Here is a 144,179-nt window from a genome sequence, read left to right on the forward strand (position 1 = left end):
TATAGTTCAATATCACAACCAGGATGTTGATATTGATACAGTTAAAATACAGAATATTTCCATTACTACAAGAACCCCTCATGTTGTCCTGTTATATTATAGCCACACTCGCCACTCTCCTACTTCCACTCCATTCTTAATCTCTTGTAGCCTCTTATCTGTTTTCCATATATATAATTTTGTCATTTCAGGAATGTTAAGTGAATATAATTTTACAGTTGTAGCTTTGGAGATTGACTTTTTTCACTCAGCATAATTCTTCTGTTGTTGAGGTTCATACTTTGTTGTTGTGTGTCTTAATAGTCCATTCCCTTTTTATTGCTGAGTTGTATTTCATGTTATTGATGCACCATAGTTTGCTCAACCATTCACCCACTGAAAGACATTTGGTTGTTTTCCAATTTGGGACTACTATGAACAAAGCCATTATGAACTTTCATGCACAGGTTTTTGTGTGAACAGAAATTTTCAATTATCTGAGATAAATGCCCAAGTATAATTGCTGGTCACATGGTAGTTGCCTTTATAATTGTATAAGAAACTGCCAAACTGTCTTTCAGAGTTATGCCATTTTGAATTCATACCAGCAATGTATTAGTGATTCAGTTTCTTCATCATTATCAGCATTTGGTGCTGTCACTTTTTTATTTTAGACATTTTAGTGGGTTTATAGTGACATCTCATTATGTAACCTGAGGTTTTTCATAGTGTCCACTTCAATGGAGTTCATGTGAGAGTTCATGTGTGTAAAGTGTATAACGTAGCTAGGTAATGCCACCTATAATTACCACAAAAATGTCAATGATATTGTCCCCATCCTCAGAATAGTCATTCTCTTATGGGAGAAAAAGACATGGGAACACATAATGTCAAACAAACAGTATCAATCCAGATGACATTAAATGGAGGTGACATTGATCAGAAATTATGAGATTCCAGACTGGGGATAAAAGATGGGTAAGGAAGATTTCCTAGGAAAGGTGATTTTTAGCTAAATTCTGAAGAACAAGTTAGTTTATCTAAGCAAAAGGAGGGATGGCATGGATGCATTTCCGATAGATAGTCCATATGGAGTATGGTGGTCAGAAGTTTAATACGGCTATGATATATGAGATTGCAGTGAAGAAGAGTCAGAGATGAGGCTGGGGGAAAGCAGTGAGGGATCCAGCAGGGACTTACTACAAAATGGAGTTTAGAATTAATCTCATAGGTACTGGGGAGCCACGAAATCCCCAGGAGTGATATTTGGCCAGATTGGAGACTTTTATGGTGCCCTTCATCTCCTAAGGCTTCTTGCTCAGATTCTTGCTGTCAAGGAGCTGGCTAATTTCTGGGTCTCTGATGGTCTGGCCATGCCCCCTTTTCAATGGTTTCTTACAAAAGCTTCCTACATATTAGACATATTTATAACTATTCCCCAACCCATCACCAAACAAAGCCCAAACATGGCCATAAACACGTCATTAATCACATCTCAGTTCTTATTAAGACAATAAATGTAAGTTTCCATTTTTAACCCCCTACTCCAGTTTCCCATTTTCCCCCAGGCTTCTTTCAGGATTTCTTGCTTTCTCCTCCTGTTTCTGCCCTAGCAAAATTCAGAAAATCTATGTTGCCTCATTTGTACCAGGAAGTGTGTTTGCTTTAATGATCTGGCATACCCCAAAGCTATTTGTAATAATTGGAACTCTTATCACATTTGTAGATTCTTTATTTTCTTTTAACTTAATTTTTTAATTTATTGACTGTTCTGGGTCTTTGTTGCTGAGCACAGGCTTTTTCTAGTTGCGGTGAGCAGGGGCTGCTCTCAAGGCTTCTCCTTATGGTGGCTTCACTTGTTGTAGAGTATGGGCTCTAGGGTACGCAGGCTTCAGTAATTGTGGTAGATGGGCTTAGCTGCCTCACAGCAGGTGGAATCTTCTAAGACCAGGGATCAAATCCAGGCTTTGGCAGGCAGATTCTTAACCACTGTTGCTGAAGCTGAAGCTCCAATACTTCGGCCACCAGATGTGAAGAGCCGACTCAATGAAAAAGACTGTGATGATGGGAAAGATTGAAGGCAAAAGGAGAAGGTGGGTGACAGAAGATGAGATAAGTTTAGATAGCATTGCTAACTCAATGGACATGAATTTGAACAAACTCTAGGAGACAGTGGAGGACAGAGCAGCCTGGTGTACTGAAGTCTATGGAGTCACAAAGAGTCAGACACAACTTGGTGACTGAGCAGCAACAACAGTCTTGACCACTGAACCACCCAGGTATTAGAAACACTTGTAGTTTCTAATACTTTATTCTCTTGTCAACATCATGAGTACTCTGGCAGGATGGATATTACCTCTATTTTATTAAAAAGGACCCTGAATTTCAGAAGGATAAAGTCGCATACTGAAGCTCACACTGTTTTTAGGGCAAAGTTGGGCCTTAAGCCTATGTGGTCCAATGCCTGACTAGTAAATTAGACACCCCTTCTTCACCTTGGCCAAATCTCTTTGTTCTCTCCCTACTGGTCCTTGCAACCCCCAAAGGACAGGCTTTGGCTTGAAAGTTTCTACTTCTTGTCCAAGGACTCTGACAAAATGATTGAAAATGGGCAGTCAGAGAGGCATCCAAACAGGTCCAGAAGGAAAGCATGTCATTTCATCACTGTACACTAGCCCCTAGATCCATGGTGGCACATCAGGGGGAAACCTTTAAAGGCCTCAAATGTTGAACAGATTCTGGTCCCCTTGCCAATATGTAATTCAAAATAAAAACAATAAGGTGTTGAAATCACTGTACAGAAGTTCATTAATACCTGGAGTGTTTTTAAATATCAAATAGGAAAGTGTTCTCATTTTAGATGTCACTTTTTGTGCACTGGCTTTGAGGGTGACTTTTAATTGGCCCATCTGCACTACATGGTAGGTATGAGTTCCTGATGACAGTAGTGTGCAAATATGAGGCGTGTTTGGGCTGACTGCCAAACTTGCCTTGGTCCTTCTGTCTGTCATGGCCTCTGGGAGGCCCTGTCAGTTCCCACCCTGAAGAACTGGATTTTGTAGGGACTGCCTCCTGGACTCAGTTCAGGCTTCTAGCCACAAACGGTTGGCTTGATGCAGGAGTTTAGGACAGGTCAAGGGACTGAAGTTCACTCTTTTCCCTAGCTCCCACTCTTTTTCTCTCTGCTTGTTTCTGACTATAAATATATATCCTTTTCCCTCTTTCTCTTTGTTTTTTTCTTGTCCTCCCTATTTATTCATATCTCTGAGTCTTTCTCCTTCTTTGCCCTAGTCTCTCAGACTCTTTATCCTTTTCTTTTATCCTTTCTGTCTCCTTCCTTGTCATTCTGCCTTTCTCGATTTTCCTCATATCCCAATCTTTCTTCCTTTGCTTTATGATCTCTGTGTATGTGTGGCTTGGTCTCATCATCTCCGTCTTTCTCTTATTTTCTTTCCCATCCCAGAGTGCACAGGGACTTTTATTTATTTATTTATTTTTATTTTATTGGAGGCAAATTACCTTACATTAATATATTGGTTGGTTTTGCCATACATTGACACGAATCCGCCCTGGGTGTACATGTGTTCCCTTCCTTGAACCCCCCTCCCACCTCCCTCTTCCCCATATCCTCCCTCCAGGTCATCCCCGTGCACCAGCCTCAAGCAAAAAAGCTGCTATATCCTGGGCTTTCTTTCTAGAGGAGTTAGGGATGGAGACTTAGGGCTAAATTTGAACTTTTCAGGCATGGGTTGGGCCCTCCAAGGAGACAACTAAAGCAGGAGGGAAAACTGGCTTATTCAGTAATAGAGTGGAGGCTGGGGTGGGAACTTGGCAAAGACTGTGAGTTCCAATGTTCAGTCAGTGTCCTGGCCCTGTGCTCTCTGACTGAGGGCTTAAGGCTATTTTTGGAAGCTTTCAAAATCTCCCAGAAGACTCCTACCCTTTCCAATCAGCCTGGGCAGTCAGAGGATTCGTTGATGATAAAGAACAGAGGCCTGCCTTCTGTCTTTTCTGAGCTCTGACTAGCCCTGAGAAAACAATAATATCACTGCCCCAGAGCGGGGTGTCATGGAGAGAGAAGGGAGTAGTGGCAACTCATGACATAGCCAGGGAGCACAATGGAGGTGATACAGCACCTCAAACCCCAAGATATCAAAGTATCCCATCTAGAAGGTATCCTAGAGATCAGCTGGTCTTGTTCCCTCAATATGTATACATGGGGAAGATTGAAAGGGGCACTATTAATATTTCTCTTAAAAGAAGGGAGAAAAAAAATCTCTTAAATCCATTTAGGCCACCTCTGCCTTAGCTTATTATCTTTGCCATAGATTGTTGCAATAGCCTAGTTTTTCTGCTTCTAGACTCTCTCTGGGCAATCTAGCCTCCTTATTTGCCAGAAAAGCTTATCATAATTTGGGGTTGAGGTGGGATTGCAAGAGTGTGTCACACCCGCTTCAAGCCTTCTACCAGCTCCCCAGTACCTATTGGATAAAATCCAAAATTCCTTAGCTAGACATATAAGCCTAACCTTATTTGTTAGCCCCCACTTACCTTTCTAAATTATTCTCTTACTTGTCATGCTTCCTGTTGGAATGTCCAAACTGCCACTTTCCATATTCTCCTAACCTGACATTTTCTCTTTCCCCTCTCCCAACAACCACCTCTACCCCCCCCCCAAAATAAAGTTAACACATTTCTACAGGTAGAAATTAAAATAGCTTATTGAATACTTACTTTCTGTCAGGCACTGTACTGGGTGCTGGGAGTGTACAGTGAATGAGACCACAGGGGAAGGACACAGGTGGCAAATAGGTAATGAACATAAAGAACACATGGTAGTCCTCTCATTTTATGGATGAGGAAACTGGGTCTCAGAGAGAGAATATGATTTGGCCACAATACACAGCTAGTGCTGAGATCCCAAATGCAAATTTGATCCTAAATGCTAACTTTAACTTTGGTACTATTTCCACTATTTCTATTACCTACCTACCTGATTCTGCTGCCTCCAAATCATTTTCTTCACCTACTTATCTTAGCTCTCTCAAAATTATTACCCCATTAGAAAAGTACTCTTGTGCAGTAGCATTTGCTTCCAAGAATCCCCAATTAATGTGTCAAGACAGCATAGCTAGAAGCCTGAGAACACATAGCACTTCTCAATTTATGAACTTCAATGTAGCAGTCACATAGCAGGAAACAGAGCAAAGTGGGTGCCAGATGTTGAGTTCTGATGGAAGGCAGAAGAAAGGTACAGTAATCAGAATGAGGGCTTAAATATATTAGAAGCAAATATAGATTAAAATTTTTATAACCTTGACAGGATAAAACATAAATAATAAAACAAATATTGATAAGGATGACAATAGAAAAAATTTGCATTGTGAAACATTAAAGTCAAAAGACAAAGGAAAAACTGATGACATATTTGTAAGATATTTGACATATAAGGGGGTGATACCCTTAAACTATAAAGGAATTTTCTAAATCAATAATAAAAAGAAAACACCTCAGGGAAAATTGAGCAAAGGAAATGAATCAATTTATAAAAGAAGAAACATAAATGACTAACTTAACATTAAAAGATGCTCAACCTCGCTAGTAATTATATAAATGGAAATAAAGATGAAGGGAATGTTTTTGTCTAGCATATTGGCAAAGATTAAATTGACTGCTACCCAGTCTTGGTAAGCATGTGAGGATAAAAGTACTCACATGCACTGCTCATGAAATGAAAGCTAAAACAATCTTTGAAGATTATTTGGTGACATATATCAAAATTTTAAATTTGCTTACCTTTTGACTCACTGAGGAATAAATGTGGACTAGACTGTAGAGGTATGGAGGAGCCTGGTAGGCTGCAGTCCATGGGGTCGCTATGAGTCGGACACGACTGAGCGACTTCACTTTCACTTTTCACTTTCATGCATTGGAGAAGGAAATGGCAACCCACTCCAGTGTTCTTGCCTGGAGAATCCCAGGGACGGGGGAGCCTGGTGGGCTGCCGTCTATGGGGTCGCACAGAGTCGGACACGACTGAAGTGACTTAGCAGCAACTTAGCAGCAGCAGACTGTAGAGGTATATGCATAAGGTTATTCATTACAATGTTGTTTGATAATACAAAATGAAAAACAACCCAAGTGCCTTTTGATAGCAGAATGTGCAAATAAATTATGGTACATCATGCAATGAAACACTATACAACCACTTAAAAATGGTGAGATAGATTTATACTCGTTGACATAAAAAGATGCCCATGAAATACTTTGAGTGAAAAAAAAAGCAAATTATAAATTAGCATGTAGAGAGTGTACATTATGGTTGGTGTGTGTACACACCTCTCTCTCTTTCTAGCATTGTGGTTGTTATTGTTCAGTCATGTCCGACTCTTTGCGACCCCATGGTCTGCAGCATGCCAGGCTTCTGCCCTGAACCATTTCCCAGAGTTTGCTCAAACTCATGTCCATTGAGTTAGTGATGCCATCCGGCCATCTTGTCCTCTGTTGTTACCTTCTCCTCCTGCCTTCAATCTTTCCCAGCATCAGGGCCTTTTCTAATGAGTCAGCTCTTCCCATCAGGTGGCCAAAGTATTGGAGTTTCAGCTTCAGCATCAGTCCTTCCAGTGCATATTCAGTGTTGATTTCCTTTAAGATTGAGTGATTTGATCTCCTTGCAGTCCAAGGGACTCTCAAGAGTCTTCTCTAACACCACAGTTCAAAAGCATCAGTTCTTTGGCACTCAGCCTTCTTTATGGTCCAACTCTCACATCCATACATGACTACTGGAAAAACCATAGCTTTGACTAAATGAACTTTTGTCTATTGCCTTCGTCACAGACACATGAGCCTCTGACCATTGTACAAGGCACTACAAATTTATATACATATAAAATTTATATATATATATATATATATATATATATATACTGGACTATATTAAGAGAAATATGAGTTTTAGAAGAATTCATCTGTACAGTGGGCAGAGTCCTCTAGGGTCTAGCTTCGGGCATGGTATGTTGACAGGCACACAGACAAATGATAAATTAGAGTCTATCCAGAGGGACATAAGTAGGTTAGAAGGTACACAACTCAGGGAAATTAGGTTAAGGTGCTGGAAACAGAGAGGATAAACATTCCAGGGAAACTGATTCTGATTTAAATAAAAGAAACTCTTCAAATGCCCTAGTTCTCTTGTGATTGAGCAGGATGTCTAGCTAGGGATGGGAAGGGAGCTTCTCACCACTGGAGGTATGTAAGAAGAGGGTTAGGGAGTCAGATGGCTTCCAAATCAGTTCTTTTCTAGTTTTTGAGAATCTCAGACCTGACAAATATTGTTGACCTACATTACCTGCCTGAGACTGATGGGAAAAGCAAGGGCAGGAGTCCCTGAGAATTAAGCCTAATGGGATTTGCAGTGAGTTAGAACAAAGACCTTGATCAGCCTGGCTTCCCTCCCCCTGACCCTTGGAGAGATCTCCCCTTTCCTCTCCAGGCCTCTCCTCCCCACCAGCCCCTCTTTTTTTCTACAGCATCTGACCAGTGGGAATTGCAGGGCTTCCCACAAGGAGACTGGAACTCCTACAGCTCTTCCCTCCTTGGGTCAGTTCAGTTCAGTTCAGTCACTCAGTCATGTCGGACACTTTGAGACCCCATGGACTGCAGTACACCAGGCTTCCCTATCACCAACTCCTGGAACTTACTCACACTCATGTCCATCGAGACCTTGGGGTCAGAGAGTTTAATTGGCTCCATTTTTAGGCTGAATAGGTAGGCTGTTACCTAGGTAGTGTGATCCCAAGGGCACTAGGCAGATCCTCTTGTTTTAAGGGACCTCCCCTCAATGTCTGAGTTTTCACCACTAGTGCTTCGTCCTTTGAATCTTGAATGCTTTCCAAAGTTCCTTTGCAAAAATACCAGTAATTCCGGGAAGGGGATCACCTTAAGCTGCCAGGAAAAGGGGAGGAGGGGGAAGGGCTTCTGCATTCTGCAGAGAGCCTCTTCTGAGTGTCTAGAGAAGTTTTGTACACTGAGAAGCTAAGCAAAGCAGAAGGAGGGAAGAGGACTTTGAAGAGAAATTTTTCTATCCACGGGCCCAATCTACTATGTGGTTAAAGTTTAGAAGAGCTAGACTTAGTAGCTCCTAGGCCTGGCTGCACATTAGAATCACCCAGAGAACTTTTAAAAATACTGATGCCCAGATTTCACTCAAGCACAGAAGATTCTGACTTAATTGGTCTAGGGTGGGGTGCAAGCATATTTATTTTTGCAAATCTTCCCAAGTGATTCTAATAAGCAGCCAGAACTGTGAACTAAGTTAAGAAGAGCCCTGTCAGATATAATCTAGTGTGGGAGAGAACAGAGTTAGATCTGCCTCCTGGTTCTCAGTAGTACAAAACCATGGGGAAGGGAAAGTACTAGCTCTCTGCTCCCCAGCTATGCTCCTTGCCTCAAGGGTGATTAGAGGCAGGCGGGCTAGTTGCTTGTGTAGGTGACCAAACTTTCTGGTTTTCCTGGGACTTTTTGGTTTTAAAACTGAAAGTCCCACATCCCCAGCAAATTGGAAATGTTGGTCACCCTACACAGGCTGAATGAAAGTATTTAAAACTTAAGTCACTTATTTGAGCACAGACTGGAACAACCATTACTTTCTGTCCCTCAGTTTTCTTTTCTATGAAACAGGGCTAGCCTTTGAATGCTTATACTGACTCTCTCACTGGCTGTTGTAAAATGAAATAACGTTAGTGAAAGGGCCCAGTGATCTGTAAAGCACTCCACACACTACTGGTTGGAATGTTATAAATAATAAGCACTATCTGCCAGGTTGTAAAGGTCATAAGATTCTTGCCAATTAAATCTGGTGATGTGCTGGTTCTCATTTATCCTTTTCTTCTCTCCCATGGGTTTCTTTACCTCTTCCTTCAAGATTTAAAAAAGTCCAGGATATCAGAGGTGGAAAGTATTCAGATACCTTTCAGTCCTATCCCACCATTAAACAGCTGGAGAGACAGAGACCTAAGAGGTAAAATGACTGATCCAAGATCATCATCCAATGCCAGAGCTGGGATTCAAACTCAGAACACCATGATGACCAGCCCCTTTATTCCAGAGTTACATGACATTTCCCAACAACTTCCCAGACCTCCCTAAGTCCATATGTCTTTTTTGAGGGCATGGTGTTTAATTTTTCCCACAAACACTGAGTACAAAGAGAAAAGGAAACTCAAAGGACTATGGGAGTTCAAGACAGGGGAACCCTCTCATAAAGATGAACTGAGACTAGAAGAAAAGTAATAGCTCTTCAGGTAAACAGGGTTGTAGCTGGTGAGGGAAGCCAGCAGGGAAAGGACATTTTAGGCAGTGGGAAAAGCAGACCCATGGCCCAGAGGAATCAAAATTGTCCAGTGGTTGGTATGACTAGAAAGCATGGTAATCAGTAGCTAGACAGATGAGACTGGTCATATATACCCTGCTAAGGGGTTTTAACTTTAACTGTAAATGTCAGAACACCACTTTTCAGTTTTAAACTTGGGTCAGGTATTTAACTCTCTTTAACCAATTGTAACTCCAGGATGAATAGAGAGGGATTAATAAAAACAGTGTGAGAGTTAGCATTATCCTCAATCTCAGAAGAAAACACTCACTTCCCTGGCCCAAGTTGCTGAGTAATGTAATGACACCTAACCCCTACTCACACCTGGAATACCGGGCTGGGAGGAGGCCCAGCTCCTGTGTGGAGGTTCAGCCCCTCAGCCCCACCCTCCCCTGTTTGGGCTGAGTTTAGGCTGAGCCAGGTAGACTCTGGGCCCAGGCTGGCTGGTCTTTAGGCTGTCCCTCAAAGAGTATGCTTTTCAGGTTGCTCTGGGACAAGGGGACTAGGGGCCTTGGGCCCCTTTACCCCTAGCAGTTCTGCCCCCTGGAAATAAATACATCACCCAAGATCTCTGCTCTGTTTTTTTCAGTCTGCATTGGTGGAGTGTTCCTTATCTGTATTCTGGGATTCATGTAATGACCTCTTCAATTCAGTTCCCTATAGCACAAGGTTCTTTCTTTCTCACCCATGGAGTTTCCCTGAAGCATGTTCATTCACTGACAGCCTAATGAGGAAGGCAGACAAAAATAATTATAGAACAGTGGAAGAGATGGGTGTTCAAAGCATAGTTGTAACACAGGGAAGGAAGGGAATTTCTGTGGTGGGGGAGGCAGCTTTCCAGGGAAAAATGACATTTGGCTTGAGATGTAAAGGTTGATAGGGGTTGGTTAGGGAGAAAAGGATTATAGAAATGAGGGAGCAATAGGCTTAAAGGAATAGAGTTTTGAACTTACCTGGGGATGATTAGGTGTGGTTCCAGCATAGAGGAAATGCATGATGGTGCTGGAGAGAGCAGAGAATGCAGGAGGAAATGTTGAGATAAGATTGTTCAGCTGCCTCCTAGGCCTTTCCACCTGATGGTTCATGGGTACCTCAAACTCACTGTGTCCAAAATCTTCATCTTTTGCCCCATAAACTGGTCCTCGTCTAAAGTTCCTAATCAATGAGTCCTAGTAGTTCTACCTCTTCAGTCTCTCTGTAAATTATCCTCTTCTCTATGTTTCTAATACCACTACAAATGCTGAGTACAAAGAGAAAAGGAAGTTCAAGGGACTACAGGAGTTCAAGACACAGGAACCCTCTCAGGTAAGATGAGCTGAGGCTAGAAGGAAAGTAGCAGCTCTTCAGGTAAACAGGGGTGTAGGGGGTGAGGGAAATCAGCAAGGAAAGGGCATTTTAGGCAGTGGGAAAAGCATACCAAAAGCAAACCTACTTCAGTACTGAAGAATTAATATAACTTTTCCCTTTCTACAAAGAAAATTATGTGACTGATCATGTCTTTCTTTTAATATGGACCACAACATTCTTGTAGTTGTTGCTAAATTGCTAATTCTTTGCGACTCCATGGACTGTAGCCCACCAGGCTCCCATGCCCATGAGAAATTTTCCAGGCAAGAATACTTGAGCAGGTTGTCATTTCCTTCTCCAAGGGATCTTCCCGGACTATAGGATGCTCAGCGCCAAATTCTCAGCTCAACTGTGTCAGCCCTAGTGGCTTCCATACCTGTCCTCTCTTCTTACTAATTTATCCTTCTCTCACCATCAACAATTAGTTAATTCCTTAATTTTGTCTTTCTGATTCCAATGTCTATCATCATGATTTTAAAATTGCATTTATTTATTTATTTATAATTTTTCTGTGGTAAATTTCTTCAGATCATTTATGGGATATTGAGAGCTGGACGAATTGACAGATGACTGGCCCACAGGAGATAAAATATGCCAGATCCTCATTATTTTCACCTGTACTATTACAATGGCTTCCAAACTGAGTTCTATACCTTACACCTCTATCTCATCCCCTCTAATTTGTCTTCTTCTGGCCTGCAACATTATTCTTTCTAGAAACAAATCCTGATCAAGACATCCACTTGCTTTAAAATCAACAGCAGTTTCTCATTGACCTGAGGATAACATTAAAAACCCTTAATGTGAATTGCAAACCACTTTGCAAACTTACCACCTCTCATTTATTGTACTTATTGAATACTAGTTATACTATGTGCTAAATACTGTGTTGGGCACTGGCATTCAATAGTGATCAAAAATAATGTACTGTTCCATATGGTACTGGCACAAAACCAGAAATACAGACCAATGGAACAAGTAGAAAGTCCAGAGATAAACCCATGTACCTATGGGCACTTTATCTTTGACAAAGGAGGCAAGAATATATAATGGAGAAAAGACAATCTCTCACATAAGTGGTGCTGGGAAACCTGGACAGCTACGTGTAAAATAATGAAATTAGAACACTTCCTAATGTTATATATAAACTCAAAATGGATTAAAGACCTAAATGTAAGACCAAAAACTACAAGACTCAGTGGAAAAGATAGGCAGAACACTCTGTGATATAAATTGCAGTGATTCTCTATGACCCACCTCCTAGAGTAATGGAAATAAAAATAAACAAATGGGACCTAATTAAACTTAAAAGCTTTTCACAGCAAATAAAACCACAGAGGATCAATCTCCAAAATATACAAGTAGCTCATGGAGCTCAATACCAGAAAAACAAACAACCCAATCAAAAAATGGGCAGAAGACCTAACAAGACATTTCTCCAAAGAAGATATCCAATAAACACATGAAAAAAATGCTCAATATTGCTCATTATTAGAGAAATACAAATCGAAACTACAGTGAGGTATTACCTCACACCAGTCAGAATGGCCATCTTCAAAAAATCTACAAACAATAAATGCTGGAAAGGATGTGAGAAGAGAACTGTCTTGCACAGCTGGTAAGAATGTAAATTGATACAGCCACTATCAAGAACAGTATGGAGATTTCTTCTAAAAAAACTAGGAATAAAACTACCATATGTGTGTGTGTGTGTTAGTCACTCAGTCATATCCAATTCTTTGCAACCCCCTGGACTGTAGCCCACCAGACTCCTCTGTCCATGGAATTCTCCAAGCGAGAATACTGGAGTGGGTCAGTCAGTTCAGTTCAGTTCAGTCACTCAGTTGTGTCCGACTCTTTGTGATACCATGAATCACAGCATGCCAGGCCTCCTTGTCCATCACCAACTCCTGGAGTTCACTCAAACCCATGTCCATTGAGTTGGTGATGCCATCGAGCCATCTCATTCTCTGTCGTCCCCTTCTCCTCCCCCCGCCAATCCCTCCCAGCATCAGAGTCTTTTCCAGTGAGTCAACTCTTCACATGAGGTGGGCAAAGTATTGGAGTTTCAGCTTTAGCATCAGTCCTTCCAATGAACACCCAGGACTGTTCTCCTTTAGAATGGACTGGTTGGATCTCCTTGCAGTCCAAGGGACTCTCAAGAGTCTTCTCCAACACCACAGTTCAAAAGCATCAATTCTTTGGCAATCAGCTTTATTTACAGTCCAACTCTCACATCCATGCATGACCACTGGAAAAACCATAGCCTTGACTAGAAGGGCCTTGGTTGGCAAAGTAATGTCTCTGCTTTTTAATATGCTGTCTAGGTTGGTCATAACTTTCCTTCCAAGGAGTGAGAGTCTTTTAATTTCATGGCTACAATCAGCATCTGCAGTGATTTTGGAGCCCAAATAAATAAAGTCTGATACTGGAGTGGGTAGCCATTCCTTTATCCAGGGGATCTTCCCAACTAAGGGATCAAATCCCATTCTTCCACATTGCAGGCAGATTCTTTACTGTCTGAGCCACCAGGCAACCCAAAACTACCATATGACCAAGCAATTCCACTACTGGGCATATACCTTGAGAAAACCACAATTCTATAGTCAATAAAGCAGAAATAGATGTTTTTCTGGAAAAAAAAAATAAAAGACACATGTATCCCAATGTTCATTGCAGTACTATATATAATAACCAAGACATGGAAGCAGCCTAGATGTACATCAACAGATGAATGGATAAAGAAGTTGTGGTACATATATACAATGGAATATTACTCAGCCATAAAATGGAAAAAATTTGAGTCAGCTCTAGTGAGGTGGATGAACCTAGAGCTTATTATACAGAGCAAAGTAAGTCAGAAAAAAAATTGTATATTAACGCATATATATGGAATCTAAAAAGATGGTACTGATCAACCTATTTTCAGAGTAGGAATAGAGACACAGACATAAAGAATAGACTTGTGGACACAGTGGGGGAAGGAGAGGGTGGGACAAATTGAGACAGTAGCATTGAAACATATACATCACCATATGTAAAACAGATTCCTAGTGGGAAGTTCCTGAAAAACACAGCTGAACTCCAATCTCTGTGATAACCTAGAGGAGTGGGATAGGGTTGGAGGTGGGAGGGAGTTTCAAGAGGAAGGGAGCATATGTATACTTCTGGCTGATTCATGTTGTTGTATGGCAGAAACCACCACAACATTGTAAAGCTATTATCCTCCAATTAAAAATAATAAAAAATATGTACTCTTCCTGCCCTCATAGAACTTACAATCTATTTGGAGAGACAGACATAAACCAGCTCAAGATTCAAATGAATGTATACTTACAAACTGCAGTTAATTCTCTGGAAGAAGGTGGCTAGTTCTCTGAGGATATATGGCAGGGGTCCTGGTCCTAAATTTTAGAAACTTTCACAAGAAGTAGTATTTGATCTAAAAGAAGAAATATGTTGGCGTTAACTAAGTGAATTGTATGTGTGTGTTTGGAGGGGAGTATGTAGCCCCTGCAGAATAAATAGTATGCAAAGATCTTTATAGGGGATGGATTGGAAGAAGTGTGATACATTTTAGAAACAGAAAGAAGGCTAATGTAACTGGAGCGTAAATAGCAACAGAAAAAGTTGTTTGAGAGGTTATAGTGGTAGACATGAGCCAGACCAAAAGGGCTTTTAAAAGCCATGACAAAGATTCTGTTCTTCATCATAAGAACTAAGGTAAGAAGCCACTGAAGGTTTTTAAACTACAGAGGATAGGATCAGATTTGCATACTGAAAAGATTCCCCTGACTGCTTTGTGGAGGATAGATTGGAGGAGAGCCAGAAAGGATGTTGGGCGATCAGTCAGGAACCTGCTGCAGTTGTCCATTTGACTCAAGTGGGACCAGGGTAGTAACAGTGGAGACGGGGGGGAGAAATGAGCAGATTTGAAATCTATTTATGAGGCCCATTGATAGAAGTTGGTAATGGGCTGAAATGGTAGAGGTAAAGAAGAAAGAGATGTTAAAAATGACTCAGGTTTCTGGAGGAGGACAGATTTGAGAGGGAAGATCAGAAGGGATCCACCTTTTAGAAATGTTGCATTAGAAGAATCTGTGAGCTGGAGTCTCTGCCACATGACCTAGTGCTCCAGCCTTATCAGTCTGCTTGCAGATCTCTAAATTTTTGTGATCTCTCTTGCTTTCTTGACTTTATAGATCCTGTTCCTTCTGTCTGATGCACCACTTTAATTACTTCCTCATCCTCATCCCCACTTTCCAGGAGGGAGGATTGGCTAGAAGAATGTCTCTAAGGTGTGAATGTGCAGGATGTGTGTGCGTGTGTGTGTGAATATAGAATAACCAAGTGAGTACAGTAGTTAAAAGTGTGTGTCCTATGTCAGAGCATCTGGGTTTGCATCTTGTCATCTTCAGGTGTCAATGACATTGGGCAAGTTACTTAAATCTCTTCAGCTTTCATGTCTATAACTCAAAGATAATAAAACATGATTTGTAGTTGTTGTGATGATTAAATGAGATATTAATGCATATCTAGCACTTAGCAAGGCATCTGATAAATAATAAGCAATTAAGATTGATCATATTTATTGTTGGTGGGTGTCTGTGTGTGTGTGGTAGGGGGTTGGGGTGGGCATGGGCAAAGAAAGTACCAGCCTGATATAGAAATACAGCTGCATTTAAAGGAAGAGATGAGCTTGGAAATGAAAGGTACAGGGCCTCGCTATGGACAGGGAGAAGGTGCCAATAACCACATTCTTCATAAGTCGCCAAATGAGTACTCACACCTAGGCCAGGACCCCAAATGCTATGACCTTTCTACTCAATCTAATGCTTTCTTTCACTAGAAGGAAAATGGAAAAAAAAAGTGGTTGCTAAAAGTTGGGGTAGTATGGCAAAACCAACCAATATAATATTGTAAAATTAAAAAAAAAATAAAAAAAAAATAAAATAAAAGTTGGGGTATACATTTCAGCAGGGAGATGGTGGAATGTTCAGGATGTGGTCTAAGGGAAGAAATAAGAGAGATGCAGCATATAGGTTATATGTGGAGAATATTGCATTTAGGTGCAGCATATAAAGGAATGGTGGAGGTAAGCTGTAGTTAAAAAATTTAAAGTTATTACTGTGTATAGTGACTGTTGAGCTGGATTCTAGTTTCAGCTCATACTGACTGGTTGTGTGGTTTTGTGCAGGGCTTATATCTTCTGAGCCTTTTCACAGTAGGGCTGAGAATCTCTTGTCAAAACAAGGAGTAAATGAAATAATAAGATTGGCATGTGGGAAAACAGACCATTACCACTACCATCCACAAATAGCAATGAGCAACATTGCTAACACTGAACATGGCACAGAACAGGTGCTCCAGAAGAGGTTCTTGAAAGAAAATCAATATCTGTATATATGAAACTATGAAAAAGAACATCTGTATATTCATGTGTGGATAAACAGGTGGCTGATAAACAGGACTCCTTTTCTGAGAACTAAAAGATATAAGTGTTCCCAGGCTTCTAGCTTCTTTCTCCTACCAAACACTGGCTGGGAAGTTATTGGTTTCTTTTCAGTTCAGCCCCTTGGATGAAATGCCAGCCCACACTGAGGGCCATTAGAGAGGGAGAATGTGTAGAGCATAAGGCATGCTCAGGCTCCATTCATTTATCAAACCAACCAATATTAATTGAGATCCTACTCTGTGCCAGGCACTATACTGCATGCTGGGGCTATGATGGTAAACAGAACCTAGTTTCTGTCCTCATCAAAATTATGGTCTAATGGGGAGTGTAAGAGTTTTCTATGGCTACTATAACAAATTAGTACAAAATTAATTACTTAAAACAACACTAGTTTATTCTCTTCCAGTTCTGGAGGTCAGAAATCTAAAATGGGTCAGCAAGACTACATTCCTCTTGAGACTCTGGAGGAGAATCCATTTCCTTGTCTTCTCCAGTTTCTTGAGATTGTCTGCATTCCTTGAGTTGTGATCCCTTCCTCTGTCTCCAAAGCCAGTAATGGCAGGTTGAATCCTTATCAAATCATTCATGGCATCCTCTCATGCCTTCCTCTTCCACTCTTCCATTTACAAGGACCCTTGTGATGACATTGGGCTCACTTTAATAATCCAGGGTAATCTCCTCATCTCAGTGTCAGCTGATTAGCAACTTTAATTCTATCTGCAACCTTAATTCCTCTTTTGCATAAAATATAGCATATTCACAGGTTTCCCACGTGGTGCTAGTGATAAAGAACCCACCTACCAAGGCAGGAGATGTAAGAGACACAGGTTTAATCCCTGGGTTGGGAAGATCTCCTTGAGGCGAGCACAGCAAACCACTCCAGTATTCTTGCCTGGAGAATCCCATGAACAGAGGAGCCTGGCAGGCTGCATTCAATGGGGTTGTGTAGAGTCGGACAAGACTGAGCAACTAATACACACACACAACCTTTATATCTGTTATCCTTTTAATCTTTACCATCAGTCGGGCTTGTCATAAACTTTTTGCATCCTGACTATCCAACCTATCCACATTTTCTCCCAGATTTTTCTGTTCCTTTTCTTCTTCCTCCTCCTACTCATCTTTCTTTCTTTTCTGCCATTTAATTCAGGCTCATTGAGAAAATTGAATAATATAGAAAAAGTGAAAGTCACTTAGTCATGTTGAACTCTTTACGACCCCGTGGACTGTAGCCTGTCAGGCTCTTCAGGTCTCCCGCATTGCAGGCGGATTCTTTACCATCTGAGCCACCAGGACAGGAAAGCCCAAGAATACTGTAGTGGGTAGCCTATCCCTTCTCCAGGGGATCTTCCTGCCACAGGAATTGAAGTGGGGTTTCCTGCATTGCAGGCAGATTCTTTACCAGCTGAGCTACAAGGGAATTCCTAATATAGAAATATATACATTAAGAAGTACAAATTCTCCCTTTATTCTCCACTCTAATCCCAGTCCCTGTTCCAGAGGTAGCAACCAGTATAAATTTGCTATACATCTTTCCCCTTTTCTGGGAACTTACAAATATAAACATATTTGTTGTTATTGTTCAGTTGCTCAGGTATGTCAGACTGTTTGTGACCCCATGGACTGTAGCATGCCAGGCTTCCCTGTCCTTCACCATCTCCCGGAGCTTGATCAAACTTCTGTCCATTGAGTTGGTGATGCCATCCAACCACATCATTCTGTCATCCCCTTCTCCTCCTGCCTTCAGTCTTTCCCAGCATCAGGGTCTTTTTCAATGGGTCTGCTCTTTGTATCAGGTAGACAAAGTATTGGAGCTTGAGCATCAGTCCTTCCAATGAATATCAGGACTGATTTCCTTTAGGATGGACTGGTTGGATCTCCTTGCTGTCCAAGGGACTCTCAAGAGTCTTCTCCAACACCACAGTTCAAAAGCATCAATTTTTTGGCGCTCAGCCTTCCTTATGAACCAGCTCTCACATCCATATATGACTATTGGAAAAATCATAACTTTGACTAGATGGACCTTTGTCGGTAAAGTAATGTCTCTGCTTTTTAATATGCTATCTAGGTTTGTCATAGCTTTTCTTCCAAGGAGCAGGTGTCTTTAATTTCATGACTCTAGCCCCCATCTGCAGTGATTTTGGATCCCAAGAAAATAAAGTCTGTCACTGTTTCCATTGTTCCCCCATTTATTTGAAATGAAGTGATAGGACCAGGTGCCATGATCTTAGTGTTTTTGAATGTTGAGTTTTAAGTCAGATTTTTCAGTCTCCTCTTCACTTTCATCAAGAGGCTCTTTAGTTCCTCTTTGCTTTCTGCCATAAGTGTGGCATCATCTGCCTATCTGAGGTTATTGATATTTCTCCCGGCAATCTTGATTCCAACTTGTGCTTCATCCAGCCTGGCATTTTGCATGATGTACTCTGCATATAAGTTAAATAAGCAGGGTGACATATCTAGAAGCATACAGATACTTTAATTCATAAATGGTATCATACTATTCATATCTTTCTGTGATTTCAGAGTAAATAATAATGATAATGAAACCTATTTTCAGAGTAGTTCCTGCTTTTAAATGCTGAATAACATCTTGTACAGATGTACCATGTATGTAATCAGTCCCATAGTGATGGATTATTATAGTATTACAATAAATGTCCTTATAGATGCCTCTTTGTGAACAATAGTGTTTCCCTAAGATAGAGTGGTAGAAAAGCATGCACACCTCCTCCACACACACACAGAGCTGTGAATGAGTGGAGAAGGAGTAACAAGATAGGAATAGGAGGCTCTGTTTATTGGTCTTGTCTCCTAACAGGAGAACTTGAGGCAATGTAAGGGGAAACTTGGGCCTTTAGAGAATCTGAGCATAATAGCAGTTGATAGGCCTGTAGGGCTGGAAATAGAATAGCAGATCTCTCTCTTTAGCTGAGAAATCTATCCTGAGCTTCAAAGATATCCTGGAAGTATGTTGTGCTCCTTCCTCATGGAACACAAAGTGTGATCCCTTTCTGGGGACAACTACAGCCAAGCCTGGAATGGAGGAAAAAAAGAGAAAAAGCAGAAGCTGACAAGACAAAGCAGGGTGTGGGATGGAGGCCAGATAAGCACTGCAGACTCAGGCACTACAAGAGCTAGAGGGAGGCAGAGAGCACAAGGTGGGCAGGAAAGATCAAGGGAGGGCTTTGTGCAGAGACAAGAGCAAGCACGCAGGGCTGTGTGTATGCAGTGAGACTAGCCTGGCTCGAGGAGTAGAGCTTTGCTGAGGAGCTGTGGGAGCAAGAGAAGCCTGCAAAGGTTAGGGTGTATGTATGTTGGGTGGAGGGGGCCGTCGGATGTTTCTGAGCACAGGTGAAGGCTGCCTTTCTGAAGATCGCCAGGGTGACCATGTGGAGGATGGCCTGGGTGGGGCAGCCTGAAGTCAGGGAGACCAGGGAGTCAGTGAGGACTGACACAGGGCACTGGCAGTGGAGATGGGGAGAGAGAAGCTGTGAAGAACGGACAGAAAGACAGCAGGGCTTGCTGACCAGATGGTAGGGGACAGGCAGAGGAAAGTTAAAGATGATGACATCGTACACACAAAGGACAGTGCGAACAGCAAAACCATCAACAGATACAAAGCCACTGGGAAGGAGAGCTCCTGGGGAGGAAGAGAGTGAGTATCCCTTGCAGAGTTTCACAGAGAACCAGGCACCTAGTAGACACCTGATCACTGCTGGAGGCATGGGAAGGATGCACAGATGGATAGTTTCCTTCTAAGTGTATCAAGTTTGAATTGTAGGTTGTTCATGGAAGGAAGGGCCATGTGCTCAGTGGACTGTTTTCTCTCTGGGGCGCATAGGCAGACCAGCCACATAGGTGTGGTTGCTGGTCACTGGCTGCTGAGGACAGGGCTGAGAGCTAGTGACTCCACTGGGAGACTGGGAGACCCTCTCTGCAGGGCTAATTTCATATTCTAAGATAGTGAAGTGAAAGTGAAAGTCACTCAGTCGTGTCCGACTCTTTGTGACCCCAGGGACTATACAGTCCGTGGAATTCTCCAGGCTAGGATACTGGAGTGGGTAGCCTTTCCCTTCTCCAGGGGATCTTCCCAACCCAGGAATCAAACCCAGGTCTCCTGCATTGTGGGCAGCTTTTTTTTACCAGCTGAGCCACAAGGGAAGCCTGGCTCAAATTGGATTGATATTGGCTGGATGGGGAGGTGGGGGGAGTTCTCAAAAAGTTTCCAGCCTTACTACTAAGAAGCAGAGCCAGAGAGAAACTTTTTTCCCTTTCACTGTGTTCCATTAGTATGATTAATAATAAATATTCAACCCAAACTCTAGTTTTTCTTTCTAAGAAGTAGGTAGAAGATGGTTAAAAGCAAGATTTCTCTACTACTCAGTTTTTACTCTGTCATATTATACCAAGAGGACTTCTTCCCTTTGGGGAGACAAGAGTTTATTTTTCTGTTATTTTCTTGTTTGTGTAAAGGGCACAGCTAGCCTAATGCTTGGGCTGCTGATCGAAGGGAATTAAGAGAGAGAGAAGGACTTGGAGTGTGTGGCCTCAAGCTTATGTTTGTCCTCATCGTTCTGATACATATCTCTTCTATGAATGAAGGAGAAGAGCAACTCAGAGGCTCCGTTAATTCCTTACCCAAGCATTAGCCAAGAGCAATTGTGCAGTTAAGCTGAAGAAATCAAATGTAGATGTAAAGAAGGACTTTCTAACAGTGATGAAAATGAAAAGCAGCCCTCTGAGTGATGGGAAACTTTCAACTGTTTACCATCCAATGGACTGGGTGGAGGAGGGAGGGCGGTTTCTTTATTCAAAGTACTCCTGGCATTCAGGACTGCTCCCTACCTAGTTACTCTCTGATATTGCCTCTCCTGAACTATTGTGTCCTCTAAAAGAGGAATGCAATTTAGAATGCAGAAGCTTGTTTACTGCAGTGAGCTTATATCTTGAGTGGGAGGTGATTACAAGTTCAATCTCACTTCTCTCTTGAGCTTGACATAGGCTTTCACATAAATCAGCCTTATGCAGTTCTTGCTTGCTGTTTCTTAACTCTCACATCCAGACTTGCTGCGGCTCTGGAACAGTCCCAGCCCCCTAGGAATCTTGAGCCTTTCCACTAGACTCCACGTATGGACCTAGAGCTCAGGTCAAATTTCTCCCTTTGTATCTCCTACTACTGATTCAGACACCTCCACCCTAGCTTCATTGGATTCCACTTTCAGAATGTCCCTGTACTGTCTCTCATCTAGTTTTACTGCTTGAAAACAATTGCCTGTTCCTCCTTGAACTTTGAATTTAGCTCTTCTAAAAACTCAGGTATCTTCATACCTCTTACTTCCCTTACCCAGCCAACATATGAGGGGATATTTAGCCCTTACTTTCACGTCTTCTTTCTATAAACACTGGCATAAACCTCATCATATCTGAACCTGATGGTTGCGATTACTTTGGCCCCAAGAAGATTGAGCTAACTCAATTCACATGGGATCATAGTAGGGTGCAGGGTGGGTGGGAAGGTTCAGAAGTTCTGGCCATACAGACATGACATAGTTTACAAAGAGGTAAAAACAAAGGTGTGTGTCGATGGCCATCCTGAAGAACAAGAGAGGACCTCAGCTTCCTTTGCTCTACTTTGGAGACATGGAGCTATCAAATATAGGTCCCTCCTAGCCAGGAGGTTTCAAGTCTAACCTTCAAACAATGTTCAGTTGCTTGACTGTAATCACTATACCAAGCTTCTGTCTGATAAAGTAGGGGCAGCACCACTCTTCTGATTCTAGTCTTCAAAAATTCTTGCTTGTATTATGGAAACAGCTTAACTGAGTTCTTTGTCTTCTCTATTACTTCTGAATCCTTTCGCCACACTGATTGCCGGATCTTGAGTAAGTTCTTTCCTCTTTTGGATCCTCAGTTCCCTTGACCTGAATGAGGGCTAGACTAAACACTCACTGATAGCCTATGTTTTCCTCCCATTCCCCACCCTTCTCCTCCCCAGGGGGCCAACCACCTCCTCCTCTCTCAGCCTCTCTTTCCATCAACCTCCTTAACGTCCGAACCCGTTGACTTCCTTCCCCTCATTTGAACTCCTGAGTCTCTTTTCCCTTTTAATACTGTGTTCAGATGCTTGACATTCCCTAACCAGGTCTCTCTCTCTCTCTCTTGTGTGTGTGTGTGTGTGTGTGTGTGTGTGTGTGTGTTTGGGTCATGGCAAGTGGGGAATGACACACAGGGACTTTCCAATTTCCAGGATGGATAATGAAAGTTGGAGTTTCCAATCAACTTCCCCTCCCCTTTTAAGCACTTAGCCTAGTTCTAGGCCCCTGTAGGCTCTAGAATATGTATGAAGGAATCAGTGAGTTCCTTGAACTCCTGGAGGAAAAGCACCACTGCAATCTCAAGGAATGTGATTGACGTCGTTGCTACCCATGCTGCTGAGGCTTTCTGGAGTGTTCTGCTTTTCCTTGCGTCAACTGCTCAGCTCCAGAAAATGGTTTGGGCAGGGAACTTTACTTACCCTAATACTTATTAATGAATCTTGACAGCAGTGGGAGAAGCTGAGGCACATTGAAACATGGACCCCGTTGAGCTGGGAAAGCAGAGGAGTAGAGAATAGGACTGCTGACTCCTGAGAGCAAATGCAAAGCCAGTCCTTATGCAACACTGCTAGACTCATCTATTGTCCTAGGAAGTTTACTTCCTTTCTTATCCTTTTATAACATCAGACTGGAAAAGGACCTTGGAAGCCCAAGAGTTCAGCCCTTTTTTGTTACAGAAGGGGAACCTCAAGCCCAGAGAGGGGAGGGGGCTCACCCAAAGCTACATAGTGGTCAGAGAGGGAGTTAATGGCAAAGCTATGACTAAAATCCAGGTGTCGTGACCATCCCTCCCAAATATCTTTTTCACTGCCCCAAGCTGGCTCATCATCCCTGAGTTATACATTGCCTTACCTCACAAAAAATACTCAGACCATGCCTCCACACAGTTACCAGTGGATATGAGAAAGGATAACTATGGCCCGTCACTTTCAAACTAAAGCTCAGACTTAACTAGATGACTGTTACAGTCTAGAACACCTCTATGCTGGGATTCTGTGAACTTGACAAGAAGCAGGAAGGGTTCTGGCAGACATATCTAAGAGGAATGTACTGGGGTGCATCTAACCTGATGGAATTATCAGAAAGTGAATCAGATATCAGTAAATGTGTTGCAGTGGAGCTACAGGATCAGGATTTCAAAAAGTTGGAGACTGGGATTTGAAGGAAGGAAAATGAATAGAGGACAGATATAGGAAAAAGGAGCCCATTTTTGATAAAAATGAGGATTGAGCAAGGATGGGGACAAACTATGATGGGAAAAGTGATACAGAATTCTACAGAAGAGAACTGATGATGAAGTGTTGGAGAAGTTGAGGCAGGTTAGCCAAGAGAAGAGAAGTTTCAGGGGGACATGGGATCTTCAGATCTCTGAGGAGTTGTTTGGGAGAGTAGTAGATTTGTGTGGCCTCAGTTGAGATCCATAGGCGGAACCACAGAAGAGTTCAGATACACGCAGGAAGAACTTTCGGAGAGTCAGAGCCGTTTTGACAGGTAGTGAACTCCCATTAGCGTAAAGTTGCAGTCAGGGCTGTAAGCCTCTTTCCAGGGTGCGGCCTAGGGCCCAGCCCTACTTGGGAGGTGGGACCGGATGGCCCGGATGCGAAGGGCCAAGGTCTGTGAAGGGAGAGGGGGCAAGCAGGCCCGGGTGAGGGCTGGGATCCCCGACTGAGGCGCCCAGGCCCAGCCAGGCCCCCAAGTAGCTGGTGTGGCCGGGCACGGCTGGTCTGGGCGGGGCGAGACTGGCGGCCGGCTAGAAGGCGGGCGCGAGGGCGGGGAGCGGCGCGGAAGCCCGGCCACATAAAGGAGCAGGCGGTGCGACGGGGGCGGCTCTTTCCTGGGTGGGGTTTGTGAAGTCGTGGCCCGTTAGCAGGAAGCCGAGCAGTCGTCCCGACGATAGAGAGACCCAATCGGAGCCCCCAGTCCCCGGAGTCAGCCGTGTGTACTGCGTGCTCAGCGCCGTCCGACAGCTCCCAGCCAAACTTCGCCAACTCTGCTGCCTTTGTCGCCACCATGCCCAAGACGGTGAGTGTCTGGGGTCGGCGCTGCCGGCCCTGGGGGCTCTTGCTGACCCTCGTAGCGCTTCGCCGATGGCCTGGGGCTTGGCCAGCCACGCGTCGGGTCGCGCAGCCGCGCCCTTGGCCGAGGCCTGGAGCAGGGAGGGCTAGGGGCGGAGTCCGGCTCTGGCGCGTCCTGGAGTGTAGAGGGGTCCCGGAGTAGAAGTGTGGGCCGGGCGGGGCCGGCCTCTTTCTCAGATTCTAGTTCCTTGTGTCTGGAATGCCACTGTAGGGAAGGTTTCTTTAAGGGCCCAAGGTCTTTTTACCCGCGATGGGCCCTGCGCAGGAGAGAGAATTCTGATCCGGAGGAAAACAGTTATCTCAGTCCAGGAATTGGCGCTTTTATGGGGCCAGGCTGCCTCAGACCAGGATGGGCCATGGGAACTGAGAAGCAAGTAGGAGGGTGGGAGCTGCTCAGGGCGGATCCCGCACCCCCACTCACCTTTCCCACAGCCTCCCCAGGCAGCTTCAGACGTTTCCCACTAGAAGAGGAGAGTTGTGGACGGACTCATCGAGGCTGCTTACTCTTGCCCAGGAGCGCTAACACTTAACTAGACACCAGTCTGAAGGGAGGGAAGAAGACTTTGAGAAGACTGTTTTTTTCCTTCTCTTCACTCGCCAAATCCCTGCCTTTCCCATTACTCACTGGCTATTTCCTCCTGTCTACTCCAGACGGTTCTGTGAGGTGTGGACTCTTCTGTGAGGCCACACCTTTCTAGAGTGGTGGTAACTTCTAGGATCTGGCCTCCACCCCACTGTTTTGAGAAGCGAAGAAGCCTCCTGGGAGTGGGGCCTAGGGGGGCCGGATGCCCAGGAGGGAGGGGGGAGGGATGTGCCTGAATAATGAGCCCTGCTTGCTTTTGTGCAAGTCATGCCAAATGGCTGCTGAGGCCCTACCCTTGCTCTGGAAGGCTGGGTGACCACCCTGCCTTGAGTCTCTTAGGCCAAGCAGCTTTTTGCACTGGCTTAGGCTGTGCAGTTCTGCCGGACCCTTCTTCTGAGGACAGCCTGAGCCTTGTAAAACTGAGATAGTGACTAGCAGTGGTGGGAAGGACTGAGGGTCCCTGAAAGAAAGGGGTGGGGGACAGTACTTTGGGTGTGTGCTGGGTTTTGGTTGCCACGTTGCTGTGTTCCAGCCTTACTGCCAAGTGATTCTTTCCTTTCCAGAACCCTGTCCTTCAGAAACAGCAAGTTTTCAACAAGTGTATACTCCCACCATCTTCATCTTTTCATTGCTCATGGTTTTATGACATGGGGCTTTTCCACACACTCCCCACCCCCATCCCACATACACACAAAGTGAGAGAGAATGGTTTTGAAAAAGAGGGAGTGGGGGAACAGTCTCTGCCTCACAGAGGATTATAAAAATCCTTCCAGGACCCTCTCTTTGGTTTTATCTCTGTGGTTGACTCCTTGACTCTTCTTCAGGTGTGTCTTTGCCTAAAGAGGTGTGTGGATCTCTGGGAATTGACTGTGCCCTGCAACGCATGTGGCATCTCTCATCCTCAGTTCTGAAATATCTCTTATTTAAATGCAACTTTAATGGGCCTGGAAATGATTTCAAAGTTATCTAAACCACCATATATCAGTGAAACGTGGCAAAGAAGACAGCATGGTGATCTTTTTCCTGTTGTGGAGAGAAATTGGAGTATGAGCTGTTGGAGGTCAGGCCTAGGGTAGTGAAAGTATTTTTATGCAGACTGACTGAAACTTGAATCATGCTGGAAGGAGAGGGCTAAATTTTGATAGACTGGAAGCTTTGGAGAATTTTCCATGTTTTCGCTTCAAAGAAAGGTTAACTTAGGAGAAACAAGTATATTATGCCTGTTAAGACCATGGAGTCTTAACCTGAAAGGGATCTCACACACCATCTAGTAGATCTCTCTCTCTCTCAACTAATGAGGATATTTAGGCTTAACAGGAAAGGACCTACCACCTAAGGGCACATGATGACAGAACCAAGATTGGGGTCCATGCTTCTTGATGGTCATCCCTTTGGCCCTCTATTCTCACTCACTGAAGTATTCTTGAAGTTTAGCGCCTTCTCTTGCTCAAAGCAAATTGACCTTTATTTTCAGGACTTTCTGGTCCTTAGATAAAAGGAAGTGGATGATTTGGGCAGAGTAACTAATGTTGGCATTTGTGTGGTCTCCTGGTGAGAGTTCCAAGTGTCACAAGGTGCCTCCTGTTACTTTGCTCATTCCTTATCCCAGTGTTGAGGTATCCAGGGGCACACTTCTGGTTCACTGCATACCAGCAAGTAACTTTCATGAAGGGAGAAAATTCCTTATTTTCCATTCCTTCTTCACTAGTGTGTGTGTGTGCATACTCGGTCACTAAGTCATGTCCGACTCTGCAACCCCATGGACTGTAGCCTGCCAGACTCCTCTGTCCATGGAATTTTTCAGGCAAGAATACTGGAATAGGTTGCCATTTCCTCCTCTAGGGGATCTTCCCAACCCAGAGATCAAACCCACATCTCCTCCATCTCCCTCATTGGCAGGAAGATTCTTCTACCACTGAGCCATCTGGGAAGCCTACTTCACTAGTGTGCTTTAGGCTACTTCTGGAGAATGACAGATAAGGGAGATGTGGAAAATCCATTCATTCATTCATATGAACCATGTCTACAGTCTGTCCGGGCTTGGTTTCACTTTTACAGCCCATTTTCTCCCTTCATCACCTAGCTCCCTTTAAATCTGTTAAAACATGCCTTTCTGCATCCCTGCCCCCAACCAACTCTTGTTTTCTGTGCCTCTACTTGCCAGTTTCCTGAGTCTACTTTAAGTAGCCAGAATACAGAAGCTTATTAACTGCCATCTATACTTTGATGATGATAAGACAGTTGTAAAAAAAAAAAAGTTTTCTCCCCTCTCTATCCTCTTTAACTTTTTCATAGATCACAAAGTCTTTGGGATTCTGTATTCCCTAAAAAGTGATTGTTTTGAATTTTCAAGGTGTTCCTGAGTTTTTGGTTTATTGTTCTCATGGCAAAAGTGAGACCCACAAATAGGACGGACTGACCTAGAATGATGCAGTAAGTCAGTAGAGACGTTAAGATTTAAATCTGTGACTTAGTTACAGGATCATTCTTGGTAAGACCTGTTCAGTTTGTTGAGTTAAAAACTAAAAGCTAAAAGCTCTAGCTCAACAGGTCAAGGAAAAGGTGATTGATCAAATGGTCATTGATGGGATCATCCAGGTGAGCAGATGTAAAGAGCCCAGCTCCTTAAAGTATTTGAGGGCTTCAGGGTCTGCATTTAGCTAAACTTTAACAGGGGCATGTGGACTGTTTATTCTCCTGCCATTCCTGGCATTGCTTGAGCCACTCGAGTGGCACTAAAGTGGTACTTGGTGAATAGAAGGCAGAATATCAGTCTTTTAACCCTTGAATCAGCCTTGCCTGTAGACTTCAGGGGTGGACAAGGGATCAGGAATGGAGGTTGTGTGAGAGACTGACTCTTTGGATCCTGCATCTATCTGTCCACTTCTTTGGTTCTCCAGTTCACTTAGCCCTCTGTGAAAGTTTAGATGGTAGAGCAGAAACCATCTTGGAGATTTCCTTTAGGCTTTTTTCTTGAATAGCTCTCTGGGCAAAGATGGGCTAGTGGGGCAGGAGAGCCTTTGTGGGACCCTCAAAGGTACCAACTAATCCATATTCTATCATCTTAGGCTTGGGGAAGGGAAGGCTGCTCTGTGAGTAGGTGACAGAGTATGGATCACAGGTCTACTAACTCTTCGTTATTATCTAGCTGCCTGTAACAGTAGCTTGTTTTAAGGGTGTTCTCACTTTTCTCTTTCTTTCTCCTCTCAGGAGATTGCTGTACTGAATGATAGAGCTGGAAGGGACATTTAGAGGTCATTTGTTCTATTTCTCTGACTCCAATTCCAATTCTCTCTGGATAGGATCAGTTGACAGTTAGATTTACTCTGAAATTATTCTAACAGTGTTACCTGGCAACAGTATATCTAGGCCCCTTTGTGTCTTCTGGGAGTCCCCCTCACTGGAATTCCAAGACTTAAGGTCCTTAGAAGGGAGAATATCTGGCTACCCACACTACTCAGACTGGGTCTTTCCTGTTTAAGCTGGTGACAATTGGCATCATTACAGATTGGGAGCAGTCTGTTTATGATATTTCAAAGATAGAACTGAGTTTATCATGTGTATCTTTCCTAACTCAGGACATTGCTCCCTGATACCCCACTCTAGTCTTCTGCCCCCAAAGGAAAAATGGTATAAAGGTAGTTTCTTTTGGTGCAGTCTGTTGGTCAAGTGAAAGAGATAGTCTTATTATGATTGACTGGTTTTGCTGTTCATTCTTCCTCCTATTTCATACTTGATAGAGCTGAAAAAGTTTTCAGTTCCAGGTTCTGATTTGTGTTATAGGAGCAGTCACTTGGAGGGTTAGCTAAGGACTGCATTAATTTGGAAGGTGAGTGTTGGGAAATGGCAGGTGACACTGACTTGATAGTTTTCCTTCTTTTTCCATGTAAGAAGGATGTCTTCCCTGACCTTAGTTAAGTGATCCAAATGAAGTGGGCCTTTATGCAAGTTCTTTCTTCAGGCCCTCAGTCTCTCCAACTTACGAGAGAACTGTACTAGTAATAGATACACTCTAGAGACCCTTCTAGTACTGATGTTCTTTTATAAGTTGAGACATTTCTTTGGATATTGTCATTTATTATAGAGAAATATTTATCATAAATTAAGTAACTCCCTCAGCTTGATCTTATTTTCTTTTTGTAAGTACATCTGTCCATGGAATTCTCCAGGCAAGAACACTGGAGTGTGTAGCCATTCCCTTCTCCAGGGCATCTTTCTGATCCAGGGATTGAACCCAGGTCTCCTACATTGCAGACAGATTCTTTACTACCTGAACCACCAGGGAAGCCCCTACTGATGTTCTTGAAAGCCTTGATGGTACAACCCTCAGGCCTCCCATTTTTGTGTCTTCTTCCTTCAGGCATTCTTTCCTTAAAATTTGAGTGCCTTCTTTGTACCAGGAAGTGTGCTAGGCTATGCTGAGAATACAGTTGAAGAGCAGTTGCTAAAAGGTATCTTCTTGTCCCCCTACACCTCTGGAGTGTTGTTTCTTCCTGGGTACTGGTTTCAGAATAGAGAGCTTCTAGCATTGGAGTTGGTTTGTCTCATTAGTATTTCTGACTTGAACACTGGCATGAGTGTTCTGGGCCATTTCTTCTTGATTCTATGGAGGGAAAGGGCTATATCTATGTAGGGAACAAGAAAGAAACCAACTGAGAGTATATTGTAAAGATTGGGGATGACCGAGGAGCCTCAAACACTGAAAACTTGATGGATTTCCCCTCTTTTCTTCTCACTGCCTGTCCGAAGCATAGCTCCTCCCTGCCTCTCTCCCGCCCTGCCCCACACCCCCAGTTCTGCTGAGAGGCTAGGAAGCTACTGAGTTATGTTTCAGGTTTACTTTAACCTCAAGTGTGGTGTTAGATATTCTGGTAGACAGTGAGGAGGTGGTGGGCATAAACCAACCTCTTAAAATGTCTACCACCAGTGCACTGAGGGCTGGCTATTGTGGGGTGCAGCATTTCAAATGTATCTGTACTTAGGATGACCCAGAGCTTCCTTAGCCTTAAGTTGTTTCACTTTTAGCTGATTGTTCTGAGTGGTCTGGGTTTCTCACAGAAGTGTTTTGAATCACAGAGTAAATGAGCTGGCCTTGAAACTTTTTATTTTAAATTTAGTTTATATTTTAGATGGGGATACCAAAGCCCAGGAAAGAGAAGTGATTTGAATGAATTGGTAATAGGGCTGTGGACTAAAATTCAACTTGTCTGACCCCAGATAGGGGGAAAATATTGAATGTCTGACTTTTAAATGGCACTCAATGCAAGATACTCAGCATTTTCTTTTGTGCTACAGGTGATGAGTGACTTGACTAGTGTTAAAATGGTCCTGAGAGCAAATCTTTCTGTGTATGTAGTGCTTATCTCAAAGGTTACTTTGTATGGAGATAATCCAGATGGTTCAGGCTCTGACCTTCCTTTTGGGATTCTTTGTAACACTTCTCGGGAAGGTAAGTATTTTGCTTTGACTGTGAAGCATGGTAGAAAGTAGATATGTGCACAGAAGGGAGGTAAGGAGAGGATACTAGCTATGTTTTCCTGCTTGCGACTAGGCTTCACTGTCCTAAGAGTCTTTATTGAGTAGAGTTATTTCTTTTCCATATTCATAGCTGAAAAGGTTAGCCAGCTTGTTCAGGGTCACATGAAGTTTGTAACAGTATTGAAAGGAGAACTTGACTTTCCTGATTCCCAAGTTAGTGGTCTCTCACAGGACTTGCCTGACTTGAAAGGATGATGACTGTTTTTACTCATGGGACACCGACATCCAGAGAATTGGCTCTGTGGGATTACATTAACAGTATGGCCACAGTGCCACAATGGAGTTCCCCTAAATAGCTTCTGCTATAGCAGGTTTCAGTCAGTGGGTGACTCAGTTCTTCTGGGGCCTCAAAATGACTTTTTCCTCTTCCTGCCTGCCCCTCACCCAAATTCCCCGCTTTCTCTTCGCCATTTAAAATTTTGATCTCTGACCTCTTTTTATTCTGACTCAGTGGTCCAGCTTGACATGTTCCTTGAGTTGTAGATATTATGGTACTTTCTTCCACTTTGGTGACAATATTTGAATACAAACTGGAGTCTCCTGACCTCAACTCTCACTACTTATCTGTAGGCTTTGTAGGCCAGACCCAATGAAGGTGCGTGTGTGCTCAGTCACGTCCAGCTCTTTGTGACCCTGTGGACTGTAGCCTGCCAGGCTCCTCTGTCCATGGAATTTTCCATGCAAGAATACTAGAGTGGGTTTCCATTTCCTACTCCAGGAGATCTTACTGACCCAGGGATCAAACCCCTATCTCTTGCATCTCCTATATTGGCAGGCAAATTCTTTACTGCTGCACCACCTAGGAAACCCCCATGAAGGTAGCTAGCCAAAAAAAGGCCTTTTCAGGCCTTTATAGAAAGGGGGATATAGAGTACTGGTGAAAAACACAAACTCTGGAACCAGATTGCTTGGATTCAGATCCCACCTCTGTGACCAACTGTTAATAGTTTTGTAGCCTTTGGCAAGTTGCTTAATTTCTGTGCTTCATTTTCCTCAACTGTAAAGTTGAAGATACCTATCTGGTAGGGTTGTTTAAGGATTAAGTGGGGTAAGTTTCTATAAAGGGCTTAGAACTGTGGCTACTTTCTAATCAGTACTATGCAAATGTTATTATTATTTATGGAACTAACCCTCTGCTAGGTAAGATGGGTAAGAATGAAGGCAAGCAACTTCAGTTCTCACCATTTATTGAGTGGTTACTAGGTACTATTTACTATAAGGGATACAAGTAAATGAATGGAGGATACAGTTGCTGCCTTCATAGATCTATTTAACTGGAGATTTAGGGCGAACTCACTAAAACACAATTTGAAAAAAATGTATACATGGCATTTTCTATAGATTTTGAGAAGGGAGTTTATTGGGACATAAACGGCTTTGAAGGGTGTGTACCCTTGGGGGCAGTGGCTGTTCTGAGTGGGACAGTGACAGTTTCCATATGTGGGTATAAACCAGGTGTCCCTAGGCCACACTGTTCTCTTGAAAATGAGTTTGCCTGAAATGAAGGAAGGCTTGATGTGCTGATTGTTTCAAGGGAAGCAGCAGAGTACATGTAAGCATAGACCAAGTTGCTCTTCCTAGGGTCATCTGGAGCCAACAAACCGTCCTGTTTCAATTGGCAAACGCTATCTGAAGGGATCTGTTCTGGGAGGCTGTACCTTGGGTTTTTTAGCTTTGGGTGAATTAACTAAGACAAATTTTGCTGTCTTTGTTGCCTGAGTGGGTATGTGAGTGGCTCCTTCCTTCATGTTTCCAGATGAGCTAAACCAAGGAATAGAGCTTAGTGATTACTCTTAAGGTCAGCAGCCTAAAGACAACTTTTAATTCTCTCAGTGGCTTTGCTATGAAATAGGTATTTGGGAAAGGATAGAAGTGAGGGGAAGATTCCCTTGTGTTGTGATTTTGGTAGATTGAAAAGTGTGTCATTTTCTGCTGAGGACTCAGCTGTAGTATCTGGGCCTTTAAGTTTGGAGAAAGGATCTTTTGGGTGACTTTCGAAAAATAGCTCTTTGCCTGTGCCTGATGATAGAAGCTGATTGGATGCTCCTATCAGTGGGCTTGTTGTGGTATAAGGTTAGTGTTGACATAGTTCCTAGGCCAATGGTTTGGTGACCTACCACTGTGTTAACTTAGTAGTAATGTTTTGCCAGGTAGCTACTGTGATTGGTGACTTCAAAGGTTGAAGTTTCTTCCTGTGCCTGGTGACCCTTCTACTTTGTGGGAATTTGATAGATATTTTGTATGGCCAGGATATCAATAAGAGTCTAATGAGTGAAAAATTGAGGTGTGGACATTTGATCGTATGTATGGAAAACACTCTGATGCTGGGAAAGGTTGGGGGCGGGAGGAGAAGGGGACGACAGAGAATGAGATGGCTGGATGGCATCACCGACTCTGTGGACATGAGTTTGAGTGAACTCCAGGAGTTGGTGATGGACAGGGAGGCCTGGCGTGCTGTGATTCATGGGGTCACGGAGAGTTGGACACGACTGAGCGACTGAACTGAACTGAACTGAACAAAGTATAATCCTGAGAAATCTTTTCCTGGATATTTATTTGGCAGATAGGAGGGGGAATAGGGCATACCTATCAGGCTTGGTCAGCATTTCTTTCCTATCTTTAGTCTTGGCCTCCCTTAAATACCTGGGAAAGTTTAAGGCTCATTTTCCTCCAGTGAAGTATGTATAGATAAGGTTCCTAATCTTACTGTCTTGGTGTAATCTGCCTCTTACCCATCCCACCTCCCTGTCCTTTTTTCAGAAATCTCAGCCTGAAGGTTAAATAAGTATACAAAGATGTTCTAACCTGTTGTAAACTCTGACTGGGGTTGATTAATCCCTGGTATGGAGTTGGAGGGTGGGGGTCAAAGTAATAGCCCATTTGGGTGTCATTAGTTAAGCCGTACAAACCTTTGGTTATTTTCAAAGGTTTTAAGTGAGCTAATTTTCTCTCCAAATATACTTGCAGATATTCCTGGGAGGTTGACTAATACACAGAAGTTCCTTTGTTGAGAGCAAAAGTCATTTTTACCTTTTAATTTTTCTTTATTTTGAAAGTATCTACAATAACAGAAATATATAACTGAAATAGAGCCCTTTTATTCAGGTTCCTTACTCTTCTTGGCACCGGGGCCATGGTGGATCTAGCATATAATTGGTGAGAACATTTGCCACTTTGCTTCAGGGTTACACTATACCTCTTTGCTGATAATTGGAGAGGTGCTCCAGCAGGACCTGAAGAGGGCCTAGGGAAAATTTAGATTTAGTTGCCTTTCTCTCTGCCATATCCCAGGCATTTTCCTAAGGTTGGGAGTTTGCTGCCTGGCCTTAGGCCAGTTGCCAGAGGAAACCAGTGACTAAAGACTTCCTCCCTGCGACGTCAGCTTCTGGAATCTTTCCTGATGATTCCCTACCAGTCAAGTATGCCTTATTTGGCTATATTTTCCCCCCTGAAATGCCTTTGCCACCTCAACTAGTGTCTTGTTCTTCTTCGGTACAGGGAATACCTTCCTCATGTTTGTATAGTACCACCTACAAACTTTTCTTTTCTTCTTGTTTAGAGCTTGTTTAGAGCAGGAACTGGTCCCTTTGTTGGGGCCAGGGTGGAGATGAGTGAGAAAGGAGAGAGGAAGATGAGAGAACTCTGGAATGACTAATTTCTCCACATTGCTTTCTTATCTTTTCTTGTCTTCCTCACCCCTCGATCACCTCTTTCTAGCTTCTTACCTAGATCTCTGATATTCTAAGAGTAGTCTTGCATGTCCTGAAAAGGCTCAGGGTGTGGGAGTAGGGTGGGGCCAGGTTGGGCTCTCAGCATCTGAAACTACTTCTTTGGAGTAGCTACAGCTTTCAGTTAAGTTCAGTTCACTTGCTCAGTTGTGTCTGACTCTTTGCGACCCATGGACTGCAGCACACCAGGCCTCTCTGCTCATCACCAACTCCTGGAGTTTACTTAAACTCATGTCCATTGAGTCAGTGATGCCATCCAACCATCTCATCCTCTGTCGTCGCCTTTTCCTCTAACCTTCAATCTTTCCCAGTGTCAGGGTCTTTTCAGATGAGTCAGTTCTTCGCATCGGGTGGCCAAAGTATTGGAGTTTCAGCTTCAGCATCAGTCCTTCCAATGAATATTCAGGACTGATTTCCTTTAGGATGGACCAGGTGGATCTCCTTGTAGTCCAAGGGACTCTCAAGACTCTTCTCCAACACCACAGTTCAAAAGCATCATTTATTCGATGCTCAGCTTTCTTTATAATCCAACTCTCACATCCATACATGACTATTGGAAAAACCATAACTTTGACTAGATGGACCTTTGTTGGCAAAGGTCTCTGCTTTTTAATAAGCTGTCTAAGTTGGTCATAACTTTTCTTCCAAGGAGCAAGCGTCTTTTAATTTCATGGCTGCAGCCACCATCTGCAGTGATTTTGGAGCCCAAAAAAACAAAATCTGCCACCGTTTCCCCATCTGTTTGCCATGAAGTGATGGGACTGGATGCCATGATCTTAGTTTTCTGAATGTTGAGCTTTAAACCTACTTTTTCACTCTCCTCTTTCACTTTCATCAAGAAGCTCTTTAGTTCTTCTTCACTTTCTGCCATAAGTGTGGTGTCATCTGCATATCTGAGGTTATTGATATTTCTCCCGACATTCTTGATTCCAGCTTGTGCTTCCTTCAGCCCAGAGTTTCTCATGATGTACTCTGCATATAAGTTAAATAAGTAGGGTGACAATATACAGCCTTGATGTACTCCTTTCCCAGTTTGGAACCAGTCTGTCGTTCCATGTCCAGTTCTAACTGTTGCTTCCTCACCTGCATACAGATTTCTCAAGAGGTGGGTCAGGTGGTCTCGTATTCCCATCCATTTAAGAGTTTTCCACAGTTTGTTGTGATCCACCCAGTCAAAGGCTTTGGCATAGTCAGTAAAGCAGAAGTAGATGTTTCTCTGGAACTCTCTCGCTTTTTCGATGATCCAGCAGATGCTGGCAATTTGATCTCTGGCTCCTCTGTCTGTTCTTAATTAACCCTGAACATCTAAAAGTCCACGGTTCATATACTATTGAAGCCTGGCTTGGAGAATTTTGAGCATTACTTTACTAGCATGTGCGATGAGTGCAATTGTGCGGTAGTTTGAACATTCTTTGGCATTGTCTTTCTGTGGGATTTGAATGAAAACTGAACTTTTCCAGTCCTGTGGCCACTGTTGAGTTTTCCAAATTTGCTGACATATTCAGTTCAGCACTTTCACAGCATCATCTTTTAGGATTTGAAATAGCTTACTGCAAGTCCATCACCTCCACTAGCTTTGTTTGTAGTGATGCTTCCTAAGGCCCACTTGACTTCACATTCCAGGATGTCTGGCTCTAGGTGAGTGATCACACCATCCAGTTGCTAAATTCTTTATATGTGCCTTTTTTATACCTAGGCTTCTCACTTGGCTTTTCTGAGTAGGCTGGGTCCAACATCATTCTTAGCCTTATCTCCAGTCCTGAGCTGTCTCACCCCAGCTTAGAAGAGCTGAGCTTTTGACACAGCTTCAAACACTTGTCTGTTTTGTTTTTTTTTTTTTTTAATGCTTTTGAGTAGAAACAGTACATTGAAAAGACTAACAGACTGAATCAGAATTTATGGTTTTTAGTCTCAATCTGTGTGATCTTGGGCAAGTCACTTTTACGGGCCTTAGTTTTCCTATCTGTAAAATGAGAACATTGGCTTTTTCTGACATTCTGGTTACTTGTGCCTAGTCTTTAAGAAGATGATAAGAAGTTCATGGAAAGAGTGTAACAGAACAAAAAGCAAAGACTATTTGGTGAAGCTGCTTTTTCTTCTTTAGAATGGTATTGGGAATGTCATTCCCCCCGACCCTGCTCCCAGCTATCATTGTGTAAGCAGCCCTCTCTATTTCAGTGAGCTCTGCTTAAATGTATTGGATCAACCTATGACAGAGCTTGCCTTGAATATCCTGACTTGGAGAGATGACTGTTAACTGAGCCATGGGTGTGGGGCCTTGGAGTTCAGCCTGCAAAGTACAGTCGCTGGCTATTTTGGGTCCTTGGTGACTCCAAGAAGAGTAGAAGACCCTTGAATTGGTCATTGTTCCGGTAGGGAAGGGGAAGACCAAGAAACAGACCAAAACTGAAATGCAAATGAAATTTGACTTCCTGTGCTCCCTTCCCCTACAACATCCCTCTCCTTAGGATTATGAAATTGCTTTTGGCTACATCTTAAATTGCTAAGCTCCCCTTCCCCTTCTGCTGTCTGAGTCATTGACACCTTTGTTTCCCTTGGATCAGGAGAGCTAGGTGATGTGGTCTTGGTTGCAGTGAAGGGGAGAAATTTCTAGTGAGTGAGATTGCCACAGGCATAGTGTTCAGCCTTCAGCGTATCCTGCATTTTGTGAATATGGCTTCTGGTGGTCTTAGATCTGTAGATGAAAGGGGAGGGATCTCTGAATTTCCTGTGAGGGAGTGATGGGCTTATGAGGCATAAAAGGTTCACTGGAGATGGTATACCCTTGGCTGGATCTGTTTTTACCCTTCTTCCTCCTTACTGACATTTTGTACTGTGTGTACATGCATGCTCAGTCGCTTCAGTCGTGTCCAACTCTTTGTGAACCATGGACTGTAGCCCGTAAGGCTCCTTTGTCTGTGGGATTTTCCAGACAAGAATACTGGAGTAGGTTGCTGTACCCTCCTTCAGGGAATCTTCCTGACCCAGGGATCGAACCCATGCCTCCTTCATCTCCTGAATTGCAGGTGGATTCTTTACCACTGAGCAGCCGGGGAAGCCCTATTTTCTACAGTGCTTACTTGTAAATCAGGGATCCCAGGCTGTATCTCAGCCACCTAGGAGTTGGCCACTAATATATTCTTCACCTGCTCTGAACCTTCTGAAGTGAGGGCAAGATAGAAGTCTTCTGTCTGTCTTCTTTCCTTTGGGAACAAGTTCCTAGGGCAGAGAAGGCTTAGTTGGGTAAACCTGGACAATGCTTTTGGGTGGAAGATTGTTCTCCAGCCTTAAGCTGGAATGGCCTCTGGCCCATGCAGGAGCTTGCTGCTTGGAGCAGCCGCCTTGCTGGCAGCCTTTCCTTCTTAGGAGCCTTCAATGTGTTAAGGATTCCAGTTGCAGGTGGTAGATTAGAAACGCTGTTGGTGAGGGAGAGCAGGCAAGCTGATAGAGGAGAGTAATGGGGAGAAGGAAAGAGGAATCAGATAAAAGAAGAGTGGTTATTTTTATACTTCCTGTTTTTATAAAACCCAACATGGCATATGACAGAGTTTAGCAAATAGAGGGAGACATCTTCCATAAATCCACCATTTTAACATAACAATTATTTATGTGTATGTCTCATCACATCTCACATATGTACCTTAGTTTTCCATGGTATAATCATATTGTACATACAAAAATCACTGGAAGCTTAGGTAAATGCACTTTAGTTTTTAAAAAGGAGCATTTTTAATACCTTTACAAAATTTCATCCAATGACTATGTCATAATGTACTAACCATTCCCCTTTGGGTGGACATTTAAATTACTCCCAGCATTTTCCAGTATTTATATCACTACAGTGAATGTGAATAAGAGAAAATCTAAAACCCTCAGTGTGGTATATATAGAGAGTCTTTTGATACCTGGCTACATCATAGCTCTGTCTCTAGACAAAGGTCCCACTTGTCCCCACATGTAACACTAACTGTGCTGTAGCTTTGTGGGATCATTTCCCCAAGTAAACCATATCTCTTTTATCTTTCACCTTTAGCATATGTTTTTTCTTTCAACTTGAAATGTCAAGTGTATCTTCCTCAACTCCACCTACTCTGTGACACCTCCATTGGATGCTTTAATACTCCCTGTAGTATTAGTTGCAGTATCTTCTGTGTACCCACTGTACTTTGTAAGAATTTCTGTTATGATACTTAGCATGTGGTATTGCAGCCATCTGGGCTCCCATTCTTTCTCCTTTAGCAAAAATGTGGATTTGAAAGTTTTTAACTCTTCTTGCCTCAAGAAGTGGCTGTTGTTCAGGTAGAGATGGTTAGGGATGGGCAGGCCTTTGGAGAGCACATAGTCAGTGAGAGACATGGAGAAGGGTAATATTTGCAGCAATAATATATGTAAGGGATCCAGTGTTGGATGAGTACCTGGTAGGACATACTATAGGCACCAATAATGGAGAAAATACACCTTGGAGAAGGATAGGGTACATTAGCACCTTTAGGGAAGAGAGACATGAGAGAGAGTCTGTCTGAACTTGAGCCACCAGTGCAAACTTCTCAAACCATTCCAGTTCTCAGTTTCCCATCTGTAAAATGGAAAGAGTAATAGAACCCTACTCCTTAGGGTTATGGGTGAATATTCAGGCACTAATGCACCTGGAGGTGCTCTGTGAGGTATGGGGCACAGGGGAGGAAGAGTAGAGCTAGGGCACCCCATAATTTTTGTTCCAGTTGGCCTCTGTGTATGTTCTCTCTGTGTAGTTATTCACAAGCTTCTGAGCCCATTATGTCAGGTGCTACAATTTCCCTCAGCAAGCATTCCCATAGGTGCCCCACAACCTGATGCTTTTAGTGGAATATATGTAGGGAAGTCCCATCTCCCCACTTAACTGGGCAACATGGCTCCAATTGGCCCCAGTACAACCCTACTCAAAAATGGCCACAAGTGGCTGGGGAGGGAGGTACCATCTTCTCTTCAGCAACAAATGAGCGGTACTAGAGTAGAGGGTCTTCTAACATCTCTTCAGCTGGAGGTGTAAGTATTTATAGAAGCGATGGTAAAATTGGTCACCTTTTAGGGCTTCTGGCCTCAAATCAGCCAAGTACTGTTAGAAGGACAGAACTCATGTCTTCATATGCTCTTCAGAGGCCTGCCCATCCCACCTGTCTTGTGCAAACAGCTCATGGAGAACTTTAAGGTGTTTGGGTAGAGATTCTCCTCCACCTAGTGTGGTTTTTGTTTTATCCACATATTACCCATGACTCCTTCCTGCTGTCCTGGCCATCTGAAAACCCTGAATCCACCACAGAATTGTATGTTTTATGAAGAAGCAAATTACCTGAACCTATGGAAGATCTGCTGGTTAACTATAAAACACAACAAGGGGAAGAGACTTGCTCAAGTTCATGCAATGAGTCAGGGGCAGAAGACAGACTTTAAGCCAAGACTCTCAGGAGTGTATTCTTTTCATTCTATCAGCTTGTTGTTGTTAAATTGCTAAGTTGAATCTGACTCTTTGTGACCCCATGAACTGAAGCATGCCCAGCTTCCCTGTCCTTCACTATCTCCTGAAGTTTGCTTAAACTCATGTCCATTGAGTCAGTGATGCCATTCAACCCCCTCGTCCTCTGTCTCCCCCTTCTATCAGCTTAGCTCACTAATAATTTGTTCAATAAATACATTAATAGCTACTACTGTCAAATTGGAATTGTCTTGCAGAGACTCCTTTGTTTAGGTCTACTAGAAAGCCAAACAACAGTTTCAGGGGCCCACTGGAAATTGCCTAATGTGAACCTAGCTGGACCCTGGCAGAATAGAGCTAAACAGTGCCAAGAAATGGGGAGGAATTTTTCCCTTTTGTGTACCTTGAAGAACCTGTTTACCTGTGAGTGGCTAGCTTGTTCATAATTAATTTCCATTCTCTTTTGCCATGTCTCCACACAATACAGTAGTGTTCACACCAAAGGACAATATTTAAATCAAAGTTTTTAGTGGAGTCTACTACTAAGTACTAAGTCACTTCAGTCGTGTCCAACTCTGTGCGACCCCATAGACAGAAGCCCACCAGGCTCCCCCGTCCCTGGGATTCTCCAGGCAAGAACACTGGAGTGGCTTGCCATTGCCTTCTCTGTTAGTGGAGTCTAACTGATGCTAAAGCTGAAACTCCAATACTTTGGCCACCTCATGCGACAAGTTGACTTACTGGGAAAGACTCTGATGCTGGCAGGGATTGGGGGCGGAGGGAGAAGGGGACAACAGAGAATGAGATGGCTGGATGGCATCACCGACTCGATGGAGGTGGGTTTGAGTGAACTCCGGGAGTTGGTGATGGACAGGGAGGCCTGGCGTGCTGTGAATCATGGTGTCGCAAAGAGTCAGACACAACTGAGCGACTGAACTGAACTGAACAGGTAGCTATGTAAGCAATTTTATATGTCTTTGTGAAGCAACCCAGAATTTGACCCTGGAGTACCAAGAATCACCCAGCTTTTTAAAATTTTTACTTTTTTGTTTGTGTACTGCTCATGACACCACCCTTATGGCAGAAACCAAAGAGGAACTAAAGAACTTCTTGATGAAAGTGAAAGAGGAGAGTGAAAAAGCTGGATTAAAACTCAACATTCGAAAAACTAAGATCATGGCATCTGGTCCTATCACTTCATTTCAAATAGAAGGGGAAACAATGGAAACAGTGACAGTCAATTTTCTTGGCATCCAAAATCACTGCAGATGGTAACTGCAGCCATGAAATTAAAAGACGCTTGCTCCTTGGAAGAAAAGTAATGACAAACATAGGTAACATATTAAAAAGCAGAGACATTACTTTGCCAGCAATGGTCTATATGGTCAAAACTATTGTTTTTCCAGTAGTCATGTATGGATGTGAGAATTGGACCATAAAGAAGGCTGAGTGCCGAAGAATTGATGCTTTTGAACTGTGGTGTTGGAGAAGACTCTTGAGAGTCTCTTGGATTACAAGGAGATTAAACCAGTCAATCCTAAAGGAAATCAATCCTGAATATTCTTCTGAAGGACTGATGCTGAAGCTGAAGCTCCAATACTTTGGCCACCTAGTGAAAGTGGTGGCCACTCTCTCTCAGGAAAGAGCTGACTCATTAGAAAAGACCGTGTTGCTGGGAAAGATTGAAAGCAGGAGAAGGGGACAACAGAGGGCAAGATGGTTGGATGGCATCACCGACTCGATGGACATGAGTTTGAGCAAGCTCTGGGCGATGCTGAAGGACAGGGAAACATGGCATGCTGTAGTCCATGGGGTCGCAAAGACATGACTGAGCAACTGAACAACAACAACTGCTCATTGTGGCATGGCCAGCAGGCAGGACTGCATTGGGTAATCTAATCCTGAGAAGTTTGTGCTCCTGAGGTTTAAGGATTGAGTTGGTTTCTTTGCTAAGAGATGGGTAGGGCCAGATATAGTTCTGGGAGGAGAGCAGGGAAATCCTATAGATCATCATGTTGGGACACCCAGCAGCTGTATTCTGCTGTTGTTCCTGTTGTCACTACTACTGCCACCACCATCCAGGCTCCCTTAGGTCCCAGACTGCCCATCTTTGCAGATTTGGTAAAGGTAGGCTTTTCTGTTTTAGTAAAGGTAAGCTAATTTGAGGAGCAATCAGTTCAGTTCAGTTCAGTTCAGTTCAGTCGCTCAGTCGTGTCCGACTCTCCGCGACCCCATGGATCACAGCACGCCAGGCCTCCCTATCCATCACCAACTCCCTGAGTTCACTCAAACTCATGTCCACAGAGTCGGTGATACCATAGGAGGTACTTTTTCTCCCACACATTCCCTGAAAGAGGAGTATGGCCAGCATTTGAGAGATATAGGAGTAGGCCTACAAGATAGGATTGGGTGGCCTAAAATAGCAAGAGCCTTTGAGGGTCATCTAGTCTTTAAAGGACTTTTTTCATCTGTTCTTATAGTGCTGAGCTAGACACTGTATGAAGAATATTAACAGATGCAATCTGTGCTTTTTGGTAGGGCAGACAAAATCAGACTTTATTTTGCAGTTTTTGATTTGTTTTTTCATTATGAAACTGATACATATTTGCTGTGGAAATAAAATAGCACTGAAAAATTTAAAATCTCCTGTCTTCTGCCCTGACTATTCTCTAGAGACAACCAGCATTTGTGTGAACTAGTTATTTAATGTGAACTTAGACTCCTTTTTAAATGCATTTATACACATAGAAGTTTAAATACATACATAATACAAATTCATACTGTTCAACTACTTGCTTTTTAAACTTACCATGTGGTGCGCATCTTTTCATATCAAATCAGATTTTAGCATCTGTGTGGGCTCATTAATAATCGATTTATCAAGTGAGTAGAACACTTAAAAGCATTTAAAAGTTTTTCACAAATGAAAAGCACTCATATTCTTCTTTGAATGGAAAATAAAGAGAACACTCTAAGGGTTTGCCTACCTGAGACCTGAGAGAGAAGGATTTCTGGAGAAGGTAGGACTTGTGGACGCTTTTGTTGGGATAAAGAATAAAATGATGATAGCTGTTCCCTTTTCCAAGCTCTGTAGGCCCCACTTTTAGAGACTGCTGTGATTTCACCCATGCTTAAGTTATCTTAGTGGAGTGATTGGTGGTAGTAAAACAATAGGGAAGGTGGAAGGGCACAATCTATAAAAGAATGATATAGCCATAGGACATGACAAAAACTGGTTAGAACCAACTAGGTCCAGGATGGTGGAAGATTTGCTTTTCAGTAGATCTTAAGTGTCATCATTACTCATTGTAATACATTAGCATGCTAAATGACACATCCAACAACAACATGACAGTTCTATTGTTGTTCAGTCTCAGTTGTGTCCAACTCTTGCGGCCCCATGGACAGCAGCATGCCAGGTTCCCCTGCCCTTCACCATCTCCCAGAGCTTGCTCAAACTCATGTCCATTGAGTTAGTGATGCCATCCAACCATCTTGTCCTCTGTTGTCCCCTTCTCCTCCTGCCCTCAATTTTTCCCAGCATCAGGGCCTTTTCTAATGAGTTTGCTCTTCCCATCAGGTGGCCAAAGTATTGGAGCTTCAGCATCAGTCTTTCTAATGAATATTCAGGGATTAATTCCTTTAGGATTGACTGGTTTGATCTCCTTGCAGTCCAAGAGTCTTCTCCAACACTAAGCTCCAAAGTATCAGTTCTTCAGCATTCAGCCTTCTTTATGGTCCAACTCACATCCATACATGACTACTGAAAAATCATAGCTTTAACTATATGGACCTTTGATGGCAAAGTAATGTTTATGCTTATTAATATGCTATCTATGTTTGTCATAGCTTTTCTTCCAAGGAGCAAGTGTCTTTTAATTTCATGGCTGCAGTCACCATCTGCAGTGATTTTTTTGGGGCCCAAGAAAATAAAGTCTGACAGTTCTGAGGCTAAGCGTAAAAAGCCAAAAAGTCAGCAGTGGCCTAGTTCCTGGAAATCCCCACCCCTTCCCCAAATTAATTGGGATAATCCTCCTACTCAATAGCCTAAGAAATAACCCAATGCATAAAAACTAATTGCCATATTTCAGGGCTCTCTTGCCTTCTGAGATGGCTCATTCTTTGTCTGTGGAGTGTGCTTTTCTTTAAATAAATCCACTTCTTATCTATAACTTTGTCACTGAATTCTTTCTGTGATATGATATTAGGAACCTCAGATTTGCTGGGAATAGTAGGGTAAACCACTTCCCTGTGCTTAAAGTAGACCCCCTCCCTTTTCTGTGGTTTTGCCAATTTGGAATAGTTTGATTCCAAACAGTACATTACTGAGAACGCTGTTCCTCAGACCACCTCTGGATTGCTGTAGCTATCTTGGGTTGAGGAAGGAAGCTGTATGTGTGTGTGTGTCTGTATGTGTCTGTGTACGTGTATGCACGCGCACTTTGTTGGTGTGCACATGCCTTTCCAGTCTTCCCCAGAGAAGAATAGTGAAGTTGGATTAGAATCTGCTCATTCCATACTTCGGAGAAGGCAATGGCAAGCCACTCCAGTACTCTTGCCTAGAAAATCCCATGGATGGAGGAGCCTGGTAGGCTGCAGTCCGTGGGGTCGCTAAGGGTTGGACGCGACTGAGCGACTTCACTTTCACTTTTCACTTTCACACATTGGAGAAGGAAATGGCAACCCACTCCAGTGTTCTTGCCTGGAGAATCCCAGGGATGGGGAAGCCTGGTGGGCTTCCGTCTATGGGGTCACACAGAGTCGGACACGACTGAAGTGATCTAGCAGCAGCAGCAGCATCCCATACTTACCAGGGATCTTGTCCAGGTGGCAGCAAATTAGAATTTTGCAGTGTTCTGCTATAGCTGAGGCATCTAATTGAAGAGTTGAGAAAGAGTGATTTTTGAAATGCAAATAAATACAGTTGACCTTTGAACAATAGGGAAGTCAGGGCACCCACTTCCCCCGCCCATGTCCTGCCAGTTGAAATTCTCCTTTTAACTTTACAGTTGGCCCTCAATATCCTTGGTTCTACACCCGCATATTCAACCAGCCAACCACAGGTTCAGCCAACCACAGATTGTGTGGTACTATAGTATGTATTTATTGAAAAAAAATATGTTTATTAAGTGGACCAGCACAGCTTAAAGCCGTGTTGTTCAGGGTCAACTGTTCAGTTCAGTTCACTTGCTCAGTCGTGTCTGTCTCTTTGCGACCCCATGAACCGCAGCACGTCAGGCCTCCTTGTCCATAACCAAGTCCCAGAGTCCACCCAAACCCATGTCCATTGACTCGGTGATGCCATCCAACCATCTCATCTTCTGTCGTCCCCTTCTCCTCCTGCCTTCAATCTTTCCCAACATCAGGGTCTTTTCAAATGAGTTAGCTCCTCGCATCAGGTGGCCAAAGTATTGGAGTTTCAGCTTCAACATCAGTCCTTCCAATGAACATCCAGGACTGATCTTGCAGTCTAAGGGACACTCAAGAGTCTTCTCCAACACCACAGTTCAAAAGCATCAATTCTTTGGTGCTCAGCTTTTTTATAGTCCAACTTTCACATCCATACATGACCACTGGTAAAACCATAGCCTTGACTAGATGGACCTTTGCTGACAAAGTAATGTCTCTGCTTTTTAATATGATATCTAGGTTGGTCATAACTTTCCTTCCAAGGCATAAGTGTCTTTTAGTTTCATGGCTGCAATCACCATCTGCAGTGCTTTTGGAGCCCAGAAAAATAAAGTCAGCCACTGTTTCCGTTTTTTCCCCATTTATTTGCCATAAAGTGATGGGACCAGATGCCATGATCTTAGTTTTCTGAATGTTGAGCTTTAAGCCTACTTTTTCCACTCTCCTCTTTCACTTTCATCAAGAGGCTCTTTAGTTCTTCTTCACTTTCTGCCATAAGTGTGGTGTCATCTGCATATCTGAGGTTATTGATATTTCTCCCGCAATCTTGATTCCAGCTTGTGCTTCCTCCAGCCCAGCGTTTCTCATGATGTACTCTGCATATAAGTAGGCCTTGACGTACTCCTTTTCCTGTTTGGAACCAGTCTGTTGTTACATGTCCAATTCTAACTGTTGCTTCCTCACCTGCATATAGGTTTCTCAAAAGGCAGGTCAGGTGGTCTGGTATTTCCATCTCTTTCAGAATTTTCCACAGTTTATTGTGATTCACACAGTCAAAGGCTTTGGCATAGTGAATGAAGCAGATAGATGTTTTTCTGGAACTCCCTTGCTTTTTCCATGATCCAGAGGATGTTGGCGATTTGATCTCTGGTTCCTTTGCCTTTTCTAAAAGCAGCTTGAACATCTGGAAGTTCATGGTTCACGTATTGCTGAAGCCTGCCTTGGAGAATTTTAAGCATCACTTTACTAGCGTGTGCTGCAGATGAGTGCAGTTGTGCGGTAGTTTGTATATTCTTTGGCATTGCCTTTCTTTGGGTTTGGAATGAAAACTGACCTTTTCCAGTCCTGTGGCCACTGCTGAGTTTTCCAAATGTGCTGTCATATTGAGTGCAGCACTTTCACAGCATCATCTTTCATGATTTGAAACAGCTCAATTGGAATTCCATTACCTCCACTAGCTTTGTTTGTAGTGATGCTTCCTAAGGCCCACTTGACTTCACATTCCAGGATGTCTGGCTCTAGGTGAGTGATGTATACACAGTATATTAAAAAAAATTCTAGGCCAGTGACCGTTCCTGTTCTTAGAAGCTTGCTATTTTGAGGATATTGATCATGTTGAAGAAGCCAGGCCAGGCAAGGAGAAGCAGGATTACCAGAAATGCAGGCTCTTTTCTGCCCACTTATAACATGCCCCACCCTTCTCTTGTCTTCTTAGTTCCCAGACTTTCACAGTGGGTGGAGCAGAGCTTATGCTTGCCCAGCTTTCAATCCTGAAGTCTCTGCCATCAGAGGTTGACCTTGACTAGACCAGGCCTACTATAGACTACTGCAGGCATTATTGTCTTCCCCTTTAGACAAACAGGAAGCTGCCTGCAAATTGAGTGATTAGAGATTTCTGAATCCTCGTGGGGCAGGGAGAGCAAGGGTCTGAGATCATATTCTAAAAAGGGAAAGGGAATGACATTTTAAAGAATTTCTTGGGTTACTTGAGAAGGCTTGGATCCAAAGTATCTTTAGGCGTTTATTGTACTCCAGCCTTGTAGAAATATCTGTGTTTTCAACATTTATTGGTTATGTGACCTTTTGGAAGTCCGTTAACCTCTATGAACCTACCATTCTTCATTGATAAAGTAGAGATGATAATCCTCAGTGTTGATGGAAAACTTGGATAACATTAAAAAGCCCATTCTGTTGAAAAGCAAGCATATAAAATTCAGGTACTCAGAGAAGCATAAATCATATTTTTACACCCTCTGTTGACAAAGGCAGTAAAACGTGATCAATGGATAAAAGGCTTTCACTTCACCATTAAGAATGGTTCTGATCCTTAAAAGAGTAAGTCTCAGTTATCAGGAAAATTTCACTTCTGTAGAACAGATCTTTTATAGACCATTTGGGACCAATGATGTATTGCCATATAATCAGCTCTCAACTATCCATAACAAAAACATTCTTCTCCTAGCTATGTGTGGACTTCCTGACCTAAGCCATATGAGCCCAGGGAATGCAAACTCCCTTGGCTTTTGTAATAGTCCAAATAAGACATAGTTATGTAAATATTTCCAAAAAAAATCTTAAAGTGGTTAGATTGCTACTGCTGAGTTTAGGGAGTAGCTGTTTGCTTTCCAAGTAGTTCCCTGTTTAAAACAGCCTTATCAGATATGAATTGAAGAAATTCCTTTATAGGTTGGCTGGCATTGTTCTGAAATTACTTTTCAATGTTCCTAGCTATACTAAGTTCATGTATGGACCAAAAGAATGAAAGTCCCTAACTCAAATACTGATCATTCTTTACATTTGTGATATGCATTGTTGTTGCCAAAACCCTTTTTACCACTGTAATTATATCATTTGATACTCATTAACTCTCTCTAGTTAGCAAGTTAAGAATGATTAACCCTGCTTTTTGTATGGGGAAACTGAGGCTCAGAGAGGTTAAGTAACTGCAGAAAGCACTCAGCTAATGAATAAGGGAAACAGGACTTGAGTGGGAGACAGAAGACTTTGACTTTAGGCTGCATGGTCTAGAGGGCGTAGAACAGGGAAATGAGTATTGTTTCATAAAGGCCTGGACTTAAACCGTAGTCATGATTAAGCCAGAGTTCTGAGGCTAGAAAAGAAGTTGCAGCTTTAAACATTAGGCCCTTTCCCTGTTCTGCTACTGCTAAGTCACTTCAGTCGTGTCCGACTCTGTGTGACCCCGTAGACGGAAGCCCACCAGGCTCCCCCATCCCTGGGATTCTCCAGGCAAAAACACTGGAGTGGGTTGCCATTTCCTTCTCCAATGTGTGAAAGTGAAAAGTGAAAGTGAAGTCGCTCAGTCGTGTCCAACCCTTAGCGACCCCATGAACTGGAGCCTACCAGGCTCCTCCATCCATGGGATTTTCTAGGCAAGAGTACTGGAGTGGCTTGCCATTGCCTTCTCCGTTCCCTGTTCTAGTAGTTGCTAAACCTCCCTTTAGTCTCTCCTAAAATATCACAGGGCTTCCTTGGTGGCTCAGTGGTAAGGAATCTGCCCACTAATGCAGGAGACTCAAGAGATGTGGGTTTGATTCCTAGGTCAGGAAGATCCCCTGAAGGAGGAAATGGCAACCCACTCCAGTATTCTTGTCTGGAGAATCCCATGGACAGAGGAGCCTGGCAGGCTCTAGTCCATGGGGTTGCAAAAGAGTCGGACATGACTTAGTGACTAAAGAATAACAACAACAAAATATCATGAGTGAAGAATAAAATTTAGAGAGAATTACAGTAGTTGGGGTCTCTGAGTGGATGTCCACCTGTCATACTGTTCATGTTCTGCCTGCTTGGGGCCTGGCCTGACACTTGTTTCGCAGCTGGCTTTCTGTCACCCTTCTTGCTGATGTCAGACTACTGTCTTCAGGGCTGGTCGAGCTTTCCAGCTGATTGGGCCAATAATTTACATGACTTTGCTTTGCTCTTGGGTGCATGGATGTTGCGTGTTAGGAAGTGAGAATTGTTTGAGGATTGCTTAGGCCTAGCTAACATGGGGTCTTGTTTGGACCTTGGTGGGAACATGAGCATTGGTCCATCTTGTTGAGTGGAAGAGGTATTGGGAAATTGTGAAAAGAGCACTCTTCTGGAGTTGAAGAACTGGAGTTTAGTCTGAGCTCTGCTGCTAGCTTCCCAGAGCAATCTTGGCCAGGCCTTTGCCCTTTTGGGGACTATGGTGTATTCTACAAAGAATTGATTTGGCTCATGTCTGAGGGCCATTCCTGCTCCGAAAGGCTGTAATGTATTCAGAGATGTTACATTCCCTCAGTAATTGTGCCTGGTCTGCCCCACCTTGGGTAATGGGTTTGTGGCACACATCTCAGATATGCTGTCATTCTGTGTGATACTGGGCCAAATGGCAATTCTACTAGCTCTGAGAGGTTGAGAGTGATCAGCTACACCTGGCTTTAGAGGAGAAACCTTCATAGAAAAGCTTTGGAAATGTTATGGAGTATAATTGGGTGGAGGGTTAGGCAGGCAAGGGTGGCAGGAGTCAGACATGACCTGATCTGAGTAAGGAGGGGAGAGATGCTCTGGAAAGGTAGTTCTTGGGGAGCCCACCAGAAACAGGCAGTAGGATGATATCATGAGGTAGACAGTTTAGTGTAGTTCCTGGTCACAAGTAGTTGGTAAGCCCTCAGGAATGTGACACTGTTACTAGGAACTATATCACTAGAACAGTCAAAGGCTGTGGAAACAGCTTTCCTTTGTCACCATCCCCATAGTGTAGTGTGAGTTTCTTGTCGGCAAATGAAAAAACCCATTTTGTAACAGCAGATAGGCCTGATCCTTCAAAAGAAGGAAAATTCATAATGCTTGCTTAATGTTAAAGCATGTGAGGTTGAATTTACTAGTGTTGATACATTTTAGTTTTTTTTTCCTTGTGGATTTGAAGCAAGGTTAGGAAAAGTGGGAAATTTGAACTCACGACCCTAGTGGCCCTAAGGGCTAGAATGAAGGTGGAGTTTAACTGTTAGGGCTGCCTTCCTTATAGTAGAGTGTTGAGTTCTTCATGAGACCAGCCTTCTGATCCATTGGGAAAGTCCAGCTTGCCTATACAGTTAATTGGTCTTGGCCAGCTTGTGGAAGCACGTTGTAAACTCAGGTCTTGGCTTAGGGCTTTGGGCATCAGTATTATTTTTAAGAGCTCCTCTGCCACTACTGCTAAGTCACTTCAGTCGTGTCCGACTCTGTGTGACCCCATAGATGGAAGCCCACCAGGCTCCCCTGTCCCTGGGATTCTCCAGGCAAGAACACTGGAGTGGGTTGCCATTTCCTTCTCCAATGTGTGAAAGTGAAAAGTGAAAGTGAAGTCACTCAGTCGTGTCCGACCCCTAGCAACCCCATGGACTGCAGCCCACCAAGCTCCTCCATCCATGGGATTTTCCAGGCAAGAGTACTGGAATGGCTTGCCATTGCCTTCTCCGATACATATGCGTTAGTATACTGTATTGGTGTTTTTCTTTCTGACTTACTTCACTCTGTATAACAGGCTCCAGTTTCATCCACCTCATTAGAACTGATTCAAATGTATTCTTTTTAATGGCTGAGTAATATTAAATCCCAAACCTTATTTACCAGGTTTTCATTTCCTCATCTTCGAGATAAGAATACTAGTCCACATGACCTCCTCTTCCAAGGTTCTCAAATTCTGTGACTCCAACTATGGAAAAAAGCAAGTCATGACCACCGCACCTGGACAGAGAAGAGCCCCTCTAGGATATTCTAATTCTGAAGCCTCTCCATGTTACATCTGAGAAAACTGAGCCTGAGAAATGGAGGTCCATACTGGTGCCCACACAGCATGAATATTGCTGAGCTGAGCTGAGACTGTCTAGGGCTCTTTCCACTCCATTTGTAGCTGGAAGTAAAGGTGACCCAGACAGCTCATTCATGCATCCTCTAAACTTGGTTTTGGGGCCTGGATGAGATGGGAGTTATGCACCATGCCACCTGCCCCAAGTACTAGAGGAAGGGGTGAGGTTCAAAAAACTAACTGAACCCCAGGGAGGTAAGCAGCTCTCTTTAGAGCTCGAATCCAGTGTCTGGGCATGTGCATGCTGGTGGTGGTGTGAGAGAAAGGTTAGGACAGGATGCAAAGTGAGTAATACTGTGGGCACCAAGGCATTCAGTTTGTGGGAACATTACACAGAGTTGGTGAGTAAGAACCCAAGGACGTGGTGACCTCATTCCTCAGTTACAAATAGAAGTGCTGGGCTGGGACCCTGCCCTGTGTCCAAGGTAAGGTGCTTTGGAACTGAAGACTGTTGATTCTCTACTTCCTGCTTAAGCTGGATAGCCTTTACATCTGACTAGGTCCCAGTCCCTGCTGCTCCTATACTTTCAGAGTACACCAATCTCTGTCATAAGCCCTGACACCATATCACAGTCTGGTCTTTTATTATTTTCCATTGTTTTGTATGCGGTACCTCAGTTGAAGAATAAATTCCTTTTTTGATAGGAAATAGGACTTTATTCCTAGTCTTTCCAGGAGCACATGAAGGTACTTAGTGGAGAATGAGGCAGCACTTGGAGGATATCTTGGTTTCTTTTCTCCCTGCCCCAGCCTCCAAAGAAACTTTTGATTTGAAGAGGATGGTGACTGGGAGCTTTTGGGTAAATATACCACACACTGCATTCTGTGGGATCTAGTCATTACATTTTTTCACTACTAGATGAGGAACCCTTTGAAATAGGGGCTTGTTATAAGCTCTGTATTCTGTGTATTCTCAGAGATTGTCGGAATCTCTGTATTCTCTTAATCTCTGTATTCTGTAGTACCCTGCTCCACACTTTGCAGGTGCTCAATAGCTGCTGAATTGATTTGGAGGCATTTCTTCTCCTGTTCCCTCCCTTGAGTCAGGCTAGTTTCTCTGGAAACCTTCTATTTCCTGGGGAAAGAATCTGAAAGCTGGTGAAGAGGAAAGGGCTGTATCTGAACATTGGCTGTCAGTGGCATCCCTTGTATCCAGAAGCCCACAGTTCTTAGTATTAGTTGACTTTTAGCGTACACATGCTTTCAAATATATGTTTGTTTGTTTGTTTTCCTATGGGAGGGCAAATATGAGGAGTCAGGGCATGGGGTGGGAGGTTAGAAGATGGACATTCCTGAATGGTTGTTTCTTTTTACCAATTCCTTGTGAGAGAAGTGCTAACTGGACCCTGAAGTTCCTAGACGTCCAGAGGAGAAAGGCTTGTATGCAATGTTGGCCACTGATGGAGGTCTTTATCCTTGGAGGGTTGGCATTAGTTTCATTCTTAGCTTTCCCTCCCACTGAGTTTGGCAGCTCCAACTTGATTTCCTTTTATTCTCCAAATGTTTTCTAAGGGGATAGGGAGGGAAGCAAGCCACATATGTCCTTCTGTTTCTTGAGCCCCTAGTAGGCTGGCTGGGAAGGTCTCCTTTATCTTTCTTCTTCATACATGCCACTTGCTCTTCAAGACCAGATGTTTGAGCCAGAGGCCTAGGGATCAAGCTCTCACTGACTCAGCCCCTTTTCTGGGGCATGTTATTGAGGGGGTTCAGCTTGGCACAGGGCCCTTCTGGTATGTGAATGAGCCTTTCAGAAATAGATGTTTAGTAGTCTAAGCTTATTATCTCTGCACACCACCCCCCCCGCCAATACCCTTACTTAGGAAGGGAATAGGCTACTGTGTATGATGATCTGGTCCAGTTTTCTTTGGTTAACTTTCAGATAACACTCTTGCTGCCCATCTTCTATGGGAAGTAGAATGTGAAGGAGCTATTGGTTCAGGTTTGAGGTGTTGCAGATAGTGAATGGAGTTACTAGTCTAGTCTAGCAATTAGCAAACTTGTCCGTGAGGCCTGCTTTTTTAAGAATAGGCTTCAAATTTTAAAAGCATTGTTAAAGAGAAAAAAAGAGGACTATGCAACAGAGACCATATGTGGCCCATAGAAACAGTTTGCCAACCCGTGGTACTTTATACTACCAATTTATTATACACCAATTTCTTATAAACTCATAGTTTCTCTTTCTTGAGCCAAGCACATGGTAGGCCTTTGGCTCTCTTGATTAATGACCGAGATGTTTGTAGCTAGCCCCTTCTGTGTTGGATGCTAACTAACAAAACCACTGTATCTCCTTCTGGTATATACTTGGTGTCTTAGTCACTAGGGGTTAGAATTAGGATTGTATTCTTCTTGGAGGAGAAAGAACCTGACAAATGATGCTCTCCTCAACCTCTCTCTTCCTGTGAAAGACTTAGCTTTTTATCTCAGATGGCCCCAAATCTTGTAAGTAAGCAGCTCCTGTTGATGGTAATTACAGAGATTTGAAAACAAATGACAAAAGTCCAAAGTTGAATACGACAGGGGATTCCGGAGCTGGGGATAACTCTTCCTGCTCCTCCCCCCAACACTTCATCCCTGGCTATTTTGCCTCCTAAAATCAAGCGTAACTTTTTGAGAAGGTGCCTCTTTTGTGTTCTTTCCAGACTATGCCTGAACAGAAGGAATCCTGGGTACTTTTAGAGCAAGATACTGAGACTATCTGTTGTAGGAGTGATATCAGAGTGTAGCTCTTATCCTGACAGGGAGGCATTCTAAGTTCCATCTGGAGCCCTTACATCCAGCATTCTGGAAGTTTGCATTTTGTTAACTGTTGTGTGTTTATGTGGGTACAGCCTGTTTGGGCACCCATGCCCATTCTTGCCAAGTGCCTGGGAATGGAGAGAGTATGGTGCCAAAGATGAGTCATTCTTCTGGAAAAGTCAGGATTATAAGAGGTGTTGCACCAGATCTGCTTTAGAATGTTTTCTTTTCTCTCTTTTGCTGCCCCTACCCTTCTCCAAACACACCTAGGATTGTAGTTCCCCTGTCTATGCTCCTTTAGATCTGGACAGCTCAACCATTGAGCTTCCTGAGGGGTAACCAGGGCTGCTCCTCCTCTCTCCTTCCCTTCTGTCCCCAAAGCCCTACACCTCTACCCAACGGTATAGAAGATTTGTGGAATGTGTAAAGATGTTCTGACTCTTAGGGACTAAAGCATACTTGTGAATAGTCAGTGAATGAGGTTAGCTTAAATGATTTTAAGGTGACAGTTAATGGTGAGCATTCCAAGTAGAGTTGCCTCATGTTTTTCTCATGACTTCTTTGGGAGGGTGTCTGGTCAGTATTGTTCAAGGTGACTTGAAAAAGGAGGATAGTAACCATAAGATAAATCAAGTGTGCCAATTGTGTAGAAATATTTTCAACCATTATGTATAGCTGCATGACTTTGAGTAAGGTATTTAGCCTTCTGAATTTTAGTTTTCCATCTTTATTTTTTAGATAATTTATTATTTTTTTATTTATTTTTGGTTGTGATGGGTCATTATTGCTGTTCAGGGGTTTTCTCTTGTTGGGACAAATGGGGTGCATGGGTTTCTCATTGCAGTGGCTTCTGTTGTTGTGGAGCACAGCCTCTAGGTGCACAGGCTTCAGTAGTTGCAGCACATGGGCTCTAGAGCCCAGGCTCAGTAGTTGTGGCCCATGGGGTTAGTTGCTCTGTGGCAAGTGAAATCTTCCCAGACCTGGGATCAAACCTCTGTCCCTTGCATTGTTAGCCACTGTACCACCAGGGAAGTCTTTCATCTTTAAAATGGAGATAAAAATGATACCCATTTCCTTGGAATTTAGGAGAGAGAAAAGAGCTCGTGCAGGATGTCTGGTATATTGAAGGTGCTTGATAAAAGCCCTATTTCTCGTAATTTATTTCATTGTATTTTGCTCTCTTTAAGTATTTGAGATAAAATAATTTTAGGACCCTAGTTTAGGCTTTTCCTCTAATTTGTAAATGTGTTCCCTGCACTGTACTATCTTTCACTGCAGCCTGATGAGGGGAAACAGTATAAGAATTTATGCGGGTACATCTTTTGCTCTGCAAAGAGCCCCAGCTCTGGGGAGCCTTGAAAGTCCCAATATTAGGGAGTAGGGTAAAGGAGAAGAAATATTATGAAACCCGGGTTAGATAGGATGGTTGTGGGATGGGTAAAAGAGAGAATGTGCAGAGGGGAAAATGGTTAGAGGAACCATTACTCAAGAAGGCAAAACAGTTTGTGGGTCCCTGCCCCTTTGCAAAAGCCAGGCAGCCATAGCTGAGGCCCACCCCAGCCCTTGCTGTGCTGGTAGTTTGCACTTCCTTTGTGTGTGTGTGTGGGGGGTGTAAGGTACAAGGTGGGTCTTAGTCTGGTCACCCTTCCAGATATGCCTGTGAGTAGACAGGCTTTCTATATGGACTGAAAGTGGGTTGTAATGGGATCTCTCAAGATCTGGAGAGTGGTTCTCCCGAGGTTTGTGGAAGCTAGGGTAGGAAGTCCTCATTAAGCTAAGCTGGTACCTCAGTGGGACTGTGCGGGGAAAAAAAGCCAGCTTCCAACATATATCTTGTATATTAGGCCACCTTGTCTGGCTTTGTCTTCAGGGATTTCTGTCTCTGCTTGTGGCACACCCCTCCCCACATCTGATGAACTGCTATTCAATACTGTGGTGGTGGAAAGGTCTCTAGTGTATTCTCTTCTGATAGTTTCTGGCAAGAAGGTCGGGGAGCTGGGCAAGGAGGCCTTGACCCTTAACTTTGTACTTTTGGGAGGGATTTCATGAATTGTAAATTTTCCTGTGCCATTTGAAGGGCCTACGTTGTGTTTCTTTCCTCTGTGTCCTTGTACAGGCTATTTGTCTACCTGGAATACCTTGAGCTTCCCTTTCCCTGTAACATATTTTCCCTGTGAAAATATTTTATCATTCAGGACAGGTCTGCTCTTTCTCTAGAAACCTGCTCTCCTGCCTTCTCCATTATAGCCTGGGTTCCCTTTATGTTTCCACAGTTCCCTCTGATTACCTCTATCACTGCTCTTGCTGTACAAATGTATGTGGTACATACTCATACTCAATCACTGTCATGTCTGACTCTTTGTGACGCCATGGAGTGTAGCCCGCCAAGATTCTCTGTTCATGGGATTTTCCAGGCAAGAATACTGAAGTGGGTTGCCATTTCCTCCTCTAGCCCATCTTCCCAACCCAGGCATTGAACCCACGTCTCCTGTGTCTCCTGCATTGGCAGGTGGATTCTTTATCACTGAACCACCTGAGAAGCCCTGTCCAACATGGTAATTCCTCATTTACTTGCAACCCCTCCCCTATAAGAAATACTGCCACATGCTTGCTCATTTACTTTTACATATGTACATGTGCAAACTTTAGAATCATCATCTCATGGCCTGGTCTATGCTGGATGTCTTATAACTTAGTGGTGTGTGGAACAAGCATGTATATATATGTGACTGTCGGGAATGGAGGTCTCTTCTGAAACACCTGAGGTAAGTAACAGTTGGCCCTATTTGCTTTCTAGGCCTTATTAGAATTATAAGTAAAGTTTTGGGCTCAGTCTGGATTATGGAACATTATCTATTGCCTGGGAGGCTGCTGGGTAATTTCTGTAGAGATTGTAGTGGGCCTTTTCCCTGCTGCTATCTAAAGAAAGTAAACCAAAGTTAGGGTAGGGGTGCTTCTTACTCTACCTGAAGAACTCTGATGTATGTATGTGTTTGGAGTAAATGATTTCATGTATGCTTACCTTAGCATTGCTGCTGCTGCTGCTAAGTTGCTTCAGTCGTGTCCGACTCTGTGTGACCCCATAGACGGCAGCCCATCAGGCTGCCCCGTCCCTGGGATTCTCCAGGCAAGAACACTGGAGTGGGTTGCCATTTCCTTCTCCAATGCATGAAAGTGAAAAGTGAAAGTGAAGTTGCTCAGTCGTGTCCGACTCTTGGCAACCCCATGGACTGCAGCCCACCAGGCTCCTCTGTCCATGGGATTTTCTAGGCAAGAGTACTGGAGTGGGGCACCATTGCCTTCTCTGCACCTTAGCATTAGGGGGTACAAAATTTGTAAGTTTCTGGTGGTAGGGGTGCTAAAAACCCTGGTATTATTGGTTGGATAAAGTTAAACAGTTTCTACTGGTCTTAGTAAATTAGTAGCTGAGCTTGTGGTTTGGAGGGCAAGATGTGGCTTTATCAACTCAAAAAATACAAAGCACCTTTTAGAGAAGTTATGTTAATTGTGTAGGAACCATAACTAATAAGCTGGATGTCATGTCTCTGTTCTCTTACTGACTGCTTCCCTCACTGTTCCCTAAAACTTTTCTAAAACAGTCATAGATGCTCAGAACTCAAGGGCATTACTTGGGCTCTCTATAACTCTGCTTTCAGGAAGGTGACTATAACAAAAGTGAAGACTGTGGCTACAAACAGAGGTACCCTAGGGCAGGTGTGACACCAGATGCCACTTTTCAGCCTTTAACACATCCACTGGAAATGGGTGCTAAGAGTTGGTATTTCCATAAGGCCTACGTGATAAATCTTGTTCCTTGATAAGTGCTAGAGTTAGATTGGCCTGCAAGATTAGGTGTAAGAAAACAGCAGGCTGGTTGGGACTGGGGATGATTTGTTTAGGGGTAATTGACCAAGTTCTCACTGAAGGTCTGCACTTAGTGAGGCAGCACTGTGGAATGGCATCTGCCTTCTGATTTCTCACCCTGTATGAATGAGGAGGCCCTCCCTGAACATTCAGATGGAATGTTCAGCCACATACTTTGCTACTTATAGTCTGGGAAGGGAAGACAAGGAGGAGTCAGGGTGTCAGCTGGTTAGAGAGGAGTGAAGGGAAATTGAAAGGTGAGTGGGCTCAGACTGGTATCCTCTCTCCATTTTTTCCTCTGATCTTGTTGGGAGAGCTGTTCCTATTGGCCTGAAGTCATTTTCTTTTACCCAGTGGCCAAAGCACTCTAGGCCCATTAAGACCCTGTGCAAATCACGTTGCTTTAGCAGAAATGTTGATATTGGCATCTAAAATCCATGTGTAGTGAAACTTCAGTGATATTTGGAAGCCTTTAAAAAATTTACTGTAGTTTTGCACCTCCTGGTTCATTGATCAAGGAAGAGCATTGGCATGTTTTGTTTTCAAATATAGAAGTTGCCTATTTGTGTTTCCTCAGAAAATTCATTTTTCCAGAAGTACTTTGGACCATCACCATCTTTCTGTAGACATGGATCCTCCAGTGTGGAAGATGCCTCCATAGTTAGCTGGTCACTCTTCCTGTCCTTTTCTGTGAAAGTGGGAGGTTACGGCAGATTTTTCAGCTTGATGAAGCAGATTACTCCAGCTCCCTCCCTAGTCAACCAAAGCCTCCTCCAGGGAGGGGAAGTGTGGTAATGACATTATCTTTCCCCAGGCAGCCACATGTTCTCTGAGAACAGGATGTGGGGAGGGCTGGGCCCCAGTCACAGGGTATGGGGGTGGGCGCGGGAAAGTGGGCTGGTAGTGTGGCCATGTGGGTTGATGCCTGCCTCCTTGGCTTTGAGAGGCATGAGGAGCCCTTCTTTTCTCAAGTGTTAATTCATGTGTACACCCACCCACCTACCCACCCACCCATGACATGTCTAAGAAAGAACTGTAAACACCTATGAGTAAGGAGCAGCTCTTCAGGCTGGAGAAACTCAGTGGCAAGGAGTGGGTGGGCTCAGGCAGCCTGCTCTACCAGCCCATGCCTTATGACTCTGTAGCCATAGGCCATTTTAGCAAGGTTTTGTCAAGGGAGCTGGGCTCCACTAGAGAATGTGGTTGCTTTGTTGCTTCTTCCCAGGCCCTCGTCAGTCCCCTCCCTACAGATGGCTCCCTAGCACACTGAGGTGATTTGAATGTTCAGTTTCCTTTTGGCCCCGTCCTCTTCTTTTCCCTGCCCCCACTACTTCTGCTGGGGACCTTTGGAGATGTGCTGCCTGGGGTGGGGAAAAGAGGATGTAGCTAGCTTCCTGTGCAAGAGAGGGTGGGGCGCCCGCCTTCCTGCCTGTCTGCCCACCCTCCCAGCTGCCAGTGCTTGAGGAACCGACTGTAGAGTTAAGTTCAGAGTCATCAGAGGCATAAGGGCTCTCTGGGGCATAGGGATGAGGTTTTGTTCTTCTTGATCTCTCTTTACAGTTCTCCACCAACAGGGATTGCTGGGCTCCCTTTTCCTAGAACCACAAGGCAAAAAAGTACTTTTAGGCACCAACTGGTCCAACCATCTCATACCACAGATAGGGAAACTAAGCCCCAGGGAGTCTTTAAGTCCTCAAAGGAACCAGTGGCAGAGTTGAGTAGAATTTTACAAGGTTCGAACTGAAGCTCCCTCCCTCCCCCAAGCTGCTCATCCAGTGGTTGGCAAACTGTATTTGGCCAAGCTGCTTGGGGTAGCCTTCCTTTGACCAGAACAATTCTACTTTTATGTACATTATATCTTGAAATTTCATGTGATTTTCTGTTTGGGAAAGTGAAGAGGCAGGAAGCTGCTGAAAAACGCAATAAAGTTGAAAACAACTGATCAAGACCTACCCAGTACAATTGATCACACTTTGACCTAAGAGGAAAGGACTATCTCAAGGTCACTGGTCCACTATTCTTGGCTGATTACTTCCAGCTAATAGGGTGGCTCCCTCGACTATAGGAAAGATTGTTCCCATCCTGTGTTGCCTTGATCTTCTCCCATCCCAAGGAGAGCCCCTCTTGTAGCGCCCTGAGACAAGAGGTAGAGGCCATTAAATTTATTGGATGAAAGAAATGATAGCAAGTAAGCCTTTGGAAGGAGCTTCTTGCAACCTTAAATAAGAGAAAATTGGGAGGGCAAAGTTCCAAGTTCGGAGGACCTGGGTTCTAGTCCTGTCTCCTTCACACTTGGACAAACTGCCATTTACCTCACTGAACCTCCATTTCTCCTGTCTATAAAATAGTGCTGATCTGTACTCTGTCTTTTGTACAGACTCGAGTTCAGCAAGAGAATGCATGTGGACAAGTGTCTTTTTTATTGCTTAACTGATTTTAATAACATTACATAAAGCCCTTACGCTTGATATAATTGTTATGCAAAATACATAGATGAATACTGTCTTCAAAAAGTATAAGTAAATAAGATGTGAAAATAGGCAAATTTCCATTAAATGAATGAAAATTTTTTTAAAAGTTTTGCTTTCCATATCATTTGAAGAAGGGAAATTATAATTTTAAACAATATTCAAGTTTATTAGCAGATTTTTAAAAGTTTTATACAATGTTTAACTTTCATCACCTTCAACGTTTATGTTACTCCCAAATTTTGCATATAACTGAACTTTTCAAATCTGCTAATACCTGTTGAATTGATTCCACTCTGGATTCTAAGGTGTCAGTTTCTTCTTGCAAATTTTTCTTTGCTTTTGCTAACATTTCTTGTGTTTCTTCCTAAGAATGGCTAATGAAAACATTACCAGTCTGATAAGGTATCATTAAGCAGTCATCTGCAAGCATGATATCCTCACAAACATCTTCTAAATTTTGGAGTTACTTCTTTTTTACTTCTATTTCTTCCTTTAGTTCTATGATTCTACTTGTATTCCGTGCTAATTTGTGTATTGTAAGACTGACATCTGCAACCACCTTCTTCATGGTGGCTGCCATCTTGGGCCATGAGTGTCTTTTAAACTGTAAAGCACTGTTCACATGGGGTTAGGATTTTTATTGTATAAGGGTGAGTCAGAAGTCCTGCATTTGATAATGAGGTTGCAGGAGAAAGGTACCAAAATGTATCAAATATCAAATACATGCTTGGTGCCAAGCCAGGTTGTTTTGTATAAATAAAGGAGATAATGCTGTTCCTCACAACTATCTTGTGAGGTAGGCATTGTTGCTTCCATTTTACTTGGAGGAAAATTGATGCTTCAAGAGATCGAGGGACTTGCAGTGCACCAAAGGACTCCCTCTAGAGCCCACACTGTCCGTCATATATTTGTAAAGAGATTTTAAGAAAATGCTATGGTTTCCTTTGTGACTTTCCAACCCATTCCCTGCTCTACTCCAGTGTCTTTCCTCTCTTGTTGGCTTCATGTCACAGCCCCGGTCTCTGTACTCCTTGCTTTCCTTGGTGGTACATACACCAAGTGCACTTAGGCGCCCTTGTTTGGCCATTAGTTGATGGAGGAGCCCTTTGGGTCAGCAACCTTTTTGTTGACAAGAGGGGCTTCTTACTCCCCTGGGGAGCTGGTAGGAAGGGCCTAGGATGTGTTGCTAGTTAGAACTGGCTCTTGTCCAAGGTCATGCAACTAAAAGATGGTAGTTGCTTCCCTTCATCGAGACTCAGTTTTCTTATTTTTAAAATGGGCCTATAGATGCTTCCTTTATATGTGCTGATAAATGTTTCACCACAAACTCTCTGGTGAAGCCACAATTTGTACTGTTTAACAGTCCCAATGGTGTAAATACTCTCACCACTTGTTGTTGTTCAGTCACTCAGTCGTGTCCAACTCTCACCATGGCCGATTTCAAACTACCAACACAGGGTCCTTGAAGGAGGACTTATAAAGAGATCAGCTCTAGTGTAAGTTGGTTCCAGTGCACTGTTATTGATTGCACCTATCTTAGAGTTCCCAACCTGTCCCCAACTTCAACCTGTTCACACCTGTATGCAAATACAAGGCTTGTTCCCTCAGTTCCCAGAGCATCTAGGAAAGGGAGAGTATCATTTAAGGTCTGCTCCTTGCCTGAAAGTTCTCCCAAGAGAGAGTGTTTAAGGGGCATAGAACTTGAGAAGATTTTGATTGAGGCTCTAATTAGAGTATTTTTGATCAATGTTGTTGGGCTGCTGAGGTATTTGTACCAGTTGTTTCCTTCCACTGTCTAATTCTTAACTAGATGGGAAGATAGTGGAAGGTTCTGGACGATGGCCTGAGGGTTTGGTCATTCCAGAAAGCACTTAGCTTTCTGTTTGAAATCCCAAAGCCTCTCCTACCTCTCCTGCCTGTAGCGCCTGCTCTGCTGGGTTCTAACCTGAAGATCCCAACTATGAGGATCTCTGAGCTAGAAAGTATTTTGGAGGACCAGAGATCTGGTCTCACCTCTCATCTCAATAGCATCTACGCCAGTTGATGTTTCTTTAAAATTCCCAGAGGATAAGAATCACCTGGGACAAAACTACTGCCTTCCAAGCTCCTCCTCTGAAGTGTCTTTTTCAGTAAGCTTGGAGTGGGGTCCAGGAATCTAGGTTTTTAAGTTAGTGCCCCAAATGATTCCCAACAGTTAAGTTTGGGAAATACCACATTGCCACTGCACAATCCTATGCCACATGGGTGTCATTTTGTCCATTTTTCAGGTAGGAAGATTGAGAGATCCTGGCTTGTTTTTGGCAGAGCTTGATCCCGCCCTCAGGTTTTTAGACTACATAGCTATGTTCCTTCTACAAGAGAGGAATTACTTCAGTATGTAGAGAAATTACTTTAGCCCCTGATCTTTTGTGGAGGTAAGCTGCATTTAACTCTGGAGAACCATTCACTAGGCCCACTGGCCTAGATGTCCCTGTAGTTACTGCTATCTACTTGACGTAGTTTCCCTTCAATAGAGCATCCCTCTGCCCATATTGACTGTTGACACCAGCCCTTGAGAGGCTGTATTCCATGCCAGAGGTTCCCAAATTTGGCTGGGCCTTAGAATTATCTGAAGCTCTTAAATTCTGATGCCTGGGCCCTGCTTCCTATATAATAATAAATCATGATCTCTGTGGGTGAGGCCAGGAAACGTGTCTTTAAAATTTTTTCCCAATTGATGCTGATTAGCCTATCTACAGACCCCCTTTGTGATTTTTCTGGATACCAGCTGAAGGAGTTTGGACATTTTGGTGGGTTGTGTTGGAGGGCTGGGAACCTGTGTGTATTAATGGGACACAATTAGAGAAAATGGCAAGGCAGAGCCTAGGATGAGGAAAGAAGAGCAGGCGTCCTTTAAAAGGACAAGGTAGCCTAGGTGCTCTGTTGTACTCTGTCTTACTTCAGGGCTCTGCTTCTTGAGGGGAAATCCCTATCCCTCCCAAGAGAGAAAACATTTAAAATAATGCAAGGATGTGTGTGTTTCTCTCTGATATGCATGGCTTCAAATTGTCTAACCAAGTAGAAATCTAATCATATTTTAGAGTTCCCCCAAAATCAAAGAGCACTTAGGCTAGAAGGGCCCTCTGCAGGTCTTCTTGGCAACCCATAGCCCTTCGGTGTAGTCAAACCGGCTTTTAGTTCAAATTATTCTGGAGAGATTGCATATTTGCAATAACATGGCTAAAAATGGAGGCACTAGTAATCATCACATTCTACTTATGATATGCCAAGTACTTTCTTGTCTGTTATTTTAACTTAAATCTTCCAATAACCCTGTTGTGAGGTTGATATTATTAGGTTCATTTTATATATTAGAAAACTGAGTTTTAGAAACAGAAAGGTAAGAGAGACTCTAAAGCATCTTTCAGCTATACCAAGATTTATTTCTCAAAGAACTGAGACCATTATTTCTAGAATGAGGACTCCAGTTTTGTGAGTGCCCTAGATGCCAGGTTTGACTGTTGGCATACCAGCAAGGTTGGCAGGAAGCCAACCGTAGCTTAGCTCTGGGACCAAAACAGAGCTTTTTTTTCTTAAATATTGGAGTATAGTTGACTGCTGCTGCTGCTAAGTCACTTCAGTCGTGTCTGACTCTGTGTGACCCCATAGATGGAAGCCCACCAGGCTTCCCCGTCCCTGGGATTCTCCAAGCAAGAACACTGGAGTGGGTTGCCATTTCCTTCTCCAATGTGTGAAAGTGAAAAGTGAAAGTGAAGTCGCTCAGTCGTGTCTGACCCTTAGCGACCCCACGGACTGCAGCCTACCAGGCGCCTCCGTCCATGGGATTTTCTAGGCAAGAGTACTGGAGTGGCTTGACTGCTGCTGCTGCTGCTAAGTCACTTCAGTCGTGTCCGACTCTGTGTGACCCCACTGACGGCAGCCCACCAGGCTCCCCCCGTCCCTGGGATTCTCCAGGCAAGAACACTGGAGTGACTACTGTATATAAAATAGATAACAGTGTGCTAGTTTCAGGTGTACAGCATAGTGAATCACTTATATCCACTCTTTTAGATTATTTTCCCATATAAGTCATTACAGAGTATTGAGTAATATACGGTAGGTCCTTATTTGTTATCTATTTTATATATAGCAGTGTGTGTGTGTGTGTGTGCGCATGTGCACTCAGTTGTGTCTCTTTGCGACCCCATGGACTGTAGCTCGCTAGGCTCTTCTGTCCATAGGATTCTTCAGGGAAGAATACTGGAGTGGGTTGCCATGCCCTCCTCCAAGGGATCTTCCCAACCCAGGGGTTGAACCCGAATCTCCTGCATCTCCTGCATTGGCTGGTGGATTCTTTACCACTGCGCCACCTGGGGAGCCCATATAAGTAATGTATATAGGTTAATTCCAATCTCCCAATTTATCTCTACCCCTTCCTAATAACCATAAATTTGGAAAATAGAGTTTTTTATTTAGCTGGAAGCCTCCTCTTGTCCCTACATAGTTGACTGATCCTGGCTTCAACAGTTTTAACACAGGACAGGGCAGAAATCCCATTATTAATGGATGGAATCCAAGCTGATGCTTAAATCAGCTCCAGTGCCCTTCAGAGCTGGGATGCTGGAGGTTTCTGTGGTGTGTTTCTGAGCTGAGAGAATAGAGCCCTCTTCTGGTGCTCTGCGTAACTAGTGTCTCCAGGCAGCTGCAAATGGTCTGTGTTTCCAGTCTATAAATACTTCTTGTGAAACTTGTAGGCAGGAAGCTGGGTCAAGCAGGAAACTGATGCTAGTGACTGTGCTGGGTGTGGCCCCAGAGAGAGGCTTAATCCATGTGAAAGACTTATTTTATTAATGATAGGCCCTCTTTCCTTTTAATTCAGGGCCTTCAAAGTTTTATGAGAATTGAAGAATCTGTTGTTCTTGGCTACCTGGATATAAATCCATTCCTCAAATTCCTGTCTCTTTCCCTGCTGTGTCGTCTTCACCCTCTGTACCTCCCTGCTCTGTCCCCACCTCCAGCTTGGGTCTTGGCTGTACCTGCTGCCAGAGACCTTCCAAATTAGTTGCTATTTAAGTTTTAAAACAAAACTGTCCTAAAAAAAGGAGACCTTTTAGTTTCCTTCCTTGTGGTTATAAAGGGTTTAGTCTCCCCTAGAATGAGTGATGGTGAATGTACCAGAGCCTAAAAGTTAGGTTTGCCCTCTGTCATAAAGTAGACTTCCATTCAGTGTCCACTTAGAGTTTTTAATGGAAGCAAGCTGGTTCTGCCTTCTCCACATAGTTTTTTCAGCTCAACATCCTGATTTGTCTACTGTTTACTAAGTGCTGCTGCTGCTGCTAAGTCACTCCAGTCGTGCCCGACTCTGTGCGACCCCACAGACAGAAGCCCACCAGGCTCCCCCATCCCTGGAATTCTCCAGGCAAGAACACTGGAGTGGGTTGCCATTTCCTTCTCCAATGTGTGAAAGTGAAGTCGCTCAGTCGTGTCCGACCCTTAGCGACCCCAGGGACTGCAGCCTACCGGGCTCCTCCATCCATGGGATTTTCTAGGCAAGAGTACTGGAGTGGCTTGCCATTGCCTTCTCCGTTCTAAGTGCTAGGATGTTTCTATTGCTTATTATGATCGCCTTGCTATCATACTTTCCAGCTGCTGTGTGACCCTAGGCCAATGCTTCCCCTTCCTTGGACCTCAGTTTCCCCAGCTGTATATTATAGAATTTGAATCAAGTGATCTCTGAGGTTCCTTTCAGGTCTGATAGTTGGGGATTCTGGATTATTTATTCTCTTGGAGAATAGGGATGAGAAGTTCAGAAAGGTTTATTCTGAAGGAGCCAGATGAGTTTCTAGGATGAGTAGATTGAAATCTTGAGGAAATTTAAAGAGGAATGGCCATGCTAAGGAGCTTATGGGGTAGAACCCTGTGCCTAGGAGGAGAGATGAATTAGGGTAGGGAGTAAGGGAATGGGTGGTGTTTGCTTCTGGGGTATGTTTTGGCTGAGCTGATTTTGAAAATAAGTCCTGGAGTTAGGTATAAATGGTGAGGAGCTAGTTTCCTTCCTGACCTTAATGTGTTGAGAGGCAGAGGGGGACTCTGCCTCAGTCTCAGGTTAAGCAAAAGACTGTGCAATTAAGGTTGGATTAATGGGAAAGCTGTCGCTTACTAAAGTTTCTGATTGTTTCTCTCCTTTTTAGCTTTGGTCTCTGTCCTGAACTCTTCTCACATAGTGACAATGTAATTATGTTCTTATTGTTAGCAAAGGTTAGTTTTGTTTGAGGTTACTCCCCCAAATATAACTGGGCAAGTAACACCCAGGCTCCGATATGCCCTTGTCTCCCAGTTGAAGTGATTCTTAGGGAAGGCGACTGGGTCAAAGCAAGTTAAAGGGGAACCGTTGTCTCCCATGCCCTTTGCAGCAGTTGGAGTGACTGAAGAAATACTGCTGACCCATTAAAGGTATGGGTGTGCATGGGGTCCAGGTGGTCTCCTTTCTAGAACCTACTGGGGAAAAGCACGGCATAGGAAGGGTTAACCCTAGGCAAGTCTTGTTGTCTGTGTTAAGTAAGGGTCTGGAAATGGGCAAGAAGAGGTCAGAACAGATAACCGTACCAGGTCCCACTTCCAAGTCCACTGGAAGAGGCTGAGTTGCTGGGAAGTGAGTGAGTCAGTGGAGAAGGAGGGGGGGAAGGGAGATGGGGAGAATGCCTTCTAGGCTAGAGATTCAAAGCAACCCTTGTTTTACCCCTTATGGAAAACAGCTGCTTGAGTCAGTGCTGTCATCTCAAGGGCCAAGAGAGACCAGGCCCTGCCCTGCTCTGGCTCTAGTTCTGGCAGCAGGAAATGGTGGATGCTAGAACCTAAATAATGGGGAAAGGCAGTTTGAGTGAAAATGTAATGACTGCCCTCTGTCCGTGGAAGAGACTGAAGTTCTGGGGTTGCCCTAGTAGGGCTCATCCTACCTCTGGCCATCCTTATGCACTTACCTTTGCCTTCTTCATAGCAGCCATTGAAAGCCCAGAGGACTTGGGCCTTTGAAGAATGGGGAGGTGGCAGGTGAGAGGTGAGATCGTTGAGCTCAGACCCAGTTGGGCTGACTCACAAGCTCTGCCCTGGCAAGGGGGCCTTCCCAAGTAATGCTTCCCAGATGTGCCCAGGTTCCCTTATACGAGAGTGTTTGGGCCTTAGCCAAAATAGTTGCCAAGGCATTGTCTGAAGTCAGTAGTGAAATCAGTATGACCAGAGAGGTAGGTGGAGTCAAGGATGGTGCTCTTCAATGTCCAGAAGGCCTGTCTTCACCACTTGCTGGCTGAGTAAATGTGGTTTCAGTGATGTTAAGTGAGACTGTGAGTGAAGGGGCTTGGTGCATTGTTGTTAACACAGTTTGTTCATTTCCATCTTTATGTTACCTGCGTCTTTGCTCATCAGTTTCCTTATTCATGATGTGGGGCTGGTAATGCCAGTTCCTTCTGGCATATAGGTCCGTGGTTCAGACAAGTCAGTTGTGACTATTTGACTCTGTCTCTGCTTTGTCCTCTGCGTGTGTGCATGCTCAGTTGTGTCTTGACTCGTTGCGACCCCATGGACTGTAGCCCACCAGGCTCCATTGTCCATGGAATTTTCCAGGCAAGAATATTGGAGTGGGTTGCCATTTCCTCCTTCAGGGGATCTTCCTGACCCAGGAATTGAACCCACATCTGTTGCATCTCCTGCATTGGCAGGCGGATTCTTTACCACTGCGCCACCTGGGAAGCCATCCTCCAAATTCCTCTCTGGTAAAGAGCCATATTGTAGTTCAGTAACATGGGGCAAATGAGAGGAAACTTTGCTCCGATCTCCTCTCTGTGGCCCAGCTACTGCTCATCTGGGTACTCTTGGCCATAGGAAATGAGAGAGTTGAAGTTGGCCAGGTCTAGAGGGCAAAGTTCCCCAGCTGTTGCTGTCAAGGCAGAGGTAGGTAGTTATTTTCTTTTTTAGGCCAGCCAACTGGGGACACAGAAGAGATCCAGTTTGTTGAGGGCTTTGGATGACAGACTACTGAGATGGGCTATAGACCAATGAAGGGCTTGCTTGGGAATTGTCTGTATTCCATTTTTCAATAAATAAGTGTATTTATTGTTCTTGGGCTAGGGGTGGGTGGGCTAGTGTATATGAGTGACACCCCCCCACCACCACATCCAGACTTTTTGTTCCTTAAACCTAAATGTTTTCCAGAGACACAGTTTTCAAGGGCAGGCTTAGACAGGGCCTTAGTTCTTTGGTAGGGACCACGTCTTGAAATGCTATCTCACCCAGGCCAGCTCCTCCATTCCTGCTGAGCTGTGGGGCTGCCTGGGAACTTTCTGCTGACTTTGGAGGCTTTATTTTCAAGTTCTTGCCTTTCAAACTAGACTACCCTTGTTTCTTCATTGATACTGAAGAGGCCAGGCCCAAAAGGAAGGCAGTGGGTACCCACTTGGGTGAGCATCCTGTGTGGCAGTGGATCTGGTCCTGCAGCTCCTTGTACACATTTGGGTCTCAGGTTACTGTTAAGGTAAATAAGAGATTTTCTTTGATCACCACTCTTGCCCTATACCTATCACCTTCAGTCCTGGTCATGCTATTACCCTTGCTACCCCTACCGCCAACACACGGAAAATCAGGAGAACACAGACCCATGATCCTGTCTTCAAGACTCACATTTTATTCTGAGTTGAGTGGTGGCAAGAATAGAAGTCCCTTTGTGTTGTGTTTGCTTTTCTTCCTAATTTTTTAAACCTAAGACTTTTTGTCCCACAGTGAAGTTCAGGGAACCACAGGCTGCTTTCCCTTGAGATGCAGCCACAGTGGAATGACAGAAACTCTGAGCAGGGATTCTGGAGACATAGGTTCCAGTTTAGTTTCAGCTGGACAACTTCAGATTGAAGGAGAGCTCTTTCTTGTTCTGGGGCAATGCTCTATATATGATATAGGAAGCATGAACAGTTCTAGCCTCTCTGACATACTTATTCTTAACCCAGACTGAGTTCTTTTCTACCGGTTGATTTATTTAAGAAACATTTATAAACAAATATTTCAGTTAAATATTTGGAGTTATGGGCCAGCCCCTGAAGATGGTAGATTGGTATGACTCCTTTCCACCTACCTTCCTGGCCTCTGTGCCCACTCTTCACCTTGCAGGCCTTATTTACCCTGGAGGGGCTCTGCATCCTTGCATCTCTGTCTCCTTTTGGGCCATTGCATTGTGTCTCTTTCTTTACCTGGGACATTTGGGTGCTCTTCCCCCCAACTCCCACATTCTCCCTTTTTCAAAATCCCTATCTTTAGAGACCCTGCAGGTACCACTTTGAACTGTGGTTCTATATTTCCACAAAAAAGTTTCTTCTGTTCTGGTATGGTACTTCTCAGGTTTCCCTTGTGTGTTATAATTTTCCTGTTATTCAGTAAGTACCTTGGGGTCAGAGACTGGTTCTACAGCTCTACTGCAACCATAGTTCCCTAAACATAGTATTCCATTAATACTGGGTAAACTGAAATAAATTTATAGAAAGCTCCTTAACCTGGAGTCCTTGGGCCTCCATGAAATCCATGGGTATAATCTGAAGTGGGAAGGATCTATGAAGATGAATGGAGGAAAATTTACATATTTTTTTCACTGCTGCTGCTGCTGCTGCTAAGTCACTTCAGTCGTGTCCGACTCTGTGTGACCCCATAGATGGAAGCCCACCAGGCTCCCCCGTCCCTGGGATTCTCCAGGCAAGAACACTGGAGTGGGTTGCCATTTCCTTCTCCAATGTGTGAAAGTGGAAAGTGAAAAGTGAAAGTGAAGTCGCTCAGTCGTGTCCGACCCTTAGCGACCCCACGGACTGCAGCCTACCAGGCTCCTCCATCCATGGGATTTTCTAGGCAAAAATTTAACCCTTCTTTCAGCTATGAGTTTAGGCCAAAAAAAGGCAGGACCTGTGACTTTGTCACCAATGGAAATCTAAGATACTTTTATATTACAGTTTAGTTACTATAGATTTTTCAGAATATCATTTATGCTGAAGACAAAGTTGAAATTACAGTAGTAATAACTAATAAGACCCAGTGTTAGGTAATTATATAATAATGAAGAAGTACATATTAAATTTTTATAACTATTTCAATATAATTGGTCTCTTTGTATCTACTTTATTTCATGCATTTACAAATTTCTGAGAAGGCAATCCATAGACCTCACCATACTGCTCAGAAAGGTCTGTGGCACGAAAAAGTCAAGATGTAAAATGTTCCCACCTCTGAGTCTGTATACTATGCTGTATCTATCTTTTGTCTCTCCTTGCTTAGTACTGTTCATTTAGCCAATATCTTGTGAGTACCCACTGAATCTTAGATACTAGAGACAGAACTCTAATTAAGACAGAAGCCTCAAAGTGAGAATGAAATTTCTCTATATACTTAAAGGACTATTGTCCCTTTTCTACTTCTTATCTGCCAAGTCATTGGTGTTTTAAGGGCTCCCCTGACTCAGTTCAAGTATGATTTAAGGCTAGATATTGAAGCCAATATGGATGTGAGAGTATGGATATGTGGATGTGAGAGTTGGACTATAAAGAAAGCTGAGTATCAAGGAATTGTTGCTTTTGAACTGTGGTGTTGGAGAAGACTCTTGAGAGTCCCTTGGACTGCAAGGAGATCCAACCAGTCCATCCTAAAGGAAATCTGTCCTGGGTGTTCATTGGAAGGACTGATGTTGAAGCTGAAACTCCAATATTTTGGCCACCTGATGTGAAGAGCTGACTCATTTGAAAAGACCCTGATGTTGGGAAAGATTGAAGGCAGGAGGAGAAGGGGACGACAGAGGATGAGATGGTTAGATGGCATCACCGACTCAATGGGCATGACTTTGGGTAGATTCTGGGAGCTTGTGATGGACAAGGAGGCCTGGCGTGCTGCGGTTCATGGGATTGCAAAGAGTCGGACATGACTGAGCAACTAAACTGAACTGAATTGAAGCCAAATTCTAGTCCATTGGGCCTCATTCTCCCTACCTTATGAGGGTCCATTCTATGGAGGTCACTGGATTGGCAGGGAGCCTAGGTAACACTGAGTCAAAGTGGCTAATCTTACCTGCTGTCTCCCACTGGGGTACTTGCCTCACTTGTTCCTCCCTTCATGGCCTTTCCTGTCCCATTGTCAATCCTGAAATAGATTTCCTCCTTGGCTCCCTGGTGAGATTTATTTACAAAATTGTTCCCCAGGCCTGGTCCTCATCAGAATTGTTTAGCTGGCAAAATTGCTGTCTGGCACCCTCTTCCCCACTAGCTGATCCCTGTGCTCAGGAAAAGCCCATAGGTATTAAAGACTGATAAGGCTTAATGTTTTAGCTACTCCATGGGGATTTGTATCTTTGACAATTCTACTTTTATTCCACCCCCCCCAATAGAATAAGTATTATGAGAGCATCCTAGAAATGTAGATTAGTTTTCTTTTTAATTTAAAGAAGAGAGAATGCATTCATAAGATCACTACCCCAAAACCAAGACTGACTAACACTTGGGTATGGTTCCAATAATCTCTCTTTGAATACTTTTTACAAAATTGAGCTCATGAAATCTTGTTGCTTCAGTTCAGTTCAGTTCAGTCGCTCAGTCGTGTCCGACTCTTTGCGACCCCATGAATCGCAGCACGCCAGGCCTCCCTGTCCATTACCAACTCCCGGGGTTTACTCAAACTCATGTCCAACGAGTCGGTGATGCCACCTAGCCATCTCATCCTCTGTCGTCCCCTTCTCCTCCTGCCCCCAATCCCTCCAAGCATCAGGGTCTTTTCCAGTGAGTCAACTCTTCGCATGAGGCAGCCAAAGTATTGGAGTTTCAACTTTAGCAACAGTCCTTCCAATAAACACCCAGGACTGATCTCCTTTAGAATGGACTGGTTGGATCTTCTTGCAGTCTAAGGGACTCTCAAGAGTCTTCTCCAACACCACAGTTCAAAAGCATCAATTCTTTGGCGCTCAGCTATCTTCACCATCCAACTCTCACATTCATACATGACCACTGGAAAAACCGTAGCCTTGACTAGACGGACCTTTGTTGGCAAAGTAATGTCTCTGCTTTTTAATATGCTGTCTAAGTTGGTCGTAACTTTCCTTCCAAGGAGTAAGCGTCTTTTAATTTCATGGCTGCAATCAGCATCCTCAGTGGTTTTGGAGCCCCCAAAAATAAAGTCTGACACTGTCTCCACTGTTTCCCCATCTATTTGCCATGAAGTCATGGGACCAGATGCCATGATCTTAGTTTTCTGGATGTTGAGCTTCAAGCCAACTTTTTCACTCTCCTCTTTCACTTTCACCAAGTGGCTTTTTAGTTCCTCTTCGTTTTCTGCCATAAGGGTGGTGTCATCTGCATATCTGAGGTGATTGATATTTCTCCCAGCAATCTTGATTCCAGCTTGTGCTTCTTCCAGCCTAGCATTCCTCATGATGTACTCTGCATATAAGTGAAATAAGCAGGGTGACAATATACAGCCTTGACGTACTCCTTTTCCTATTTGGAACCAGTCTGTTGTTCTAACTGTTGCTTCCTGACCTGCATAGAGGTTTCTCAAGAGGCAGGTCAGGTGGTCTGATATTCCCATCTCTTTCAGAATTTTCCACAGTTTATTGTGATCCACACAGTCAAAGGCTTTGGCATGGTCAATGAAGCAGAAATAGATATTTTTCTGGAACTCTCTTGCTTTATCCATGATCCAGCAGATGGCGGCTATTTGATCTCTAGTTCCTCTGCCTTTTCTAAAACCAGCTTGAACATCTGGAAGTTCACGGTTCACATATTGCTTAAGCCTGGCTTGGAGAATTTTGAGCATGACTTGACTAGCATGTGAGATGAGTGCAATTGTGTGGTAGTCTGAGCATTTATTGGCATTGCCTTTCTTTGGATTGGAATGAAAACTGACCTTTTCCAGTCCTGTGGCCACTGCTGAGTTTGCCAAATTTGCTGGCATATTGAGTGCAGCCCTTTCACAACATCATCCTTCAGGATTTGAAATAGCTCAACTCGAATTTCATCACCTCCACTAGCTTTGTCCGTAGTGATGCTCTTTCTTAATATTACTGAGGTGTTTTATGTGGGCATGAATTAGTCATTATGAATATTTTATTTGACCATGTAACAAACCATTGTGTGGCTTTATCATATAGGTTACCTAAGCAAAATATCCGACAACTAAAAAACTTAATCTTTGGAGGTTCGAAAGGGAGGAGATATATGTATACCTATGGCTGATTCATGTTGAGGTTTGACAGAAAACAACAAAATTCTGTAAAGCAGTTATCCTTCAGTTAAAAAATAAATTAAAAAAACTTAATCCTTGGTTTCTTTTAATGGAGACATTTTACACTTTGGTATAAGAGAGATTTGACTTGTTGGCTTAAATTGTGAGACTTGAACTTAGATCTGAATTCAAACCCTGTCTTCCCCAATTACTAGCAATGTAACTTTAGACAAATATCTAAGTCTTCATGCCCAATGTGGAGATAATCCTGCTTCACAGGATGATTATGATTATTGGGATAGTACATATAAAGTGCCTAGTGAGTAGTAAGTCCTCATACATGAAAACTGCTGCTTATTGTTACTATTAATACTATTACCGCTGCTACCAAGTTTTCAGCCAAAGAATCCTATCTCTACTGATGAAATATCAGCTATCATTGACTTTAGCTGGGTGATCTATTCCTAAGAGTAGAGGGTACTTTTTCTAGTACCCATGAAATACTGTGTGTTTCCATCTGGGCCTGTCCCTGTCCCTTTTCCCTCTGCTTACTTGGCTTTGGTAGCACCTCTGTCCTGCTCACACCTGTCTCTCTTGAGGGCCCTTTCCTCTCTTGTGCCTAGGGAGACCAATGAGACATATATACAGGGAGTGTTAACAATGCAAGTCAGTATATAGAACCATCGACATCAGCACTGAAACGGCTGTTGGAAAGCGCCTAGTATAATTGACAAACTCCATCTCCCGCACTCCTGCCCTTGCACATGTGAAGGGAACTAAGGCTCAGGAACGGGATAAGATTTATTCAAGGTTGTAGAGTAAGCCAGTTATGGCACTAGGCTTGGAATCCAATGTTCTTTATCCTGCCCTTAACTTGCCTCTATGACCAGTGCTATAGATAATACAGGCTATGGATCAGAGGTGGGGAGAGAATGCTGTTGGCTTGGAGCTGGCTGATGTAGGTGGAGAAGGCTTCCTGGAAGAAGTATAGCCAACATTTGTTTCCTTTTGATAGTAGGTTTCTTCGCATTCATTTTTTTGCCCCTTGATAAGCACTGCCTTGTAGCTGTGGGGGTGGGGGGGTTTGTCTTCAGTAAACTGGTTGGGAGCAGAGGGCTAGGTTATTGTTTGTTTCAATGGTCTCCCTTACTTCACACCATTATCTAAGTTCCATAGGTTCCTGCACCTTAGTTTCTTCTCCTCTAGTTGGACAAAGACTTATCCCAGGCTCTGTTGAGCATCGAGCCAAACAACTAACTTATCTCCTTTGATCTCATCCTAGATCAATGTGCGTGTGACCACCATGGATGCTGAGCTGGAGTTTGCCATCCAGCCCAATACTACTGGCAAGCAGCTGTTTGACCAGGTAAGGGAGGACTTATTGCTTCTTAGCCTCCCACTTCTCCCAGTAGCTTCCACTATAATGCCCACTTTTGAGGAATCTCTTCTCCTACTCACTCCTCCAGGAGAGGTCAAAACAAAGGCTGACCTCAGCCTTTATGAAGTAGGCAAATTTTAACTCTGGCAGCCTATATCTTGGATAGCTCCAATCAGTCCTATCCTTGGGGCTAAACATGGGAGAAAAGAGAAGCAAGTGGGATATGACTGTGCTAGATTCTTTAAAAATGTCAGCAGGCAGAGCCCTTCTCTCAACTCTGAAAGATATACGTGATCTCTTCTCTGTTTTAATGATGAGGCTCAGAAATTAAATACTTTTATTGCACTCAGCTGGTATCTGGCTGGGATTTGAACCCCACATTCTTGTCACTCTACAACATGGCCTCTGTTACTTGGTTTTTCTTCCCAGTAGAAGGAAACCAACATATTCTCCCTGTAGTAGTGTGCTCTATGTACATTTTCCTCAAGGAATATTGGATATTAAGATACCACAGTGGGTGAGGAATGCAATAAGAGGATACCTCAGCTCCTATAATCCTGACATGGAGATAATACTGAAGTAGTCATCCCCATCTACAATCCAAAGAATGTCCCTTCATTGTGAATCACCATTGTCAGAAAGGATGTGCTATATAACAGCCAGTTGGGGTCCATAGAATCTGTCAGCATTCAAAGACTCTTCAGGGGCCAAAGGAATGTGCCTTCTGTGACCATACTTCCAGGAGTAAAAATGGGGCTGTCATTTCCAGAGACTGGAATCCCTCCAGACAGGCCATTATCCTATTTCCACACCAGCCTCTGGTGAAGTGAGAGTCTGACATTGTCCTGGATGTTGGGACCACATGTCCCCTTAATGGATTTTCCATGCCCTCCTGCTTCCCTTTCTCCTTTGCTTTCTGTGTACTTCTGCTGTCTGAGAGCTTACCCATACTTGGGAAGGGAAAGGAGGAAAAAGATTATATTCAAATAAGATCATTCTATTACTATGAATACTTCTGAGGAGAGGATGGAGATGGGGATGGTACAGGGCTGTTTTCCATTCAGATCTCTGTGTAAAAAGAAGGAAAGTATGACTAGAAATATGAGATAGTTTGGGCATGTCTCCTGAGTCCCTGATGTCATGTGATAGAGTAGGAAAATTGCTGTCTATGGGTAATACAGATGAAAGTTAGCATTTTGTCCAGGGCTTCCTGTATGTCAGGTACTATGCCAGGCATTTTGTATACCATATCACTTGACTATCACAAGGCCCTATGAGTGCGGGGATTAGTACTGGCCCCATTTTACAGATGAGGAAACAAAAATCTTCATATTCTTAGCTAGGCCTTGGGGAAATTATTGAACCTTTTTGGGTTAGTAGTCTCATCCCCCCACACTGCCCCCCGCCCCCGCCAAGTGCATCTAATGTCTACCTTGCAGGCTTTTTGTGAGATTATGAAAGGGTCTATTATTTGTATCTCACTTGCTACCCAGTGGCTTGTAAGGATATATAAAATTCAAAAGGCTAAATTAGAAATAGGTGAGAAAGACTATAAGAAAGTGCATATAGAGAATTGAGTGTTATGTGAAGCATCAGGCACATAGTAGAGATGTAATAAATGATAGCTCTCAAATGCCATGACACTTCTTGTCTCATTAATCAGATAGAGTTGAGAGATTAGCTTGAAGATCCTCAGTTTATGTAACTTTGGATTTAGTTGGAACTTGCTTCTTCTCTGGAGTTTGTTTTGTATCAAATGTTGAAAGGTAGTCATTGATATTTAATTTGAGAAAGTACAAATTAGAGGGACATTTAAACACACATTTACTACAATTAATGTGCTGGCATTCATATAGTTCACAAGTGATTACAATGCTAATCTTGAATATGACATTGCATTTTGATTATATTAAGGTTTTGCCTTCTCCCTTTGCATGCAGGTTTTATGTTGGAAAGCCTATAAAGGGATAGCCTAATGAACTAGAAAGGGCACTAGATAGAAAGTTAGACATTTTCGGCCTTATGGCTGGCTCTACCACTAACTCTCCTGATACCTTACACAAACCTTCCCCCTCTTTGAGCCTCAGTTTTCCCATCTGTACAGTGTCTAACTGATACCTCAAATCTGGTTATCGCTCAGAAATTTATGGCACTTATTTCTGTACTCCATACTTGTTCTTTCCCATTTCTAACCCCACTATTTGGATTTCAGATGACCTCTTTCTGTAAAAAGGAGGGAAATGCTTCACTTGAGTATGATTTGTAGTTGGCATGTACCAGGGAGTGGGAGGACAAAGCTACCTGACAGCAGCGACAGCTCTTCCTGTATAGGCTTCTTACTGTCCCTGGGACAAAAATGAGAAGGTGTCCATACCATAGGTAGGCTGTTGGGCCCTTTGCTTCAGACAGCAATATCATTCTGGGTAGCAGCTGTAGAGAAGAGAGTATAAGCCAATATGAATTTTATAGTCCAGCTGGGGGAACCAGAGGTTCCCTCGACCTCTGCCCAGACTCATTCCCAGAGCTCTGGTTCTATGCCTAATCTCTCTCAAGTAAATGACACCATCCCCTGCCTTCAACACTGGAGTCTCTGTTCATTTGCATTGGATGGGGTAACTATGGAGGGTGAGGAAGGTATAATTTAGAGACTAGGGCAGAAAAATCCTTGAATAAAGAAGTTTATTAACTTCAAAAAGCCACAAGGCCATGTAATTCTTTGTTAGTGTTTGTTTGGTTTGCATACTGTGGATGTGGTTCTGAGGAAAGCCCATATTGTAGGGATCCTTGGCTGGATTGGTGTGCTAGTTCTGAAAGCTACTGCTTCCCCAGGAAAGCCCTTGAGAAACTTGAATCTTTCTTATGGTTGGAGAGAGGAAAGGGAGGAAACCACGAAGTTCATGATTTCCCAACCAGGAAGATCAGTGTTTTGAGAAAAACCATTTAGTGAGTAGCTACTATGGACTAACTTTGGCTCGGTGTTTTAAACCTTGCAGTGACCCTGCCTGTAAGAAGTGAAAGAACACACTCTAGGTTATATAGTTAGTAAATTCTGATATGGAGTTTAAATTATAGCTCTGACTATAAATAAAACAATACTTTTCCCTACTGTGCTACTATGGAGTGAATGAGCCTGTTTGGCTCAGAGAAGACTCAAGAGGTTATGTATTCTCTGTCTTGAGGTCACTGAGGGGCTATCATTGGAAGGAAGGGGCAATCATGTTCTGTGACATCAGAAGGAACAGAGCTTGGACCCCATAGGTGAAAAGTACAGGACAAAAAGATTTGAACTCTGACACAGAATTGAGCATCTGTCTCTCTCAGGGCCAAGGCAAGTCTGGATGGGAATCCTCAGACCTGTGCATGTTCACAGGCCATTGGGGAGTTTGATTTTTTCCCTATCTCCAACTTGATGAGGCACAAGGGAGGAAGTCCATTATGTTTGACCTTCTTTCAGGGAGATCAGGGGCCTAGGAGGAAGGAGCTGGACTTCTTGGGAGGGACTGACAAAAGCTTTGGGGCCATTCTGGAATCCTGCAGTTGTCTGGCTGATGACCATAGAGGAAGTTGACTGGAGAGGAAGCACCCTCCTGGGCACCAGCGATAAATAACAGGCAACAATGGGACTCCATAGCTTGAAGAGGCCCAAGGCATGGTGGGAAAGGGAAATGGAGCCCATAGTTCTTCCCACTTGCCTTTGTCTCTTGTGAGTGTGGAGGAGTGAGAACAGCTATGGAGGAGAGAGAGAACATTTTTCTATAGCAATTTTTGTCACTTAGCCCCACTTCTAAAACCTGAGGTTCTTCCAAGGGCTCGTGATTACTTAGGTGCCATAAGTTCCACTTTAAGAACCCTCTACTTGTCTCCTCCTCAGCCATGGTCCTTAAGCTCTAGCTCTGCTGCTGCTGCTGCTAAGTCGCGTCAGTCGTGTCCGACTCTGTGCGACCCCATAGATGGAAGCCCACCAGGCTCCCCCGTCCCTGGGATTCTCCAGGCAAGAATACTGGAGTGGGTTGCCATTTCCTTCTCTAATGCATGAAAGTGAAGAGTGAAAGTGAAGGCACTGAGTCGTGTCCGACTCTTCACGACCCCATGGACTGCAGCCTACCAGGCTCCTCCGTCCATGGGATTTTCCAGGCAAGAGTACTGGAGTGGGGTGCCACTGCCCTTTCCAAGCTCTAGCTCTAGTCTAGCTTTACCCGTCCCCTCCACTTAAGGTTTTGAGCTGTGGAAAAGAGGTGAAATCTCAGAGCATCCATCCATTCATTCATCTATTCATTGACTGATTCAATATTGACTGAAGGTCTACTGTGTCTTGAAAAAGATCTCTAGACCTCTAGACCTATCAGATACCATCTCTGTCCTTAAGGAACTTGGAGTTACTCACCTTTGGAAACAGAGAAAAATACATGCAACTCTTCTCTCACGTTGAATGAAAAAACATCCTTGAGACTCAGGTTGTACATAGAGGTGGTATATAGAGCATGGGATTTCGAGTCAGCCTTGGGTTCAAATTCTGTCTGGCTGTTTAGCCATGTGACCTTGAATGGCTCATTTAGCCTCTTAGGACTTTACTTTTCTCAGTAAAATAGTAATCACACAATTTTAGAGATTTTGTAGTCTTACTTAATCCTCAAACAAGTAAAGTGCCTGGTGCATAGTAGGCACTCTAATGTTGCTTGTTCTTATTAAGCACTAAATAAATGGGTGGAATTTCCCCTGGGAGTTCAGATAATGGAGCCATGAAATCAAGAGGCTTTTCTGGCTCAGTGAAGTTCTTAGGATTTGTAGACTCTGCATTGAAGACAGCAATCCTTCTCCTTTTTCTATTTTTATTTTATAAAATACCTAATATCTGTTATTGTAATAGTTGTATCTCCATCTGATAGATGAGGAACTGAGGCTTGGAGAGAGGAAAATACCTGTTTAAGGTCAGACAGCTAGGACATAGTATAGTGGTTTGAATCAAGGCACATTTCTATTTTCTCAGTGCCTTTTATCAACTGTGTCCTCTGTGACTTCCCCTTTCTTTGCCTGTTTCCATTCTAAAAGCAAAGTTTGGTCCCTATACTTAGAACCCTAGATGAATGTGCTCTGTGTTATAGAGTAGGTGGCCACTTGGGCACAGTCAGTGTTGGGTAACAGAAGCAGAGATGGTGACAGCCCCTCCTGGAACTTTCCAGTTGTGCACTGAGTTGCTTTCAGGTAGGTGATTGATGCAGCTGCTGCCAAGCCTGTAATGGTTTCGGGTATTTGTGCATTGGTGCAGTTTTGCACATAATTCCTCATGCACTTAAGGCTCAAACCTTGCTTCCCAATCCTGCTCTTGGCTTCTGAAGTGATTGATTATGTCACTAGTTTATTTATTCAGATAGATGCATAGAGGATATGGGGAGGGGGCTTTGGCTTCTGGAATTGGCCTAATCTCCTCTGCCCTCCCCAGATCTCAGATATAAGTACTCTTCACATGCAAAAATAGGCAAACAGGAGTTCTTTCTTACTTATGATGCTCCTGGTAATTAGTGACAATTTTCTGAGAGGCAAGTCTCTTTCTCTCACTGCACCCCAGTTTTCTAGTTTATGCATCTTGGATCCTGTAATGCTCCAGTCTGTTTTGGGGGTTAGTATTATGTGGCTGAATAGAATCCACAGCCAGTGTTTTGCAAACTGAAGTCCTAGCCCCCTCTAGGTGAATGTGCCAGGTTCCAAGAGGTTCACAGACCTGTGGGCTGGATGTGATTTAATATCTTGGAGCATCAGTTGTACTTGTAGAAATCTATTTTATTATTAAAATATAGATATTTAAGGAGTAAACAATAAATTTTGCACAAATGATTAAGATTAACCCTTCAGGCTTCAAAGAAATTATGACTTACAGCCAGCCATCTCCTTGTATTCTGACATTTCCAACCCCACATCCCCACCCCCATCCCCTGGGGTATATGGATTCATTATCTTCTGTGGCTTAAAAATGTCTTCCGTGGCAGCTTTGAGAAATACTAGCTCAGGCCAGATGAGCTTGCTGTCTGAAATCAAAGGGGGCAAAGAAAGAATTTTTTTCTTAGAGATGCAACCACTTCTCAGAGTGGAATGGTGAAGAACCTGCTCATTGGAGCCACAGATGTTTTCCTGGAACTGGTACCTAGATACTCTTTCCCACTAGAAAATGGGGTTTCTCTTTTCTCTCAAGTAAGTTCTCAGCTGGAGGCAAAGCTTGAAGCAAGCTAAGCTTGGCCTCATTCCATATTTCAGGATTTGAAAATGGGGCCAAGTTGCCTGATCAAATGATTCCCAGCACCCTGTGGACCTTAATTGGAGATTTCCTTACAGCCTGGGGTCCATGAGTCATCTGTTTTATCCTTTGTTCTTTTTCAGTCTGAGTTCTGACTTCAGACCATATTTCCTTCACCCGACACACTCACTTCCTTACTTTGGGACTTCACTGGAAGCTAAGAGACATCACTCTCTCTCCAAGCCTACAGTCTAAGGAAGTAGAGCATTTATATGCATCTGATTTCTTTGTGTTCATAGGGAAGAGGCAGTGCTCAGAGAGATTGAAATGCTCTGCTGATCCTGATATCTTTATATATATATATATATATATATCACTTTAGCTATTACTTTATCCTCAGAGATACTCTAGATCCTGGAATTATTTTAGCTCCCATGATCCTCCCTCTCATTATACTCCTAACCATCCCACTAGTGAAGCAGACAACGTGGTGTAAATAAAGGCTAAGGAACTCACTCCTGGAACCTGTGAAACTGACTGTGTGGTCTGTGCCTGCCTCACTTCCTTTTAATTCTGGTGTCTTGAGTTTCTACACCTGGGCCGTTGGTACAGGCAAAAGCCATTTGCTACTCTACTAGTTCTGTCCCCAGTCTGCCCTGCCATGCACTAGCATCTTGTCCTAATGGTCCATTTTCAACATCTTCAGTGGGTACCAGTTGCACTGTACACACTATGTTTTGCAGCCTTGTAGAAAACCATTAATTAGGCCCTATCTTAGATATAGGATGTAAGAGATGCTTAAAAAAATCTTTTCTATCCACATCCTCTCCCTTTATCCTCTGCAAAAAAAAAAAGCCACTATCACATTTCAACATGACTACTTTGTATTCTCCATCTAAAACCTGATGGTAATGCCTTGAACATCCAGGATTGATCTCCTTCAGAATGGACTGGTTGGATCTCCTTGCAGTATAAGGGACTCTCAAGAGTCTTCTCCAACACCACAGTTCAAAAGCATCGATTCTTCGGCGATCAGCCTTCTTCACAGTCCAACTCTCACAACCATACATGACCACGGGAAAAACCATTGCCTTGACTAGACGGACCTTGGTTGGCAAAGTAATGTCTCTGCTTTTTAATATACTATCAAGGTTGGTCATAACTTTCCTTCCAAGGAGCAAGCGTCTTTTAATTTCATGACTCTGTGGACATGAGTTTGAGTGTACTCCGGGAGTTGGTGATGGACAGGGAGGCCTGGCGTGCTGTGATTCATGGGGTCGCGGAGAGTCGGACACGACTGAGCGACTGAACTGAACTGAACTGAACTGAACTGAATGCCTATTGACTTAGAGACTCACCTTTCCATCAAATCCTGGAAGTCTTGATCTTTCCTCATATAGTACACCTTCCCTCATTTATTCTTTTTAAAGCATGTTCCTAGTTACCCAAGTTGTCAAGAGGTATGTGGGAAATGGAGCTGTATTTCTTGGTCATTTACAAGCAACCTAATTAGCAGATTGGTAGAACTTGAGAGCATAAAGAAGTCATTTAAGCCACACCACTCATAGTAGATGGGGAAGCTGGATAGATGAGGAAATTGAGGCCCAGAGAAGGAAATGTATTGCCTAAACATCACACAGCAAGTGGGAGACAGAAGTGAGACTTCCACTCAGGTTTCTTGATACCTGATTCAAGCTATGAAAGGGGAGGGTAATCATCATGAACACCCTGGTGAGCAATGAAGGTTAATGTCTTGGCAATATGGCTTCTCTCCAAAGTGATTGTTGACTGAACCTAGTGGGAAAGCCAGGAGCTATATGTGATGCAGAGGTAGTCAAAGTTCATTGTCTGGCTGGGATATCTGGGCCAAAAGAGAGACAAAGCAGTTAGTCACTCGGAAACCCCAGAGCTTCTAAGCTCCTTTGAACCCTTGGCCTTAGGAGATAGCAAACAAGAGAAAAAGGGTATAAGTTTTAGAGTCATATAATTAGGATTCTAGTCTAGACTCTATGGTTTTAGACAGATTGCTCTCTAAGCCTTATTTTCCTCATTTACAAAATGGAGATAATAACTATCTCATGATTGTTCAGTGTTTGGTACCTGGCACACAATAGGTACTTAATACATCTGGTCCCATCACTTCATGGGAAATAGATGAACAAGAAGTGGAAACAGTGTCAGACTTTATTTTTGGGGGCTCCAAAATCACTGTGGATGCTGATTGCAGCCATGAAATTAAAAGACAGTTACTCCTTGGAAGGAAAGTTATGACCAACCTAGATAGCATATTAAAAAGCAGAGACTTTACTTTGCCAACAAAGGTCTGTCTAGTCAGTTCAGTTCAGTTCAGTTCAGTCACTCAGTCGTGTCTGACGCTCCGCTACGCCAGGCCTCCCTGTCCATCACCAACTCCCGGAGTTCACTCAAACTCACGTCCACAGAGTCGGTGATGCCATCCAGCCATCTCATTCTCTGTCGTCCCCTTCTCCTCCTGCCCCCAACCTTTCCCAGCATCAGAGTTCTTTCCAGTGAGTCAACTCGTTGCATGAGGTGGCCAAAGTATTGCAGTTTCAGCTTTAGCATCAGTCCTTCCAAAGAACAGCCAGGATTGATCTCCTTTAGAATGGACTGGTTGGATCTCCTTGCAGTCCAAGGGACTCTCAAGAGTCTTCTCCAACACCACAGTTCAAAAGCATCAATTCTTCGGCAGTCAGCTTTCTTCAAGTCCAACTCTCACATCCATACATGACCATGGGAAAAACCATAGCCTTGACTAGACGGACCTTTGTTCACAAAGTAATGTCTCTGCTTTTTAACATACTATCAAGGTTGGTCATAACTTTCCTTCCAAGGAGAAGGCGTCTTTTAGTTTCATGGCTGCAGTCAGCATCCGCAGTGATTTTGGAGCACAAAAAAATAAAGTCTGACACTGTTTCCACTGTTTTTCCATCTATTTCCCATGAAGTGATGGGACCAGATGCCATGATCTTCGTTTTCTGAATGTTGAGCTTCAAGCCAACCTTTTCACTCTCCTCTTTCACTTTCATCAAGAGGCTTTTGAGTTCCTCTTCACTTTCTGCCATAAGGGTGGTGTCATCTGCATATCTGAGGTGATTGGTATTTCTCCCAGCAATCTTGATTCCAGCTTGTGCTTCTTCCAGCCCAGCGTTCCTCATGATGTACTCTGCATTTAAGTTAAATAAGCAAGGTGACAATATATAGCCTTGACGTACTCCTTTTCCTATTTGGAACCAGTCTGTTGTTCCATGTACAGTTCTGACTGTTGCTTCCTGACCTGCATACAGGTTTCTCAAGAGGCAGGTCAGGTGGTCTGCTATTCCCATCTCTTTCAGAATTTTCCACAGTTTACTGTGATCCACACAGTAAAAGGCTTTGGCATAGTCAATGAAGCAGAAATAGATGTTTTTCTGGAACTCTCTTGCTTTCTCCATGATCCAGCGGATGTTGGCAATTTGATCTCTGATGCCTCTGCCTTTTCTAAAACCTGCTTGAACATCTGGGAGTTCACGGTTCACATATTGCTGAAGCCTGGCTTGGAGGATTTTGAGCATGACTTTACTAGCGTGTGAGATGAGTGCAGTTGTGAGGTAGTTTGAGCATTCTTTGGCATTGCCTTTCTTTGGGATTGGAATGAAGACTGACCTCTTCCAGTCCTGTGGCCACTGCTGAGTTTTCCAAATTTGCTGGCATATTGAGTGCAGCATTTTCACAGCATCATATTTCAGGATTTGAAATAGCTCACCTGGAATTCCATCACCTCCACTAGCTTTGTTCGTCGTGATGCTTTCTAAGGCCCACTTGACTTCACATTCCAAGATGTCTGGCTCTAGGTCAGTGATCACGTTATCGTGACTGTGTTGGTTGTGAAGATCTTTTTTGTACAGTTCTTCTATGTATTCTTGCCACCTCTTCTTAATATCTTCTGCTTCTGTCAGGTCCATACGATTTCTGTCCTTTATCGAGCCCATCTTTGCATGAAATGTTCCCTTGGAATCTCTAATTTTCTTGAAGAGATCTCTTGTTTTTCCTATTCTGTTGTTTTCCTCTATTTCTTTGCCTTGATCACTGAGGAAGGCTTTCTTATCTCTCCTTGCTATTCTTTGGAACTCTGCTATTTTTTGGAACTCTGTCTAGTCAAGGCTGTGGTTTTTCCAGTGGTCATGTACGGATGTTAGAGTTGGACTGTGAAGAAAGCTGATCGCCGAAGAATTGATGCTTTTGAACTGTGGTGTTGGAGAAGACTCTTGAGAGTCCCTTGGACTGCAAGGAGATCCAACCAGTCCATTCTAAAGGAGATCAATCCTGGGTGTTCATTGGAAGGACTGATGCTAAAGCTGAAGCTCCAATACTTTGGCCACCTCATGCAAAGATTTGACTCACTGGAAAAGACTCTGATGCTGGGAGGGATTGGGGGCAGGAGGTGAAGGGGATGACAGAGAATGAGATGGCTGGATGGCATCACCGACTCGATGGACATGAGTTTGAGTGAACTCCGGGAGTTGGTGATGGACAGGGAGGCCTGGCGTGCTGTGATTCATGGGGTCGCAGAGAGTTGGACATGACTGAGCGACTGAACTGAACTGAAACATGATCTACTTTTTTCTTGAGGCCTCTGAAGCTCTAGATTGTAAGCTCTGGGAGTGACTATGGGTCTGGCCTGACCTTGGATGCATAGTAGAAACTTTGTGGATACAGTGCAGTGTGTGTTTGTGCATGCACATGTATGTTTGTTTTGAGGGGGTTGATAATGATTCATCTACCGGGAAAGACATTAGCAACACTGGATCCCTGCTACCTGTTTCTAACTCCAGGTAAATTTCTTCACCTCAAATCCCCCCTCCCACCCCAGTAGAAGAAAATATAAAGAAGACTCCCTGATGCCACCATGACCTCATTAGGATATGGCTTTGTTACCTCTATCCCCAAGGGTTGGCATGCTAGGTTTGAGCCTCCAGCCAGAATTATTTACATGCTAATGTCATGGACTGGAAAACAGACCCTGTTTATCTTTTCCTGGTTGTCTTTCCTTTCCTGCTCACTGCTCATCCAAAATGTCCAGTAGCTGAATACTATGGGGCCCTTCAGCTATTATACTCATTCCCACTGTCAACCTGTGTGAGTGGTAAATGAGAATCATGACTGAGCTTTAATCAGGGCTGAAAATAAGCATCTTAGCCTCTAAGCACAGCACAGGTTTGGGGTTTATAGATACCACAGTACTTTTTTTCTTTGGGAATTGTAAATAGGACTTAGCCTGAAGGGTATGGGCATTATTCCTAGTTGCTAAACATAAAGAAGGAGTCCAGGAGAACAAGATTCAGGAGTTAAACCAACAGTTTCTACCTTCAGCCTTTACCCTATCCTGGGAGTATGGAGCTGCATGGCATAACTGAGTGGGATGGCGGTGGCAGAAAGCACTGAATTTGAATGGGATTGGAGTCAAACAGTCCTGACTGTGCTACTCACTAGCTGAACCTTACTTTTATTATCTGTAAAATGGGCCCAGTTGAAATTATATCATACGGCTATTGTGAAAATTCAAGGAGATAATGGATATCAAGTTATTGGTGTGTGGTAGTGCTTATAATTGATCTAGTCCCTACCTCAGCAGAATTATTTGGTGCAGAGAGATGTTGACATTATTTCTTAGCTACTGCCCAAGTGTATTTTATCTCTAGACCTGGGTGCCTTATATCCTTTAAGGTCAGGGACCACATGGGCTCCACATTTGTCTCCTCTGCGCCTGGCACAGGGTAGGCATTCAATCGATTGTTGTTTTCTGTTTTCCCTTTCAGGTGGTGAAAACTATTGGCCTGAGGGAAGTTTGGTTTTTTGGTCTGCAGTACCAGGACACTAAGGGTTTCTCTACTTGGCTGAAACTCAATAAGAAGGTAATTGCTTACTCCACTACCACATTTGGAATTCACTCTTCTATTAGACTTTGCTCAGGAGTGTAAAATGTGCAAGCTGGCAAATCTAGGGCATGTAGAGCTCCATTTTTCACTGGGTGTCTTCCAACTGCTAGATCAGAATAAGGGCAGAGCTCTTGCTCTGTCTCCATTTGGATTTGTAACAGTGAGAATGGCCAGTGTCCAGGGAGGATGGGACCCACTTACGGACCATAGCTATCAGTAGTTCTTCTAGAGGAGATCGGTATCCTTTTTTCCTTTCCAAACTCAAGGGCTATAGGAAGTTTGTTACACAGAATCACAGACTATTGAAATGGAAAGAATCTTGAAAGTCTCATAATCTTGTCTATTTTCTTGCCTGTCAACTTATGCCTGTGCCCCATAAAGATGTGTCCTTCTTTTTTGATTTTCTCAGTTGAACCCCAAGTGAGGTGGTTTAAGTATGCTGCTGCTGCTAAGTCGCTTCAGTCATGTCTGACTCTGTGTGATCCCATAGACGGCAGCCCACCAGGCTCCCGTCCCTGGGATTCTCCAGGCAAGAACACTGGAGTGGGTTGCCATTTCCTTCTCCAATGCATGCAAGTGAAAGTGAAGTCACTCAGTCATGTCCGACTCTTAGCGACCCCATGGACTGCAGCCCACCAGGCTCCTCCGTCCATGGGATTTTCCCGGCAAGAGTACTGGAGTGGGGTGCCATTGCCTTCTCCATGGTTTAAGTGTAGGTCCATTCAAACTCTCCACATCCTAGCAGCATCTCTGCAGGAACATGGCAGTTCTCCATCTCCTCATTCTCAAACTGTCTGACTTTGTCCTTGGTGGTCTCCATACAGTCCTACGGCTTATTTTCCCCATTATATCTAGGGGATGAGTGCCCCACCTTTTGCTGGCAGAGTCTTCTTTTCCCAAAGAATGGAGACTTTTGCTGGGAAAATGTGGAGCCATTAGTAGCCAATTTCAGGCTTCAAAAGACAATCTGATTTGTGCTCTTGTCTAGTCAGTTCCCAGACCTCAGTCATACATCCTAGTCTTTACTTTGTTGATTTATGGAATTGGAGGAAGAGTCTTTAAAGAGGAGTTTCTTATACTTACCCTCAGATTGTAGGGGCAGTTGGATATATTGTCTGATGATGGCTTAACGGTTTATGACTATCAGCAGGTGTTAGGTTATTTTAAGAAGAAATTCCCAATAGGAGGCAATTATGGATGTGGGCTTGGGTCCCCAATAAAAGTAATATGTCTCTTTTCTGAAATACCAAAATTGTTACCGAACTCTTTGGGATTATCCAAATTGATGACTTTCCAGTGTCTTCTCCCCACCATATAGCCACTCCCCTACCCCTGAAATCTATTTTTTTTTTCCCTCTGGAAATATTTATTTTAGCTCTAGTAACATTTATTACTTTTTTTTTCCCCTTTTTTATTTTTATTTTTTTTGTAATTAATTTATTTTTTATTGGAGGCAAATTATTTTACAATATTATATTGGTTGGTTTTGCCATACATTGACATGAATTTGCCCCGGGTTTACATAAGTTCCCCCTCCTGAACCTCCCTCCCACCTCCCTCCTCCTGAACCTCCCTCCCACCTCCCTCCTCCTGAAATCTATTTTTTGAGAGCTCATAACCCCTTGCTGCTCCTAGGTGACTGCCCAGGATGTGCGGAAGGAAAGCCCTCTGCTTTTCAAGTTCCGGGCCAAGTTCTACCCTGAGGATGTATCTGAAGAGTTGATCCAGGACATCACACAGCGACTATTCTTCCTGCAAGTGAAGGAGGGCATTCTCAATGATGATATTTACTGCCCACCTGAGACTGCTGTGTTGCTGGCCTCCTATGCTGTCCAGTCCAAGTATGGTGACTTCAATAAGGAAGTCCACAAGTCTGGCTACTTGGCTGGGGACAAGTTGCTGCCACAAAGGTGAGGCGGTATCCTGGCGATCTGCCCTGGTCAGAGTAAGCTGTGGCCCAAAGCTAATTGATTCCTATTATACAGGGTTTGCCAGATCTGTCCCTGTCCACTAGGGTCTGTCTCAAGACCATGTTATGATGCTCAGACAGACATACTTGCATATGACACCATACTCTGTTCTTATTTCTCTGGTTCTCGAAATAAAACACTTTTTTTCCCTCCTCTGTTTGCCTATTACAGAACTTCATTACCCTGGAAACAGGTGCTTATATTGAGAACCAGAGATGGATTGCTTCTCCTTACCCCAGTTCCATTTTCTTGATCCTTTTCACTGATTTAGAGTTCTTATATCAGAGGTTCATTGGAGTGAGAAATACTTAAACCAGGGACATGGGGCACTCAAAACAGTCTTTTAATATTGATACCCAGTGTACAGAGATTTCTCCTTTTGTAAACTTCAAAACTGAACATTCTCAAAATCTAATTATTTTTATTTTAGCATTGCAACAACACATAGAATGAATAAGGCAGGCATAATCCTTATTTCCTGGCTAAGGAAATAGAGATGCAGAGGTACTCACTCTGACCTGCTGAATCTCCCACAGCTCATTTGTGGCAACCTGGAACCCTAGTCTCTTGATTTTTTTTTTAACACCACTGCATCCAGTCACTGTTTTATATAGGCTTTTAAATTGGAAGGAAAATTATGCTTCATTCCAGTAACCTCAGTCCCGGTGGAGCTATGGCAAATATACAACTCACCTGAAGGTATTAGGGATAATGGCTGTGCCCTGGGAGTCTACATGAGTCAGTCACTGCTATAATGTCTGAAATAGCATATTTAAAGCAAGCCTTGTTTATGATCTAGTAGATCTGGGAGTTATTGTTATGATATAATTACAACTGGGCCCATTTTACAGATAATAACAGTTGAACCTGTTAGTTTTTTTCCCTAAACCATTTGGACTCAGTTCTCTCTTCCATAGCCACAGGCTGTATCTTATCCCTGAGCAGTAGTCTCACAAATGCAAACTATTGGCTCCACAGAGATCTAGGAAAGAGTATGCATGCCTCCATGAGGCCAATTCCTCCTCTTAGTCTCACAAATCAGCACAAACTATTAATATGTTACTGCTTTGCTTGGTGACCACAGCACATTATTGGATTTTCTGGTTAAAGGTACAGAGGAAGGTGTTACCATTGTTTTTCTTGGTCACCCATTCTGTATGTCTCATACCCTTCAGGCAGTTCCCTGTGTCTAGTTAATACCTCCTGCTGTAATTTCAATCTGCTTCTGGTGTAACTGACCCCACATCGTATTTCCAGGGTCCTGGAGCAGCACAAGCTTAACAAGGACCAGTGGGAGGAAAGGATCCAGGTGTGGCATGAGGAGCACCGGGGCATGCTCAGGTAAGCCTATCCTAGGAACTGTGGACTCTATGCCCTTGCAAGGAGAACAAGAGTTGGTTCAGCGGGGAAGAAGAGGTAGAGGCTAGGAACACTGGAGGATGTTGGAGAGAGACAGAAATGCAGTTTACAAGAGGAAATTGTAAATGGAAGGCAAATAAGTGCCATTATAAAACTGTGCTTTTTGTGGATGATGGGAGCTGATAGCTCAGATCAGGGGATCCTGAGATTCCCTCCTGTAGGGAGTTTCTGAGCCGCATGGGGCCCCTCTCCAAGAATGAAATGAGGAAGGATCTTTATGAAGATGGCATACCATTTGGGAGATGTCTAATTGAAGAATGAATCTTTTCAATTTGTCATCACCATCTCATTTGGGCTCTGCTAATAATGTGCCTGTGTAAGAGGCTTCAGTGATAGCTAATATGACAGAGGTCAGCAAATGTCAGCCCGCCTTTATTCCCCTTGGGAATCTCAGACCTTAGGTTCCTATGAGCATGTTTTGCTGTGTCTGCTCACCTTCCATCATCTGCTCACCTTCCATCCTCTTTCCAACCCCTTTTGGCAAAATTCTTGTCCCTTGGTCTGATTCATAGTCTCCCTCCCCTTTATTACTTGCCCTTTCCGCCCCGCTCCCACCACTGACCTCTGCTCTGTTGTTTAGGGAGGATGCTGTCCTGGAGTATCTGAAGATTGCCCAGGATCTGGAGATGTATGGTGTGAACTACTTCAGCATCAAGAACAAGAAAGGCTCAGAGCTGTGGCTGGGGGTGGATGCCCTGGGTCTCAACATCTATGAGCAGAATGATAGGTAGAGCTTGCTTTTTAACTTTTTACTTTGTATTAGGGTATAAGCAATTAACAAACAATGCTGTGATACTTTCAGGTGAGCAGTGAAGGGACTCAGCCATATATATACATGTATTTATTCTCTTCCAAACTCCTTTCCTATCCAGGATGCCACATAACATTGAGCAGAGTTCCATGTTCTATACAGTAGGTCCTTGTTGGTTATCCATTTCAAACATAGCAGCATGTATATGTCCATGCCAAACTCCCTAACTATCCCTTCCTCCATCCTTCCCCTCTAAGAACCATAAGTTCCTTTTCTAAGTCTGTGAATCTGTTTCTGTTTTGTAAGTAAGTTCATTTGTATCATTTCTTTTTAGATTCCCCATATAAAAGATATCATATGATATTGCTCAGCTTGCTTACTTTTATGGGCTACTTTGACACCTAGGACTTGACAAAGTATGATTATACTTCCTGGGTCCCACCTGTATCATTCTTTTTCTACCTAGATTAGACCAGTTCAGATGATCACACAACCTCCCTCAGGCCTCTAAATCTTGCATTGACTAGATTCACTGTCCACTGTGGTAGCTTCTGGCCACATGTAGCTGTTGAGCACTTTAAATGTGGCTGGTCTGAATTGAGATGTGCTATAAGTATAAACTACACTGAGGACTTAGTGTGAAAAACAGTATAAAATGTCTCATTAATGTATTTTAATGTAATGTAAATATTCATTTACATCTTCATGAACATTTACATGTTCAAAATACATGATAGTATTTCGCATATACTGGGTTAAGTGAACTGTTGTTATAGTTAATTCCACCCTGTTTCTTTTTACTTACATGTGGCTACTAGAAAATTTTAAATTGCATGTGTGATAATTTATATTTCTGTTGGGTAGCGCTGGTTTAAAACCCACCTTGTCAGGATTTGTGATTAATCTCACTTCATATGATGATTCAGTATTTTTTGACCTATAATCCCTCTTGCTACAGCCTTATCTCACTAGCTTATTTTTTCCCGTTGGCTTGCTCTTGATGAGTATAAAGATCAATATATTATTGTTTTGTGTAACTTCTGAGTCTTGGAACTCATTGTTTACTGTCCTCTCAGATTTTACAACCTTGAGTAAAAGAGATCCAGTGAAGTAAGGCTGGTGATTCTTTGAAAGATTGTTACAAGGTCCATGCCTCAACAAAAAATAAAGCAAACCTTAGTTGTTGGGACAAGGGATATGTTGATTGTAGTATCAGAAAGTCCTTTGTGAACTCTCAGTGCTGGCAACTGACCTGGTGGCATGTGATGATACTGGCTGAGCTGGCAATGAATCTGTTTCCTTAAGGGAGAAGTTGGTGGTGGGGAGGGCAAGGCACTAACCCTCTATGTCCTTCTTGGCTTGTGTTTGTCCTAATGCTCTTGGTATCCATTTTTACAGGCTGACTCCTAAGATAGGCTTCCCCTGGAGTGAAATCCGGAACATCTCTTTCAATGACAAGAAATTTGTCATCAAGCCCATTGACAAAAAAGCCCCGGTAAGTGACTTCTCCCACTGGCCAAAACCTAGGTAATGGTCACAATGGCCAAGGCCTACATAATGGTAGAAGCAATCATGTCATTGCATATTTCTCTCCTTTCTCTGGTTTTTTTTTGTGTGTGGATGGGAATAGGAGGCACAAAAAGTGATTGGCAATGAAAAAGGATGTTGATGCCAATAAATGGTCAAGAGGCATCCTGTAACTGGTGCTACCCTGCTAACTGTGTCTCAGGAGAAGCATGGATTAGGGAGAACCACAGGCAGTCTAAGTTCTGCCTGTTAACCACTGTTTTTTACTTCCGCAAGGCTCTGGGGTAAAAACAGAATACATCTTATCTTTTAAAGCCTCTAGGTAAGTGGAAATCGTTCATATACTTGATTTATCTTTAATTGTGGAGAAAGGAGAGAGCCAGGAGAAGTCCAGATTCAAATGTTCTTTTTGTTATAACTCTGCTTCTGTCCTCTTAAGACTTCTCTCCAGAGCAATCCAAATACAAAAGAATGCTCTGAGTCCAGTCATTCCTCTAACATGATTGCCACACCTGTCACCTGTAGTTGCCTGTGGCTGACAAGACTGAAAAACTGGGTATTGGGAATAAGATAGAAAACTGTGATGAGAGTCTCCTCTTTTCATGTGCCTCATGTCCAGCAAGGGCCAGTGGCCATGCTGAACCAGACCCTTCTCGTGAGGTCTCAACCTTCTAGCTTTGAGGTCTCTGAACTTTTCCTGCTAAGAACTTTAATATATATAGTCCTCTTCAACCCTCAGTGATATTGTCAGGTAGATAATGGCATTCCTATTTTATAAGTGATGAAATTGAGTTTCAGAGGGATGGAGAGATTTGCCCAAGATCATACAGCTAAAATGGTAGAGCTGGGATTTATACCTAGGTTGTTTGACCTCTAGAGCTTGTGCTCCTTCTACTGCACCCCAAGCTATATGAGATGGTAGCAGTTTGGGTTCAATGGCAGAAGAGCTGGTGGTTAGCCCATCATCTGGTGACCTTGGTCCAGTGGCATTTGTAGTAACAAACTCCAGCTCACTAGATTTTCTTGTGTGTGTGTGTGTGTTTTAACTGCTGTTGTTCTCAACTTTCATCAGAAAAAGGTAAGTAACAAAGCCAGCTGAGACCAAGGGCTTATTTAAAACACAGCAACCAGCATAATTGATGTTCAGGAGACTTACATATTCATGTATGTATTTACAAATACATTGCCTTATTCCAAATAGGATTGAAGGGACTGGCTCTAAGATACACTTTTAGAAGATAAAGAACCAGTCTAGCCCACTCATACTACACTCACCACGGTATTATCTAAAGATAATTGTACCTCTAAGAGAGGTTCCTGAGACTCAGCAGGATATTTAATTAGCAGATTAAGTCAGTTTCTATCTTTCAACTGGATTGAGGGTATTTTAAGATGATTTTCATAAGCAAATGTTGAAAGAAATTGTGGCTTGGTAGAAAGAGCACTAGTTTTGGAGTCAAGAAGCCTGGATTCTAGACCTGGGTCTGCCGCTAACTTGCCATCTGACCCTGGGCAAGTCACTTCACCACTCTGATAATTGGTCTTCCCATCTGTAATATGATTGTTTCAGTGCTTTTTAACTTAGCTTTTCAGAAGGCAGAAGCCCACCTTCATCTTCTCTACACTCTTTCTGACTGCTGGTTTTCTACCAGGACTTTGTTTTCTATGCTCCTCGGCTGCGGATTAACAAACGGATCTTGGCTCTGTGCATGGGGAACCATGAGCTATACATGCGCCGTCGCAAGCCCGACACCATTGAAGTACAGCAGATGAAGGCACAGGCCCGGGAGGAGAAGCACCAGAAGCAGATGGAGCGGTAGGTGATGTGGAACTATAGTGGAGGCTGGGGCTATGACAAGGAAACTTTTCAAAGGTGCCAGGCCTGCTAATCAGGCATTTAGAACCCTAGGATTTCAGAGGTTCATAAGAAAGAGGGGCATTTCATAGTTCCCCATTATCTATGGCCCTCATGCCATTGCTCTTCTAGGTGGACTCTGGGTTGCTCTGGGCTACCTGACCAGTATAGTGGTAGTAGCAAAAGGCTCCATTCACATTTAAACCTGAACTCTATAGGATCTTTTGAGTGGAATTAGACAGAGCTACCAGATATTTCCTTCCAAAGCCCTTTTGCACTATGATGCCTTTACTACTCTAAGTGTGTCAAGGCTTAGCAGCATCAGCATCAACTTTGAAACTGTTTAGGAAGGCAGTATCTGAGACCTACCCCAAATGTGCTGATTCAAAAATCTGCATTTTAAGATCCTAGTTAACCATTTCTTCAAAGAAGATGTGTAAATGGCCAGCAGGCACATGAAAATACCCTTAGTTATTAGGGAAATGCAAATTGAAACCTCAGTGAGGTACTACTTCATACTCACTAATATGGGTATTATAAATGAAAACAGAAAATAATAGCTGTTGGCAAGGGTGTGGAGAGACTAAAACTCATGTTCTTCACTGTTGGGAATGTAAAATGGTCCAACTGCTGTAGAAAACAATTGATGGTTCCTCAAAAAGTTAAATGTAGAATTACCGTATAACTCCACAATTCCCCTCCTAGGTATACACTGAAAAAAAAAATTGAAAACAGATGGTCAAGCATGTATATGCACACACATGTTTGTAGCTGTGAAATTCACAGTTGCCAAAAGGTGAAAACAGCCCAAATGTCCATCACTGAATGAATGGATAAACAAATTATTCAGCTATCCAACGAAATATTATTTAGTCATTAAAAAGAACAAAGTACTGATACATACTATAATGTGGATGAATATCTAAAACATTATGCTAAGTGAAAGAAACCAAACACAAAAGATCCTATATTGTATTATTCCATTTATATGAAATATACAGAATAGATGAACTTACTGAGACAGACGACAGATTAATGATTGTCAAGGGTTGGAGGGAAGGGAGATGTGGAGAAACTTCTTAACACCAGGTATGAGGTTTTACTTTGGCATGATGAAATATTGTGCATGTATATAAATGCCACTTAATTATTTGCTTTAAATTGTTAATTTTATGTTATTAATATGATTATAACCTCAGTAATTTATTAAAAAAATAAGACCCCAGGTGATTACTGTACACATTAAGATTTGATAGCACTGCTCTAATAGATACTCTATCATAAATAGTTTGGAACCTCAGGAAGCTTCTAATCTAGTAGGCTGGAAAATGACTCCATGTATGAGAGGTTAGACACCAAGGTTCACATTTATTCTGAAAAAAAAAAAAATGGTATGAGGGGCAGTTTACAGAACTGGTTCTGGCAGGAACCTGCCCTGCAGGACCTCACAGTCTAGTAGAAGAAAGGGGAAAAACAGTATATGCATAACTATTCAGGGCACAATGCTATGTCATTCATTCACTCAATATACGTTTATTGAGGAATGAACAAAAGACAAAAATCTCTGCTCTGCTCCCATGAAGCTGTCATTCACTGAGACAGGCAGATCAAATAAGCATATTATATAGTCTGTGACATGATAAATACTATGAAGAAAAATAACAGGGTGGAGGGCTATGGAGAAGGATAGGGCCAACTATTTTGAGAGAAAAGACATCTAACCAAGGGAGAAAAGAAGGACTACTGGAAGAGGTGCTGGGGCAAAAAAACAATACTTATTTTAGATTTACAACAAATTTTGAGAGAAAGGAGCCTAAAGCTGAACTTCACAGGGCAGAGGACTAATGCCCTAGCCATAGAGATCACCAGACTTGAAGCACAGTGTCAGAACTTCTTTTTGACAAAAGTGTCAAAAGCAAAGAGTCAAAACTTTCCTCTCTGTAACTCCATAAGGTAGACAGGGCAAGACTTATTTTGCCATCTTACACATAGGATTACTAAGAACAAGAGCAAAGAAATGATGCAGCTAAGGTTACCCACTGGTTGCTCACTGGGTAGTGGATGAGCTGAGAGCCCACGTTGGATCTCCTGATACTGGGATAAACTGGCAGGACTCTGAGCATACCAGCTCATGCCGGGCTATGATGTGAGGACAAGAATATAGGGAGAAGGGAGAGTAATCTTGCCTCACAAGCCCCGAGTGTGTTAGATGGGTGGGGACTGAGGGATCAGGGCCAGAAGGTCTTGGGGATCCCAAGGCTTCCATGTGGCCTTGCTATCTGTTCCATTCCTTCTTCTTTCCTAGTGCTCTGCTGGAAAATGAAAAGAAGAAACGTGAGATGGCAGAAAAGGAGAAAGAGAAGATTGAACGGGAAAAGGAGGAACTGATGGAGAGGCTGAAGCAAATTGAGGAACAGACTAAGAAGGCTCAACAAGGTGAGGCTTGGAGTCATCTTGGAGACTGGATTTTCCCACAGTCTGACTCTGTGAGCTGGAAACCCTTCTTTCTGAGCTGCAGACTTGGGACATATATTCAAGATGTGGCTAAAAGAATACAGGAATGATGAGGCAAAAGGAAGAGTGCCTAGAGCTTTTTGCCATCTGTGCCTGGGGTGAAGCATTTCCAGGAAGGAAGTTAGGTGTCCCTTCTTAATCTCTGCACTCTTTACCACCTTTCCCTTTCCTTTTCTTCCCAGAACTGGAAGAACAGACCCGCAGGGCTCTGGAACTTGAACAGGAGCGAAAGCGTGCCCAGAGTGAGGCTGAAAAACTGGCCAAGGAGCGTCAAGAAGCTGAAGAGGCTAAGGAGGCCCTGTTGCAGGCCTCCCAGGACCAGAAGAAGACCCAGGAACAATTGGTAAAGCTACAAAATGGGACGGGATAATGGAATCTGAATTTTCTCTTCTGTCTGCCTACCTATTCACAGCTACCTCTATTTGCACATCTGGCTCTTTTTAGCAGAGTACCTCTCTGCAGGCTTCTAGCAGATAGCTCCTTCAGAAGCAAGCTGAGAAGTCACTTTGCAAATAGTCTTCCCTAACCCTTACTTTTATTCTTTTTCTTATCAAGTGGGGACTTGAGCTGATGACCTGACAAAGTAGAGATGGAGGAAAGAAGTAAAGGGATTCACATCTGATTAACTAGCTATGTGTGTTGCAAACTATACGAGCAACTTTTCACTTTTCCTTACTTTCTTATTTCCTCTTCCTAATAATCCTATGGGATTAACCCGTGTGGGATAATATGTCCAGGTAATGAAATTAGGGCTCAGAGAAGTTGAAGAGACTTGCATAGGTCACACAATTGTGACTAAGAATGAGAAGTCATTTCTGCTTCTCTTTTAAGTGTCTGCTCCCTAAAATAATATGTAAAGTTGTATGTCTATACATTATTTATAGGGAAGGAGGGTGCGCATCTGTACTTTTATCACAATTTCCAAGGGTTCTGTAACTCAGAATTTAAGAACCTGTGGCCCAAATTCCTTAACATATGCTCTTACCCTGTACTGTTTGGAGTGGGAGTACAGGAAACTAAAACCTAATTTTCAGGGGAAAATGTCCTCCAGGAGATTTGTCCAAGATGTTAGGGTATGCATAAGCTTTATTTCCTTCGTCATATCACTCTGTGACACTTGAGTGTCATTCCTGTACTTGTCCTGAGAAGACCTTAGTGGAGGCCTGAGCATCGTAGGATAACAGGAAAGGGTCTGCCACTTCAGGCAGTGACACTGTCATCTCCAAAGCTTTACTGAGGCCCTAACTCTGCAGTGGGAGAGAGAAGAGAGGGGAGAGAGTGAAATAAAGAAGAACCAGAGGTGATACATTTGTTTGCCTTCAAATCTATAGTCTAGTCTAGGCAGGGAGTTATTATTATTTTTTTTGCCAGCACGTCAAAAAGAACCTTTATTCTGATTCGAATAGCCTCTTATGCACTCATGCTTTCTTGCCAGATGCCTTTGGAGCAGGTGCTTTCTGGGATGGAGCTTTCTGACCCTTCTGAGTTTTAGGAGGAGGTGCTGCCTTCTGGCCTGCAGCTTTCTGGGCAGGAACCTTCTGGTCTGGAGCCTTCTTACCCCCAGTGGTGATCTTTTTTGCTGGAACCTTGGCAGCGGCAGCAGCTGCCCCCTTAGCAGCAAGGGCTTTCTTGGGAGAAGCTTTCAGGAGAGCTCCCTTTTGAAGTTTCTTAACTTCAATCTTGATTAGTCTGTTCCTCATTTTCCTTGCCTTTATGACTTTGTAACGATCAGAATCTGTCATCTTGGCTTTCTTTTCTCTGGCTTCAATCTTCTTGGCCCACCTTGTGGCTGCCCACTTTGCATTGATATCTGCCTTCTCCCAGGCTTTCTGGACATACTTCTGGCGGGCACTGTGTGGGAACTTGAGGATGAAGTCAGTGAGCTGCATGCATTTAAGAGGCATAGCTTGTCTCCTTACTTGAGTGCAAGGACCATCCACCAAAGCCCTGTTCTGGTCAATAACATCTACAATCGCGACCAGCTTCCTGGCATGAGGCCCAAAGGAGACATAGGCCACCCGACCAACCTCTACGAAGTGCCTGAATACCATGTTGGCGGCATTTGGCGAGAAGGAATAGGCAGGGAGTTAATAGGGTGCTGTAGTAGATCTAAGAATGAGAGTGTTCCCTCTGGGCTTCCTGGAGGAGGTGCAGTAAAAAGAGTCTCTAGAGCAGCATGCAAGTGAAAACAGGAAGTTCCCTGTTAGTTCTCAGAGGATCTGAGATTGAAGACACTTGGGCCCTAGGGACCAGAAGGCCCACTTCTCATAAGCTTCCAATTGATCCATAGGCCTTGGAAATGGCAGAGCTGACAGCTCGGATCTCCCAGCTGGAGATGGCCCGACAAAAGAAGGAGAGTGAGGCTGTGGAATGGCAGCAGAAGGTAAGACATAATGCCCAGGACTAAGCAGTGTGGGATGGGATATCGTGCATAAGTTCTTGGATTCCTTAGGTTTGGGTTTCTTCACTTTTCCATCCTTCCTTGACAGTGTGTATCATGGGAGAAGCTCAAGACTCTCTCAAATACTTCCCAGAATTCTCCAGTACCCCCAGGGAATTTGGTACAATTATTCCTGTTATACAGCTGAAGAAACTCAGGATCAGTCAGGCAAAGTGACTTGAACTACCTGGTGCCTGCTTTCTTCTGATCCATTCTAGGCACATATAGGGATGCTGCAAGTTAACCTGGTTTGGCTGCCAGCCCTTCTCTTCCTTTGTTACTGAACAGGCTCAGATGGTACAAGAAGACTTGGAGAAGACCCGTGCAGAGCTGAAGACTGCCATGAGCACGCCTCATGTGGCAGAGCCTGCTGAAAATGAGCAGGATGAGCAGGATGAGAATGGGGCAGAGGCCAGTGCTGAACTGCGAGCTGATGCCATGGCCAAGGATCGCAGTGAGGAGGAACGTACCACTGAGGCGGAAAAGAATGAGCGTGTGCAGAAGCACCTGAAGGTATCCAGGCAGACCCAAGGGGTCATGCAGACCATGTGTATTGACTTAGTAGCCATGGCCTTCCCTACATCATTGGGATAGGGGAGAAGGAGAACCTGTCTCAGTGCTGTGTGGGAGCTTGAGCATTTCTCAATGAAGACTTTAATGGAGGGATCTCTCACTTATAAATCAGACTCTGAACTACCTCTTCCCCCTCCTTTTTTTTTTCACGCTGTCCTCCATCCATATTCCATTTACCTCTTATATTCAGAAAATATTTAGTTGACACAATTCGTACCTGAATCTTTGATGTATTGCTCTACTCGCAGAGAATACCTGTCATTAATTGATCCACTCATTTGGTGTCTTTTGTTTTATTCTTGCCCTGCTGAAATTCTAACAGGGCTGGAAATGGCTCTCAAAAAATATGTGTGTGTGTGTTTTTGTGTATAAAGGGTGGGGGCAGCAGGAGTTGAATGGGAGGGGAGAGAGAAAAGTGAGGGAGAGGGTGGGACGGGATAAATCAGGAAATACATTTGATTAATAAGGGGAGGTAAAATTAGAGGAAGCCATTAACCCTTTATCCCCTTGCACCTTCACAGGCCCTCACTTCAGAGCTGGCCAATGCCCGTGATGAGTCCAAGAAGACTGCTAATGACATGATTCATGCTGAGAACATGCGACTGGGTCGAGACAAATACAAGACCCTGCGCCAGATCCGGCAGGGCAATACTAAGCAGCGCATTGATGAGTTTGAGTCTATGTAAAGGGCACCTAGCCCCTAGGGACCCCTCCTCCCTTCTTCCTTGCTCTCACACTCTTATACTCTTGCCTAACTCACACTGTGCTGGAACCATTAACTAGATCAGCCGTGGAGTCACGCCAAGCATTCAGTGCAGCCATGGGACCAAACCTATCTCCTCAATCCTTACTCACTTCCCTAGGCAGAGAGATGGCCACTATGGTGCCAGTGAGATCCTCTTTTCCCTCTGTCCTGGATGATCTGGCTTGCTAGAAGAGAACACTTTCTCAGCTCAGAGGCACTTCCCACTTGGTTTGGGAAATACCCTCACATTTAATGCTGCTCTGCAGGAGTCAAGTGTGGAGTAGGTTGAAAACTGGCCCTCACCTCTCCCCCACCACAACCTTCATTTTCATGGTCTTGTGATTTGCAGAATTGAAGCATCACAGGTTTAGAGATGAAGGTAGGGCCCTGGCTACATGCTCTAGAATGTCAATTGTCCTAGGATTAGGCCTCCCAATGTCCATTCCTTCTAGAGTTACACAGGCTTTGTAATGATTGGAGGCTAAAAAGATGTTCAGTCATTCTTCTCTCTACCTCCCAGATTGGGCCTGTTACAAATTCAGTCCCAATAAGCCTTGTCCCTGAATTCAGACACTCATTTTTCTCTTCAGGGTGATATGGGGGAGCATATGCCTTCAAGAGGCTTCCCCAACATCCTGGAAGGCTGTTAGCCCTTTTGTTCAGACATAATTGGGTAGAGAATATGCCTCTATGTTTTATGGGAGTCTAGGCTTATTTCAGGGGAGCTCTATGGGCAGAGATATCCCTTACTTATTATTCTGTATTCCTCTTCCCTTCTTGGGACCTGCCCTTCCCCACTCCAATCCACAAATCCCCTCAGGTAGAACAATAGGGATGATTATTCCCAAACCCAACCAGCCACATCTAGGTCTCTTGCCAAGGGGAGGAAATATTCACATGTGGCTTCAGTATTTTCACCTCCAGGGGTCCCAAACCACTTTTCCCTTCAGGGCTAGTTGGGCCACAACTTCTGTTTCAGGGTTATTAAGGCCTTGGTTTGGTGAGTCCTGGATCTTGATGTCAGTTGGCTCAATCGGTAAATGTGTGGAAGAAGCCAAGTGTGGTGAGAGAAGCTCGTGGCCCAGATCCTACAGTTTACTTGAGCCCTACCAGGTGCCTAACAGCCCCTTTCCATCACCCCTCTCTGAGGTGATGATTGGGTCCTGCCTCTGTTTAATAAACCTTTAACCCAGATCTTGCCACCAGCTGTGCTATCCCTTGGAGCTGTAAACCAGAGAGCTATTAGGGGTTCTGTTCTGGTCCCTTTCACACCCCCACCTCTTTCTCTCAACCCAGGAGCAGCATCCTCTTTCTCTCTGTTTCATGGGTGCTCTTTTTCTTTCTACCAGTGTTATATATTTTAGCAGCATCTAACTCAACATTGATTTCTGCATTTCTTGCTAATGCACCCTTAGAAGATACTAGTCTTGGGACAGGATCATTTTGGCCTCATTCCTTTACCACCCCTACACCTAGGAAGCATATTTTGCCAGAAAAATTAATGTAAGAAGCTTTCAGTATTAGTGATATCATCTGTCACTGTAGGTCATACAGTCCTTTTTTAAAGTACTTGGTATTTGCTTTTATTGTTTCCCTTTTTTTCCTGCCTTCTTCTCAAAGTTCATTCCCCAAAGGGGCCCTACTGTCCTTCCATTCAGTGCCCCTAGCCCAGAGCCCATGGCTTTGATCCCTCCATTCCCTTGCCTTCTGCTTGACCTCGGGAAGTCTTATGTGCATTGCTGTGTATTATATTGACACTCTTTGGTGATGTGCCCTATATTTGCTAAATTCAAACCAGGAATTATGGGGCAATCCAGCTGCCTTAAAGGTAGTATACCACCCCACCACCACCCCCATCCCCACCGGGGGAACCTGGGGAGAAAGATTAGATTTTATATTCAGATTTTTTGTGTGCGTCTTTTGGGGTTTTTTAAAATTTGTTTTTGGAGGGGTTTATGCTTAACCCATGTTCTATTTCAGTGCCAATAAAATTTAGGAAGACTTCACTATGACTTAATCTTTCTTTATGGCATCAGTGGATGACTGTAAGATTCTTTAATGTAATTTCCACTCTGTGAACCACTTTTCTATCCCTGGTCTCGTTTCATTCCACTTCAGTCCTATGGGAGTGGATATGACTATTTCATCCTTGTTTTATAGAGGAAGGAATGAACTTGAAAAAATAGAAGAGTAGAATAATTGCCCAAGGACACAGGACTGTATGAATTAGTAGCCTGTGCCCTTTCCATAGTCCTAGGCCAATTTTTCCAATATAGATGGGCCCTTCATTGACCATGTGATGTTCCTGGGTTTGTTTGGCTCTGGGTCTGCTTGTAAGGAGTGGTTTATATCTCTGGACTCCTCCTGGGATGGTCAGGCCCTTTCCTGCCTTCTTGTCAGGAATGCCTCAAAGCTTGCTCACCTCCTACTACCCTCACTTTTTGTAGTGTCAGTGAAGGTCAGAGAAATTACCTTGAGTTGAACCCTGTTGCAGAAGATAGTGGGAAGTGGAGTATGAAGTGAGAATGGAGACTATGTACAAAAGCTGTTGGGCAGTACTTTATGGTTTATAAAACATGTCAATTTTGTAGCCTTGCTATGGTTGTCCCAGTTTTACAGATGAGGAAACTGAGACTCAGATAAGCCTTCTAGGTTGTCTTGGACCTGGCATACTCTCACTTACCAGCTCCCTTCTTGGTGAGTCAACACGTGTAAGGAAAGCAAGTTATGTATTCTGTGAGCTTTAAATCCTTACAACAACCCTTTGAGGCAGTGGCTCTCAAACTTGTCTGCATATTAGAATCTTAAAGATTTCAAAGCCTAGACCACTTGCTCAGATCAAATTATAATCTCTAGTAGTGGGATACAGGCATAAATATATTTGATTATTCCAAAATACAGACAAATTTGGGAACCAATTCTCTGAGAATATACTGTTTTATCCTATTTTATAGATAAAGAAATGGAGGCCCAATAAGATGAGTTAATTTCTCCAAGGTTGCAGATAGAAGTAATAGAGCCAGGATATGAACATAGGCAATCTAGTTCATGAGCCTGTGCTCTTAATCACTACACTATCTCTTTTCCCTGCTGTTTCCACCAAAAGCCTGAGGAGGGACAGACATGCACTGGGAAGAGGAAATACATTTGATTCTCTGTATCTATGGATTCTACATCATCTGAATCAATCAACTGTGGATTGGAAATATTTGAAAAAATTCTGGAAAGTTCTAAAACGCTAACCTTGAATTTACTGCATCCTGGAAACTATTTACATAGCATTTACATTGAATTAAGCATTACAAATAATCTAGAGATAATTTAAAGTATACAGGAGGATGTGCATAGATTATATGCAAATACTGCACCATTTTATAAAAGGTACTTGAGCATGCACTGGTTTTGATATCTACAAGGTACCTGTAACCAATCCCCTATGGATACTGAGGGATGACTGTACTTGTACAGTTTCAGTTCTAAGGCAGCAAATAGAATTCTAGGGCCCTAAAACTTCAGTGTGGTAAGGAGCTTTAGGTATAACTGCTAATGATATTCACAAATGTTACCTTAGGGAGTTAAGGAGTCCTAGGTCCTGAATTCCTAGGTTTCAGGAATCCTGAAAGATGATGCTGTGAAAGTGCTGCACTCAATATGCCAACAAATTTGGAAAACTCAGCAGAGGCCACAGTACTGGAAAAGGTCAGTCTTCATTCCAATCCCAAAGAAAGGCAATGCCAAAGAATGCTCAAACTACCTCACAACTGCACTCATCTCACACGCTAGTAAAGTCATGCTCAAAATTCTCCAAGGCAGGCTTTAGCAATATGTGAACCGTGAAATTCCAGATGTTCAAGCTGGCTTTAGAAAAGGCAGAGGAACCAGAGATCAAATAGCAAACATCCGCTGGATCATGGAAAAAGCAAGAGAGTTCCAGAAAAACATCAATTTCTGCTTCATTGACTATGCCAAAACCTTTGACTGTGTGGATCACAATAAACTGTGGAAAATTCTGAAAGAGATGGGAATACCAGACCACCTGACCTGCCTCTTGAGAAACCTGTATGCAGGTCAGGAAGCAACAGTTAGAATTGGACATGGAACAACAGATTGGTTCCAAATAGGAAAAGGAATACGTCAAGGCTGTATATTGTCACCCTGCTTTTTTAACTTATATGCAGTGTACATCATGAGAAACGCTGGGCTGGAAGAAGCACAAGCTGGAATCAAGATTGCCAGGAGAAATATCAATAACCTCAGATACGCAGATGACACCACCCTTATGGCAGAAAGTGAAGAGGAACTGAAAAGCCTATTGATGAAAGTGAAAGAGGAGAGTGAAAAAGTTGGCTTGAAGCTCAACATTCAGATCATGGCAACTGGTCCCATCACTTCATGGGAAATAGATGGAGAAACAGTGGAAACAGTGTCAGACTTTATTTTGGGGGGCTCCAAAATCACTACGGATTCTGATTGCAGCCATGAAATTAAAAGATGCTTACTCCTTGGAAGGAAAGTTATGACCAACCTAGACATCATATTTTGGAGAAGGAAATGCCAACCCACTCCAGTGTTCTTGCCTGGAGAATCCCAGGGATGGGGGACCCTGATGGGCTTCTGTCTATGGGGTCACACAGAGTCGGACATGACTGAAGTGATGCAGCAGCAGACATCATATTAAAAAGCAGAGACATTACTTTGCCAACAAAGGTCTGTCTAGTCAAGGCTATGGTTTTTCCATTGGTCATGTATGGATGTGAGAGTTGGACTGTGAAGAAGTCTGATCGCCGAAGAATTGATGCTTTTGAACTGTGGTGCTGGAGAAGATTCTTGAGAGTCCCTTGGACTGCAAGGAGATCCAACCAGTCCATCTTAAAGGAGATCAGTCCCGGGTGTTCATTGGAAGGACTGATGCTAAAGCTGAAACTACAATCCTTTGGCCACCTCATGTGAAGAGTTGACTCATTGAAAAAGACCCTGATGCTGGGAGGGATTGGGGGCAAAAGGAGAAGGGGACAACAGAAGATTAGATGTCTGCATGGCATCACTGACTTGATGGGCGTGAGCTTGAGTGAACTCCAGGAGTTGGTGATGGACCGGGAGGCCTGGCATGGTGTGATTCACGGGGTCGCAAAGAGTTGGACATGACTGAGTGACTGAACTGAACTGAATTCATGTCCCCTCCAGCTTCAACCAGAGGGTGCCTGTTTCTGTATGCTGTGTATGTTGGGCTGTATATGTGCAAATATGGGAGACAAGTGGTCTTACATTTCCAGGAAGATGTATATGGCAGGCAAGATAATGGCCCCCTGCAAAGGTGAATATATTACCTTATGTGGCAAAAAAGGGACTTGGGGATGGTGATGTGATTAAGTTAAGGAGTTTAAGTTTGGGAGATGATTCTAGATTATCCAGGTGGGCCCAATGTAATTACAAGGGTCTTTAAAATATCGAAGAAGGTCAGAGAAACAATTGAAGATGCAATTTTGATGGCTTTGCAGATGTAGAGGACACAAGCCAAGGAATACAGGTGACCTCTAAAACCTGGGAAAGGGGAGAAAGCAGATTCTCCCCCCAGAACCTCCGGAAGGAACACAGTCTTGCTAACTCTTAAGCTCAATGAAACCCAATTAAAGCAAACATACAATAAAATATGGAAATCATCCATACATGAATATGATACCAAAACCAGTATCCATGTGAGGAGGAGAGTACAAATGCAGGAAATAGGAACTGCATTTGAAATGAAGAGACCAGCAACTTAAAGCAAGAGACTGCTATATCAAAACTTCATAGGAAGTGGAACCCTCCCCAAAGACTACAATAGATACACACACATAAAAGAGAAAGTAACACAAATACAACACCAAAGATGAACCAAAAGAGAACAAAACAGGAAGAGAAGAAAAAATGATCTACAAAAACAAACCCTAAACAAAGTTAAGGAAATGCAAATACATATTGATTTGAAGTGCTTACATATTGATATTTATTCTAAATTTAAATGAATTTCATGCTCCAAAAAAGACACAGACTGGCAGAATATATATAAAAAACAAGACCTGTACATATGGTGTCCACAAGACACCCACTGCAGATCTAGGAACATACTCTGAAAGTGAGAGAATGCGAAAAGATATCCCATGCAAATAGAAATCAAAAGAAAGCCAAAGTAGCAATATTCATGTCAGAGAAACTAGACTTTAAGATAAAGACTGTTACAAGGACAAAGAAAGTACGTAGTGATCAAGATATGAGTGAAAGAAGAAGGCATAAGAATTATATATGTATCCAACAGAGGAGCACCTCAATATATAAGGCAAATCCTAGCAGCCATAATAGGGGAAATTAGCAGTAATACAACAATAATGGGACATTTTAACACCCCACTGACACCAATGAACAGATCATCCAGACAGAAAATCAATAAAGAAATACAGCCTTATATGACACATTAGACCAGAGAGACAATTGATATATATAGGACATTCCATCTGAAAGCAGCAGCAAACACTTTCTTCTCCATGAAAGTGCACATGGAGCATTCTCTAGGATAGGTCTCATCTTGGGTAACATATCATGCCTTACTAAGTTAATTAATTAATTAGTTTACTTTTGGCTGTGCTAGGGCTTCATTGCTGTGCACGGGTGTGCTCTAGTTGTGGCGAGCATCAGGTCCTCTAGTTTCAGTGAGGGCTTCTTGTTGCAGTGGCTTCTCTTATTGCAGAGCACAAGTTCTAGGCAAGCAGGCTTAGTAGTTTTGGTGGTGCATGGGTTTAGTTGCTCCATGGCATGTGGGATCTTCATGCACCAGGGAACAAACCTGTATCTCCTGCATTGGCAGGTGGATTCTTAACCACTGGACCAACAGGGAAGTTGAGGCACTGGCAAATGTAAGGAAATTGGAATCATATCAAGAATCTTTTCTGACTAGTGTCCTCTGGGATTAGTAATCAATTACAGGAAAAAAAAGAGGTAAAAAACAAAAGTTCAAGGAGGCTAAACAATAGGTTATTGAACAACCAATGGATCACTGAAGAAATAAAAAAGGAAATCTAAAAATACCTAGAGACATATGACAACCAAAACATGATCCAAAACATATGGGAAACAGCAAAAGCAATTATAAGAGAGAAGTTTATAACAATACAATCTTACCTCAGGAAAAAAGAAAAATCAGAAATAAAGCTAACTTTACACCTAAAACAACTAGATATAGAAAAACAAACAAACCCAAAGTTAGTGAAAGTAAAGAATACATGCATATCAGAGCAGAAACAAAGCAGAGACAAAACAAAAGCTAAGATCAATGAAACTAAAAGCTGACTCTTTGAGAAGTTAAACAAAATTGATAAACCTTTAGCCAGATTCATCAAGGATAAAAGGGAGAAAACTCAAATGAGTAAAATTAAAATGAAAAAGTTACAGCTGACATCACAGAAATCAAAGGATCACAAGAGACTACTTGTAAGCATATCCACTCTTGCCACTTTTTTTCAACTAAGTTCTAGCCATGGGAATTGGAGAAGAAAAAGAAATAAAAGGAATCCAAACTGGAAAAATAGGCGAAATTGTTGTTGTTTGCAGATGACATGATACTATATTTATAAAATCCAGACATGCCACTTGAAAACTACTAGAGCTCATCAAAGTCATAGCACACAAAATTAAAAAACAGAAATTTCTTGCATACTATACACTAGCAATGACAGATCAGAAAGACAAGGAAACAATCCCATTGATCATCACATCAAAAAAGAATAAAATACTGAGGAATAAACCTACCTATGGTGATTAACAGGGAGGCCTGGCATGCTGTGATTAATGGGGTCGCAAAGAGTCGGACACGACTGAGCGACTGAAGTGAACTGAATTGAACTTATGGAGATCAAAGTCCTGTACTCCAAAAACTATAAGATATTGATGAAAGATATTGGAGAAGGCGATGGCACCCCACTCCAATACTCTTGCCTGGAAAATCCCATGGACAGAGGAGCCTGGTAGGCTGCCGTCTATGGGGTCGCAGAGTCGGCCCCGACTGAAGCGACTTAGCTTAGCATTGATGAAAGAAATCAAAGATGACATAAACAGATGGAGAGATATAACATGTTCTTTGATGGGAAGAATCAATATTAACAAAATGATTATACTATACAAAGTGGTCTACAGATTCAATGCAATCCCTATCAAATTAAGAATGGCATTTCCCCCAGAATTAGAAAAATTTTACAGCTTGTCTGCCCTCTGGTGGATGAGGATTAAAGGTTGTGTAAGCAGAAAGTGAAGAGGAACTCAAAAGCCTCTTGATGAAAGTGAAAGAGGAGAGTGAAAAGGTTGGCTTGAAGCTCAACATTCAGAAAACAGAAATCATGGCATCTGGTCCCATCACTTCATGGGAAATAGATGGGAAAACAGTGGAAACAGTGTCAGACTTTATTTTTTGGGGCTCCAAAATCACTGCAGATGCTGATTGCAGCCATGAAATTAAAAGACGCTTGCTCCTTAGAAGGAAAGTTATGACCAACCTTGATAGTGTATTAAAAAGCAGAGACATTACTTTGCCAACCAAGGTCCGTCTAGTCAAGGCAATGGTTTTTCCCGTGGTCATGTATGGATGTGAGAGTTGGACTGTGAAGAAAGCTGATCGCCGAAGAATCGATGCTTTTGAACTGTGGTGTTGGAGAAGACTCTTGAGAGTCCCTTATACTGCAAGGAGATCCAACCAGTCCATTCTAAAGGAGATCAATCCTGGATGTTCATTGGAGGGACTGATGCTAAAGCTGAAACTACAATACTTTGGCCACCTCATGCGACGAGTTGACTCACTGGAAAAGACTCTGATGCTGGGAAGGGTTGGGGGCGGGAGGAGAAGGGGACGACGGAGACTGAGATGGCTGGATGGCATCACCGAATCTGTGGACATGAGTTTGAGTGTACTCCAGGAGTTGGTGATGGACAGGGAGGCCTGGCGTGCTGTGATTCATGGGGTCGCGGAGAGTCGGACACGACTGAGCGATTGAACTGAACTGAAGCTTCCTAAGTTAAATGTCGACGTTCACTTAACTCAGAAATTTTCAGTTCAGTTAAGTTCAGTCGCTCAGTCATGTCCGACTCTCCGCGACCCCATGAATCACAGCACGCCAGGCCTCCCTGTCCATCACCAACTCCCGGAGTACACTCAAACTCATGTCCACAGAGTTGGTGATGCCATCCAGCCATCTCATTCTCTGTCGTCCCCTTCTCCTCCCGCCCCCAACCCTTCCCAGCATCAGAGTCTTTTCCAGTGAGTCAACTCGTCGCATGAGGTGGCCAAAGTATTGCAGTTTCAGCTTTAGCATCAGTCCTTCCAATGAACACCCAGGATTGATCTCCATTAGAATGGACTGGTTGGATCTCCTTGCAGTATAAGGGACTCTCAAGAGTCTTCTCCAACACCACAGTTCAAAAGCATCGATCCTTCGGCGATCAGCTTTCTTTACAGTTCAACTCTCACATCCATACATGACCACTGGTAAAACCATAGCCTTGACTAGATGGACATTTGTAGGCAAAGTAATGTCTCTGCTTTTTAATATACTATCAAGGTTGGGCATAACTTTCCTTCCTAGGAATAAGCGTCTTTTAATTTCATGGCTGCAATCAGCATCTGCAGTGATTTTGGAGCCCCAAAAAATAAAGTCTGACACTGTTTCCACTGTTTTTCCATCTATTTCCCATGAAGTGACAGGACCAGATGCCATGATCTTTGTTTTCTGAATGTTGATCTTCAGGCCAACCTTTTCACTCTCCTCTTTCACTTTCATCAAGAGGCTTTTGAGTTCCTCTTCACTTTCTGCCATAAGGGTGGTGTCATCTGCATATCTGAGGCTATTGATATTTCTCCCGGCAATCTTGATTCCAGCTTGTGCTTCTTCCAGCCCAGCGTTCCTCATGATGTACTCTGCATATAAGTTAAATAAGCAAGATGACAATATACATCCTTGACGTACTCCTTTCCTATTTGGAACCAGTCTATTGTTCCATGTACAGTTCTGACTTGCTTCCTGACCTGCATACAGGTTTCTCAAGAGACAGGTCAGGTGGTCTAGTGTTCCCATCTCTTTCAGAATGTTCCACAGTTTACTGTGATCCACACAGTCAAAGGCTTTGGCATAGTCAATGAAACAGAAATAGATGTTTTCCTGGAACTCTCTTGCTTTCTCCATGATCCAGCGGATGTTGGCAATTTGATCTCTGGTGCCTCTGCCTTTTCTAAAACCTGCTTGAACATCTGGGAGTTCACAGTTCACATATTGCTGAAGCCTGCCTTGGAGAATTTTGAGCATGACTTTACTAGCGTGTGAGATGAGTGCAATTGTGCAGTAGTTTGAGCATTCTTTGGCATTGCCTTTCTTTGGGATTGGAATGAAAACACTTTTCCAGTCCTGTGGCCACTGCTGAGTTTTCCAAATTTGCTGACATATTGAGTGCAGCATTTTCACAGCATCATATTTCAAGATTTGAAATAGCTCAACTGGAATTCCATCCCCTCCACTAGCTTTGTTAGTAGTGATGCTTTCTAAGGCCCGCTTGACTTCACATTCCAAGTTGTCTGGCTCTAGGTCAGTGATCACGTTATCGTGACTATCTTGGTCGTGAAGATCTTTTTTGTACAGTTCTTCTGTGTATTCTTGCCACCTTTTCTTAATATCTTCTGCTTCTGTTAGGTCCATAGCATTTCTGTCCTTTATCGAGCCCATCTTTGCATGAAATGTTCCCTTGGAATCTCTAATTTTCTTGAAGAGATCTCTTGTTTTTCCTATTCTGTTGTTTTCCTCTATTTCTTTGCCTTGATCACTGAGGAAGGCTTTCTTATCTCTCCTTGCTATTCTTTGGAACTCTGCATTCAGATGCTTATATCTTTCCTTTTCTCCTTTGCTTTTCACTTCTCTTCTTTTCACAGCTATTTGTAAAGCCTCCTCAGATAGCCATTTTGCTCTTTTGCATTCCTTTTCCATGGGGATGGTCTTGGTCCCTGTCTCCTGTACAATGTCATGAACCTCCATCCAGAGTTCATCAGGCACTCTATCTATCAGATCTAGTCCCTTAAATCTATTTCTCACTTCCACTGTATAATCATAAGGGATTTGATTGAGGTCATATCTGAATGGTCTAGTGGTTTTCCCTTCTTTCTTCAATTTAAGTCTGAATTTGGCAATAAGGAGATCATGATCTGAGCCACAGTCAGCTCCTGGACCTGTTTTTGCTAACTGTATACAGCTTCTCCATCTTTGGTTGCAAAGAATATAATCAGTCTGATTTCGGTGTTGACCATCTGGTGATGTCCATTTTATCCTCATCCACCAGAGGGCAGACAAGCTGTAAAATTTTTCTAATTCTGAGGGAAATGCCATTCTTAATTTGACAGGGATTGCATTTAATCTGTAGACCAGTTTGTGTAGTACACTCATGTTGTTAATATTTATTCTTCCCATCAAAGAACATATCTCTCCATCTGTTATTCCAATTGAGCTATTTCAAATCCTGAAAAATGATGCTGTGAAAGTCCTGCACTCAATATGCCTGCAAATTTGGAAAACTCAGCAGTGGCCACAGGACTGGAAAAGTTCAGTCTTCATTCCAATCCCAAAGAAAGGCAATGCCAAAGAATGCTCAAACTACTGCACAATTGCACTCATCTCACACGCTAGTAAAGTCATGCTCAAAATTCTCCAAGGCAGGCTTTAGCAATATGTGAACCGTGAACTCCCAGATGTTCAAGCAGGTTTTAGAAAAGGCAGAGGCACCAGAGATCAAATTGCCAACATCCGCTGGATCATGGAGAAAGCAAGAGAGTTCCAGAAAAACATCTATTTCTGTTTCTTTGACTATGCCAAATCTTTTGACTGTGTGGATCACAATAAACTGTGGAAAATTCTGAAAGAGATGGGAATACCAGACCACCTGACCTGCCTCTTGAGAAACCTGTATGCAGGTCAGGAAGCAACAGTTAGAATTGGACATGGAACAACAGACTGGTTCCAAATAGGAAAAGTAGTACATCAAGGCGGTATATTGTCACCCCGCTTATTTAACTTATATGCAGAGTACATCATGAGGAACTCTGGGCTGGAAGAAGCACACGTTGGAATCAAGATTGCTGGGAGAAATACCAATCACCTCAGATATGCAGGTGACACCACCCTTATGGCAGAAAGTGAAGAGGGACTAAAAAGCCTCTTAATGAAAGTGAACGAGGAGAGTGAAAAAGTTGGCTTGAAGCTCAATATTCAGAAAACTAAGATCATGGCATCTAGTCCCATCACTTCATGGGAAATAGATGGGGAAACAGTGGAAAAAGTGTCAGACTTTATTTTTTTGTTCTCCAAAATCACTGCGGATGCTGATTGAAGCCATGAATTTAAAAGACACTTACTCCTTGGAAGGAAAGTTATGACCAACTTAGACAGCATATTAAGAGGCAGAGACAGTACTTTGCCAACAAGGGTCCACCTAGTCAAGGCTATGGTTTTTCCAGTGGTCATGTATCAATGTGAAAGTTGGACTGTGAAGAAAGATGATCGCCAAAGTATTGATCCTTTTGAACTGTGGTGTTGGAGAAGCCTCTTGAGAGTCCCTTGGAATGCAAGGAGATCCAAACAGTTCATTCTAAAGGAGATCAGTCCTGGGTGTTCATTGGAAGGACTAATGCTAAAGCTGAAACTCCAATATTTTGGCCACCTCATGCGAAGCGTTGACTCTCTGGAAAAGACTCTGATGCTGGGAGGGATTGGGGGCAGGAGGAAAAGGGGTCGGCAGAGAATGAGATGGCTGCATGGCATCACCGACTCAATGGACATGAGTTTCAGCGAACTCCGGGAGTTGGTGATGGACAGGGAGGCCTGACGTACTGTGATTCATGGGGTAGCAAAGATTCGGACAAGACTGAGTGACTGAACTGAGCTGAATTAAAATTAAAGTCTTTTGCTTAGCAAAGGAAACCATAAAAAAAAAAAAAAAAGAACGAAACGACAAGCTTCAGCATGGGAGAAAATGTTTAGAAAGAAAGCAACTGACAATTGATTAATTTCCAAAATATACAAACAGCTTATGCAGCTCATATAAAAAATAAACAACCCAATTGAAAAGTGCACAGAAGTTCTAAATAGATGTTTCACCACAGATGACATACAGGTGGCCAATAAGCACATGTAAAGATGATCATCATGCATTTTTAGAGAAATGCAAATCAAATCTTCAATGAGGTATCATCTCACCCTGGTCAGACTCAGTTCAGTTCAGTTCAGTTCAGTCGCTCAATAGCGACCAACTCTTTGCTACCCCATGAATCCCACCACGCCAGTCCTCCCTGTCCATCACCAACTCCTGCAGTTCACTCAAACTCATGTCCATTGAGTCGGTGATGCCATCCAGCCATCTCATTCCCTGCCGACTCCTTCTCCTGCCGACCCCAACCCTTCCCAGCATCAGAGACTTTTCCAGTGAGTCAACTTGTCGCATGAGGTGGCCAAAGTATTGGAGTTTCAGTTTTTGCATCAGTCCTTCCAATGAACACCCAGGATTGATCTCCTCTAGAATGGACTGGTTGGATCTCCTCGCAGTCCAAGGAACTCTCAAGAGTCTTCTCCAGCACCACAGTTCAAAGGCATCAATGATTCGGTGATCAGCTTTCTTCACAGTCCAACTCTCACATCCATACATGACCCCGGGAAAAACCATAGCCTCGACTAGACGGACCTCGGTTGGCAAATAATGTCTCTGCATTTTAATATGCTATCTAGGTTGGTCATAACTTTCCTTCCAAGAAGTAAGCGTCTTTTAATTTCATGGCTGCAATCAGCATCTGCAGTGATTTTGGAGCCCCCAAAAAATAAAGTCTGACACTGTTTCCACTGTTTTTCCATCTATTTCCCATGAAGTGATGGGACCAGTTGCCATGATCTTTGTTTTCTGAATGTTGAGCTTCAAGCCAACCTTTTCACTCTCCTCTTTCACTTTCATCAAGAGGCTTTTCAGTTCCTCTTCACTTTTTGCCATAAGGGTGGTGTCATCTGCATATCTGAGGTTTTTGGTATTTCTCCCAGCAATCTTGATTCCAGCTTGTGCTTCTTCCAGTCCAGCATTCCTCATGATGTACTCTGCATATAAGTTAAAAAAGCAGGGTGACAATATACAAACTTGATACAGTCCTTTTCCTATTTGGAACCAGTCTGTTGTTCCATATCCAGTTCTAACTGTTGCTTCCTGACCCGCATACAGCTTTCTCAAGAGGCAGGTCAGGTGGTCTGGTATTCCCATCTCTTTCAGAATTTCCACAGTTCATTGTGATCCACACAGTTAAAGGCTTTGGCATTGTCAATGAAGCAGAAATAGATGTTTTTCTGGAACTCTCTTGCTTTCTCCATGATCCAGCAATGCAAACATTACCACTATCTAATTCTGGAACATTTTCAAAATCCCCAAAGGAAACCTCAGACATGTTAGCTGTTTCTCTCCACTTCTCTCCTTCTGCTCTCAAAAATCCCTACAACCGCTAACCAGTTTTCTGTCTTTATACATTTGCCCATTCTAGATATTTTACATAAATGAAATCGTATAACATATGATATTTTGTATCTGGCTTCATTTATTTTGTACAGTCTTTTCAAGGTTCATACATATTTTTACATGAATCCTATTTTACTTTTTGGATGAATGAATAGTCCATTTTATTGGTAACTACAATTTATTTCAGTTCAGTTCACTTCAGTCGCTCAGTCGTGTCCGACTCTCCGCGACCCCATGAATCACAGCACGCCAGGCCTCCCTGTCCATCACCAACTCCCGGAGTTCACTCAAACTCATGTCCATCGAGTCGGTGATGCCATCCAGCCATCTCATTCTCTGTCATCCCCTTCTCCTCCTGCCCCCAAACTTTCCCAGCATCAGAGTCTTTTCCAGTGAGTCAACTGGTCGCATGAGGTGGCCAAAGTATTGCAGTTTCAGCTTTAGCATCAGTCCTTCCAATGAACACCCAGGATTGATCTCCTTTAGAATGGACTGGTTGGATCTCCTTGCAGTCCAAGGGACTCTCAAGAGTCTTCTCCAACACCACAGTTCAAAAGCATTAATTCTTCGGCGATCAGTTTTCTTCACAGTCCAACTCTCACATTCATACATGACCACGGGAAAAAACATAGCCTTGACTAGATGGACCTTTGTTGGCAAAGTAATGTCTCTACTTTTTAATATACTATCAAGGTTGGTCATAACTTTCCTTCCAAGGAGAATGTGTCTTTTAATTTCATGGCTGCAATCAGCATCTGTAGTGATTTTGGAGCCCCCAAAAATAAAGTCTGACACTGTTTCCACTGTTTTTCCATCTATTTCCCATGAAGTGATGGGACCAGATGCCATGATCTTTGTTTTCTGAATGTTGACCTTCAAGCCAACCTTTTCACTCTCCTCTTTCACTTTCATCAAGAGGCTTTTGAGTTCTTCTTCCCTTTCTGCCATAAGGGTAGTGTCATCTGCATATCTGAGGTTATTGATATTTTTCCCAGCAATCTTGATTCCAGCTTGTGCTTCTTCCAGCCCAGCGTTCCTCATGATGTACTCTGCATATAAGTTTAAAACTAACACCCACAAAAGTTGTCCTTCTCATTATAGGAGACTGGAATGCAAAAGTAGGAAGTCAAGAAACACCTGGAATAACAGGCAAATTTGGCCTGGGAGCACGGAATGAAGCGGGGTAAAGGCTAATAGAATTTTGTCAAGAGAACGCACTGGTCATAGCAAACACCCTCTTCCAACAACACAAGAGAAGACTCTACACATGGGCATCACCAGATGGTCAACATCGAAATCAGATTGATTATATTCTTTGCAGCCAAAGATGGAGAAGCTCTATACAGTTTGAAAAAACAAGACCAGGAACTGACTGTGGTTCAGATCATGAACTCCTTATTGCCAAATTCAGACGTAAATTGAAAAAAGTAGGGAAAACCACTAGACCATTCAGATATGACCTAATCAAATCCCTTATGATTATACAGTGGAAGTGAGAAATAAATTTAAGGGACTAGATCTGATGGATAGAGTGCCTGATGAACTCTGGATGGAGCTTCATGACATTGTACAGGAGACATGGACCAAGACCATCCCCATGGAAAAGGAATGCATAAAAGCAAAATGGCTGTCTGAGGAGGCCTTACAAATAGCTATGAAAAGAAGAGAAGCGAAAAGCAAAGGAGAAAAGGAAGGATATAAGAATCTGAATGGAGAGTTCCAAAGAATAGCAAGGAGAGATAAGAAAGCCTTCCTCAGTGATCAAGCAAAGAAATAGAGGAAAACAACAGAATAGGAAAAACAAGAGATCTCTTCAAGAAAATTAGAGATTCCAAGGGAACATTTCATGCAAAATGGGCTCGATAAAGGACAGAAATTGTAGGGACCTAACAGAAGCAGAAGATATTAAGAAGAGGTGGCAAGAATACACAGAAGAACTGTACAAAAAAGATCTTGACGACCAAGATAGTCAAGATAATGTGATCACTCACCTGGAGCCAGACATCTTGGAATGTGAAGTCCAGTGGGCCTTAGAAAGCATCACGACGAACAAAGCTAGTGGAGGTGATGGAATTCCAGGTGAGCTATTTCAAATCCTGAAAGATGGTGCTGTGAAAGTGCTGCACTCAATATGCCAGAAAATTTGGAAAACTCAGCAGTGGCCACAGGACTGGAAAAGGTCAGTCTTCATTCCAGTCCCAAAGAAAGGCAATGCCAAAGAATGCTCAAACTACTGCACAATTGCACTCATCTCACAGGCTAGTAATGTCATGCTCATAATCCTCCAAGCCAGGTTTCAGCAATATGTGAACCGTGAACTCCCAGATGTTCAAGCAGGTTCAAGCAGAGGCACCAGAGATCAAATTGCCAACATCCACTGGATCATGGAGAAAGCAAGAGAGTTCCAGAAAAATATCTATTTCTGCGTCATTGACTATGCCAAAGCCTTTGACTTTGTGGATCACAGTAAACTGTGGAAAATTCTGAAAGAGATGGGAATAGCAGACCACCTGACCTGCCTCTTGAGAAACTTGTATGTAGGTCAGGAAGCAACAATCAGAACTGTACATGGAACAACAGACTGGTTCCAAATAGGAAAAGGAATACGTCAAGTCTGTATATTGTCACCTTGCTTATTTAACCATTTATTTTTCTAATCATTAATTAATGGAAATTTGAGTTTTTAAGTACTTTTTGATATTATAAATAATTCTACCATCACGACTCATGTACAAATTTTGCATGGACATATATTTTTATTTCTCTTGGAGTGGAATTTCTGGATCATATGGCATGTTTACATTTTGAAGAGAATTCCTCAGAATTTTCCACATGCAAGATCAAATCATTTGCAGGCAGAGATAGTTTTACTTCTTACTATTTAAACTGAATAGATTTTATTCATTTTAATTGCCTAATTTCTCTGGCTAGAACCTCCAGCAAAATGCTAAACTGAAGTGACAAGAGTTGACTTCCTTTTCTTGTTACGGAATGCTTTCAGTTTCATGATGAAGTATGATATTAGCTGTTATTGTTATTTTTCTGTAGATACCTGAGGACATCCGCTTATATTCCTAGAGTGTTGCATGGTTTTTTATTTATCATGATAGGAATTTTGAAAAATGTTGTATTTGAATCTATTAAGATGATCATGTGATTTGTTTCTGTGTTATATTAATACTGTGCATTACATTGATTGATTTTCATATGGTGAGTTAGCCTTGTATTACTGAGATAAATCTCACTTATTTGTGGTATGTAAATTCTTTTTATATGTTGATGGTTCTGTTTGCTAATATTTTGTTGAGAAACCTTTTATCTATAATCAGAAAGGTTATTGATCCCTAGCTTTCTTTCCTTGTGACGTTTTTTTGTCTGATTTTCCTTTCATTGTAATGCTGGCCTCATAGAATGAGTTGAGGGACTGTGACCTCCTTAGTTTTTTGGAAGAGCTTGTGAATGGCACCAGGTTTAGGAATCTAGGACTCCAGGATGTACAAGACTGACAGTTAGGCACAATTTGCCAGTAAATCCACATTAACTGTTTAAATATTGAAACACTTTGATGCCAGTAAGTAAATGGTCATGGTCTTTATTCTTCTTAACATTGCCCTGGCCACTCTAGTCTCTCCTTCAGGACTTCCTAGAATTTCCCAAAATCAGCAACTAAAAGATTTACACCTGGACTAGCAGGCGAGTTTTCACAACCCTGCTCCAGTTCTATGATCAGTTTGCTTTCTGATAGATTGCTGCCTCGGCCCTTTACAATTTCTAATTATATAATAACCATCCTCCAAATCTAAAGACATGCCAAGTATGGACATTGAGGCAGGAGTCCAATGTGGGCCAATGGAGGGAAGGTAACTGTGACTCAGATATGTCCAAGTCGCTCATAATTCACTCTAATAACATGCTAAGGCTAAGTAACAGTCCCAATAATATCTGATGTCATTGATCCAACACCTTCAGTCCAGGCTGGGATTTGCTTAAGAACAGGACATGTGCACCAATGTTCATAGAAACATTGTTTACAATAGCTAAGAGGTGAAAACAAGCCAAGGATCTATCAACAGATGAATGGATAAACAAAATGTGGTGTATACATAGAATAGAATATTTTTCAGTCACAAAAACAAATGAAGTTCTGATATGTGCTACAATATGAATGAACCTTGAAAATATTGTGGTGATAAAAGTCAAACAGAAAAGGAAACATATGATTCCACTTATATGACATATTTAGAGCAAGTAAATTAATACATACAAAAAAAGTAGAACAGAGTTTACCAGAGGCTGAGGGTAAAGGAGAATGAAGAATTATTGCCTAATTATAGGGTTTCAGTTTGGGGTGATGGACAGTAGTGATTGTTATACACATTGTGAATATTCTTGATTTGAATATTTAGTAATGGTCATAATGGTAAAATTTATATTATGTTTTATACTATACACAATTTATCACAATAAAATGACTTTTTAAAGAAGAAAGGGGGAAGATGGCGGAGGAATAGGATGGGGCGACCACTTTCTCCCCCACAAAATCAGCAAAAGAACATTTGAACGCTGAGTAAATCCCACAAAACAACTTCTGAATACCGGAAGAGGACATCAGGCACTCAGAAAAGCAGCCCATAGTCGTCGAAAGGAGGTAGGGACTAGTATAAAAGAAAAAACAGAGACAAAAGAGGGAGGGGCGGAGCTCCATCCCGGGAAGGGAGGCTTAAAAAGAAAAAAAAGAGAAGTTTCCAAACACCTGGAAACACCGGCGAGTGGAACCTCAGAGGGCCACATAACTGGGAGACAAAAGACATAAATAATTAAAACTCACAGACTAAGTGCCCAGAAGAAACTCTCAGCGGAGAAGCAGCGCAGACGCCCATGCCCCCCACTAGCAGGCGGGTGCGGGGCAGGGAGGCGCGGGCAGCGGCGCTTAGAGGGAGAACAGGCTGCGTGCTTAGAGGAAGAACCGGGCTTGAACGCCCCAGGGCAAACTGAGGGTGCGAACTTAAGATACCAAAGCAGAAGCTGCAGCTAAAAGGCGAAAAGGCTAGGAAAAGCCTGCGAAAAGCCCCAACGCAGGACTCTCCCAGCCCCGCCCACAGAACAGGGCGCTGAGCAGAGCCGGCAGCGGGCGGCCCATCCCCCAGCCCCCGCCGACGCGGGCGGGGAGGGAAGCCAGCGATGGGGCGGGGGCAGCTGCGGCCCCAGAGAGGCTTCCTGTGCCAAGCTGCAGGCAGGCTTCCTTGCTGGCCAGGACTTCTTGGGTTCGGGCTGGTCGATATCCACCTGAGAAACTGCGCCGGTTGTACTCCCAGAAAACCGAGTGGCAGGGACCGGGAAGGCGATAAGTCGTAGCCACCGCGCTCACCAAACACCTGGTCACCTGAGCTGCTTGGACCGGGGAAGACACAAAACGCAAGCCCAGCAAAGCTGCTTGGACCTGGGAAGACACAAAACGCAAGCCCAGCAAAGACTGCACCTTTGTGGAGTACCCGAGTACCAGAACCTGAGCCGCTCAGACCTGGGAAGTGCATGCAACCCAGCACCAGCCGTGGACAGCTCCCAGCAGAGCAACCTAGAGCCTAAGCAGCATAAACAGGGAAAGCACACAGGCCTCGAGCGGGAGCATTCCCAGTGTAGCCAAGACACTGCGAGCACTCCCCACAGATGCCAGGGATATTTGTTAGCTGCGTTCCTCCCTCCCCACAGCAGGACTGAACAGGTGAGCCGGAAAAAAAAAAAAGTGTCCACCACCACATCTTGCTGTCAGGACGGAAATTAGACACTGAGGAGACCAGAAAACAGAAGAGCTTTTTCAACAGAAGGAACTGCCTTGGAAGTAACAGAGGGAGAAGCCTTGAGCCTACTGCAAGAATAAGACTGAAAAACAGAGGCAGAGGCTTAAGGCCAAATCCTGAGAACACCAGAGATCTCCTGTTTCAGAGAACATTAATTGATAGGTACTCATCAAATGCCTCCATACATACACTGAAACCAGGCACCACCCAAGGGTCAACAAGTTTCAGTGAAAGACATACCACGCAAACTATCCAGCAACACAGGAGAATAGCACTGAGCTTCAATATACAGGCTGCCCAAAGACACTCCAAACCCACTGACATCTCAAACTCATTACTGGACACTTCATTGCACTCCAGAGAGAAGAAATCCAGCTCCACCCACCAGAACATCGACACAAGCTTCCCTAACCAGGGAACCTTGACAAGTCACCCATCCAACCCCACACACAACGAGGTAACTACATAATAAAGAGAACTCCACAAACTGCCAGAAGACGGAAAGGCCAACCCGAACACAGCAATATAAGCAAGATGAAGAGGCAGAGAAATACCCAGCAAGTAAAGGAAGAGGATAAATGCCCACCAACATGAACAAAAGAGGGAACCTACCCTATAAAGAATTTTGAATTTTAATTGTGAAAATGATTCAAAATCTGGAAAGCAAAACGGAGTTACAGATAAACAAACTGGAGAAAAGGATTGAGAAGATGCAAGAAATGTTTAATAAGGAATTAGAGGAAATAAAAAAGAGTCAATATACAATGAATAATGCAATAGATGAGATCAGAAACACTCTGGAGGGAACAAACAGTAGAATAATGGAGGCAGAAGACAGGATAAGCGAGCTAGAATATAGAATGTTAGAAATAAATGAAACAGAGATGGAAAAAGAAAAAAGAATTAAAAGAAATGAGGACAATATTAGAGACATATGGGACAATATTAAACACCCCAACATTCGAATCATAAGAGTCCCAGAAGAAGAAGAAAAAAGAAAGACCATGAGAGAATACTTGAGGAGATAATAGTGGAAAATTTCCCTAAAATGGGAAAGGAAATAATCATCCAAGTCCAAGAAACACAGAGAGTCCCTAACAGGATAAACCCAAGGGGAAATACTCCAAGGCACATATTAATCAAATTAACAAAGATCAAACACAAAGAACAAATATTAAAAGCAGCAAGGGAAAAACAACAAATAACACACAAGGGGATCCCCATAAGGATAACAGCTGATCTTTCAGCAGAAACTCTTCAGGCCAGGAGGGAATGGCAAGACATACTTAAAGTGATGAAAGAAAGTAACCTACAGCCCAGATTACTATACCCAGCAAGGATCTCATTCAAATATGAAGGAGAAATCAAACGCTTTACAGACAAGCAAAAGCTGAGAGAATTCAGCATCACCAAACCAGCTCTCCAACAAATACTAAAGGATCTTCTCTAGACAGGAAACACAGAAAGGGTATATAAACTCGAACCCAAAACAATAAAGAAAATGGACATGGGCTCATACTTATCAATAATCACCTTAAACGTAAATGGCTTGAATGCCCCAACGAAAAGACAAAGCCTAGCTGAATGGATACAAAAACAAGACCCCCATATATATTGTCTGCAAGAGACCCACCTCAAAACGAGGGACACATCCAGACTGAAAGTGAAGGGTTGGAAAAAGATATTCCACGCAAATAGAGACCAAAGAAAGCAGGAGTAGCAATACTCATATCAGATAAAATAGACTTCAAAACAAAGGCTGTGAAAAGAGACAAAGAAGGACACTACTTAATGATCAAAGGATCAATCCAAGAAGAAGATATAACAATTATAAACACTTATGCATCCAACATAGGAGCAGTGCAATATGTAAGACAATTACTAACACGTATGAAATGGGAAATTAACAACAACGCAGTAGTACTGGGAGACTTTAATACCCCACTTACACCTATGGATAGATCAACTAAACAGAAAATTAACAGGGAACTACAAACGTTAAATGATAGAATAGACCAGTTAGACCTAATAGATCTCTATAGGACATTTCACCCCAAAACAATGAATTTCACCTTTTTCTCAAGCGCACACGGAACCTTTTCCAGGATAGATCACATCCTGGGCCTTAATCTGAAGTTCAAGTTCAGTCGCTCAGTCGTGTCCGACTCTCCGCGACCCCATGAATCACAGCACGCCAGGCCTCCTTGTCCATCACCAACTCCCGGAGTTCATTCAAACTCATGTCCACAGAGTCGGTGATGCCATCCAGCCATCTCATTCTCTGTCGTCCCCTTCTCCTCCCGCCCCCAAACTTTCCCAGCATCAGAGTCTTTTCCAGTGAGTCAACTCGTCGCATGAGGTGGCCAAAGTATTGGAGTTTCAGCTTTAGCATCAGTCCTTCCAATGAACACCCAGGATCGATCTCCTTTAGAATGGACTGGTTGGATCTCCTTGCGGTACAAGAGACTCTCAAGAGTCTTCTCCAACACCACAGTTCAAAAGCATCGATTCTTCGGTGATCAGCTTTCTTCACAGTCCAACTATCACATCCACACATGACCACGGGAAAAACCATAGCCTTGACTAGACAGACCATTGTTGGCAAAGTAATGTCTCTGCTTTTTAATATATTATCAAGGTTGATCATAACTTTCCTTCCAAGGAGTAAGCGTCTTTTAATTTCATGGCTGCAAGCAGCATCTGCAGTTATTTTGGAGCCCCCAAAAATAAAGTCTGACACTGTTTCCACTGTTTTTCCATCTATTTCCCATGAAGTGATGGGACCAGATGCCATGATCTTAGTTTTCTGAATGTTGAGCTTCAAGCCAAACTTTTCACTCTCCTCTTTTACTTTCATCAGGAGGCTTTTGAGTTTCTCTTCACTTTCTGCCATAAGGGTAGTGTCATCTGCATATCTGAGATTATTGATATTTCTCCCAGCAATGTTGATTCCAGCTTGTGCTTCTTCCAGCCCAGTGTTCCTCGTGATGTATTCTGCATATAAGTTAAATAAGCAAGGTGACAATATACAGCCTTGACGCACTCCCTTTCCTATTTGGAACCAGTCTGTTGTTCCATGTCCAGTTCTGACTGTTGCTTCCTGACCTGCATACAGGTTTCTCAAGAGGCAGGTCAGGTGGTCTGGTATTCCCATCTCTTTCAGAATTTTCCACAGTTTATTGTGATCCACACAGTCAAAGGCTTTGGCATAGTCAATGAAGCAGAAATAGATGTTTTTCTGGAATTCTCTTGCTTTCTCCATGATCCAGCGGATGTTGGCAATTTGATCTCTGGTGCCTCTGCCTTTTCTAAAACCTGCTTGAACATCTGGGAGTTCACGGTTCACATATTGCTGAAGCCTGGTTTGGAGGATTTTGAGCATGAATTTACTAGCGTGTGAGATGAGTGCAATTGTGTGGTAGTTTGAGCATTCTTTGGCATTGCCTTTCTTTGGATTGGAATGAAGACTGACCTTTTCCAGTCCTGTGGCCACTGCTGAGTTTTCCAAATTTTCTGGCATATTGAGTGCAGCACTTTCACAGCATCATCTTTCAGGATTTGAAAAAGCTCAACTGGAATTCCATCACCACCACTAGCTTTGTTCGTAGTGATGCTTTCTAAGGCCCACTGGACTTCACATTCCAAGATGTCTGGCTCTAGGTCGGTGATCACGTTATCGTGACTATCTTGGTCGTGAAGATATTTTTTGTACAGTTCTTCTGTGTATTCTTGCCATCTCTTCTTAATATCTTCTGCTTCTGTTAGGTCCATAGCATTTCTGTCCTTTATCGAGCCCATCTTTGCATGAAATGTTCCCTTGGAATCTCTAATTTTCTTGAAGAGATCTCTTGTTTTTCCTATTCTGTTGTTTTCCTCTATTTCTTTTTCTTGATCACTGAGGAAGGCTTTCTTATCTCTCCTTTCTATTCTTTGGAACTCTGCATTCAGATGCTTATATCTTTCCTTTTCTCCTTTGTTTTTCGCTTCTCTTCTTTTCACAGCTATTTGTAAGGCCTCCTCAGACAGCCATTTTGCTTTTTTGCATTTCTTTTCCATGGGGATGGTCTTGGTCCCTGTCTCCTGTACAATGTCACGAACCTTCGTCCAGAGTTCATCAGGCACTCTATCTATCAGAGCTAGTCCCTTAAATCTATTCCCCACTTCCACTGTATAATCATAAGGGATTTGGTTTAGGTCATATCTGAATGGACTGGTGGTTTTCCCTACTTTCTTCAATTTAAGTCTGTATTTGACAATAAGGAGTTCGTGATCTGAGCCACAATCAGCTCCTGGTCTTGTTTTTGCTAACTGTATAGAGCTTCTCCATCTTTGGCTGCAAAGAATATAATCAATCTGATTTCGGTGTTGACCATCTGATGATGTCCATGTGTAGAGTCTTCTCTTGTGTTGTTGGAAGAGGGTGTTTGCTATGACCAGTGCGTTCTCTTGACAAAACTCTATTAGCCTTTGCCCTGCTTCATTTCATGCTCCAAGGCCAAATTTGCCTGTTACTCCAGGTGTTTCTTGACTTCCTACTTTTACATTCCAGTCCCCTAGAATGAATAGGACATCTTTTTTGGGTGTTAGTTCTAAAAGATCTTGTAGGTCTTCATAGAACTGTTCAACTTCGGCTTCTTCAGCATTACTGGTTGGGGCATAGGCCTGGATTACTGTAATGTTGAATGGTTTGCCTTGGAAACGAAGAGAAATCATTCTGTGGTTTTTAAGACTGCATCCAAGTACTGCATTTCGGACTCTTTTGTTGACCATGATGGCTACTCCATTTCTTCTAAGGGATTCCTGCCCACAGTAGTATATATAATGGTCATCTGAGTTAAATTCACCCATTCCAGTCCATTTTAATTCACTGATTCCTAGAATGTCTATGTTCACTCTTGCCATCTCCTGTTTGACCACTTCCAATTTGCCTTGTTTCATGGACCTAACATTCCAAGTTCCTATGCATTATTGCTCTTTACAGCATCAGACCTTGCTTCTATCATTGGTCACATCCACAACTGGGTTTTGATTTTGTTTTTGCTCCATCCCTTCATTCCTTCTAGAGTTACTTCTCCACTGATATCCAGTAGCACACTGGGCACCTACTGATCTGGGGAATTCCTCATTCAGTAGCCTATCATTTTGCCCTTTGATACTGTTCATGGGGTTCTCAAGGCAAGTATACTGAAGTGGTTTGCCATTCCCTTCTCCAGTGGACCACATTCGGCTGTGGTCCGTGTGATCAGATCGGCTAGTTTCCTGCGATTATGATTTCAGTGTGTCTGCCCTGATGCCCCCTCGCAATACCTATCGCCTTATTTGGGTTTCTCTTACCTTAGTCATGGAAAATCTCTTCACAGCCGCTCCAGCAATGTGCAGCCGCTGTTCCTTACCTTGGAAGAGGGGTATCTCCTCAAGGCCGCCCCTCCTGACCTTGAACGAGGAGTAGCTCCTCTCGGCCCTCCTGTGCCCACGCAGCCACCGCCTGTTGGACGTGGGGCACCTCCTCTCGGTCCCTGGCCCTGGCCTCAGGCGTGGGGTAGCTCCTCTCGGCTGCGCCTCTTTGCCTGATCAGTTGCGCCGGGGCCTAAATAAATTCAAAAAAATTGAAATCATTCCAAGCATCTTTTCTGACCACAATGCAGTAAGATTAGATCTCAATTATGGGAGAAAAACTATTAAAAATGCCAACATATCGAGGCTGAACAAAACGCTGCTGAATAATGAACAAATCATAGAAGAAATCAAAAGAGAAATCAAAATATGCATAGAAATGAATGAAAATGAAAACACAACAACCCCAAACCTAAGCAGGGCTCAGGGGGAAGTTCATAGCAATACAGGCACACCTCAAGAAACGAGAAAAAAGTCAACTAAATAACCTAACTCTACATCTAAAGAAACTAGAAAAGGAAGAAATGAAGAACCCCAGGGTTAGTAGAAGGAAAGAAATCGTAAAAATTAAGGCAGTGATAAATGCAAAAAAACAAAAGAGATCATAGCAAAAATCAACAAAGCCAAAAGCTGGTTCTTTGAGAAGGTAATTAAAATTGACAAACCACGAGCCAGACTCATCAAGAAACAAAGGGAGAAGAACCAAATCAATCAAATTAGAAATGAAAATGGGGAGTTCACAATAGACAACACAGAAATACAAAGGATTATTAGAGAATACTATCAGCAATTATATGGCAAGAAAATGAATAACTTGGAAGAAGTGGACAAATTCCTAGAAAAGTACACCTTGCCAAAACTGAACCAGGAAGAAATAGAAAATCTGAATAGACCCATCACAAGCACGGAACTAGAGGAAGTAATCAGAAATCTTCCAGCAAACAAAAGCCCAGGTCCAGACGGCTTCACAGCTGAATTCTACCAAAAATTTAGAGAAGAGCTAACACCTATTTTACTCAAACTCTTCCCGAAAATTGTTGAGGAAGGGAAACTTCAAAACTCATTCTATGAGGCCACCATCCCCCTAATCCCAAAACCTGGTAAAGATCCCACCAAAAAAGAAAACTACAGGCCAATATCACTGATGAACATAGATGCAAAAATCCTGAACAAAATTCTAGCAATCAGAATCCAACTACACATTAAGAAGATCATACATCATGACCAAGTGGGCTTTATCCCAGGAATGCAAGGATTCTTCAATATCCGCAAATCAATCAGCGTAATACACCACATTAACAAACTGAAAAATAAAAATCATATGATTATCTCAATAGATGCAGAGAAAGCCTTTGACAAAATACAACATCCATTTATGATAAAAACCCTCCAGAAAGTGGGAATAGAAGGGACATACCTCAACATAATAAAAGCTATATGTGACAAACCCACAGCAAACATTATCCTCAATGGTGAAAAACTGAAAGCATTTTCCCTAAAGTCAAGAACAAGACAAGGGTGCCCACTCTCACCACTACTATTCAACATAGTTCTGGAAGTTTTGGCTACAGCAATCAGAGCAGAAAAAGACATAAAAGGAATACAAATTGGAAAAGAAGAAGTAAAACTTTCACTGTTCATTGATGACATGACCCTCTACACAGAAAACCCTAAAGACTCTACCAGAAAACTACTAGAGCTAATCAATGATTACAGTAAAGTTGCAGGATATAAAATCAACACACAGAAATCCCTTGCATTCCTATACACTAATAATGAGAAAATAGAAAGAGATATTAAGGAAACTATTCCATTCACTGTTGCAATGAAAACAATTAAATACTTAGGAATATATCTACCTAAGGAAACAAAAGACTTGTACATAGAAAACTATAAAACACTAGTGAAATTAATCAAAGAGGACCCTAATAGACGGAGAAATATACCGTGTTCGTGGATTGGAAGAATAAATATTGTGAAAATGAGTATACTACCCAAAGTAATTTATACATTCAATGCAATCCCTATCAAGCTCCCACCGATATTTTTCACAGAACTAGAACAAATAATCTCACAATTTGTATGGAAATACAAAAAACCTCGAATAGCCAAAGCAATCTTGAAGAAGAAGAATGGAACTGGGGGAATTAACCTGCCGGACTTCAGGCTCTACTACAAAGCCACAGTCATCATGACAGTATGGTACTGGCATAAAGACAGAAATATAGATCAATGGAACAAATTAGAAAGCCCAGAGATAAATCCATGCACCTATGGACACCTTATTTTCGACAAAGGAGGCAAGAATATAAAATGGAGAAAAGACAGTCTCTTTAACAAGTGGTGCTGGGAAAACTGGTTAGCCACTTGTAAAATAATGAAACTAGAACACTTCCTAACACCATACACCAAAACAAACTCAAAATGGATTAGAGAGCTAAATGTAAGACCAGATTCTATAAAACTCCTAGAGGAGAACGTAGGCAAAACACTCTCCGACATGTCAGAGCAGGATCCTCCAAGACCCACCTCCCAGAATATTGGAAATAAAAGCAAAAATAAGCAAATGGGACCTAATTAAAATCAAAAGCTTCTGCACAGCAAAGGAAACTATAAGCAAGGTGAAAAGACAGCCTTCAGAATGGGAGAAAATAAGAGCAAATGAAACAACTGATAAAGGATTAATCTCCAAAATATACAAGCAGCTCCTGCAGCTCAATTCCAGAAAACTAAGTGACCCAATCAAAAAATGGGCCCAAGAACTAAACAGACATTTCTCCAAAGCAGACATAAAGATGGCTAACAAACACATGAAAAATTGGTCAACGTCCCTCATAGTCAGAGAAATGCAAATCAAAACCACAATGAGATACCATTTCACACCAGTCAGAATGGCTGCTATCCAAAAGTCTACAAGCAATAAATGCTGGAGAGGGTGTGGAGAAAAGGGAACCCTCTTACACTGTTGGTGGGAATGCAAACTAGTACAGCCACTATGGGGAACAGTGTGGAGATTCCTCAAAAAACTGGAAATAGAACTGCCATATGATCCAATAATCGCACTCCTGGGCATACACTCCAAGGAAACCAGAATTGAAAGAGACATATGTACTCCAATGTACATGGAGCACTGTTTATAATAGCCAGGACATGGAAGCAACCTAGATGTCCATCTGCAGATGAATGGATAAGAAAGCTTTGGTACATATACACAATGGAGTATTTTTCAGCCATCAAAAATAATGCATTTGAATCAGTTTTAATGAGGTGGATGAAACTGGAGCCTATTATACAGAGTGAAGTAAGCCAGAAAGAAAAATATCAATACAGTATACTAACACATATATATGGTATTTAGAAATATGGTAACCTTAACCCTGTATATGAGACTGCAAAAGAGACATAGGTATATAGAACAGTCGTTGGGACTCTGTGGAGAGGGTGAAGGTGGGATGATTGGGGAGAATGGCATTGTAGCATGTATATTATCATATGTGAAATGAATCACCAGTCCAGGTTCGACACATGATACAGGATGCTTGGGGCTGGTGCACTGGGATGACCTGGAGGGAGGATATGGGGAAGAGGGAGGTGGAGGGGAGTTCAAGAAAGGGAACACATGTACATCTGGGGCGGATTCGTGTCAATGTATGGCAAAACCAACAAATATATTAATGTTAGGCATTTTGCCTCCAATAAAATAAATTTAAAAAAATAAAGAAGAAAGGGGGGGGGAATGGCCAAGATTGTAGAGTAGGGAAAACCTGAGCTCACCTCCTCACATGGTCATACCAAAATTACAACTGTTTACAGAGAAACTATTGACCAGGAAAACAGAAAGATGAGTTGGGAAGGTCTTTTACAACTAAAGATAAAAAGAATTAATCATAATGAGATGGGTAAGAGGGGTTGAGATGTGACAAAGTCAAGACACATAACTTAGGGTGGGCAACTCACAATTGGGAGGATAACTGCAATCTCAGTTTCTCCCCAGGGAACGAGTGGTCTGAGTCCCTCATTGGACTCCCCAGTCCAGGTGTCTTGCACCAGAAAGATTAATCTCTCATATGTTTTTCTTTGAATGTCAATAAAACTTACTCTGGGGCTAGTGAAAGGGCTGTGGAAAAGAGAGACTCCATTCTTAAAGAGTGCATATAGAATGTCGCACACTCCAGGACTCAGAGAAGAAGCAGTGATTTGAAAGAAGCCTCAGTCAGACCCACTTGGTGATCTTGGAGAGCCTCCTGGAGACAGGATATAACTGGAGCTCATGATGGGAACATAGACACTGGTGACAGTAATTTTTGGTAGCTTGTTCTACCCTGTGTATTCTGGTGTTGGCAGGCGCTATTTTAGAATCCTCCATTTATCTTATTAGTGCCAGGGTCTGACTTCATCCATCAGCCTTTCTTCACCAGTATTGGTATGCCTCAGACCAAGCACTGAGTGGAAATGAAGTTCCACCCACTAGGAGGCCTGATGACTTTGTATCATCTGTATTCACAACATCCCTGGGCCACAGTCTTATCCACCATAAGGGTCAGAGCCAAACTGTGCATACCAGGGCACCAGCAGTAGCCCTGGGACACTCAGGGCCCAAGAGTTGGAGACCCTTGAACTCAGCTCTGCCTACCAATGAGCTGGCATTAGTCCTAGGATCTGGCCTCATGCAACACTGGGTGGGTACCAGCTTCAAGATCCCCTGGGATTCAGCTCCACCCACCAATGAGTTTACATCAGTTCTGGGACTCCTGGACCCTGCAACCAGAGACCTTATGACCTGGCTGCATTGACCATAGAGCCAACAGTAGCCTCAGGACACAGGCCACCCTCCATTAGGTCGGCACCATCCCCAAGCCATCCCTGGGCCCTGGTCCTTCCTTACTGCAGACCAACACAAACTCTGGCATACCATTGGGTCCTCAGCCAATCACTCTGAGATCCAGCCCCACCAGGGAACTTACACCAGCTTTGGGACACCCCACATCCTGAAGCCAGTTGTGACAGGCTGGCACTAGATCATGGGCACCTATCCCCACAAACACCCAATCCAGAAATTGGATGACCCACCAATGGACCAGCACTAGCTTCAGGAGCCTCTAGGGCTCTGCATCCAGTGGCATTGTCACACCCTTCCCCACACACAAATGATGAGCAGCCTTTATATAAGGTGAGGCTTAGCAACCAACCGAAGAAGCCATGCCCACCAGATTACTCACAGTAGTCTACTCACTACAACAGAAGGACTCATGAAGACCAAATACATAGTTCTGGTGACCGGGGTGGGGGGTAGCTGTATGGTGCTGGGATGCATAGGCGGTCTCCTACATAAAAACACTTGTCTATGTATAGAACAAATGAACATAGTAGGAAGTCACAAAAATGAGATTCTGAGAGACTGGCTTACCAAGAAGGATTTGGATAGGCACAGAAGAGAAAAAATAAATCATACAACAGAGAGATAGAATAATACTTGAAAAATGTATATTATTCAAGAATAATACTTAAAGACTATTGGTCAGAGGTTTGCTACTTGTCTATGAGATAAGTACAGAAATGGAAGTAACCAATTAGAAACTTTTCTAGCACCTTGACACTGCTCTGATATCCAAGCTTGTAGTGGACTTTTCTCATTGGATAAGTCAAAGACTAGTTAGGGTACCATCAAACTTAACAGACAGGGTCACGTGTGGCACAAGCTGCATGCCAGGAATATACACTACGTCTACATCACAACATACTAACACTTTCAAGTTTGTGGTCAACTATAACCCTACAGTGTATAAAACCCAGAAATCATTTCTTTCTTCAAGAGGCAAATTATATATTAGAGAATTGTTGAAATCAGTGACTGATAAAAGATGAAAGGTTAGTTTGAAAATAATAGGATGACTTGCTTCTCTTTGGATAAAAGGTTTAAATAAATATCCTGAGCTTGCTAAAACTGCTTTAAAAATCAGTTCTTCCTTTCCTATTGACATAGCCTCTGCAAGAATGGTTTCTCTACTATGAGTGTTATCAAGTCAAAACCTAAAACACTTTAGGTAGACATTATGCCTCACAAGTAACATATCATTAGTCCTGTAACTTTTGTAATTTTCTTCTTTTTTTTTCCTATGCTATGTTTGTTATTCTTTACAAAATGTCATTTTGTCTGCCGAATCTAATAATAAAAAGTTTGGGCTTATATTTAAAAATATATATAAATTATTATGTATATATAAAATAAAATATAAAAATAAAAAATATATATATATAAAAACAAACTTGTCTAAGGTAAGAAAACATAACCAACCTACAAAATACATAGAAATTAAACCAGTAAATTGGGAAAAATGAGGTGATAGAGAAAGATATTAAAAATGAAGGAAGAAGATAAAACCCTAAGAGAACTAATTTAAGTAGAGATAAGCAATCTAACCAAAAAAGAGTTAAAAGTAATGCTTGTAAAGATGTTCAAAGACCTTTGGAGAAGATTTAATGAAGAGCGAGAAATTGAAATTTTTAATAGAGTCAGAAAATAACCAGAGTTGAAGGTATATAACTGAACTGTTGAAATAAAAGATATGTAGATTAGATGATACAGAGGAACAGATAACCAAACTGGAAGACAAAGTGGTAGAAATCACTGAAGCTGAACAGAAAGAAAAAAATAAAGGAAAGACATGAGAACTCTTCAATAGACCACTGGGAAAGCATAAGGCATATTAACATTCATCTCAAAAGTGTCTCAAAAGGAGAAAAGTGAGAGAAATGTGCAGAGAACATATTTGAAGGTATAATAGCTGAAAACGTTCTTAACTTGAGAAGGGAAACAGACACCCAGATCATCCAGGAAACACAAATGCTCCCAAACAGGATTAACACCAAGACATATTGTCTTTAAAAAGGCAAAAATTAAGAAAAGAATAATAAAAAACAATGAGGTAAGTGTAACAAATTACATATTGTTTATAATGTTCATGGGTTTCTCAGGGCAAGAATACTGAAGTGGTTTGCCAATCCCTACTCCAGTGGACACATTTTGTCAAAACTCTCCACCATGACACTCCATCTGGGGTGGCCCTACAAGGCATGGCTCATAGTTTCACTAAGTTAGACACGGCTGTGAATCAAGAGATCAGTTTGGTTCAGTTCAGTTTAGTCGCTCAGTCATTTCCGACTCTTTGCAACCCCATGGATCACAGCACGCCAGGCCTCCCTGTCCATCACCAACTCTTAGAGTTCACTCAAACTCATGTCCATCGAGTTGGTGATGCCATCCAGCCAACTCATTCTCTGCCGTCCCCTTTTCTTCCTGTCCCCAATCCCTCCCAGCATCAGAGTCTTTTCCAGGGAGTCAACTCGTCGCATGAGGTGGCCAAAGTATTGGAGATTCAGCTTTAGCATTAGTCCTTCCAATGAACACCCAGGATCGATCTCCTTTAGAATTAACTAGTTTTAACTCCTTGCAGTCAAAGGGACTCTCAAGAGTCTTCTCCAACACCACAGTTAAAAAGCATCAATTCTTCGGCGATTAGCTTTCTTCACAGTCCAACTCTCACATCCATACATGACCACTGGGAAAACCATAGCCTTGACAAGAAGAACCTTTGTTGGGAAAGTAATGTCTCTGCTTTTTAATATGCTATCTAGCTTGGTCATAACTTTCCTTCCAAGGAGTAAGCGGCTTTTAATTTCATGGCTGCAATCAGCATCCAAAGTGATTTTGGAGCCCAAAAAATAAAGTCTGACACTGTTTCCACTCTTTCCCGATCTATTTGCCATGAAGTCATGGGACCAGTAGCCATGATTTTAGTTTTCTGAATATTGAGCTTCAAGCCAACCTTTTCACTCTCCTCTTTCACTTTCATCAAGAGGCTTTTTAGTCCCTCTTCACATTCTGCCATAAGGGTTGTGTCATCTGCATATCTGAGGTGATTAATATTTCTCCCGGCAATCTTGATTCCAGCTTGTGCTTCTTCCAGCCCAGAGTTCCTCATGATGTACTCTGCATAGAAGTTAAATAAGCAGGGTGACAATACACAACCTTGATGTACTCCTTTTCCTATTTGGGACCAGTCAGTTGTACCATGTCCAGTTCTAACTATTGCTTCCTGACCTGCATACAGGTTTCTCAAGAGGCAGGTCAGGTGGTCTGGTATTCCCATCTCTTTCAGAATGTTCCACAGTTTATTGTGATCCACACAGTCAAAGGTTTTGGCATAGTCAACGAAGCAGAAATAGATGTTTTTCTGGAACTCTCTTGCTTTCTCCATGATCCAGCGGATGTTGGCAATTTGATCTCTGGTTCCTCTGCCTTTTCTAGAGCCAGCTTGAACATCTAGAAGTTCACGATTCACATATTGCTGAAGTCTGGCTTGGAGAATTTTGAGCATGAATTTACTAGCGTGTGAGATGGGTGCAATTTTGCAGTAGTTTGAGCATTCTTTGGCATTGCCTTTTTTTGGGATTGGGATGAAGCCTGACCTTTTCCAGTCCTGTGGCCACTGCTGAGTTTTCCAAATTTGCTGGCATATTGAGTGCAGCACTTTCACAGCATCATCTTTCAGGATTTGAAATAGCTCAACTGGAATTCCATCACCTCCACTAGCTTTGTTCGTAGTGATGCTTTCTAAGGCCCACTTGACTTCACATTCCACGATGTCTGGCTCAAGGTGAGTGATCACACCACTGTGATTATCTTGGTCGTGAAGATCTTTTTTGTACAGTTCTTCTGTGTATTCTGGCCACCTCTTCCTAAGATCTTCTGCTTTTGTTAGGTCCACTTGATTTATGTCCTTTATCAAGCCCATCTTTGCATGAAATGTTCCCTTGGTATCTCTAATTTTCTTGAAGAGATCTCTTGTCTTTCCTATTCTGTTGTTTTCCCCTATTTCTTTGCATTGATTGCTGAGGAAGGTTTTCTTATCTCTCCTTGCTATTCTTTGGAACTCTGCATTCAGATGCTTATATCTTTCCTTTTCTCCTTTGCTTTTCACTTCTCTTCTTTTGTCAGCTATTTGTAAGGCCTCCCCAGACAGCCATTTTGCTTTATTGCATTTCTTTCCCATGGGAATGGTCTTCATCCCTGACCCCTGTACAATGGCATGAACCTCCGTCCATAGTTCATCAGGCACTCTATCTATCAGAGCTAGTCCCTTAAATCTATTTCTCACTTCGACTGTATAATAATAAGGGATTTGATTTAGGTCATATATGAGTGGTCTGGTTGTTTTCCCTACTTTCTTCAATTTAAGTCTGAATTTGGCAATAAGGAATTCAAGATCTGAGTCACAGTCAGCTCCTGGTCTTGTTTTTGATAACTCTATAGAGCTTCTCCATCTTTGGCTGCAAACAATATGATCAATCTGATTTCGGTGTTGACCATCTGGTTATGTCCATGTGTAGAGTCTTCTCCTATGTTGTTGAAAGAGGGTGTTTGGTATGACCAGTGCATTCTCTTGGCAAAACTCTATTAGTCTTTGCCCTGCTTCATTCCATGCTCCAAGGCCTAGTTTGCCTGTTACTCCAGGTGTTTCTTTACTTCCTACTTTTGCATTCCAGTCCCTTATAATGAAGAGGACATCTTTTTTGGGTGTTAGTTCTAAAAGGGCAGGTCTTCATAGAACCGTTCAACTTTGGCTTCTTCAGTGTTACTGGTTGCTGGCCAGAGAGATGCCAACTCTGTGACTGACCATGCACAGAAGCGTGGCCGAGAGGAGCTACCCCACACCCGAGGCCAGGGGTGGCGGCCGAGAAGAGCTATCCCTCGCCCAAGGCCTGGGGTGGAAGCCAAGAGGAGCAACCCCAAGTCCAAGTGGCGGTGGCTGCACAAGCGCAGGGGGGCCGAGAGGATCTATTCCACGTTCAAGGTCAGGAGGGGCGGCCGTGAGGAGATACCCCCTCGTCCAATATCAGTTTTGTTAGTTTTCTATAATTATGGTTTCCATTCTGTGTACCCTCTGATGGATAAGAATAAGAAGCCTGTGGAAGCTTCCTGATGGGAGGAACTTGCTGTGGGGGAATCTGGGTCTTGCTCTGATGGGTGGGGCCATGCTCATTAAATCTTTAATCTAACTTTCTGCTAATGGGTAGTGCTGTGTTTCCTCCCTGTAGTTTGACCTGAGGCCATACTATGGTTGGGGTAATGGCCACCTAGTTGGATCACAGAAAAAGCAAGAGAATTCCAGAAAAAACATCTACTTTTGCTTCATCAACTATGCTTAAGGGTTTGACTGTGTGGATCACAACAAACTGTGGAAACTTCTTCAAGAGATGGGAATACCAGACCACCTTACCTGCTTCCTATGAAATCTGTATGCAGGTCAAGATGCAACAGTTAGAACCAGACATGGAACAATGGGCTGGTTCCAAATTAGGAAAGGAGTATGTCAAAGCTGTATATTGTTGCTTGATTACTTAACTTATATGCAGAGTACATCATGTGAAATGCTGGGCTGGATGAAGCATAAGCTGGAATCAAGATTGCCAGGAGAAATATCAATAACCTCAGATATGCAGATGACACCACCCTTATGGCAGAAAGTGAAGAGGAACAAAAAGCCTCTTGATGCAAGTGGAAGAGGAGAGTGAAAAGGTTGGCTTGAAGCTCAACATTCAGAAAATGAAGATCATGGCATCCTATTCCATCATTTCAATGCAAATAATGGGGAAACATTGGAAACGGACTTTATTTTTTTGGGCTCCAAAATCACTGTAGATGGTGACTGCAGCCATGAAATTAAAAGACACTTGCTCCTTGGAAAAAACCTATGACTAAAAAACAGAGACATTACTTTACCAACAAAGGTTTGTCTAGTCAAAACTATGGTTTATTGTTGGCCTGTAAAGAAAGCTGAGTACTAAAGAATTGATGCTTTTGAACTATAGTGTTGGAGAAGACTCTTTCTTCATTTTTTGACATAGAAATCATATTACTTGTATTTATGCATGTATTTGGCTTCCCAGGTGGCACTAGTGGTAAATAATTGGCCTACTCTGCAGGAGATGTGGGTTCAATCCCTGAGTTGGGAAGAACCCCCGGAGTGGGCAATGACAACTCACTCAAGGATTGTTGCTTGAAAAAATCCATGGACAGAGGAACCTGATGGGAAGCAGTTCATGTGGTCCCAAAGAGTCAAACACGATTGAGTCCTCACAAACACAATGTATGCATATATTGACCATTTCTGGGGCCCTTCATTCCTTTTAGGAGATCTGGATTTCCCTTTGGCACTGTTTATCTTCTGACTGAAAAACTTCCTTAATGTTTCTTGTAGTGAAGTCTGTTGAAGAATTCTTTGACTTTTGAATATCTGAAAGTCTTTTCTTCACATTTCATTTGGAAGATATTTTTGAAGAGTATTGAAATTTAGGTATACAAAATTTTTAATCCTTTAAAGATGTTGCTCCACTGTCTTCTGGTTTACATTGTTTCCATTGAGAAATCCACTGTAAGGTTTATCTTTAGTCCTCTGTATATAACAATTTCTTTTTTCTCTTTGACCGCTATTAATATTTACTCTTTATCACTGCTTTTGACCAGTGAATCATAATGTAGCTTTTAACTGTTATTTTCTCCATGATTATTGTATTTGAAATTTAATGGATTTTTGAATCTGTGGATTTATGTTCAGTTCAGTTCAGTCACTCAGTCGTGTCTGACTCTTTGTGATCCCATGAACTGCAGCACGCCAGGCCTCTCTGTCCATCACCAACTCCCGGAGTTCACTCAAACTCATGTCCATCGAGTCGGAGATGCAATCCAGCCATCTCATCCTCTGTCGTCCCCTTCTCCTCCTGCCCCCAATCCCTCCCAACATCAGAGTCTTTTCCAGTGAGTCAACTCGTCACATGAGGTGGCCAAAGTATTGGAGTTTCAGTTTCAGCTTCAGTCCTTCCATAGAACACCCAGGACTGATCTCCTTCAGAATGGACTGGTTGGATCTCCTTGCAGTTCAAGGGACTCTCAAGAGTCTTCTCCAGCACCACAGTTCAAAAGCATCAATTCTTCGGCGATCAGCCTTCTTCAGAGTCCAACTCTCACATCCATACATGACCACTGGAAAAATTTGTGTAGTCCTTACTAAATTTGGGGCTTCCCTGGTGACTTAAAAGGCAAAGACTCTGCCTGCAACGCAAGAAACCCAGGTTCATTCCCTGGGTTGGGAAGATCGTGTGGAGAAAGAAGCAGTTACCCACTATAGTATTCTTGCCTGGAGAATTCCATGGACTGAGGAGGCTAGGGGGCCACAGTCCATGGGGTTTCAAAGAGTCAGAAACAATTGAGCCTCTAACACTATTTGTAGGAAATATGACCATTATTTCTTTAAATAGTATTTTATATTCTCTTTCTATTCTATATTTATCCTATTGTACTTTTTGAGAATTTCAGTTATTTATATGTTAGATGTTTGTAATTTTTTTCAAAGCCAACTGATATTCGTGTATATGTATTTCAATTCCTTTTTCCTATTAAAATTAATTTATTTAATTTAATTGGAAGCTAATAACTTTACAGTATCATGGTGATTTTTGCTATACTTTGACATTAATCAGCCATGGGTGCAAATGTGTCCCCTAATCCTGAAACCCCCTCCCACCTCCCTTTCCACCTCATCCCTCTGGGTTGTCCAAGAGCACAAGTTTTGAGTGCCGTGCTTCATACATCAAACATTTCACTGGTCAGCTATTTTGCATATGGTAATATACATGTTTTAATGCTATTCTCTCAAACCATCCCATCCTCTCCTTCTACCACAGAGTCCAAAAGTCTATTCGTTACATCTGTGTCTCTTTTGCTGCCTTGCATATAGGGTCATCATTACTATCTTTCTAAATTCCATGCTGCTGCTGCTGCTGTCTCTTCAGTTGTATCCGACTCTGTGCAACCCCATAGATGCTAGCCTGCCAGGCTCCCCCGTCCCTGGGATTCTCCAGGCAAGAACACTGGAGTGAGTTGCCATTTCCTTCTCCAATGTGTGAAAGTGAAGTTGCTCAGTCATGTCTGACTTGTAGCGACCCCATGGACTGCAGCCTACCAGGCTCCTCCGTACATGGGATTTTCTAGGCAAGAGTACTGGAGTGGCTTGCCATTAATATACTGTATTGGTGTTTCTCATTCTGACTTACTTCACTCTATATATTAGGATCCAGTTTCATCCACCTAATTAGAACTGATTCAATGCATTCTTTTTTTTTTTTTTATAGCTGAGTAGTATTTAACTCAGATGACCATTATATCTACTACTGTGGGCAGGAATCCCTTAGAAGAAATGGAGTAGCCATCATGGTCAACAAAAGAGTCCGAAATGCTGTACTTGGATGCAATCTCAAAAATGACAGGATAATTTCTGTTCCTTTCCAATGCAAACAATTCAATATTACAGTAATCCAAGCCTATGCCCCAACCAGTAATGCTGAAGAAGCCAAAGTTGAATGGTTCTATGAAGACCTACAAGACCTTTGAGAACTAACACCAAAAAAAGATGACATTTTCATTATAGGGGAATGGAATGCAAAAGTTGGAAGTCAAGAAACACCTGGAGTAACAGGCAAATTTGGCCTTGGAACATGGAATGAAGCAGGGCAAAGGTTAATAGAGTTTTGCCAAGAAAACGCACTTGTCATAGCAAACACCCTCTTTCAACAACACAGGAGAAGACTCTATACATGGACATCACCAGATGGTCAACACCGAAATCAGACTGATTACATTCTTTGCAGCCAAAGATGGAGAAGCTCTATGCAGTTAGCAAAAAAAAAGACCAGGAGCTGACTGTGACTCAGAGCATGAATTCCTTATTGCCAAATTCAGACTTAAATTGAAGAAAGTAGGGAAAACCACTAGACCATTCAGATATGACCTAAATCAAATCCCTTATGATTATACGGTGGAAGTGAGAAATAGATTTAAGGGACTAGATCTGATAGATAGAGTGCTTGATGAACTATGAATGGAGGTTCATGACATTGTACAGGAGACAGGGATCAAGACCATCCCCATGGAAAAGAAATTAAAAAAAGCAAAATGGCTGTCTGGGGAGGCCTTACAAATAGCTTTGAAAAGAAGAGAAGTGAAAAGCAGTGGAGAAATGGAAAGATGTAAGCATCTGAATGCAGAGTTCCAAAGAATAGCAAGGAGAGATAAGAAAGACTTCCTCAGCGATTGATGCAAAGAAATAGAGGAAAACAACAGAATAGGAAAGACAAGAGATCTCTTCAAGAAAATTAGAGATACCAAGGGAACATTTCATGCAAAGATGGGCTTGATAAAGGACAGAAATGGTATGGACCTAACAGAAGCAGAAGATATTAAGAAGAGGTGGCCAGAATACACAGAAGAACTGTGCAAAAAAGATCTTCACGACCAAGATAATCATGATGGTGTGATCACTCACCTCGAGCCAGACATCTTGGAATGTGAAGTCAAGTGGGCCTTAGAAAGCATCACTACGAACAAAGCTAGTGGAGGTGATGGAATTCCAGTTGAGCTATTTCAAATCCTGAAAGATGATGCTGTGAAAGTGCTGCACTCAGTATGCCAGCAAATTTGGAAAAACTCAGCAGTGGCCACAGGACTGGAAAAGGTCAGTTTTCATTTCAATCCCAAAGAAAGGCAATGCCAAAGAATGCTCAAACGACCACACAATTGCACTCATCTCAAAAGCTAGTAAACATATGCTCAAAATTCTCCAAGCCAGGTTTCAGCAATACATGAACCATGATCTTCCAGATGTTCAAGCTGGTTTTAGAAAAGGCAGAGGAACCAGAGATCAAATTGCCAACATCCGCTGGATCATGGTAAAAGCAAGAAAGTTCCAGAAAATCATCTATTTCTGCTTCATTGACAATGCCAAAACCTTTGACTGTGTGGATCACAATCAACTGTGGAACATTCTGAAAGAGATGGGATTACCAGACCACCTGACCTGCCTCTTGAGAAACCTGTATGCAGGTCAGGAAGCAACAGTTAGAACTGGACATGCAACAACAGACTGGTTCCAAATAGGAAAAGGAGTACATCAAGGTTGTGTATTGTCACCCTGCTTATTTAACTTCTATGCAGAGTACATCATGAGGAACGCTGGGCTGGAAGAAGCAGAAGCTGGAATCAAGATTGCCAGGAGAAATATCAATCACCTCAGATATGCAGACGACACCAACCTTATGGCAGAAAGTGAAGAGGAACTCAAAAGCCTCTTGATGAAAGTGAAAGAGGAGAGTGTAAAAGTTGGCTTAAAGTTCAACATTCAGAAAACTAAGATCATGGCATCTGGTTCCATCACTTCCTAGGAAATAGATGGAGAAACAGTGGAAATAGTGTCAGACTTTATTTTTTAAGGCTCCAAAACCACTGCAGATGTTGGTTGCAGCCATGGAATTAAAAGACGCTTACTCCTTGGAGGGAAATTTATGACCAAGCTAGATAGCATATTAAAAAGCAGAGAGATTACTTTGCCAACCAAATTCCGTCTAGTCAAGGCTATGGTTTTTCCCGTGGTCATGTACGGATGTGAGTGTTGAATTGTGAAAAAAGCTGGTCACCGAAGAATTGATTCTTTTGAATTGTGCTGTTGGAGAAGACTCTTGAGAGTCCCTTGGCTTGCAAGGAGATCCATCCAATCTATCTAAAGGAGATCAGTCCTGGGTGTTCATTGGAAGGACTGATGCTGACCCTGAAACTCCAATACTTTGGCCACCTCATGCGAAGACTTGATTCTTTGGAAAAGACCCTGATGCTGAGAGGGATTGGGAGCATGAGGAGAAGGGGAAGACAGAGGATGAGATGGCATCTCCGACTCGATGGACATGAGTTTAAGTGAACTCCAGGAATTAGTGATTGACAGGGAGGCCTGGCGTGCTTTGATTCATGGGATCACAAAGAGTCAGACATGACTGAACGACTGAATTGAACTAAACTGAGTATTCCATTATGTATATGTACCACAGGTTTCTTATCCATTTGTTTACAGATGGACATCTATGTTGCTTTCATGACCTAGCACTGTAAACAATGTTGCAATAAACAGTGTGGTGCATGTGTCTTTCAATTCTGATATCCTTGGTGTGTATGCCCAGAAGTGGAAATGCTGGGTCATATTGCAGTCCTGTTTCCAGTTTTTTAAGGATTCTCCACACTGCTATCCATCATGGCTGTACTACCTTCCATTCCACTAACAGTGTAAGAGGGTTTCATTTTCTCCACACCCTCCCCAGCATTTATTGTTTGTATCCTTTTTGATAGCAGCAATTCTGAATGCATGATATGATACCTCATTGTGGTTTTGATTTGCATTTCTCTGATAATGAGGGATGTTTAGCATCATTTCATGTATTTGTTAGCCATCTGTAGGTCTTTGGAGAAATGTCCGTTTAGTTCTTTGGCCCATTTTTCTGGTATTGGGCTGAATGTGCTGGTTGTTTATTTTGGAAATTAGTTCTTTGTCAGTTGCACTTGCTATTATTTTCTCCCATTCTGATGTGTGTCTTTTCATCTTGCTTATAGTTTCCTTTATTATGCAAAAGTTTTTGCATTTAATTAGGTCCCATTTGTTTATTTTGCTTTTATTTCCATTTCTCTGGGAGGTGCGTCATAGAGGATGTTGCTGTAATTTATGTCAGAGAGTGTTTTGCCTATGTTTTCCTCTAGGAGTTTTATAGTTTCTGGTCTTACATTTAGATCTTTAATGAATTTTGAGTTTATTTTTGTGAATGTTGTTAGAAAATGTTCTAGTTTCATTCTTTTGCAGGTGGTTGACCAGTTTCCCCAGCACCACTTGTTAAAGAGGTTTTCTTTTCTCCATTGCATATTCTTACCTCTTTTGTCAAAGATAAGTTGTCCATAGGTCTGTGGATTCATTTCTGGGCTTTCTCTTTTGTTCCATTAATCTATATTTCTGTCTTTGTGGTAGTACCATACTGTCTTGGTGACAGTAATTTTGTAGTATAGCCTGAAGTCAGGCAGGTTGATTCCTCCAGTTCCATTATTCTTTCTCAAGATTGCTGTGGCTATTCGAGGGTTTTTGTATTTCCACACAAACTGTGAAATTATTTGTTCTAGTTCTCTGAAAAATACCGTTGGTAGCTTGATAGGGATTGCATTGAATCTAAAGATGGCTTTGGGTAGTATACTCATTTTCACTATATTGATTTTTCCGATCCATGAACATGATATATTTCTCCATCTATTTGAGTCATCTTTAATTTCTTTCATCAGTGTTTTATAGTTTTCTATAATAGGTCTTTTGTTTATTTAGGCAAATTTATTCCTAAGTATTTTATTCTTTTCCTTGCAATGGTGAATAGCATTTTTTCCTCAATTTCTTTTTTTTTTTCATTGTTAGTGTACAGGAATGCAAGGGATTTCTATGTGTGAATTTTATATCCTGCAATTTTACTATATTCCTTGATTAGCTCTAAGAATTGTTTACTGGTATCTTTCTGGTATTCTATGTAGGGGATCATGTCATCCGGAAACAGTGTGAGATTTATTTTGCTTTTTCCAATCTGGATTCCTTTCATTTCTTTTTTTTTTTCTCTTTGAATAGTAGTGGTGAGAGTGGGCACCCTTGTCTTATTCCTGATTTTAGAGGAAATGCTTTCAACTTTTCACCTTTGAAGATAATGTTTGCTGTGGATTTGTAATATATGTCTTCTATTATGTTGAGGTAATTTCCTTCTATGCCTGCTTTTTGGAGAGCTTATATAATAAATGGATGTTGAATTTTGTCAAAGGCTTTCTCTGCATCTATTGAGATAATAATATGGTTTCTTTTCTTTTTTTTTAGTTTTTTGATTCTTTTCTTTTCCCTTTTTTAAAATTAATTTATTTTAATTGGAAGCTAATTATTTACAATATTGTATTGGTTTTGCCATATATTGACATGAATCCGCCCCGGGTGTTCATGTGTTTCCCATCTTGAACTCCCCTCCCACTTCCCTCCCCATATCATCTCTCTGGATCATCCCAGTGCACCAGTCCCTAGCATCCTGTATCATGCCTTGAACCTGGACTGGCGATTCTGTTTAGTTCTTTAGTGCATTTTTTGATTGGGCCATTTATTTTTCTGGAATTGAGCTTCAGGAGTTCCTTGTATATTTTTGAAATTAATCCTTTGTCAGTTGCTTCATTTGCTATTATTTTCTCCCATTCTGAAGGCTGTCTTTTCACCTTGCTTATAGTTTCCTTTGCTGTGCAGAAGCTTTTAATTTTAATTAGGTCACATTTGCTTATTTTTGCTTTTATTTCCAATATTCTGGGAGG

General features: G+C 42.7%; 2 protein-coding genes and 1 pseudogene across 2 annotated transcripts; 1 reads left to right on the forward strand and 2 right to left on the reverse strand.

Annotated features, from left to right (window-relative positions):
- The first annotated feature begins 24,055 nt into the window (after positions 1-24,055).
- Positions 24,056-102,202, forward strand: MSN (moesin). The gene is made up of 13 exons (XM_055437776.2): positions 24,056-24,268; positions 74,142-74,225; positions 86,283-86,378; positions 88,038-88,312; positions 89,630-89,713; positions 90,372-90,518; positions 91,941-92,037; positions 93,722-93,885; positions 96,230-96,360; positions 96,621-96,781; positions 98,729-98,821; positions 99,167-99,391; positions 99,973-102,202. The coding sequence occupies exons 1-13, from the start codon at positions 24,257-24,259 to the stop codon at positions 100,135-100,137; spliced, it is 1,734 nt and encodes a 577-aa protein (XP_055293751.1). The 5' UTR covers positions 24,056-24,256; the 3' UTR covers positions 100,138-102,202.
- Positions 59,849-60,230, reverse strand: LOC148773284 (prefoldin subunit 4 pseudogene; annotated as a pseudogene).
- LOC129564132 (large ribosomal subunit protein eL14-like) lies at positions 97,814-98,507 on the reverse strand. Its single transcript, XM_055437777.2, has one exon. The coding sequence runs from the start codon at positions 98,487-98,489 to the stop codon at positions 97,857-97,859; it is 633 nt and encodes a 210-aa protein (XP_055293752.1). The 5' UTR covers positions 98,490-98,507; the 3' UTR covers positions 97,814-97,856.
- Positions 102,203-144,179: the final 41,977 nt, after the last annotated feature.

This window comes from Moschus berezovskii, chromosome X, assembly GCF_049115385.1.
Source record: "Moschus berezovskii isolate FMDL1 chromosome X, NW_MosBer_1.0, whole genome shotgun sequence".
Classification (NCBI taxonomy): Eukaryota; Metazoa; Chordata; class Mammalia; order Artiodactyla; family Moschidae; genus Moschus; species Moschus berezovskii.

What these genes read in the sequence shown, in the direction of transcription:
- LOC129564132 (XM_055437777.2), bottom strand. Translation starts at nt 98,489, where the DNA reads ATGGTATTCAGGCACTTCGTAGAGGTTGGTCGGGTGGCCTATGTCTCC.
- MSN (XM_055437776.2), top strand. An exon ending in CCATTGACAAAAAAGCCCCG is followed by an intron (nt 92,038 to 93,721) that starts GTAAGTGACTTC and finishes GTTTTCTACCAG; the next exon opens with GACTTTGTTTTCTATGCTCC. An exon ending in CTGTGGAATGGCAGCAGAAG is followed by an intron (nt 98,822 to 99,166) that starts GTAAGACATAAT and finishes GTTACTGAACAG; the next exon opens with GCTCAGATGGTACAAGAAGA.